This window comes from Crinia signifera, chromosome 1 (assembly GCF_055691185.1).
Source record: "Crinia signifera chromosome 1, ASM5569118v1, whole genome shotgun sequence".
Taxonomy (NCBI): Eukaryota; Metazoa; Chordata; class Amphibia; order Anura; family Myobatrachidae; genus Crinia; species Crinia signifera.
Genome location: NC_139217.1, coordinates 340,998,642 through 341,114,395, shown reverse-complemented (window position 1 = coordinate 341,114,395; position 115,754 = coordinate 340,998,642). Strand labels below are relative to the sequence as shown.

Genomic DNA, 115,754 nt, shown 5'->3' with positions numbered 1-115,754 from the left:
GACAGACAGAGTCCCCTTCCGGGACCAGACAGACTTGCCCACCTTCTGGGGCGAAACAGACTTGCCCACCTTCTGGGGCGAAACAGACTTGCCCACCTTCTGGGGCGAAACAGACTTGCCCACCTTCTGGGGCGAAACAGACTTGCCCACCTTCTGGGGCGAAACAGACTTGCCCACCTTCTGGGGCGAAACAGACTTGCCCCCCACTCGGGGCTACGGCCTTTGGGCCCCCACTCGGGGCTACGGCCTTTGGGCCCCCACTCGGGGCTACGGCCTTTGGGCCCCCACTCGGGGCTACGGCCTATGGGCCCCCACTCGGGGCTACGGCCTTTGGGCCGAACATTTTCCGCACGGTTTTTAGAAAAACCGGAAGATCCCTTAGGATGGGATCGTCAGCCTCTATGAGAGGTTTAACCCACTCCAAAGCTCTTCCTCTAAAGCGTGACAGGAGATAATGGACAGCAGAAGTAGGGGTAATCTTCATATCAGGTGTGAAGTCCATTTTTGAGAGGAATTGTTGAGCAATTGGTCGGAGCTGGGCCAAATCTCCATCGAAGTATGGAGTGTTAGGAGTATCATCAGACTCACCCGGCGGGCCTTGGGCATCAAATTGGCTCGACTGACCTCGAGCACCACAAATGTTCAATGAACTCCAAGCGCCCTTGCGGCTAGATGAGCCCATGGCATCGGACTCGCCTATGGAGACCGGGAATTTGAGTACCATTCCTGGATCTACAACATCAGAGGCAACTCCAAGATCGGGGAAGATGTCACTAGAAATCCCGGCTGAGACTGATGTCAGGGATTTTTTCTTGGGAGTTATGCCTCCCGAGGTCTCATCAGGAGCAATGACCTCCACAACTCCATGTGGGGTTAAGTTCCCCAAGACCCTCTTAGGGGCGACTGTTTCAAGAACCCCCTCTGGGATTATGCCACTTGAAGCCCCTTTTGAGGGAAAAACCTGAGACTCCTCTACAGGACTTAGCAACTCCAACATTGAAAGAACGTTGAGCTCCCTGACTGGAAGACTAGCATCCAACGTCTTTCTGTCTGGAATCTTTGTGGATGAATTCCACATTCCCGTCTGATTCCGTACCGCAGCATGGGGCGCTCTAGTCCTAGGACCCCAGTTGTAAGTCGGAGCGCTACGTATGTGGGGGGTGTGGTCAGGTTCCTCCTGCTTAGAGGAGACAGGTATAGATGTAACCTCCTGATACCACTTGGATTGAGGAAAATCCTTCCCGGTACCACCACCAGGTCTGCGCAATTCGCAATACTGGAGAAAGTGGCCTGATTCCCCACAATACAGACATAGGTTAAAGTCTTTACGCCGTCGCCGCTCTTCTGGTGTGAGCCTTGGCCGTAAAAAACTTCTATGTCCCTTCTGAATCTCCTGATCTGAAGTTTGACTGACTACCCCCTTAGCCAGGGTCTCCCTAGGAGCTGGTTGAGCCCCAAAAACCTCAGACAGATCCAGGAAAATTTGGGTTAACAGATCTTGCAATTGCAGAAATGACTGCTGCAGACCCTTAACCCGCTCAGGTTTTAATTCTGTAAAGGCCGTATTTAAGGCCATCAAGGAAGCTTGCAAGGCCTGCATGATTAAGTACAGCAATGAAACAAACAGACCAGACCAACTGGGCAAGCTGAATAAAGCAAAACCCTGTAACGGGCAAAATGCGGGAAAAAAAATCTTAATATGGACAAATCTATAAGTCCCGCAACCAATCAAAAACACCCAAATCACCTTGAAACAAAATTTTATATATGCATGTATACCTATGACTACTGTGAACACATGCATATATCGGTATGGCCAGTGATAATGTTAAGGTTTTCGCCTGGGCTCTGGGTGATACGACAGCTGGCAGGAGGAAAAAGGTCAGGCGTGAGCCCGCAGCTGGGACCGCTGTTTAGAACGGCCACAGCGAAACCTACACTGACTCTGTTGAGTCCCCCGGGCAGATGGAATACCCCTGCAAGTGCTAGGCTTCGCCTGTAGCCGCCGCGTTCGACAGAGCCAGTTAGGCCGGCTCTGACCCCGATGCAGCCAGGTGTTAGGTAATGACAAGGGGTGAGCAATCGCCAGGGGGTAGCTCAAAATAATGATCTGGCTAAAGGACCTAGCTGGAAAAAGACCCCTGACTACCGGCACCAGGCCAAGGACGGGAGTTGCGACCCAGTCGCAGACACAATAGATACAATAGGGAATCTCGGAACAGGGGCACACCAAGACAAGTGATTCCCCAAACCGGTTGCAGATGGAAAGGGAAACACCCCTGCCTGATGGAAGCTAGGGCGACAGACAATAACAAAACAGGAGGAACAGCTGGAAAAATGACACAAAGGAATAACGACGGACCCACAGCGGGGAACAGCCACGGCGGGCAAATGAATAATAAAAGATAGAACCACCGGGCTCCAAAGGAGCACTTACGTGACCCACAGGGAGAAGAGGGAAGTGGATCAGGCGCAGGCTCTGGCCCAGGACTGGATGACACACCAAGCAGACTTGGAAGCAGGAAACCAGGAGAGCACTGGAATTTCCAAAGGAGAACAGCAGGAACCAGAAAGCTCCGGGGTCCGGGTATACAGGCTGATGCTACAGTGAGCAATGAGCTGCAGAGGATAAATCCTGAGATCCAAACAGCAGACGGAACAGGGAACCAGGTAGCGAAGCTGAGAGCTGACAGAGTTCTCTCCACAGGAAGCAGGAACTAAACATAGGTTAACAGGAAGCTAGAAGCTGACAGGAACTGAAGCTATCACTGGCAAAGTACTGCAGGTGAGCCTGCCCTATAAAGGGCTCAGGTGATTAATTACACCTGAAGATTCAGGGAGCTCCCAGGCTAGTGCTTAACGAGCTGATTACCTCACAGCCTAGTAAATAATAAGCTGCCAGGATACTGAGCCGATGTGGCACATAGCTACCACTGGAGGCCACCAGTGAGTCAACTGCTGAACACAAAACCAAAGCAGACTGAACCATAAATCCAGATTCCCAACACCGCCTCTGACTGTCCAACCGCCACAGGGATCCCCTACCTGCCCGGACCTCAGGGACATGCTGCCCAGACTCCGCTGCCTGCCACCCACCCACCCACCACCTACCTGGAGTGTGGGGGCCCCTGATGTGTAGGGGCCCCAGGGGGACCGCCCCTAGTCGCCCCTTGGTGGATCCACCACTGGGTGCAGCAACCATCTTGTTTTAAGTATGACTTGCAGAAATAAGTCCAAAATGGCGTAGAGATTGAAATGTTATTTTAGAAAGTGAATTGAAAAGAAAAAGAGAATTTTCTTTTGTTGAAATTTCAGTGTTCAAGAAACGCCAACTAGTATGAACACTTTGTTGCCAAAACCAGATAACAGGGCCACGCATGCCTAGACCCCAAGGCCACTGAATCTTTCCCTACCAACAAATAAGTTGATGATGAGTGCATTATGATTGAAGGCAGAGCTGTGCAATGAAAATTTGACACATATGAATAATAATTTATTAAATTGAGGAAAGTATAAATATTGAAGATAGAGAAGGAGGGGGCAGGCAGTTGAGGAAGAAGAAGCAAGCAGGGGGAAGAGGGGCAGCTGAAGGTATGTATGAAAGGGTCATCATGGCTGATCACTGTCCTGGGAAGGTTTCCATTTTTATTTGCTTTAGAATTATTGTTAAAGTATAAGCCAATCAATTTTATGTTTCTTGTGTTAGTCTGCATTTGCATATACATATAGTCAAGCTATCTTTCAAGTAAACATTGTCATTCATTTTTTACAAGTTTGTGTTGGCGTGCAATTATTTCAGCGTTTGCCGTTATATTTAAGGGTTATAAAGTATTTGAACATATGCACCCGTTATCCATAAAGTCTAAATAAAGTGTAAAAAGAAGTTCTAGATAAATCAATTCTATAATAGGGGGTGTGGTTTGCCAGACCGACAGCCGGGACTCCGATGGCTAGTATACCGACATTGGAATCTCGATCAATGGTATTTTGACAGGGGGGCGAATGCAACAAAGCCCCTTGTGGGCTCGCTGCACTTGCTACACTGCTGTTGTGGACTCCCATGGGCAGGGTCATAACTAGAATGTTATGGGCCCCATAGCAAACACTTAAAAAGCCCCCCCCCCCCCCCCACATTGTTTCTACAATTACCCTTAGGCTGGGTATACACTGGGTGATTTATTGCTAAGGATGTGGATAATATTGATACCAATATTGCATTAATATCACCCTGTGTGTACGGTCACATTATGTGATGCTGCTGTGGGTCGTTAACCCCCCCCCCCCCCCCGTTGAGGGTGGTAGAAATAGTGAAGGCAGGCAGTAGGAGCTGTGCAAGCTGGAAGCAGGATAGTTGCATGTGGCACTTGTAAGAGGGGCAGCAAGAGAGTTGCGGGTGGGTGACAGGAGCAGTGCGGGAAGTCAGAGCAGACAGTCTCCTCTCTCTGTGCTGCTCCTCGGTGGGAGGAAGGTAAGAATTGTGCAAAGGAGGGGAGAAGGTCAGCTCCGCAGCAGCAGTCGCATGCACGGTAGCCCTTGGTGGTGACTGATTACTTGTTGTCCATGAAGAGGGTCTCATCTGCAACAGCCACTGTGACAGCCCCCTTACCCAGAATCCGGCACTGGGGAGGAAACAGTGTCAGAAGGGGGGGGGGTACTTTGAGGCATCAGGCCCCACCCCCTAAATGTTTGCGAATCGCAGGGCTGCAGGAAGCCATCCAGGGGGGTGAATGGGCCAGGTGAGGGGGCTGTTGCAGTGGCTGCTCTCTCCGGTATGCAAGGGGGACCTGGGGGAGCAAAGAGCACTGATCTTTGGGTGCAAGAGGGGGGGGGGCTGCGGGCCCCGGAAACAGCTTGAGCCCCATAGCAGCTGCATCCCCAGCACCCTCAGTAGTTACGCCATTGCCCATGGGGAAGAATAGACCTAGAATGTCCGTGAGTCTCCGAAACACTGCCACCTGCTGGCAGAGAGTGAGACTACATTTCTTTGTCACACATGCACAAACACAGAAGGTAGAAACAAAGAAGCCTAGCTTTCAAAGCTTTTGCTTCGAGCAGGCTTACTAGTATATATATATATATATATATATATATATATATATTTATCACAGCATAATGCTGTGTCTGATGATTTTTTATCCTTTAAGCTATATTTTGCTAACAGACGAATAATTATTTAAGTGTCTATTAGCATTATATTGAGGTAGAGTGGAGTTTCTTTATTGCTGTTAGCTCTCAAATAAATGTAATTATACAACCATATGAATTTGGTACTGTGGAGGTGGAGAATCCCTCTTGTGGTAAACACTCCTCTTTTTTCTCTTTGCCTTTGTCATCAGCCTTAAGAAATTCTCCCTTTACTTTCACTTATTCAGCTGATTCCTGCCTGTTAGCAAGAGACACAGCATGTCAGAGCAGAACTCCACAGCTCCTGCAGACACGCACCTTAAGCAGGATGCACCTATCCCCAACAATAACTCCTTACCCCTTTCAGTTTCTCAGACTGACTCACGGGACAAATGGAGCAAAAAGATGGACTTTCTACTCTCTGTCATTGGGTTTGCTGTAGACTTGGGAAATGTATGGAGGTTTCCATACATCTGTTACCAGAATGGTGGAGGTGGGTAATGTATTTGCTACTTTCACCTGTAAAAAGTCAATTTATTACAAATTTTTTAGCAATTAATTTAGTCATATTTATAAATTGTCAATGCACAAAAACAGATAATTGCATTTCAACTGTATTATTTCCAAAATGTTAGCAGTTACAGAACAAGTAATGAAGTATGAATTTTTGAGAAAATAATATATATCTTTAATCAAATTCACTGACAGTTTGCTCAATTGTACACTTCAGATTTTTGATGCAATTGTATGACCGTAAATTGTATATCCAGGTATAATTTTACACAAGTACTGTTAGTTTGCTCAGAAAATAATATCCCAGAATACATTTTAAATTACTTCATACAGATAATGTATATTGTTATTTTAACAAAGTATTTCAACTTGTGCATTGCCTTACACTATAGATAGTTTATGTTTTTTTATATATTTAAAAGTCTATTATTTGTATTTTATTTAAGTGGCTTACCCACTATATATTGCTACGGTATAGCAACAAGATGCCTGACAATTAAGAAACATAAGAAAAGCAAAACATTATTGGGAAAAACAACGTAGAAATAAGAACTTGCAATCTAAATGATTAGAAGTAGGAAAAAACTTGTGATTCAGTGACCTGTGAGCCTTTAAATCATCACTGTTGTATACATATTGGAGCTAGCCCTACTTGTACAAATAAATACAGGTTGTCTATCAATTAATTCACACAAACAAACAGTTAGGGTGAAATTTAATAGGATGAGAGATTCAGAAAGTGAGAGATTTGGTAAGAAATCTCCAGTTTTTTTAAAGCGGAAATCATTTACACTGCAAACCAGTGTGATGTTGCCGTGTAAATCATTGTTGCTTTAAAAAAACCTGGAGATTTCTTACCAAATTTCTCACTTTCTGAATCTCTCATCCTATAAAATTTCATCCTAAGATCACATATTATCCAAATAACAGTGTAAAAGACACTACAACCTAAGTGCGTATTCTGCAATCATGCAATACAGGAAATTTATATTTGTATACATTATAGCAAAATGGCATTACCAAATAAATATTTTAAAAATATATTATATAAGTAAATAAAACAACATTATCCATAGTATGTTTGCATTTATCAGTGTTCTTTGGAGCTCACTAACTTTTTTTGTTACTTTTGCGGTTAAATCAATTATCATTTCGACTTCAAAGTAATAAGTGCTCCAATAACCAAAGAAATTATTATAAACAAATGAAAGATTATTGCTAGGCATTTGCTTACTTTTAGACAATACACCTTTTATACAGGAAAATATTCTTTTTTTTTCATGAACAGGTGCTCCACATATAGTTTTTATATTATCTTTTAGATGTAAGCGAAATAGTGTACATGGCAATGGCAATACACTAGGTATATAAACAAATCCAAGATCATTATTTGCCATGTCACTTCACTGACACTTCATTGTAAACCGAGTCATATGAATATTTAAATAATTGGTCTAGTAAGAACTCCTCTGTGAAAAGCTACACTGAGACTCTGTTGTTTGCAGCAATTAACTGCAATATATATAGAGAGAGCGTACGGGCCCCTGGAACAACACTTTCTGATACAGATGCAAAGTCTCTGCACTGCTTTACTGTCTCTTTTAGAAATGTATATATATAACATGATGAACTGTGTTTTGCTGTTTATTTTAATAACTTTGATGGTAAGTGATCCAAAGTGTCTATTTCTTCTTTTGTGGTATGTATATTTTGTGTCCACTAGAAGCCAGCTTTGATCTAAAAATGTTATTAATTTGTCCTACTTTATGTTTTACAGTTTGTGGTATCATTAACATAATATTTATTTATCGCTGTGAAACCCACCTTATTAAACAATGCATTGTCTTCCTTGTCCAGACTGGTTGTTAACAAATGACTTAAGTAGTCCACGGGACCAGGCACACTCAGTGAGTCTTCTTTCACAGTGAACACCAGGCACTGCTAATATTAGTATATAGGGGTTAGGTATATTGTCCGATGGACAATATTGTAGCAGAATCCTAACACCAATATTCCAACACTCATAATGATGACATGGGAAATATACCAACATGGACAGAGTATATATACGACCATAATACTGACATGTACAGAATACAGACAGCCACAATACCAACATATACAAAATCCAGACAGGTTCAAATACCGACAGCCAAAATCCCAACATATAAAAATTACTGAAATAGTAATGATTTAAAAAAAAAAAATCAGACTCGCAACAGTGAGAAAATAGAGAAAGGTCCTGGAAATACAGGGAAAGAAATGCGTAGCACTCCCTAGTATTAAAAATGCCAGTACCTGCCTTGCTCAACGAGTGGGGGGCTAGTGTCACAGTCAAGGGGAAATTTGGTACTTGTTTTCTAGAACGGCCACACCGATGTTGATCGGGTCGGTCGCATCGATCGCATCGCATGCGACCAAATCGCATGCGATGCAACCGACGCGATGGTCCCGATTTTTACATTGATTGAAATTTGAATCGGGTCCCTGGGACCCTTTTTTACATTGGATTCAATGTAAAAGTCTCCCCAGACCCTAACGGCACCCCACGAATGATGCCAACCCGAAGCGTGGCGAGCGTAGCGAGCCCGCGAGGGGCGGTGGTACGCGTCCTCCGACCTTTTCATACCCCTACTATCCACGTCGGCGTGGAGTTGAGAATATAAAGTGTGGCAGGCGCAGCAAGCCTCCGAGCCCGAAGCGTGGCGAGCGCAGCGAGCCCCGCGAGGGAACGCGTATAACTTCACAGGTATACGCGTGCGCTCGCCACGCTTCGGGCTCGGTGGCTCGCTGCTCTCGCCACACTTTATATTCTCAACTCCACGCTGACGTGGATAGTAGGGGTATGAAAAGGTAGGAGGACGCCTACCGCCACCCCTCGCGGGCTCGCTGCGCACGCCATGCTTCGGGTTGGCGTCAATCATGGGGTGACGTTCACAATGGGGGGGGGGGCATATACAATGAGAAATGGGCCATATTGGCCCATTTCCCATTTTTTTCCCGATTACAATGTTAAAAATATTTTAACATTGAACCCTATGGCAAAATCGGGTGCATCGTGTCGGTTGCGTCGCTTGCCATGTTAATGCACCCGACCGACGCGATGGACCCAATTTTGCCTTTGCCGGCAAAATGGACCTGATTTCAAAGGAAATCTGGTCCATCGGGGGTAATCGTGTACCTTAAGTTAAGGTACACGATTACCCCCGATGGTGGCCGTTCTAGGAAATTTATTAAAAATATTGTCCGTTACAGTGGCCTGTCCTGCTTTCTGGCACTTGGAGAACCATATGTGCCAGGAAGCTCTGGCATTAAGAGCCTGCTGGCACCAATAATCCCATTGTAGATGAAATACAAAAAAAATTACAGCACGAGACAAAAAAGGGGTCCCTGGTTTCTATACTATGACAGAAGCCATTTGTTGCACATAATGTGACCTTCAGGGGTCCTATCTCAGCTCTGATCTGGCCACTGAGTAGACAGACGGGGAGAGGTTTGGACTGCGCCCATAGTGGGAACCAAGTAGAGTGGCAGCAGCAGAAAGGGTGCCTTCATGTGGCCAGTGGCAGCCCCCTCCTGCCATGAGGTATATGCTGCCACTGCTCCATTGTCTTCAAAATGTCAGCCCCTGGTGCAAGACAGATAGGGGGACAGTAGTTTGATTTTGAAGATAGAAGTGAATGGTGTAAGTTAGCTTAGAAGAGTGAAGCCTGTCAAAGGAGAGATACTTGTCCCTGTCACTAATATGGCTGCACAATTGAGAGCTTCATGTAGACACAGTGGCGTAGCCACCGTGCGGCAGACCCTGCAGCTGCTTGGTGGAGCGGGGTCTGTGGTGGGTGCCGGAGGAGCAGATGATGTGACCCCCTGATGCCCGGTGCTCCCTCTATATAACCCGGCCGCTGCTGCGCAGTGCTCCCTCAACCCTGCTGCCCAGCGCTCCCTCCCCCCGCTGCCCAGCGCTCGCTCCATATAACCCGGCCACTGCTGCACAGTGCTCCCTCAACCCCGCTGCCTGACGCTCCCTCCCCCCACTGCCCGGCGCTCCCTCCAGGTAATCTGGCAGCTGCTGCGCAGTGCTCCCTCAACCCCGCTGCCCGGCGCTCCCTCCATGTAATCCTGCTGCTGCTGCTGCACAGCACTCCCTCAACTCCGCTGCCTGGCGCTCCCTCTGTGTAATCCGCCAGCTGCTGCACAGTGCTCCCTCATCCCTGCTGCCTTGCATTCCCTCAACCCCGCTGCCCGGTGCAGGGGCGGATCCAGGATACAATGACAGGGGGGGGGGGTACCATGATAAAAGAGGGTTTAGGTGGGGGAGGGGCGGTGTTAGTGGTGCCAGTGTACATGCTAAGAGAGCATCAGAGAGAGGGTGGGAATGGTATTAAAAATAGGCCCTGGCATTTAAAGTATGCAGGTTCACCATGGCGACAAAAGCGAAGGATGTAGTTGTGCGCGCGTCAAAGGTGTGCTCCGGAAAAGGGGGTGTGGCCACTCAACAGGGGGCGTGTCCTTGAGTGTAGTGTACAACACCATATACAACTTCTACACACTATGCAACAAAATACTAGACCCCATTATACTTGCCCCTTACACATGATGCCAAATGGAATGAGCCAAAATTCACATAATGCCACATGGATTGAGCCAAATATCAAATAATGCCACATGGATTGTGTCAAAATTCACATAATGCCACATGGATTGAGCCAAAATTCACATAATAACACACGGATTGATCCAAAATTTACTTAATACCACACGGATTGAACCAAAATTCACATAATGCCACACGGAATGAGCCAAAATTCACATAATGCCACACGGATTGAGCCAAAATTCACATAATGCCACACGGATTGACCCAAAATTCACATAATGCAACACAGATTGAGCCAAAATTCACATAATGCCACACGGAGTGAGACAAAATTAACATATTGCCACACAGATTGAGACAAAATTCACATAATGCCACATGGATTGAGCCACAATTCACATAATGCCACACGGATTGAGCCAGAATTCACATAATGCCACACAGATTAAGGCAAAATTCACAATACGCTTCATAAACATTGACATTGTCCACCAAAGGCGCGCATTAAACATTTACACCATAATGTCCATTACACATTAAGTTACACGCCATTATGTCCATTATGTATTATGCCAAACACCATAATGCCTATTAAAAATTATGCTACAAAAGTGCTGCTTATCAACATGCTCATTGCCAAGGGTTCCATGCTCATTGCGAGAGGTTCCATACTCATTGCCATGTGGGATTACATGCTTATTGCCAAGGAGGGATAGATGATCGCGGTAAATTGGGAATAGCTGCCGCCATGCAGAAGTGATTGCCACTGACAGTGGCAGAGCCTGGCTGTATTCAGAGCACTGCAGGTCCCGGCTATTTGAAATGATACCCCTTTCACACCAGAAAATGCATTCCCAGGTTGGCCCCAACCCGAAGAATGGCGACCTTTTCATACCCCTAATATCCACGTCGGCGTGGAGTTGAGAATATAAAGTGTGGTGAGCGCAGCGAGCCACCGAGCCGGAAGCGTGGCGAGCGCAGCGAGCCCCGCGAGGGGACGCGTATAACTTCACAGGTATACGCGTCCCCGTGCGGGGCTCGCTGCGCTCGCCACGCTTCGGGCTCCGTGGCTTGCTGCGCTCGCCACACTTTATATTCTCAACTCCACGCCGACGTGGATAGTAGGGGTATGAAAAGGTCATAGGACATGCACCGCCGCCCCTCGCGGGCTCGCTGCGCTCGCCACACTTCGGGTTGGCGTCAATCGTGGGGTGACGACGGGGCAGTATACAATGTGAAATGGGTCATATTGGCCCATTTCACATTGTTTCCTATGTGAGATGGACTTAATCAAGTCCATCTCATCTTGTGCCATTATATTGGCACAAGACCGACGCGATGCTCCCGATTTCAATGTTAAAAAATATTTTAACATTGAAGCCTATGGCAAAATCGCGGGCATCGCGTCGGTCGCGTCGGGGGCAATGTTAATGGCCGCGACAGACGCGATGCCCCCGATTTTGCCTTTGATAGTAAAATGGACCTGATTTCAAAGGAAATCGGGTCCATCGCCGGCATCGTGTACCTTAACTTTAAGGTACACGATGCCCGCGATTGTGGCCGTTCTAGGAAACAAGTACCGAACTTTTGAGTGGGCTTTAAATTATTTTGGTACAGTGAAACTGGAACGTTTGGTTCCAGAGTAATCTGCCCTCAAAGAACATGAACAGCCATGAAATTACATAAAAAAAAAAAAAAATTGGTTTACACGCAATATCTCAGGAACCGATTGACCAATATGGACCAGCCTGGTATCATATTGAAGGCCCAGCGATTTGGAATTAAAAGAGATCAACCACAAGCTTCTGTGATGCCAGGGGGGGAACTGGCAGCTGTCGGAACCGGGTGGGGGTCAGAATTGACGGGTCCCATATTATCCTATGGGGAAAAAAAATGTTACAGCTTTGCCAGGCGATATCTCCGGTTCCCGGGGGGCTAGAGACACGTGCCCGGGTGCCCCCCCCTGAATCCGCCACTGCCTCCGTGTAATCCGCCAGCTGCTGCGCAGTGCTCCCTCATCCCCGCTGCCTTGCATTCCCTCAACCCTGCAAACCCGGCACCCCCTCCCCCCGCTGCCCGCTGCACCCTCCCCCAGCTGCCCAATGCTCCCTCCATGTAATCTGGCCGCTGCTGCGCAATGCTGCCTCAACCCCGCTGCCTGGTGTTCCCTCCCTCCACTGCCCGGCGCTTCCTCCCCGCTACCTGCCATTACCTCCATGTAACCTGGGCCACTGCTGCCTGGCATTCCCTCCCTGCTGCCGGGCGCTCAGTGGTGGGCTGAGCCAGGGTGCAATGTGTCCCCCGGCCAGTGCAGTCATGCATCACTGGAACCACTGTAAAGTCCTTTTTAAATGGTAAGCAGATAATGTACCATTTATGCTTTTGGTTGTTTCTGAACATTGTTTTCAGTGGTATATTCTGATTTAATGCACCATTGATATCTAAGGACAATACCACCAAAACAGTGTAAGTTTGAACTGACATAAGTTGGTCTTAATATATGCATATACACAGCAATTTAGATTCAGTCAGTGAACCATTTTTACTTGCGTATGAGATTTTAATTAAAGTTGTCTTCTCATTTGTGCACAACTGTTACGTTATGCCACTGAATAAATGGAAAAACAGTTTGTAATCTTTCGGTTGTGGAACATACAAGGGGTGGGGGGGCGCAGCAAACTTTTTTGGCTTGGGGAAGCAAATTTTATAGTTACGCCACTGTGTAGACACATAGGGGCTTATTTATTAAGATGAGAACCAAAGAAGATATAGCAAGATTGCGCACACATGAGCAGCTAATCGGATACAGCAAAAGAAAAAAGGTCACCCTAACCTTCTAAAACAACTGTTACCAAAAGGCGCTCATAACATCAAAATCAGTCCATTAACTTCATGTGCCTTAAAGACAGAGTCCTCTTTATAATTGTTCTTTATCTTCCACAGAGTTCTCGAGTCCATAAAAGATAAAGAAAATGTATGTCTTGACAAAGATTGTATTATTATAAATGACAAATTCTTTAAAGAGATGGTAATAATAATAAAATATGGTGTATCGTACTCACACCAAAGTAGAGATAATTCTCCACATAATGGTATCTTTAAGGGGTAATTTCACAGCTTAAATAGCTTCAGACGTGTACAGACCTCACATAGCTAAATGATAATCTTCTAACATAAAGATTTATTTTCCACAAGGATACCCGTAAAAAACAATATACACCCAATGGTAATAGAAATTTTCAAAAAGATGGGCATATTCTGTTATGGATCTGGGTGTGAACCCACCGTTGGAGTACAGTGACAGGCACGTGTGGAGGATGGTGGTGGGCTGTGCCCTCAGCCGTGACCTCTGTTTAGGACTGCCACGAAGCACCCTACACTGACTCTATTGGCCTTCTCGGGCAGGTGACCATAGACTGCGGATTGCTAGGCTTCTGCTGTAGTCGCCACGTTTGAAGGAGCGAGTTAAGCCCGCTCCAACCCCGATGCAACCAGGTTTTAAGGTAAGACAAATCTACGGCATCAGCCTGAGGCAGGACCAAGAGGAGATCTAACTACAGGCGCTAACTGGACAGGACACACTGGCTAACGGCACCAGGCCAAGGACGGGGAGTGTGACCAAGACGGAACCGGAACCAGACAGGACCAGGAGTGGATAGTGACTGCAGCAAGATGGTACCAAGACCAGGCCAAGACTGGACTGGATGCAGACAGCAGACAGATGATGGCTGGACAATGACTGGACCACAACTGGACCGAGACAGGACCGGATCAGGACGGGACCAGGACAGGATAGAGACTGGACCAAGGCTGGACTGTGACTGGACCCAGACTGCAGCAGAACAAGACACTTGACAGGACTGGGACAGACCCAGACAGGACAAGACAAATCCAGGATAGGAGTGCAGCCAGGACAAGCTGCAGGGAGCAATGACCTGACAGGTGACCAACAGGAAGCCCAAAGACTGCAGCTCTCAGCAACAGGAACACGAAAATTGCAAACAGGAAACTAGAAGCTATCACCGGCCCTGCATTGCTGGGGAGAATGCCTTAAGAAGGGCTCAGGTGATTAACACACCTGTGACATATCCAGCCAACCTGCCAGCAGGAATAACGAGCTCATTATCTATCAGCCTTGTGAATAAATCAAGTTTCCAGAAGATTTGAGCGTCAATGGCACAGACTGACCACCGGAGGCCACCAGAGAGTAAAATGCCAAACACAAACTGAACAGAATACAAAACAGAACTGAACCATTAATCATGGTTCCTAACATATTCACCTTACAGCTCTGCAATCTATAATGGTTTCCGTGCCTGAGCCTAGGACTCTCCTCCGCTTTCTCCTGTAGTCTCCTCAGAAGAAGATGTAGGAGAGTCTCAGGCTTATAATCAGGGCTATATTTGAGGCGGAACGGTCCAGAACGCTGTTTCTGAAGTTCAGATGAAAAATTACATCATCAGGAATGACATTCCAGAACCTTCTCCAAGCTGCCCGGCACCCACAAAATGTTTCTACTGTTATGTGTCTTTCGTGGTGGTGGGAGGAAGAGACCCGGTGCACATGAGATGCACAGCCACATAATCCCACTTCCTGCACCACATGCACACAGAGGAATCCTGGGGCACTGGAGACCCGGCAGAGCACAAAACACCCGTGATCCTGCAATAAGCATAGGAGTTCCATCGCACATGAGATGCGCCACCAAACACGGAGACACGGTTCTGTCAACACTGTGTAGAGGAGTCCCGGCGCACATGACAAGTGCAGCCACATGAAGAGACCTGCCACTGCTGTTTTATGGGAGATCCAGCACTGAGGGTTGGTGAGTGGAAAACCTGCCACTGCCAGATTTACTGTATACAGTGCAACTTGTACTGGGGGTGGAGGAGGCCTGTCACAACTCTTTTAAACCCCTGCTCTCCATCCCCTACCCAAGGGCAGTTTTTGGTCCGGAACCCCGTTCCTGAAGCTCTTTTCCAAATTAGCGTAACCAGGAACTGCATTTTGGGACCTCTACGGCCTGCCCTGCTGTCTGACTCCACCTCCCTTCGAAGGGGAGGAGAATGCATTGCGTGTCTTTTCTTACAGTCACTGTGTCCCTGTGACTCCAGCAACCATTTAAAATGTGTCTGGGCTGTCAGCTAATCAGAGCTTGTGGGCTGGCCCATGAGCTCTAATTGGCTTGTGGACTGACCACCACAGAATGACACCAAACTGGGGTGAGGGCAGGAGAGGAGCGTGAGTTGCACTGCTGGTGGGAAATTCTGGCACCCTGGGGGGCATATATGTATCTGGAACTGTGGGGGTGTACCTGGCACTGTGGGGGCATACCTGGCAGTGTGGGGGCATACCTGGCATTGTGGGGTGCATGTGTATCTGGCACCATGGGGGCATATGTGTATCTGGCACTATTGGGGGCATATGTGTATATGCATTGCACTTTTGGGGTTATATGTGTATCATGCTCTCATTTTCATTGGCCACACCCATTTTTTGCCACTAAGCACTGCTGGGGCGGCATTGTGTATCTGGCATTACTGGGGGTATTTGGGGCTTTACGTAACTGGCACTGCTGGTGGCATGTGTATACAGTATATGGCATTATATGCATATATGGCACTGCTGTGGGGGCATTGTGTATCTGGCATTACTGGGGGTATTGGGGGCTTTGTGTAACTGGCACTGCTGGTGGCATGTGTATACAGTATATAGCATTATGTGTATATATGGCACTGCTGGGGGCATTGTGTATATATGGCACTATGTGTTTGGCATTATGTGTGTAAAAAAAAGTTTATACACCAATTGATGCACCACTCCTTTGGTTGCTCCACCCACTTCACCGCCCACTTGTGCCCCACCCATAGCACTGCTTATAATAATACATTCTTTGTCAAGACATACTACACCATTTGTGTATTTTCTTTCTCTTTTATGGGCTCATATCGAAAACTGACTGTGACTGACAGTCTGATGCCGTTTGAGAGCAGCGACAGTCTCCATTTCTCCAAACGGAGGCCTCTACCGTCCATCATTGCAGGGGAGGGTAGAGGCCAGGATCTCTATCAGAGGATGTAGATTTCCTAACCTCTTGGTAGGTATTGTGGCAGCTGGCTTTCACAACCCCATGGGCTGACTGATGGTGCCAGGGAAGATCTGAAACTGTATCCTTGGATGAAGTTTGAATCAGTAATGCAGCAAGAGACGTGACGCTTCCCACTGCATGACCATATTTCTGCTATCACTGCAGCAATAGCAACTCCGTCCACATCTAAATGAGGGCTCATCCCTGTATCCCAAATGTTAGTCTTAAGTGCCCAGGGCCCCCCAAAGCCTTGTTCTAGCTCTGGCAGCAGTCTGAAGTCCCGCTGGTAGTGTATGTGGGTGAGTCAGCAGCCTACAGTAGTGCTGCGCTTGTTTTTTCAGCCGGGAGCCAGGGAGTGGGAGAGGCAACAATTACGCTTCTGAGCAGTGGTGGGGTGAGCATGGTTGTCATTAGTGGCATTTAGCAGGTGACGCTTATTACCGCTAATGACCACCGGCAGCACGGATCTGAGTCAGCAAGCTGAGCTGACTGCTACACCAGCCATAAAGGTGACACAACGCAACCATAGGCGAATCTAGAATTATAGTAATGGGTGGTCCCAGATCTAGACACAATAGCAGGGGGACCTTTGCGTGGCATAGCCGGGTGGGGGGGAAAGGGGGCGTGGCCTCATGTGAAGGAGACGTGGCATCACAAAAAGGGGTGTGGCATTACACTTTAGACCATACACAGTAATGGCCATTATACATTTTAGCAAACTCCGTAATACCCTATACACATAAAGCCACACACCATAATGCCCATTACACATTGTGCCACACATCATGAGGCCCATTACATACAATATAACAAACCATAATGCCCATTACATATTTGCCACATAAGTGCTGCTTACCTACGTGCTCATTGCTAGGGGGTTCTTGCTTGATGGCACCATAGTACCCATTACACATGATGCCGCACACCATACTACCCATTACACATGATGCTGCACACCATAGTACCCATTACACATAATGCCACGCACCATAATGTCCATTACACATGATGCTGCACACATAATGCCCCTTACACATGATGCTGCACACATAATGCCCCTTACACAGGATGCTGCACACCGTAATGTCCCTTACACATTAAGCCACACATTATGCGTAATGCCCCCACATACCGCCACTTGTAGCATCCCTTAAGCAATGCCCCCAAAAGTGGCACTTACTGTAAATTTTTATATGAGCCTTCACTGCTGCTGCAGGGCTGCAGGGAGATATGAAGAGCGGTGCAGCTGCTTCTATGGGAAGAGGAGCAGAGCGCAGCTTAGAGGACGCTCCCACTCCCCTCCTGGTGTCCCCTCTAGCCGAGTGGACATTTGAAATATTGTGTGCACTGTTGTTGTGCGTGACGTCGGGGGATCACACCGGGCGCCGGCACTACATGATTAAAGGGGGGGCGGGCTGAGGTGAAAGCGGGGAGAAGAAATGGAGTGGAAGCTGCAGGGGTAACAGTCATTGACAGCTGGGCAGAGAGCAGGGGGCTGCCCGGCTGTATTCAGAGCACTGCAGGTCACGGCTGTTTGAAATAATACCCCTTTCACAACAGAAAATGCAGGGATTTACCCGGGAATATGGTCCCAGGATCATGCAGGGACATTCCCAGGCTGACCCCTTATACACCAGCCTAGTCCCTGCATTTTCTGGTGTGAGGGGGAGAGACAACCACTCCCCTCTCCCTACCCCCTTTAACCAATCAGCTATATCTTCGGAACCAACTGACCCATTTACATGAGACCAGTATCATATTGAAGAACTTTTGAGTTTGCTCCGAATGATTTTGGCCATGTGAAACTGGGCTGTTTGGTTCCAGAGAAATCTGCCCTCAATATCCCTGGAACCAATTAACCCATATGGATCCAGCCTGGTATCAGATTGAAGGCCCAGCGATTTGGGTTTGACTGAGATCAACCTCGAGCTTCAGTGATGCCGAAGGGGGAACTGGCAGCCGTTGAACTGGGTGGGGGTCGGAATTAGCGGGTCCCATGTTATCCTATAGGGAAAACGTTCCAGCTTTGCCTGGCAGTATCTCGGGTTCCCAGGGGGGTGAGACACAGGGCTGGGCTCGTTGTAAAGCCCCATCTCTCATCTACAAAGTGGGCTAATGAGTCCGGTGCACCCCCGGACAAACCCCTAGATTCGCCTATGAACGCAACGTAAGTGTACACAGATTGCATAGAACGTGACTGTGCAGCTTTCGGCGGTGCAGAGAAGGAAGAGGCAATAGCTAAGGACAGGATAGGGTCAGTTTCTGTCATCCAGCACAGCCCACTCATGCACATGCAATAAGCCATATATAAACTTCTGTGTGTACTTACAGCTACTACTTTTATCTTGTTATCCTCATATTGACTTTTAATTGCATTTTTTGTTATATTTTAATTTTCATTTTTTTTTCTTATTTTCTGTTTTTTTATTTTTTATTTCAAGGATGCTTTGCTTCTATTTTTATTTATTTTACTTTTCTATTTGATTTCTCATCGCAACTCTATTAGTTTGCAACATTTCTTTGTTTCTTCTATATTTGATATTCCCACATTTATATGTTTATTAATATGCTACCGCTTTTTTAATCTTAATAATTTTAGACTCTCAGTGAAAAAGACCACTAGCTGCTTTCCACTCATTTCTGTGTAAATAACAGCGGGCAGCGCTGAGTCTTTCCCCCATATGCTCTGCAACCCCTTTTCCTCTTTACCAACTTTTGATGGGTACTGGATCACAGGAGCACACAAGATTTTGTGTGAGTCTGCTTGTGTTATTAAAACGGCAATCATTTACAAGGCCACTTTGGCTTATGATGTCCCTATTTAAAATATGTAGGTGGGAGTGCCAATGCACTTTCTGGCACAGTGCAACAAAATGTTATGGCCCTGTGGATGAGTATTGCTATGGGTGAGGAGTGATGGGTCATAGGCAAACACAGGGGGGGGATAGGGTTTCTGGTTGCGCAGAAACCCCCTTCCTTTTTGCAAGTGCCTTAAATTATGACAGCAATAGCCCTGTTATATAATATGATCAATAGAGCTGCCACCACATCATGCAGTTTAAGGGACAGGGCAGAGCTGCTGCACATCCCTAGTGTACCAGCTTCCTCTACCACGTTCACTGTATGTGTGGATCTGAGCCCTCAAACATCGCAATGGACCAGAGAGTAGCTGCCAGGAGGAAGAAACAGGAGCCTTACCATGAAGTGGGAGATTGAGAGCTAAAAAAGTGCAGTACTGGTTCTATTATGTTTGTGTATTTATTATATGTTTTTTCCTGACCACTAATTTTATTTAAGTGTTTGAAACAGCCTATATTATAGACCATCTGTACTGTTAAATAATAATACTGTATTCCATACAGTGTCCAGTGTGTAAAAATACCAATTTTCAGGGCTGTTACAGCTCTCCCAGACTCCCGTACTTACTCCAATGTGCTGCAGAGTGGGAGATTGTGGATTACATTTGGAAACCCCCTCAAAAAATCCTACGTTTGCCACTGTGGGTGTTGATGACTGCTGTGATCTGTGCTGCTGGGTGATGGGTGCTGTGCTGTGAGGGGGTGCTGTGCTGGGAGAGGGTCGATGGGTCAGAGACAGAACTAGCAGTGGTATTAAGGGGTATCAGACAAATCTTTCTTAGGGTGTCAAATTAGTTAGGGCCGGCTCTGAGTTTGGGATACACTGCTTTAATATGTCTTTGAGCTATCCATGGTTCTGATCTAACATGTAAATCTACTTAATCTACTTTATGCTATGTCACAATGCACACTTGTGGCTCAATAAAAAGCATCAATCAGACCAACGAATGCATTATTTTTTAACAAATACATTTCACATTATAGGAAAGAATAATGGCTTTATATGTCTGCTTGTCTGTAGGAAAATTCATGTTTATCGGAATTGTCTGAAAATGTCTTGTATACTTGGCTATTTTCTTAGCTATTGTAGTTTCTGCGAAATACTAAATTATCAGTCATATTTATTAATGTTTGCTAGAGTACAATTTTGCTGCAAACACAGGTCAAAAACATATTAAAATCTATGCATAACAAGTCATCATAATTTAACCTTTTATACTCACCCCTATATGCACTACGAACAAGAATATGCTCTCTGACATAGATAGAATAGCAACGGTGTTCTAGCATTTTATATAGTCACAGAACTCATGTATGACTTTTCCAGTATTCCAATATACAGAAATGTATAGTTTACATTATATTGCAAAAATATTCATTTTATTACTATATAATGTAAAATACACATCTGCAATATTTTAAAATAGGTAACATAAGGTTTGATGGTGCAGACCACAAGCATCTGTTTCACAATGGTGTCTTATTTGTTGAGATTAGTGAAAATATACAACATTTGTTGTCTTAATCCTAAAAAAGTACAGGAAATTCTTTCATTAGTTACACTTATCTTTATTAAATGTCTTGTTTTTGCAGAATAATTTTCCAAGTAATTAGATAGCTGAAAACAAGATAGAAAACAGGGACAATTACAGCAAATGGTGCAGTATATCAAAGAAGCATACAAAGTATTAAGTGAAGAAAGAACAAATCTTCCAATTAGTAAAACTAGTAACTGTGTTAAAGCCCTTGCTAGTTGGCTCTATTCCCTTGATGGGATTCGGGAGTCCAAGGACTCCTTGGACTTCTCATATTTCTGAAAAGAGCTGTAACATTTGTGCCATTTATATTTACTGTACTTATATTTTTTATTTCTTTAATTTTTATTTTGTTCATTTTGGTTTGTTCTTTGTTGATTAAATTTTCACTTTATTCTGTGCATATTTCTCTTTTTAATGAGCTACTCTTTTTTCTTATATTTTTACTAATTTACTTTCCTCATCTATATAGCGTTCTAAAACACTACAATGGATCATTATAGCATGGGAACCAGCATAATCAAGAAAGAAAATTTGTATAATTATGGTTTAACTTGACTTTGGTCCTCCTTCAGTGTTTCACATTGCTGTTGCTAATGCTAGTTTCAGCCTTTCCTTAGTGTACTAGCATGTGCCTATGCGAGTACTGAGCTATTCACTTTCTGCATCGCTGTAAGACCATCAGTGCACCACCATGTGGTCCGTTGACACGTAAAGCAGGTGCAGTTTCTCTGAACTGCATCTGAGTATGCAGCAGCTTTCGAGAGCGGGTTAAAACGCATTAGAGTAAAGGTGATCATACCCCTCTAGATTTATCTTCAGATCTGGCTGGTTGGAACAAACACCTGGTAATATCTGAATGGCAGTTTGGCTGTTTTCTAGCATTTCCAAGCAAATGACCAGCTGTCATTTGCTCCGAGCCATTTATATATAAAAACCTGTTTTGAGCTGTTTATTTCCAGATAGTTCCAATGTGTATGGTAATTACGTTTCTACGGTCCTCTTTTACCGATATTCCGGAAACATTGAGTTTGTGCACGTTTATATTGTCATTTTTGGTGTGACCCTGACTTTAAGTGTTATGCGTATGTGGTTCAAGGATTAGAAAATTGTATTATGCCATGGATGATCTTTCTTATTGCATGTTGGAATCACTATGAGAAATCTGCATATTGGAAAATCTAGATCCACATAGGAGCTGTGATAATCATTTTGGGACATCTCTAAGCAATAACGGAAGTCATTTATGCAAATGTATTATTGTATATGATGTGCTGGTGAAGGATTCTCACTTTTCTTTGCAACCTAAAGGCAATAGTGATTGCCTCTAATAGAAGAAAGAAATATAGGGGCATGTAGCATTAAAAACCACCCCAATTTGTTCAAAACAATTGCAATGCTCCTTTCATGCCCATAAATGGCATAAAGAAGTCTGGTGAAAAGTCTCTGCTATAGTCCCATGTAGTGGTGATTCACAGGGAAGAGTCAGTAAAGCATTTGTTGGCCCTGTAGTCACTGAAACGGACAAAGGAGCCAAAGGATTGGAGCAATGTTGGCATACAGTAGATAGTTCTGGATAATAATAGCAAAGAAGGCCCTACTCACGAAAGCCTATGTACTAGTCTGTCCCTCTCCCCCTATACAAAAAATTCCCCTTTCGTGCTAGTTATATTCCATAAATCTGTTTGCCTGCCTCTTTTGAAAAGGTAGCTCCTTTGTATTCCGTGAATAAAGAGTCCTTTTTTTCTCTGCCTTATACATACTGTATTTTATCAGAGAAGGTTGTTCTTTCTAGGCTGTGTTCTTCCAGTCCCTCTTTATTAGCTGCAATAATAATAAATCACCTTATTTATTTCCTAGCCAGCCTTGGCCAGCTTACCACTATGACAGGAACAGTAATAATGAAAGCCAGCTTGCATATTGGTCAGCACATGATTGATTCCTATATTGAAGGTAAGGGTTGTAGGGAAATGGTGTGACTCCAAAAAGAACCAGCACTGAAGAGCTGGATATTGATCTTTTTTGAGGATGGCAAATAATAATAATATAATAATAATAATAATAATAATAATAATAATAATAAAAAAAAAACAGCACGGTATCTTTCTATAAAAAAAAAAGTCTGATTTTTTAAATAAAATCTTTCATGGTATCAATCAATCTCATATAGTAATCTAAAATTGGGCACAACGTTTGGTACTTGTTTAGTTTCATGGCGGCACTGCCCGTGGATCACATGGTATGCAATTCGCATCACATGCAAATCGCTTACTTAGCACGCCCCGCCACAGGACATGTTACGCACCCTCCCGACCTGTTCATACCCCCACTAAGCACGTCGGCGTGGAGTTGACTTTATAAAGTGTGGCGAGCAAACTGAGCCACCGAGTCCGAAGCGTAACCAACCCCGGCGAGGGGATGCGTAAAACGAGCCCGAAGCATGGCGAGCACAGCAGAATACACGTCAAGTAATACAAGTAATACACATCAAGTGATCCTCGCCACGCTTCGGGCTCATTTTCCGTGTCCGCTCGCCATGCTTCGGGCTCGGGATCGATTATAAAATCAATTCCACGCTGCGCTCCCCACACTTCGGGCTCACGTGGATACTGGAGGTGTGCTAAATCACATCGTATGCAAATAGCAAGCAAATCATATGCAAATCTACACAAATCGTGAAACTACACAAGTACCCAACGTTTTTTCACGGGTAAAAAAAAAATATTCCACAACATAGTCCAATATGAATCGTCAGTCTTACTAATAATGATAACTCCTGTATACCTTGAATTTTGTTTTAAAAAAATAAAACAAAAGGCAAGTGGTGATTGCTGCATCTGTGTGCATGATGTGTAGACACTGGTCATTGCCATGTCTGTTTCCCAGACACATCATGAAAAAGCACAGAGGTAAGAACACAGTTGTTCACATGCCTTTTTATGTGTATGTAAGGAGCGGCAGATACATTTGTGCAATGAATATACTTAGGAAAAAAATGCCTGCAGAGAAAGTATATCTATGTTCAGATGGAACTATCTCAAGGAGATCCGGTTACCATACTGGCAATCGGAATGTCACTGACACTGGTCAGAACACTGATGCCTGGATCCAAACATCATTTACAATGCCATCACCGGAATCCCAACTGACGCCATCCTGACCCTAAGTATACTGTAGGTCAGTGGTTCTCAACCTCGGTCCTCAAGTACCCCCAACAGTGTATGTTTTCTAGGTCACCTGGCAGGAGCTCATTATTTACTGACATATTTTGAAAGATCCACAGGTGGAGATAATTATTTAATTTGTGATTCTGAATGGCTGTATGGACTTGTGATCACTAGTAAATCTGCAAATAAATAATTATTGCCCATAGCATTCCGAAATACGTGAGCGGCTATAGTGCTATAACTTTAGTTGTAACTAACCATAAAGCTGGAGGACAATGAGAGAGTTCCCTTGCAGCAAGCTTAAAGTTATACCAGGCTGGTCTAGACACCATAACGTGGACACTCATAACAAGAGGTCATCTAGGCTGGTATCACATTATCAGAATCAGAATTAACTTTATTGGCCATGTATACTCGCGTATACTAGGATTTTTTTGCGGATTTCGATGCAGCTACAAGCAAGGGAATACAAGGAAGGCATGACATTCGAAGACATTACAACAAGTACATACTGGGGTCAGATCATGTATTTACAGTAAGCATAGTTAGACGAATCGAGAATTGGGATTAGCAGTAGTTTGTAGTGCATTGTTCAATTGGTGGATAGCTATCGGAAGAAGCTTCTTGCGGTTCGGGATGATTTGGCAGGGATCGACCTGAAGAGTCTACCTGATGGGAGAATGTCAAATAGGTTATGCCTATTTGACATTCTCACATCAGGTAGACAGCACCACCACAAGCTGCAGGTCTTCCTGGGATAATGTGTCTAAAGGGCCCTACACACGGAGAGATTTGTGCCAGAGATTCATAATGGGAGATTCAACATGAGAGATTTCAAATTTCTCACAAAAAGTGTTTAGGAGACTTCAGGGAAAAAAGAAAAGTCTTCAAACTTAAATATTGGGTTGGAAGATAGCTTGGGGGAGTGTCATATTCATTTGTCTATAATAGAGCATGACCAGCCCCAGGCTCTCTGAGCCAGTCCTGGTTTCTCAAATACCAGGGGAAAAAAATAAATAAGGTCCCCCTATATTCAAGAAACCAGCACCGGGCTCTTGGGCCGGTCCTGGTTCCCAAAATACGGGGGACAAAAGGAGTAGGGGTCTCCATATTTTGGAACCAGCACCGGGCTCAAACAGGTTAATGCCACAGCCGGGGGACACTTATTTTATAAGGTCCCGCAGCCAAAGACCTCTGTTGTAGGTCAGCCTGAACCGGGTCCCTGGGGGAGTGGGGACCAACTCAAAAAAAGGGGTCCCCCCCTCCATGGTGACACTGGCCCGGGCTGAAGCCCGAGGCTGTCCCTGGTGCCCCAGGGCAGTGGGCGCCAAGCTGATAATTAATAAAATCATTAGTGGCCAGTGGCCTTATAAATAAATGTTGGTGGCTAGTGTCCCCCCTCCCCCCAAACAAATAAACGTTAGTGGCATAGTGTTCCCCCCTCCCCCCCAAAACAAATAAATGTTGGTGGCTAGTGTCCCCCCTCCCCCCAAACAAATAAGAATTGGTGGCATAGTGTCCACCCCTCCCCCCCCAAACAAATAAACGTTGGTGGCATAGTGTCCCCCCTACCCCCAAACAAATAAACGGTGGTGGCACAGTGTTAAAAAAAAATTATAATTACCAGCCTTCCAATGATGCGTCCTCTCCCTGCAGCTTCGTTCTATCCCACTGCAGAGGGCGGGTCCAGGGTGGCTTCAGCGTGGTGTGCTCTGGCATCTATGATAGTCGCTCAGATGGCCCTGCTCATCCCCGAGCCAAACATGCGTAGGAGCATTTGTGCGACTGCACTTAAGTTACCGACGGATCCATTCTGAATCTTGTGCAGATTCAGAACGGTGGGTGAGCGCATGTAAATCGATGTGTGGACAGGGCCGGTGCTAGGCACCGGAGTGCTCTAGGCAGGGGGTGGGGGGGTGCAGGCGGCGGGAGATGCGGCGTAGAGCAACTCCACAGGGAGGGAAGAGGGAGCAGCTTGACGTGTTTCGCTCCACGGGTAGGAGGGGGAGAGGGAGCAGCATCTCGCTCTATTTTGGCCACAGCGGATCTCCATGGGGGGGGGGGCGGCGGCAGGAGATGCGTCGCTTCTTGGGGGGAGAACAGAGAGGGAGACGCTCACCTTCACCTTGATCCGGGTGCTGCTCCCAATTGGCAGCTCTTCCGTGGCTGGCGCCCTAGACAAATGCCTAAGGCTGCCTAGTGGTGGTGCCGGCCCTGTGTGTGGACTACACACACAGCGATTTACATGTGTTTTCAGGCATTTTCTGAAGGATTTAGTAAAATCGCTCAGAAAATGCCTGCAGGTCGCCCAGTGTGTGGGGCCCATAACACTATTTGTCACTTTTGTGCAGATAAAGGTTCCTTATTGTCGAGAGAGATGAACACACACTTATTCAATTATCCTAATTTAGGGACATGCAATCTTTTTCTCTTGAAAGGCAGGATGTAGAAAATTGTTATTCAGGTATTAAAATGACTGTGGCCAGGGCAGTAGAGCCTGGACGGGCCAAGATTTTTCTTTGGGGACATGACCTAATTGCAGGAGGTGTTCCCACCCACCTTAAAATATAATACAGAAAAAAAAGTACTTTAAGTGCCTCACTGGCGACACTGCACCCTGGTACACAGCAGCATGTGTTTGATCAAGGAGAAGAGCTGTTGCAGCTACCGCTTTTTTAGGTAATGGAGGAGGAGCCCCCACTGGGCCCCTCCATCAGACCTGGGTCTGGGTAATTAGTACCTCCCCCCTCTTGACTACCCCGACTGTGGCTAGATTTTGCAGTCCGTATTGACTACCCCGACTGTGGCTAGGTTGTGCAGTCCGTATTGACTACCCCGACTGTGGTAGATTGTGCAGTCCGTATTGACTACCCCGACTGTGGCTAGGTTGTGCAGTCCGTATTGACTACCCCGACTGTGGCTAGATTGTGCAGTCCGTATTGACTACTCAAACTGTGGCTAGGTTGTGCAGTCCGTATTGACTACCCCGACTGTGGCTAGGTTGTGCAGTCCGTATTGACTACCCAGACTGTGGCTAGGTTGTGCAGTCTGTGTTGGTGTTTTCCCATTTGGGCATGCCCTAGCACTCCAAAAAGGACTCGTACTGTATATGAGAACATTAGTACTAAGAGTTCCCTACTTGCTCTGTTCTATTATTTATTCTATTTTTATTACAACAGTCATCATCATCATCTTTAAGCAATAATATGTAGCTGTACTAATCACAGTACTTTTTCAGCTGTAAGTATAGCTGAAGTGCATCACAAATTACACACTTTATCCTGCAATGCACAGTTTAAGCTTATGCTTACAACTGCCTAAACTAAATGTGAACCGTAATAAAACTCTTTCATATCTAAATTAGAAAATAAATCCAATAATATGGAATACGATATTTGTTGCTATTTCTTCCATAATGAACTATTTATGTACTTACTTTTATAAACTGTTTTTTTTCTATAGTTCCAATATGACCCACTTTTATTAATCACAATAATTAAAAAGCATAGAATTGCACATTTTACTTTACTTATTTTGCAACCTACAGTAAGGGAATCATTTTTTTTCCTTTGAAGAGCCTTAGGCACACGTTAAATAATCCCAGAAGTAAACTTCTTAAATATGCTGGAGTGCAAAGTTACCATCATCATATATCATAAATTGGTCCTTTTAATTACTACTTTGTTATTAATTATGGAAAATGAGCAATTAAATATTTACACTCAAGGAACATTGACAAACACACAAATGGGTGAATATTTTTTTTCCGTAGTTTCCTCAAATCACTTCAAAGTTCTTTTACACTAGGGAATTAACCCATTTGTTACCAGAAGGCTTTGATGGTTTTATCATTTTATTCCTAAAAATGTATGAGAATCATTAAAGCTATACTTATTACTAAATATTCTATGTGTGCATAAAGAAATTTATATTCGGGTCATTTATTTTTCTTAAAAAAAATAATTTAAATTAAGAAATGAGTATATGTGGATTTTATTAATTGGTTCTGTTTTTGATAGTGGTTTTGTTAATACTAAATGTATCTCTCTCTCTCTCTCTCTCTCTTTATATATATTTATTTATTTATTTATTTGCAGTTTCTTATATAGCGCAGCAGATTCCGTTGCGCTTTACAATAGTAAACAGTGATAAAACAAACTGGGTAACAACAGACAGACATGGAGGTAGGAGGGCCCTGCTGCAAGCTTACAATCTATAGGGATATAGGAGGGAAACACAAGGACAGGCACCAGTAATAGCATAGCAGTCCCAACAAGTTACAAGTCCAGAAGGGAAGCTATATAATACATAAGTGCCTCAGAGGGTTATGCGTGTAGAACTTAAATATGATAGGCTTGCCTGAAGAGGTGAGTTTTCAGGGAACGCTTGAAAGTTTGGAGGCTAGCGGAGAGTCTAATTGTGCATGGAAGGGCATTCCATAGGATGGGAGCAGCCCGATGAAAGTCCTGTAATAGTGAATGGGAGCTAGTGATCCGCTCAGATGAGAGACGCAAATCTTGTGCAGAGCGGAGTGGTCGAGATGGGAGATATTGTGTGATAAGTGCAGAGATATATGCTGGTGCAGTATGGTTAATAGCTTTATATGCAAGTAGAAGTGTTTTATATTGAATACGGTAATATACAGGCAACCAATGGAGGGACTGGCAGAGCGGATCAGCAGACGATGAGCGTCTTGCAAGGAAGATCAGCCTAGCAGCAGCATTTAAAATGGATTGCAGTGGTGAGAGTCTGTTCTTGGGAAGTCCAGTTAGGAGACTATTGCAATAATCAATGCGGGATATAATGAGTGCATGGATAAGAGATTTGATCAAGGAGAGGTATATATATATCTGGTACTCTGACAAGCGGGGGAGGGGGAGCGGCACTCCACGGTCTTCAATAGTGATAATAATTCACGGCAAAGATGCAGCAATAACGATCAACGTTTCGGTTTTATTAAACCTTTGTCAAGATCAACATGCATAATGAAAAAACATACCTTATATCCCCTGTGTGTATCAGCCGCCCGCCTCCATCTTCCGGATTCATCAGCGTCACCTGCTGGCGACGTGCGTGTCCGGCGCAGTATGATGATGCTTACAGACCTGTGTGCAGCTGAACACAGTCCTTCCGGTCTCCGGAGACGGGTTGCTAGGCAACCTGTTCTAACAAAACAGCAAGAAACTAAATAAATCACCCAGTACAAATAATACATTAAAAACAAGCACGGAGCACAGCAAGTGATGGCAATATGATGGGGGATGTGACTAACAAACACACTGTGTTTAACCCCTCGATGGGCTTAGGTTTGTACTGGCTGGATAGATCATTTGAGGCTAGGATGACACTCCGTAAACCTTTACAGATGTGTCAGAAAAAAATAAGTTATGCCTATGAAAAAAATTATTTTAACGCCAGAAGCAAAACAGAGGGGCAGCAATTACTGTCCTACAAACAATACATGTGTCTCCATTCAAGAGACCAAAGAATAAACTTCAGAAAATCACAAACATAATCTATGAAAAAAGATACATGAAAAAATACATGAAAAAAATGTGACTGATGGCAATGGGGACACATTAGGAGTATAAGTCGGACTCCGAGACAATAATAAAGGTAAATGCAGAGCACGTAAACACAAGTATATACAAGGGCATACATCAAACTGTATATAATGAACTCTCTACAGAAAACATGCAAGGGGTAAATTTTCATTGAGGCCATCTGGCCACACTGTCCTCAGCTTATAAATCCATCTGGATTCATGTTGGAGCAAGGTTTTGCCTCTATCACCCCCCCGTAATGTTTTGGGGATTTGTTCCATGATTTTATAACGAAGAGCAGACAGATTATGACCAGATTCACGGAAATGCCGGGCTACCGGTTGTTCAGTGTCAGGTTTTTTGGCACTGAGCGATTGACGAATGGATGTCCGGGGCATGGCCATTCTTTCCTTGAACTGCCTTGTGGTCTTACCAATATAGTAAAGACCACAAGGACAGCGCAAGAAATAGACCACGTATGTGGAAGTACAGGTTACAACTTGCCTGATAGGGATTTTTCTGCCCGTTTGGGGGTGACTGAACGATTCCCCTGTCTCCATGAAACTGCAACAGGTGCAACCCGTGCACCTGTAGCAGCCCGGTTTTTTAGTAAGAAAGTTGATGGTTAAATGTTAAATTCCGGGCACGTGCATAACTGGGCATGATGGTTTAATCCTTAAGGGCCCTGATGTCCCTGTCCGACGTAACCATGGGCCAGAATTTCTTGATATTTTGATTAATGGCCTGACTGCCAGTGTGGAATTTTTGGACAAAGGGAATTTTTTTCTTTTTGGGCAACCCCTGAATCGTTTTAGGTTCAAGTGCCTGTGACCTAGGGATGGACAAAACCTTATTTTTGGCCTTGATGAGCTCCGTGAGACGATATCCACGCGTGCGGAATTGGTCAATCATAAGGTCTATCTCTTGCTCTGTGTTGGACCTATCATCCGAGATCCTATGTATTCTGAGGAACTGGGAGAAGGGCAAACCTTTTTTGGTAGACTCTGGGTGGGAACTATGAAAATGAAGGATTGTGTTCCGGTCAGTGGCCTTTTTGAACAAATTTGTTCTGACGCGGTGCTCCTGGATTGAAATGCTTACGTCAAGGTAATTAACCTGAGTTTTGCTCATGCAGTAAGTAAACTTTATCGGGGAGTCCGACTGATTGGCTGCAGTGAGAAGTTCGTGGAACTCGAGCTCACTGCCCAGCCACAACAAAAGCAGGTCATCAATGTACCTGACGAAGAATGGGATCTTGGCGGCCACATCAGCATTCGCGAAAAACAACTCATGCTCGACATCGAACATGAATGTATTCGCGAATGCCGGTGCCACACAAGATCCCATGGCACAGCCCTGCAGTTGGATGTACCATTTGCTATCGAAAAGAAAATAATTTCTCTTGAGGGTAAGCTCAAGGAGAGTAATAAAAAAATCAATGTTTGGCCCTTTGTAAAGGTGATGGCCCGTGAGTAGCCTGCGTGCAGCCTGCACACCAGCATCATGTGGGATGCTGGTGTACAGACTTACCACGTCAAGGGTACACAGCCAGCAGTTGTCTGGCTGAGGGGGCAGGGACTGAAGCTTGGTGATGAGAGTGGTGGTATCTTTGAGAACAAACAGTAAACAAGAAATGCAAACCTTAAAAGCCTTGAGTGAGGACCAGTCAATTATAATACGCCCTGCAGACAAGGGGGGGCGGTATTGTGGTGCAGGACATTGAACAGTATCGCTCTGAGATATATCGCCAGCTCGAGGACCACATGGTCTACAGACGCCTTCCCGATGATCCCACATCCAAATTCAATCTTGAACTTGACACTCTCCTTAAACACGCTGTATCATCTGATATCATCACGGATGTGACCCGTAGAGCCTTATTTCAGAACACTCCAGTGGCTCCGGTGTTATACACCATACCAAAGCTCCACAAGGATCAAGTTAAACCACCGGGTCGCCCCATCATAGCGGCCAGGGACTCCATTTATTATGTGATTTCCCAATATCTTGATTCCTTTTTTCAGCCAGTTATTCAGTCACAGGTTACATATCTCAAAGATACCACCACTCTCATCACCAAGCTTCAGTACCTGCCCCCTCAGCAAGACACCTGCTGGCTGTGTACCCTTGATGTGGTAAGTCTGTACACCAGCATCCCACATGATGCTGGTGTGCAGGCTGCACGCAGGCTACTTACGGGCCATCACCTTTACAAAGGGCCAAACATTGATTTTTTTATTACTCTCCTTGAGCTTACCCTCAAGAGAAATTATTTTCTTTTCGATAGCAAATGGTACATCCAACTGCAGGGGTGTGCCATGGGATCTTGTGTGGCACCGGCATTCGCGAATACATTCATGTTCGATGTCGAGCATGAGTTGTTTTTCGCGAATGCTGATGTGGCCGCCAAGATCCCATTCTTCGTCAGGTACATTGATGACCTGCTTTTGTTGTGGCTGGGCAGTGAGCTCGAGTTCCACGAACTTCTCACTGCAGCCAATCAGTCGGACTCCCCGATAAAGTTTACTTACTGCATGAGCAAAACTCAGGTTAATTACCTTGACGTAAGCATTTCAATCCAGGAGCACCGCGTCAGAACAAATTTGTTCAAAAAGGCCACTGACCGGAACACAATCCTTCATTTTCATAGTTCCCACCCAGAGTCTACCAAAAAAGGTTTGCCCTTCTCCCAGTTCCTCAGAATACATAGGATCTCGGATGATAGGTCCAACACAGAGCAAGAGATAGACCTTATGATTGACCAATTCCGCACGCGTGGATATCGTCTCACGGAGCTCATCAAGGCCAAAAATAAGGTTTTGTCCATCCCTAGGTCACAGGCACTTGAACCTAAAAAGATTCAGGGGTTGCCCAAAAAGAAAAAAATTCCCTTTGTCCAAAAATTCCACACTGGCAGTCAGGCCATTAATCAAAATATCAAGAAATTCTGGCCCATGGTTACGTCGGACAGGGACATCAGGGCCCTTAAGGATTATACCATCATGCCCAGTTATGCACGTGCCCGGAATTTAAAAGACTGGCTCGTGCATAACGATATTTCCACGTTTAAACCTCCGCCATCCATCAACTTTCTTACTAAAAAACCGGGCTGCTACAGGTGCACGGGTTGCACCTGTTGCAGTTTCATGGAGACAGGGGAATCGTTCAGTCACCCCCAAACGGGCAGAAAAATCCCTATCAGGCAAGTTGTAACCTGTACTTCCACATACGTGGTCTATTTCTTGCGCTGTCCTTGTGGTCTTTACTATATTGGTAAGACCACAAGGCAGTTCAAGGAAAGAATGGCCATGCACCGGACATCCATTCGTCAATCGCTCAGTGCCAAAAAACCTGACACTGAACAACCGGTAGCCCGGCATTTCCGTGAATCTGGTCATAATCTGTCTGCTCTTCGTTATAAAATCATGGAACAAATCCCCAAAACATTACGGGGGGGGGGGGGGGGGGTGATAGAGGCAAAACCTTGCTCCAACATGAATCCAGATGGATTTATAAGCTGAGGACAGTGTGGCCAGATGGCCTCAATGAAAATTTACCCCTTGCATGTTTTCTGTAGGGAGTTCATTATATACAGTTTGATGTATGCCCTTGTATATACTTGTGTTTACGTGCTCTGCATTTACCTTTATTATTGTCTCGGAGTCCGACTTATACTCCTAATGTGTCCCCTAATGTGGCATAACTTATTTTTTTCTGACACATCTGTAAAGGTTTACGGAGTGTCATCCTAGCCTCAAATGATCTATCCAGCCAGTACAAACGTAAGCCCATCGAGGGGTTAAACACAGTGTGTTTGTTAGTCACATCCCCCATCATATTGCCATCACTTGCTGTGCTCCGTGCTTGTTTTTAATGTATTATTTGTACTGGGTGATTTATTTAGTTTCTTGCTGTTTTGTTAGAACAGGTTGCCTAGCAACCCGTCTCCGGAGACCGGAAGGACTGTGTTCAGCTGCACACAGGTCTGTAAGCATCATCATACTGCGCCGGACACGCACGTCGCCAGCAGGTGACGCTGATGAATCCGGAAGATGGAGGCGGGCGGCTGATACACACAGGGGATATGAGGTATGTTTTTTCATTATGCATGTTGATCTTGACAAAGGTTTAATAAAACCGAAACGTTGATCGTTATTGCTGCATCTTTGCCGTGAATTATTATCACTATTGAAGACCGTGGAGTGCCGCTCCCCCTCCCCCGCTTGTCGGAGTACCAGATATATTGTAGCTGTTTAAGCTATTTTGGAGGTGGCACCAGGGCATCTATCTGTCAGTGATGTGGAGTGCCTGATCATCCCTGCACTATATATATATATATATATATATATATATATATATATACACTTTTGGCATATATATTGGTGCTTTTAATTTGCTATTTGTTCCTTTAACATTAATCACTCTGGCTCACTTTATTACTTGATTACTTTATCTATTGAGTTGACATGACATACAGTATGACATACTGTAATGAGCAGAAAGGCAATTGGATTTGGAGGGCTTTCCCAGGTTTTATGCTTCAGAGAGCCCCACCCCCCCACACTCCAATTATGTGATCTCCTGGTAATTCAGTATACCATTAAGAGATGTATACAGCACCCTTGTTATAATAGGTAGTTATTTCATCCCCCGTTTGTTTCCCGTAATTAGTAAAAAAAGAATAAAAAATAAAATGAAAATTTTTATTTGGTAATTGAAATAACAATATTTTGGAATACATTGTACTGATAAATCTCTGATTTCTATTCTTGTATTTACACAATGTCAGATACATAACTTGTACACTGCATGTATAACTGTTGTTTTCATATTTTGTTCAATAAAAATTGTCTTGAAAAAAATTTTTTTATACAGCATGCATATTTGCCCATTTGACTCGTCCATTTTTCCTTGTGACTGAAGCATGAGACAGGAAAATAGACATTATTTACCTTTCACAATGCAGCAGGAACTAAGGTTGATTTGTGTAGACTTGTTTGACATCTTGAACTGACTCTGAAGAAATCTGCTCGCAGAAGGATAATCACAAAACTAAACCAATGTGGTAGAGACACTAAAAACTGCACCAGCATGTTGGGTAAATGTAGTTTGTGCCATATCTGTTGATCCACAAACTTGAAAGTTGGATACCAATTTTATAGCAAAAATGTAAAATTTGTTGTGTCAAAGAAAGCTTAATTGGGAAAGAAGGGTTCTGTTCATGCCCAGAATGTAGCTCACAATCCTGCATCAGCATGTCAGTGACAGACAGTCTCATGCCACTTGAAGGGGGTGATGACCCCATTTGTGAAAACGTAGAGGCGTCACCACTATTTAGGGGAGGGAAGAGGTCAAGAATCTCTGTGGTTGATTTCCCAGCCTCTGTAACGGGCGGCTTGCATGTCTCCGCCGTAATGGTAAGTTAATTGAAGCTGCGTCCTACGATGCAGATCAATCACTACAGAAGCAGGAGGCATTGGCTTGTCATATTAACTCCAACAGGAGACTGTCCTTGCCATGTGTTGGAAGTGAAGTGATTGGTAATGTGATCACTTTACATATTCAGACAATGCTGTGCTACTGTACATGGTCATACGACTATGCATATGCTAGTGGCCTTTGCCATGGAAACGATCCCGTGGATCACTGTCCCAGCAACTATTGTAAAATGTAGATTACAGGCTACAATGGCTAACACCTTCTGAAGAGCTTAGTAAACTCTGCAATTAAATATCCCCCTTAGAAGGCAGCAAATGCCTTATGCAAGTAACAGAAGCAGGTGAACAGGAGTATAGATCCATACACATATTTATCAATAGAAATGTCACAAATTTTACCTTAAGTACATGCAATTCTAGGTGTAATTATGTAGGTTATGAGTTATTAATACACTTCCACTGTTCACAGTATTCTGTCTTCCACATGTAGGAGCATTCTTGATTCCATACACAATTATGGCCATTTTCGGTGGTGTTCCTCTCTTCTACATGGAACTGGCTCTGGGACAGTTTCACAGAACTGGCGCGATATCCATATGGAAACGCATCTGCCCTATTTTTAAAGGTAAACTTTACAGTTTGCAGTTATAGTATTGCTAGGGTAACAGTAATAAACAGGAGCTTGCTAGTGGGAAGCAAAGTAAAGGTGGCCATACATCAAAAAGACATTGCGCTCAATCATACAATCTCAATGGATTCTAAAATGGATTGTATGCAGATTGTGTGCACATCATGTGTACACAATCATACAATCACACAATTTCCCGGCCCCGGGAGATTGGAGGATTGGTCCTATGATCTGACATGCTGCACGTCAGATCAGTTGGGATTGGGAGCAGATTGCATGTGCTTTTAAGTATATGCAATTTGTCTTTAGATGGCTCATACAACCAGAGTCATGTGACACTCCCTCCCTGACTAGCAGAGAAGAGAGGTGCAACTTCTGGGCGGCCCGTGGCAGTGAAGATGCTGGGAGGTGCAGAAGTTTCCAGTTGCAGATGGACGGGTGACTGAAGAGAACGGTGGATGTCCTTTTGCTCAATTCTGTCACTACTCTGAAAACCATTTTCAGAGGATTGCTTCATTTGGTATATTTAATAATGGCATAACACAGCAGATGTGATCAGATTGGTAGTTGCTGGCAAAGCATGGTTAATAAAAAAAAACAAAAAAAAACTGGATTATTGGTACTCCTTTTGATCCTAGTAGCTTCAATCATACAATAATGCAGCAGATGGATTGTATGATGGATTGTATGACAGATTGCAGATACATTGTGTGTCCAAAAACCACCAAGGACCGCCGGGGAGTTGAAGGGAAATTGTACACAATCATGATTTTAAGGCCGGTCTTTCTGATGTATGGCCACCTTAAGGCCTGCCAGCAGTATAGGGTTATCCAGGTTCAGATGAAAGTATTTGTTCTACAAATGTGACCGTTTTTAAGTTGATGTGCCTATTGTATGTGTGGCTGGAAGACTACTGGAGATTGCCATATGACTTGGTCCCATTATAGTTTTGCTATGGAGTATAACACACTCATGTTATTATCTCAGCCAGCTGTATCCTCAATATTCAGTCATGCTATCAGAAAAAGTCAAACCAATATGTTACAAAGATAGATCATGACTCGTTATATTAGGGAATGTAAGAAAAAGGGTTTTATTCTTGATTAGAAAATTGCATCCGGAAGTCATGATATGAAGAGTAAATGATAAAGTAAATGGATAAAAAATTTGTTGTATACTTCTTTTTATCTAGGTATTGGATATGCTATATGCATTATAGGACTGTATGTATCCTTCTATTATAACACCATCATAGCCTGGGCTTTGTACTATTTCTACTCATCCTTCTCATCGACATTGCCTTGGACAAGCTGTGACAACCCCTGGAATACAGCAAACTGCACTAGTTACTTTGGAAAGAGCAACATTACTTGGACCAATTATTCCAAATCCCCTGCTGAAGAGTTTTATACGTAAGTGCATGTAAGTGAATTAACTTAGATTGTCTAGAAAGTGTAATTTTGTAGTGTTTATCCTCTGAGTGGCAGACAACTTCAAGTTCCAAATGGCAACTAATATATGTGATAACAAATATTTTTAAATAGTGAGGCAGAATATGCATGGGAGAAAACCATAATGGCTCATTGTCCGTAACTAAGGCAGAATATAAGCCATTTATCAACAAAAAGTAAATCAGGTGCTAACAGAAATAAATATAATTTTAAATATATATATATATATATACAGTATATATCGCAATATTTCGGCAGCACTCAGGAATCAAATGAATAAGAAGCACAGCCTCACACGGGTATTAGCCGACGTTTCAATAAGGTTTACTTATTTTCATCAGGGCATAAAACAATATTGCACTCACCATATTTATGTGCTCCCTTCACCATGTGAGTCTGTCAATGCATTGGCCATTGAACATGTTTCATACTAATTCCAATGCATTTGGGTGCTTTTCAGTGAAAAATCGTATGCGATCGCATGCGATCAAATCGCATGCGATGCGATTGCATGCGATTTTGACTAAAAACTGCAAAAATCGGTAAAAATCGCATTGCATCGCATGCCACTATATATGGCATGCCATGGCATGCGATGGGAGCCGTGATAATCCACAAGTACCTAAATATTAATACTAAGTGGACAAAAATCTCTAGAAAGGTGGTTCATAATACTATTGATAAAGATAATAGTCCTCCTTCAATATTATGAGGATTAGTGGATAAATATTCATATCCAAATTGGTGTATTCTGCCAGTGTATATTAACCGCTGGTAACAGGGATACTTTAAATGAACAACAGGCGTCTTGCTTTAATGTGAATAATTGACAGTCCGGCACAGACCTCACTCAGGAGCACATCCAGTGTCCCACACACTGCTTATTGGCAGTCACCGTATGCTGTGGTGCTGTATACAGCGGAGCGGCCAGGAATATAAGCTACCCCAATTTTTGCATTGTCTTATAAACGCTCATGGCCGACTCTTCACTAATGGTTAAACCAGTATCTTTAACGCCTCGGGACCCTGAGTTTTGTCATACAGCAGAATTTTAGTTTTAATCATGGTTGTGGTTGTGGTGGTGTGGTATGACTGCTCAAGGTATCTAGCATTTGCAGTAGGTGTGGTATACGACCTCGACAGTCGGTAGCCCGACAGTCATTAGCTCAATGTTGGAATCCCGACTGCCTGGACCCAGACAACAGGGGGAGCGCAACAAAGCCACCTATTCTATTCTCCCTCTATGGGGGTCGTGGACCCCCAACGAGGGAGAACAGCCGGTGGCCGACGGGACCCCGAGTGTCAGGGTTTTAGCAGTAGGGATCCCAACATCGGGGTAATGACTGTCGGGATCCTGACTGTCTATCAGCCATCCGGCACCCTTTGCAGTGCCGGACACGGGTCTTCCACTACTGCCTGTATTTTTCTTACTGGCTCAATTAAGTGCTTAAAGTGGTTCATGGCAAACTCAGGCCCTACGATATGTGAGTAATTCTTAGTGTTTTGAATTTATGGACCTGGTACTAGGGGCCTGATTCTGGTTCACTTGCAAAAGCAAATTATCTTGTTAATGGACAAAACCATGTGCACTGCAGGGGGGCCAGTGTAACATGTTCAGAGAGAGTTAGATTTGGGTAGGGTTTGTACTTCAAACTGATATCTATATTGCAATGTCAAAATAAAGCAGTCAGTATTTACTCTGCACAGAAACAAAATAACAACCAAATCTAACTCTCTCTGCACATGTTACACCTGCCCCCCTGCAGTGCACATGGTTTTGTCCATTAAAGAGAGAATTTGCTTTTGCGAGTGAACCAGAATAAGGCTCTAGGTATGCAGTTAAAATTATGGTTAAAATGTTTTATCTGTCAAAAAATGGTTTGTATTTTAAAAGTAAAAAAAATATATGAGTTCTGTGAAGGAACACAATCACAATAAGAAATATGTGCAATATTCCTAATACTTTCAAACATTTCACAGTAATATAAAGGATACATTTAACAAATCCAGTATGCTGTAGAGAGTTAATACAAATATCTGATCTTCTATATCTAGTGCAATATACTGTATGTAGTAAATGTCCAATCTACATTGTTAACAATATGTAGAGAGACCCAAGACTGAAGGAAGCATGCATCTGTTTGTCAAGTTATGATTGCAGTCATTGCTGTACTCATTTGTCTCTAACATTGCAGGAGGAACGTACTTGGGATAAATGAGGCAGATGGCTTGGATTATGTTGGAGGGATGAGGTGGCAACTTCTTGTCTGTCTATTTCTCATCTTTACTATTGTGTACTTCAGTTTATGGAAAGGAGTGAAAACATCTGGAAAGGTAAAGATGCAGAAGGCTGCAACCGTCCAAGGATAAGTAAATTGGGCCTCCAGGTCCATATGTATATTTTGTTGATGCCTTTACCTTATTGTCCTTAAACATTACAGCAGTCCCCTGCTTCTATTAGAGAAAAATGGTGCACTCCTCCACAAGGAAGGAAGGGGGAAGGTGGCGCATTGACCTGAGTTGAGTCACTAGCAGCTGCTGAAATATGTCAGGTTTGTCAGACCCGAACTACACAACACCAAAAAGAAAAGCAGCGCTAACTGAAATAAATAATAATAATAAAACAAATTAAGGATTGGACTGATTGTACAATTAAAATCAATACATTTTATTCAACATACATGACCAAATGGGGGAAGTGCTGGTAAGGAATGCAACTGGCCTCACATGGGGAGTAGGAATACAATACAAGGACTGTCTGTTCCTATTGTGCCTGGAGTCGGGACTGTATAAAGTGCAAATGCAAACAAAAAAGTTTTGGATTACCGTCCACCTGTGGATAGAAGGCTGGTGTGTTCGATTTTTCTCCCTGGGACTCAAGGCCCGAGTTGGATTTTTGGGCCGAGTCACCCTCCAGAGTAGGGGAGTCACCCAGAGCTTGTATTCCCAAAGATGGTGCTGGGATCCTTCAGAGTGATTGGCAATGTCCAAGGCTTTGGTGATGTGGTCCAAGAATAGGGTCCAAGGCTGGTCCGGATCAGTCCAATAAACTGTGGGTAGGCAAGGCACCTTCCCTGCTTCTATTAATATTACTCCTTGGTTGTGTAAAAGTATATTAACAATTTAATATATAGAAATGTGTCCTCATACACCTATCCTTTTTGCACTACATTTAGACACGACCTAAATGCATTCACTATAGGAAATGATTCCAGTGCTTGAGTACTTATTCTAGTATTGAGTCTTCACCCGCTAATAGTGTACTTTAGAGTACAGAACTTTACTTAGGTTTAGTATTTTTGCTATAAAGGATTTGGTATGAAGTAGCACAATATGCGTAGTAAAATTTGGCGTGCATCATTTGGATAGGACCTCTGTTTTTTCTTTTTAGCCAGATTAATTACCTTTTTTCTCAATTTTAGTCACTCTCATCCATTCTGCAATATGTCTAGCATGCCCGTGAATGAGATATGTGCATGTACAAGCCATTTATCCATATTGGCGACCGCAACCCAGTAAATAATGCAGCTTGCAACAATACGTAGGTCCTTTACCATGTACGTGGCGTGTCTACATCTGTACTGTCACTATGAGGGAGATGTACCACTGCAACGGGGTCCATCATTTTCCCATCCACGCGCTACAACGGCTCTCCTTCTGGTGGCTGTATGCTGTTAGTGGCAGGCGATCAGCGCTTTGCTAGTATGCTGCCCTAGGTGGAAGTAGCTGGAGTTTGGTGATCTGCCAGTGTCTGTACAAGCAGTGCCAGGTACATGGATGTGCTCATATGATTCGCTGCAACCTATCCTGAGGCCAGTTAGATTTATCTTTACTAGGAGCCAAATACAGTCAGTCTATAGGTATATAATGGGCTCTCCCAGGCCAGAGGCTGTCAGTGCAACATCTATCATAACCAGCAGAGTCCCTGTGTCCTGTGCATCCTGAGAATTCATTGACCCAGTACTTGGAATTGGCTCCAATTCCATTAAGCTGGTTCAGCTCCATCCTTTCATCAAGGAGGCACCATAGGAATGGACCCATTCCATACAGGACTTTACAAATATGGTACCGTATTGACTGGAATACACTTCCAATTCCCTCTGTTACATTGCAGATTTTTTTCATGTATGTTTTGTTATGTCCTAATGTTTAGATGTTTTTTTTAATTAACAATATATTTTAAAACCTGATTGGCACCTTGCAATTTAACATAATCCTAATCTGATTTAATCCAATCCATTTATTGCATAGCGCGGTGTGCCTCTTTTTTCTTGCCAAAAGGCAAAACTGAGCTGCTTTCAGCTCAAAATCACCCAGTGTGTATTTGCCTTAACGGTAACATATCAGTGGTTTTGGTACTTGTGAGTTATCCGGGCGCCCGATTTCAAAATCGGGTCGGATCGGGACATCGCATCGCATCGCATGCGACCATCGGATGCGATGCGATGCGATGACCCGATTTTTCCATAGGAATCAATGTTAAAATGGACTGAGTCCATTTTAACATGGAATTCAATGGGAAAAAGGGGTCCTTTTCATACCCCTACTATCCAAGTGGGCATGGAGTTGGATATAAACCTGTGGCGAGCGTAGCGAGCCACCGAGCCCGAAGCGTGGCGAGCGTAGCGAGCCCCGCGAGGGGACACGGAATACCGTCCCCTCGCGGGGCTCGCTTCGCTCGCAACGCTTCGGGCTCGGTGGCTCGCTACGCTCGCCACAGGTTTATATCCAACTCCATGCCCACTTGGATAGTAGGGGTATGAAAAGGACCCCTTTTTCCATAGGAATCATTTTAACATTGATTCCTATGGAAAAATCGGGTCATCGCATCCGATGGTCGCATGCGATGCGATGCGATATCGCATCGCATCGCATCTGATTGTATGCCTTAACTTAAGGCATACAATCAAAAAATCGGGCGCCCGGATAACTCACAAGTACCGTGGTTTTCACCAGGAATCCCCCTGATGAGCTTCAAGCTTTGCTATGCCCAATATGACAAATTTAGCAGAATGGGCCTTGTACAATCCCACTCACCTTTGAATCAGGCACTCTACAGCCACCTACTACCCCGGGAACATCCATGTAAATGCATTCTCTCCACGCCATAAAGCCAATATAAACTAAGGGCCTTATTAAGATCTGATCACTGCTGTGCAAAATTGCAGAGGTCTTCGATCAGCAAGCTGCCACCCCAAAAGAGTGAAATCCTGCCCCGTGCGAATGGCTTGCAAATATTTTGCCAAATGCTGGACACCTGCAAATCCATCCATATGGAACTCACTCACCATCAAATGAGTTTCCCAGTCTGTACAAGTTTGTGTAACTCTGACCCATACACAACTCTGCAACAGAGACGTGCATATCGGGAACAGAGCTGACATCGCACACTTCTCCTGGGCATGCCTGCGTTTTTCCTGACACTCCACAAATGGCCAGGTACCACCCACAAACGGCGACTTCTTGTCAATCAAACTTTGTCTGGGTTGTGAATGGAAAAAAATGTTTGCATGCGCATGCGTTCCACATGCATGCACAGTCATTCGATAATCAATTGGCTTGTGAAATCGCACAATAGAGATCAGGTCTTAACCCTTTGAGTGCTAGGTAAATTTGTCAAAATAGGTGTGAAAATTGCCTAGCAAACATTTGTATTCATCATAATGACCTGTAATATTTACCTTACATAGGAAACATAATCTTTTTTAACACAACAGTTTTTATCTTGAATTACTGTATATAACAAATGTGACCGACGCTGGCATTGTACGCTGGCATGTGTTGTACATCTCTCACAGAGCTGATGGAACTCAAATGGTTAATAAGCATATGCCTTGTTCTACAAATTGAAACCTCATTTTGGCAATGGGTTCGGTACGAGGCACACAAATGAGCCTTGAGTCGCAATTCTCTTTTATCATAAGATGCAAATTTAATTCCTCCACTCTTCTCATGATGTACAATACTAATAGATTGGCTTCAGGAAAAATGCATTTACACAAAAAAAAGTTGGGTGATGTAAAAGGAATTATGGAGAGAACTATTAGAAAACTCTATACAATTAATAGATGCAGAAGCTAGGCACAACAGAGTACATTTACTAAGATGGGAGTTCTATTTCACATGAGAGGTTGCTATCAGGGCCACTAAAAGGGGGATGCCCTGGGTACAGCTGTCCCGGGCCCCGGCCTCTGGAGCGGCCCGGGCAGCTGCTCACAGAACCCCGCACCCAGCCTCCCCCACCAGGCACCGGCAGCCAGGCACGCACGATACACAGTGCAGCCTGCAGAGCGTCGAGCCTAGGACACAGAGAGGCTCGGCGCTCTGCAGGCTGCACTGTGCAGTGTGCGCTCCGGAGCTGACTTCAGTGACACTGAAGGAGCCAGAGGACGATGAGCGGCGTGGGTGACGGTAAGTTATAGGGACGGGGTAGGGGGAGGTGTGGTGCTGTCATGCGGGGGGCGCGCGTGCACGCAGGGTGGTGGCTGGCCGGTGATATGGCGGCCCTGGTTGCTATGGGCAACCAATCAGATTCTATTATGTTCTAGAAGGTGCAAAATAAATAAAAAGTAGATTCTGATTGGTTGCCCTTAGCAACATCCCATGTAAAATAGAACTCCCATCTTAGTAAATTTCCCCCAAAATGTGATAAGGAATCGACTTACCAGATGGGATCTGAGAAGATGTCTTGATGTCTGTGCCATAGAAAAAAACTACCATGAAGAATGTGAACCAAAGAGAAATGATCCTGTAAAATGTCAGTTCTCCAGTCACACCCAGAGCTTTGCCTTCCAGGTGGTATGGGTGACAGCGACTCTTCCCTATGTCGTCCTTTTCATACTCCTGATCAGAGGAGCTACACTGCCCGGTGCATGGAGAGGGATCCTGTTCTACCTGAGACCCAACTGGGAAAAGCTGACAGATACTGCAGTAAGTAACATAGTTAAGAATAACATTGGATGATTGTATTGGCAAATTAAGAACAGATACTGTACATGTGTATTAATGCAAAGGTCTTAGTGCAAAGTAGTGACCAGTACAGATTGGTGCAGGTATACAGTGCGGGGACACTGGCTGTCATAGAAGTGTGGGAGGGGGGATGTTGGGACAATGGTGGTCAGAGGAGGGGGGTCAACTTTTGGACACTGTTGATCAGTGAAGCTGGGGGAGGGGGAAGAATGGACACTAGCAGTCAGAGGAGGGGGGAAGATGGGACACTGGCGGCTCTGCTGCAGCCTAACTCCAACCTCAGAGCCTAAACCTAACCCTCCCCTCCCAAAGCTGACCTTTAACCCTCTCCCCAGTGCCAAACCCTGACCCTTGGCTCCCCTCCCTCAGCCTAACCCTCTCTCCAGTGCCTAGTAAATTTAATGAAACCGGAGACCATACTACCATACTACCCATACAAGGAAAAACCCCTATGTATTCCAGAGATGAGGGAATTACGGATTTGTTAGATTACCATTTGATAGAAACTCATCAGGCAATCCCCACTTTCCCCACAAACACTCAGCAGACAGTCACATAGAACAGAACTATATTAGATTAATACCTGAGTGTGGACCACACCAAAGGGGTGTATTTGCTAAGCAATGGATTTGCATATTGAGGATTTTTTGGCAGTTAACAGGTTACATTACTTCCTACTAATTTACTAAAGCCCAAACAACTGGAAATTCGCCAAAACCCCAGGTTTATAGAATATAATCAGACATTAAATCACCATTGACAATCCCATTACAAATACAAAAACCCCAGATTTAGTAATCAACAGGTTTAGAACCTACCGCAAACCCGCCTACAAACCTGGGAAAAACATTATGTAGGTTGTTGACAGATAAAATACATCAAAAAAAGTATAGTAACACTACATGGTTAATGAGAAGGAAAGGAATCCCTATACACTAGTAAAGAATCATTATCCATATTGCATAAGGAGGCAGATAGCATTGATAACTTATCATTTTAATTATTAGGAGAAATATGAATTCAATTCTACTTCTTTGGGAAATTCGCTAATTGGTTGAATGAGTATGTATTGATAAAGACACAATAAAACTGAACCCGATAAAAAAAAAAAAACGGTACTTGTTTCCTAGCACGGCCACAATCTTATGGATCGTGTACCTTTAAGTTAAGGTACACGATCCACACGATGGACCCGATTTCCTTTGAAATCAGGTCCATTTGGCCGGCTAAGACACAATATCGGGGGCATCGCGTCGGTCGGGACCATTAACATTGGTCCCGACGCGACCGACGCGATGCCCCCGATTTTTCCATAGGCTTCAATGTTAAAAAATATTTTAACATTGAAATCGTGTCGGGAAAGGTAAAATATCGGGGGCATCGCGTCGGACGGGACCATCAACATTGGTCCCGACGCGATGCCCCCGATTTTTCCATAGGCTTCAATGTTAAAATATTTTTTAACATTGAAATCGTGAGAAAATGTGAAAAATGTGAAATGGGCCAATATGACCCATTTCACATTATAGATGTCCCCGTCGTCACCCCACGATAGACGCCAACCCGAAGCGTGGCGAGCGCAGCGAGCCCGCGAGGGGCGGCGGTGCGCGTCCTCCGACCTTTTCATTCCCCTACTATCCACGTCGGCGTGGAGTTGAGAATAGAATAGTGTGGCGAGCGCAGTGTGCCACTGAGCCCGAAGCGTGGCGAGCGCAGCGAGCCCCGCGAGGGGACGCGTATAACTTCACAGGTATACGCGTCCGCTCGCCACGCTTCCGGCTCGGTGGCTCGCTGCGCTCGCCATACTATTCTATTCTCAACTTCACGCCGACGTGGATAGTAGGGGAATGAAAAGGTCGGAGGACGCGCACCGCCGCCCCTCGCGGGCTCGCTGCGCTCGCCACGCTTTGGGTTGGCGTCTATCGTGGGGTGGGGTTTACGCCGTTAAATTTGGGGGGGTTGGGAATATTTTACATTGAATCCAATGTAAAATCGGGTCCCAGGGACCCGATTTACATTTCATTCAATCAAAAAATCGGGTCGGTCGCGTCGATCGCATCGCATGCGACCAAATCGCATGCGATGCGATCGACCCGATTTTTCCGACACGACCACCCCGATGTAAATCGGTGTGGCCGTGCTAGGAAACAAGTACCAAAAAAACCTTTAAGCTCACCTTTTCCATTACATGGAAATTAGTCTCTGCTTGATAAGATTTAAATGGGGAAAAAAATGGAAAAGCTCTTGCAAGCCACATCTGTTGTGTTTTGTGCCTGACTACTGGTTGTACTGGCAGCTGGTTTAACATCACAGACATGCTTGTATTTGCAGACCAGAGCAGATCAGAGATGTTTGTGAATAGCATCTTCCTTGTAGAGAAAGAGGCGGAACAAGCCCTTGGAAATGTAAATGTTTCATTCAATTACACATCTCATTTTCTCCAATATTGTATTAATGCTTTATCTTCTGTTTTGTAAAGCAATGTTTATAATAGACTTCCTGTCTGTAATTACAGACCAGGGATCTCTTCAAAATTTGTAATTCAATCAGTTCCCTACTTTCAAATTATAATGCTAAGTAACATCCAGCTACAGTGTAAATCTCAGTCAATCAGAAAAATATAGTAAAAGCAATTAGCAATCAATAGTGAAAATGAACCTCAGCGAATTTACTATTTTCTTTCAGTTGTACAGTGTCATAATTATGTTTATTCTTGATCCTCATAACACCATTGTAGGTTTTTCAGCTTACAATATGATTTAGAAATTGTTAAAAACAGCACACTTACATTGTGCCTTTTAGCTTTTGTGATAATATGTTGTATTATTGTTATAATGGTTCAGCCCTCCCTGCTCGTATCCACTACCAACAGCTACATTCGCAACCTTGCGAGTCCCCCAGATGCTGCCCGCCACTCGCAGGTCTGCCCCTCCCCCTCTCACGCCGGGTTTGCCAGCACAGCTGCGAATGGATGTTTAACATAAACATCCATTTGCAGCTTATGAGGAAACAGCCACATCATTTGATGCTTGCCCGACCATCGATTGATGTGGAAGGTGACTCTCAGGTCACTTCGATTTGTGTGCGCACTCAACAGGACCTGGGCCAGGAGCTGACATCTGGTGATGTCAGCTGCCCGCCCCTCCCTGCACCCACGTCACAAGCCGATTACCAGGGGAACGCCCAGAGTTTTCATGGGAACGCCCATGAATGGATGGGCATTCCCATGGGCGCGACTACCTGCCTCCATCCACTCCCCCCTAGCGCAGTGTTGAGTGCAGGCATACGGCGAACACCCTGTTCGCTGTGGCCGCATGCACCCGGCGTATGCACATGTGCAGACATGAGCCTGAGCCTACACAGAACATTGGTCCCTCATGCGAATGCACGGTCTGAATAGGGGGCCTCTCTCTCTCTCTCTCTCTCTCTTTCTCTCTCTCTATATATATATATATAGCAATAGTAGTGTAGCGGCACTCTCGGGAATTAACGACACAAACACAGTGATGTGCTTAACGTTTCAAATCGTGTTAGGATTTTTCATCAGAAGCAACTTAGTGAGTGTACAAAAACAGAATAAATACCTGATCCAAGACGGTGCACAGCCGGTCAATCACGACTGCTACTTCCGCCGGCGTCCACGTGTAGAGCTCGGCACTTACCGATGACGTCACCAGCGTCCATCAGCTGCTAGGCGACGGGTGTGTCACATGACCTCCTATTGCCTGCAACTAGGTTGCCTGGCAACATCCCAGTATACCGGAACTACGTAGTGGCCGGCGTCCATCAGTTGCCGGGAGACCAGTATCTACAATAAACAAACATGTGTAAATATATATAAAACACACAATAAACAGTTCCTGCTTTGAGAAAAATGTCACACAATTAATAAACATAGGCATTAGATAGTTTAGAAAGCAATAATACATTACAAAAGTATCAAAGATAGAATTTATCTATCTAAATGACTCCCTAATTTTACATGGGAGAAAAAGTTTAAATATCCACAAAACACCGATAGAAAATGAGTGGCCACTATAGCTAGTTAGAAAAAACAATTGAAATTGAGCTGCTCATTTAAGCCATGTGGACTGACTGTATCTAGCGTGTATATCCACCGAGCTTCCCTCTGAAGGAGGATTCTTGCTCGGTCTCCACCCCTAGGGTTGGCTGGCACCCCATCAATGATCTTATATCTGATTGAAGCAGGGTTATGTTTCATAAGACGAAAATGCCTTGCTACAGGCTGTTCCGTATCTTTGCCCTCTGCTGCTAGCCTAATGGCACTTCTGTGTTGGGCCATTCTCTCCTTTAGCTTACAAGTGGTTTTACCCACATAAGCAAGGCCGCAGGGGCATTTTATAAGATATATGACATAGGTGGAGTTGCATGAATATACCTGTTTAATTTTGTAGATTTTACCTGATCGGGGATGGGAAAATGTGTCACCTGTTTCTAAAAAGTTACAGGTAGCACATCCCAGACAACGGTAGTTGCCTGGTTTTTTTGTTAGGAAATGAGCTGTTGGTTCCTTTTTTGCTTTCATGGGCCCGGTTTTAACAAGCCAATCCCTAATACTTTTATTCTTGCGATAGCAAGGGACAAGTGTAGTGTCCTTAAGAAGGGGAAGTTCCGGATCCATGTTGACCACTGGCCATAGTCTTTTAGCTCTGCCCATCACCTTCCTGTTGGAGTCCGAAAAGTCTGTCACAAAGATCATTTTATCCTCCATTGCTTTCTTGGGTTGAGTAATACGGAAGTTCTCTTTTGGTATATTCATAACCCTATCAACTGCTTTACTAACGGTACTTTTATTGTAGCCACGCTCCAAAAATCTGTCAGTCATTGCTTTGATTTGGACAGCTTCATCTTCCAGATCACTACAGATCCTTCGTACTCTGGATGAGCACTAGACGCAAGGAGCAATGAATTCCCGTCAGTGGGTTTAGAGAACATGGAGGTGTTGATTAATCCATCTTTAATCTTGACTTTAACATCCAAGAATGATATTTCACTTGCACTATGGTTGAATGTGAACTTGATATCTCTATCCTGGGAGTTGATAAATTGCATAGTGCTCTCGAACTCAATTGCCGTGCCCCTCCAAATGACAAATATATCGTCTATAAAACGCTTGAAGAAGACACATTTGGAGGTGAAGTCAGTATTGCTAAAAAAGAGGTCTTGTTCAATTTGGAACATAAAGCAATTTGCGTATGTCGGTGCTACGCAAGCCCCCATCGCCACTCCCCTCACTTGAATAAAGAATTCTTCCTGGAAGATGAAGTAATTCCTTATAAGCACTAGTTCCAATAATTTTAGGAACAGTTCCACATTCGGGCCTTGATAGATGACATTATCAGTTATGAGTCTTCTAGTAGCAAGCAACCCCCTATCATGGGGTATGCTTGTATAGAGGCTCACAATATCAATTGTACAAAGTAAATACTCCCCTTCAGTGAGATCCATCTTGGCAAGTTCATTTAAGAACATTGTTGTATCTCTTAGGTACGTGTTCTCAACCTGTATCACCGGCTGTAAGTATGCATCCAGATATTTGGAGATGTCATACATTAATGACCCACACCACCAGATGATGGGCCTCCCAGGGGGATTTTTTAAGCACTTGTGAATCTTTGGGATCAAGTACAGTACTGGAATTAAAGGGGTTCGGTTGATAAGGGATACATATACTTTTTTAGTGATCAGTTCCTGGTCCACAGCCTCTTTTAGGATTGTATCCAGCTCATTGATGAACTGTGACGTTGGATCTTGACCCAATTTACGGTACACCGTATTATCTTCGAGTTGTTTGAAGGCTTCAGCCAAATAATCACTTGTATTTAAAACAACTATACCGCCCCCCTTATCGGCAGGGCGGATAGTTATCTCTTCTCTCTTAGATAATGTCAAGAGGGCTTGCCTCTCCCTTGAAGACAAATTGTTGTATGTACCGGATCTTCTTTTGGGGATACTGTCGATGGTGGTTACCATCGATGAAGAAAAGGCTCGGATGGTTGCGCTGTTTGAAGGAGGATCAAACAGCACACGGGACTTGATAGGAGGCCGGATGGTATCACTGATAGGGGGGGTTAGTGTGTCCTGATTGCCAAAAAACTCCTTGAGCCTTAATTGGCGATTAAATCTGCTGAGGTCCACTCGATTGGAGAATGGGTCATATGGGCCTGTAGGAACAAAACCCAAACCCCGTTCCAATACTGAATTTTCATCTGTTGTGAGTGGAAAATCCGATATGTTGTATATCACTTTCTGGCTTTTCTGCTTGCCTTTAGTTTTTGCAGTGCGGCGGCATTGTCCCGCTCTTCTTGTATGGGGTCTACCAGGGTACCGCCTTTCGCCCTGGTAGATATCCCTAAAGGGGGTCTTGGTACTCCAGCAGAGGATGTTCCCTGTCGGCTGTCCCCCTCGCTGTTGGAGGATACATTGTCAGATGTTTCTGTATCCAATGGGAATCGTTTATTGGGTCTTTGCCGGAATCGCATCTGTTTATAATTGCGGGGCGCACTACTGGTCCAATGGTACACTTTCTTCTCCTCATAGTCACGATTGACCATCGTTAGCTTTTTCTTTTTATAGGTAATGAGTTCATTACGATATTTCAGCACTTGTGCCTCGAGTTTTTCCAGCCAGTTGTCAGCTGGTTGTTGTTTTAAGCATTCAAGATGGATAGTTTCATATGCGGAGATCTTTTCACGGGTAATTTTACACTCCCGAGTAGACTCTTCAACTACTAATAAAATCAAGTCAAATGATGCCTGATTCAAAATTGCCGCCCACTTTCTGCAGAATTCCGCATTGGTGCGGCCTATTGTTGGGGCATTTTTAATACGAAATCCCCGTGGGATCTTCTTCTGTATGTAGTATTCAGAAAGAGTTATACTATGGAGGTCAAAGTCTGTTTCACGTTTTCTGAGGCGCAACAGGTTCTGGTATATATGCTGAGCAGAAACATCCGCAGTCAGTAAGCATTTATCCTTTCTCAGGATATTCCCCACCTCAGCCTCTGAAAATGTGAATAAATCTCCCGTAGGTAGATCGATATCCAGTAGTCCCAGCGTTGCACCCGATTCTTGTGTCGACATGTTGATTTCTCAATGTCGCTGTTCCACCTCAAGTGATGAGACAAAATACAGTGCACGAAAACTTGGAGTCTGATAAATCCAAAGATGGGGGTGCCATAAAAGTGTGTGCATCCACTTGTTATATAAAGTCCAAAATATCGGCACTCACCCCTTGTGAATATAACTTAGCCCCGGGTGCCTTCTTTGGCAGGTAGGTAGAATAGCAATAGTAGTGTAGCGGCACTCTCGGGAATTAACGACACAAACACAGTGATGTGCTTAACGTTTCAAATCGTGTTAGGATTTTTCATCAGAAGCAACTTAGTGAGTGTACAAAAACAGAATAAATACCTGATCCAAGACGGTGCACAGCCGGTCAATCACGACTGCTACTTCCGCCGGCGTCCACGTGTAGAGCTCGGCACTTACCGATGACGTCACCAGCGTCCATCAGCTGCTAGGCGACGGGTGTGTCACATGACCTCCTATTGCCTGCAACTAGGTTGCCTGGCAACATCCCAGTATACCGGAACTACGTAGTGGCCGGCGTCCATCAGTTGCCGGGAGACCAGTATCTACGAGAGTGCCGCTACACTACTATTGCTATTCTACCTACCTGCCAAAGAAGGCACCCGGGGCTAAGTTATATTCACAAGGGGTGAGTGCCGATATTTTGGACTATATATATATATATATATATATATATATATATATATATATATATATATATATATACAGTATATATATATATATATATATATATTGAGAGAGAGGGAGAGAGAGACAGAGATAGAAAGACCTAATAATGTGATGGCATTATAACTTATGATAGCCTAAATTAAACTTACTGTAGGCCCTAATTCAGGTTGACTCGGTAACCTGAGACGCCGCCCTGCCAAATCCCCTTGGTACCATTCAAGGGAATGTGCACGAGAACACTTCTCCTCACATGCCTCCGCTAGCAGGAGAAATCAATTGATGGTTGCCGCCCACCAAATGATTTCTCCTACCTTGTCTGACTTTTAATTACGAGCGCTAGGATGAAGACGGGACAACGTCCCCCCTGCAGGCATTGACTCACTCGCATACCCATGGGTGTTCCCATGGCCCAGCACCGTCACCGCCCAGGCCATCCCTCCCCACAGCAAACGGCCCGGCGAGAATTTGCCGAAACCATTTGCTGTCGGGGATTGCCGGGGGCTGGAGACGATTTCGGATCACTGCGAGCGATCCTGAATTGGCCACTTAATGTGCTCACTTATAATAGTCTGTAAATATTTTTTATGTTTCAAAAGTTTTTTTTTTTTTTTTTACATGGCTTACTTTAATTATTAGAATACATGAATTCATTTGGTAATACTGTATGTATCCCTTGGTACTAAACTATGAAGAAATGTGTTTAACCCGCATGCCTTTGTGACTCATATCCAGTGATGTATGTGGTACCATGCTAGAGAATAAGGAACTGTGTGCTCCCATTTCCCAGGTGTGGGTGGATGCTGCAACCCAGATATTTTTCTCTCTGGGACCAGGATTTGGAGTTCTTCTAGCACTAGCAAGTTACAATCCATTCAACAACAATTGTTACAGGTAGGAGACTACAATACAGCCGCATAGTATATCAATTCAGGTTTGGTTCCACTTTTGTAGTTTAGTAGTTACAAAACCATTAATATGCAAAATACTAAAATGTGGAAGAACACTCCTTTAAAATGCTGATTTGGTCAAATCTGTGATAAGTAGAAATGTTCACTACTTGAACATTTTTATTTTACTGTGACATTTATTTAAGCCATTTTTATTTATTAATAATAATAATAATAATATTTGGAAAATAAATGTTTTTCAAACATCAAATCACCACCAAAGGAGTATTGGAACATACAGTATTGCGGCTTTGATTTCCCCAGTGGATGCTCATTGGCCAAAAGTGGTGGGTGGGAGTGAGGGTCTGACAGCGGGGTGAGCCGGCTTTCTCCGGCACAGATAACAGCTTCTGTAGCACTGTCCCAGCGCTACAGAGGCTGCTAGCATGGTTGGCTTATGCGTCTCCATGGAGACGCATTGGCCAAAGATGCTAGCAGCCTCTGTAGCGCTGGGACAGCACTACAGAGGCTGTTATCTGCACAGGAGAAAGCTGGCTCACCCCTCTGTCAGTGCGGGGTGAGCTGGCTCTGCAGCAGAGAGACCAGCGCTGGACCCTGGATTGGTAAGTATGTTGGTGGGGACGTGTTACATGTATTCCGTGCCCCCTCGCGGGGCTTGCTGCGCTCACCACGCTTCGGGCTCGCCACACTATATAAAATCAACTCCACACCGACATGGATAGTGGGGATATGTAAAGGTCAGGAGGATGCCTTCCGCTGCGCTCACCACGCTTCGGGGTGGCGTGGATAGTGGGGGGGTGCCTAAATCACATTGTATGTCATACAATGTATAGTACATTAAATGGCATCGCACCACCCAAGGACAGAGAGCAGTGAATAAATTACATATGAAAATTGCATGTAAAAAATCGCATGCAATGTGATACGATTTCCCTACGGTGCAGTACGTATGCTAACTGGGCGCCCTGCTAATACATAAGTACCAAATATTACCTACTGTTGTCCGTTCATGCAAATTCTAACATAACTATTAGATACAAATCAGCAGTTACTTCAATATGTGTATAAATAAGCATGTTAAAGAGAAATCATTATTCAAACTGTACTGCTTCAGAGTATTTATATTGTTAATCCATTAGGCCTCAACTATTCTTCTATTCTTTTGTATTGCAGGGATGCTAGACTATATCTATATCTATAGGGGACACTGGAGGCAGTCATTTACATTGGGTATAGATGGGTGATTAGGGGAGATGACACTTTAAATGTACATGTGTGTTGGATTCTCTGGGTGGTTCCTGAGTCTTTTATTATTTTCTTTCTTTATTTCTTTTTTTTTTTTTTTCTTCGAAACTCGTTAACTCATTGCCCGCTTCAGCACCATTTACAGGGCAGATAATGTGGATCGTGGGGGCAGAGTTCCGGCCCATCCTCTCCCTCCCAAAGTCCCAGCAGCCCTGGTGTTTCTCCTCAAGGACACAGAGATACCATCATGAGCTTTCGCTGATCGCTGCTGTAAGGCCAACCACTATTGGTCGACAGTAAAAAGGTTGACACATGAAAAAGGTTGACATGCATTAGGTTCGACACCAGCAAAGGGTGACATGACAGAGGTAGACATGGGAAAAGGTTGACATGAGATATTCATGTCTTTTACATGCCGACCATTGTCATATCGACCTTTTGCTTGTGTCAACCTTTTGACCATATAGACCTAATGAATGACATTGAGATAGTGCAGTTTTCTGTATTCTCTCTGTGCTGTGTAAAATAGTGAGAATGACAGGCAAAGTTTCTGCATCCAAGGGCTCTCAGAAGCTTTTTACTTGTAAGAGTTTGTAAAACTAAGTGAACTGTACAAAGAACCGGGGTGAGGTATCGCTATACTGTGGTACTGTACCTGTGAGGAGTCTTTCTCTCCTCCTGCTCCTATGAGGCAGGAGTATAGGCCTGCTTTGGTATCCACATTGACTGATGTTATGTCAGATTTATCTTGAAAGCTGGCAGCTGCTAGGAACATGAGAGAGGAAGGTATAGCCCCTCCAGAACTGAACTGGTCTCAGGCCGTTGCTAAATCACTGGAGGTCCTTACCTCTGCCTTGGGCTCGGCTAGGCAGACTACTTCTGTTACGGCTTGACTGTGCTCAAAGTGTCAGTTGCCAATTATTTTACAGTCAAATTTTTCAGACAATTATATTCCCGTTTTAAAAGAAGGAGAATTCATTCTGGACTAGGAAGAGGACTCTTGTGGTACTAGGAAGAGGACTCTTGTGGATGACTCAGGACCTCCTTGACAAAGCATTGATACTTTTATCCTGGCTGTGAGTCAGGTTTTACTGGGTCCAGAGTGTTACGGACTTGGGGGTTACCCACCGTGGAAATCCGGAGACAGTACGTGAGGATGCAGGAGGCAGGGAGCTGGAGATCAGGCGTGAGCCCGTAGCCGGGACCGCTGGTTAGAACGGCCACAGCGAAACCCTACACTGACTCTGTTGAGTCCCCCGGGCAGATGGAATACCCCTGCGGTAGTGCTAGGCTTCGCCTGTAGCCGCCGCGTTCGAAGGAGCCGGTTAAGCCTGCTCCGACCCCGATGCAGCCAGGTGTTATGTGGTGACAAGGGGTGAGCGATCGCCAGGGGGTATTTCAAAAGGCAGATCTAACTAACGGGCCTACCTGAAAAAACCCCTGACTAACCGGCACCAGGCCAAGGACGGGACAGCGCGACCGAGTCGCAAACACCAGAACAAAGCAACAATAGGGTGCCACCAAACCAAACACACGCCAACATAAAAATAGTACTCTTAAAGTGACGGTACCCCAAAACAGACGTAAACCCACAGTTGTGGGCCTCTCCGAACCACGGAGAGCAGAACCAGGATAATAATGATTATAACTAAGGAGGAAGGGCCGCTTGCCCGTAGGAATAAAGAATAAGGAACCAGGCTCCACTGGAGCACTTACGTGACCGGCCCAAGACTGGACACTGACCGCAGCAATCGGGCGGCTGGATAACGGCTGGACTACGGCTGCACAGTGACCGCAGTGGGACGGCAGCTGGACAATGGCTGCACCACGGCTGGAGGTCCCTGGACTAGGACAGCAAGGGGACAATGATATTTGATCCAGACTGCAGCAGGATAGGACACTTGACTGGACCCAGACGACACAGGACAAGACTGTAAACAGGACCCAGACTGAAGTGAGAAGGACTCCGACAGAATCCAGACTGAATGGAACAGGAGCAGGACCTAGGACCAGAGAGCAGTATATCTGCAGCTAACAGCAAGCTATCACTGGCACAGATCCCCAGGAGAGCATGGCTTATAAAGGCCTCAGGTGATTGAAACAGCTGGTGAATCTCCAGGCTGCTCCTGATTAACGAGCTAATACCTCACAGCCTGTGAATAATAGCTCAAAGAACACAGGGCTGTAATGGCAACAGACCTACCACTGGAGGCCACCAGTGAGTCAAAAGCCAAACAGAAACAAAACAGATTGAACCATAAAACCTGGCTCCTGACAGTACCCCCCCTTGAGGAGGGGTCAACAGACCCCAAAATCCAGACCTCCAAAAAATAATGAGCATCTGGACCCTGGAAAGAAGGGGCAAAAGCAAAACTAAAACAGACACAAGCTGTAACCACAGCTTTGACAGTGCCCTCCTGAGGGTGACCACAGGGCACAACAGAAAAAAAAAAAAAAATGATGATCCAGGAGAAAGATTAATGTTTCTTTCTTCTCTTTTTCCTAGACTTCGAAGGAAAAAACAATTTCAGACCCCACACATTATCAGATCTGATGGTACCCTCTCCCAAGATACCGCTATGGGTTACCAAATCAGAATCAGAGTTGAAGTCTCGATCTGAGGAGATCATGAGAGTCTTTTTAACAGATGGAATCTCAGAAAGGGAAGAATGTCTTAATTGGCCATAGGCAGAACTCTTATTGGATTCCCTAGACCCAGAATTACAGGTACCAGATGTGTCCAAAACATTTTTGTCAGGAGTCAGTGAGACAAAACCAATAGCTAAACTCCTGGATTCCGGACCAAGCGATGAGGCAGAAGAATGAACAAACAGAGACTGTGAGTCTCCAGAAGCCAGGTCCTCAAGCCCCTGGCTTATGCTGGGCACCACATTTCCAGGAGCTGGTGGAACCCCATCCTTCTTTTTGGGACTGAACTTCTTAATAACCGCATCACAAAAAGAGGAGAGATCCTGAAGGCAAGGGTCACAACACCTGATCAGCTTGTAAGCCCATGTCTGAGGTCTACCCCTAAAGGCAGAAATGAGGAGGTATATAATATTAGTCCAAGTGACCCCTGAAGCTGGTCCTGATTCAAAAAGGGAAGTATAGTGTTTAACCAGGGCAATAAAATGGGCAAGATCTCCATCAAAAATGATGGACGTAGGGACATCCACCTCTGGGACCTCAGAACTGGAATTCTCTATGGGAACAACAACCTTTGGGTCTAAGATTTCTGAAGCCTCCCGAGAAGCTGGCAAGACAGAAATGCTCACTGGGTTTGTGGCCCTCAAGAGCCTCGCTGAGGCTGTGGTCTTTGGGACCTCAGACAAGGATATGGCCACCCCTTCCGGGGACACAGCTTCTATGATACCACTTGAGGCTAGATGGACTGAGCCCCCCTCAGGGCCCGGACTGGCAGAGTCCCCCTCAGGGACCAGACTGGCAGAGTCCCCCTCAGGGACCAGACTGGCAGAGTCCCCCTCAGAGACCAGACTGGCAGAGTCCCCCTCAGGGACCAGACTGGCAGAGTCCCCCTCAGAGACCAGACTGGCAGAGTCCCCCTCAGAGACCAGACTGGCAGAGTCCCCCTCAGAGACCAGACTGGCAGAGTCCCCCTCAGGGACCAGACTGGCAGAGTCCCCCTCAGGGACCAGACTGGCAGAGTCCCCCTCAGGGACCAGACTGGCAGAGTCCCCCTCAGGGACCAGACTGACTTGCCCCCCTTCTGGGGCGAAACAGACTTGCCCCCCTTCTGGGGCGAAACAGACTTGCCCCCCTTCTGGGGCGAAACAGACTTGCCCCCCTTCTGGGGCGAAACAGACTTGCCCCCCTTCTGGGGCGAAACAGACTTGCCCCCCTTCTGGGGCGAAACAGACTTGCCCCCCTTCTGGGGCGAAACAGACTTGCCCCCCTTAGCCAGGGTCTCCCTAGGAGCTGGTTGAGCCCCAAAAACCTCAGACAGATCCAGGAAAATTTGGGTTAACAGATCTTGCAATTGCAGAAATGACTGCTGTAGACCCTTAACCCGCTCAGGTTTTAATTCTGTAAAGGCCGTATTTAAGGCCATCAAGGAAGCTTGCAAGGCCTGCATGATTAAGTACAGCAAAGAAACAAACAGACCAGACCAACTGGGCAAGCTGAATAAAGCAAAACCCCGTAACGGGCAAAATTCGGGAAGAAAAAAAAATCTTAATATGGACAAATCTATAAGTCCCGCTACCAATCAAAAACACCCAAATCACCTTGAAACAAAATTTTATATATGCATGTATACCTATGACTACTGTGAACACATGCATATATCGGTATGGCCAGTGGTAATGTTACGGACTTGGGGGTTACCCACCGTGGAAATCCGGAGACAGTACGTGAGGATGCAGGAGGCAGGGAGCTGGAGATCAGGCGTGAGCCCGTAGCCGGGACCGCTGGTTAGAACGGCCACAGCGAAACCCTACACTGACTCTGTTGAGTCCCCCAGGCAGATGGAATACCCCTGCGGTAGTGCTAGGCTTCGCCTGTAGCCGCCGCGTTCGAAGGAGCCGGTTAAGCCTGCTCCGACCCCGATGCAGCCAGGTGTTATGTGGTGACAAGGGGTGAGCGATCGCCAGGGGGTATCTCAAAAGGCAGATCTAACTAACGGGCCTACCTGAAAAAAACCCTGACTAACCGGCACCAGGCCAAGGACGGGACAGCGCGACCGAGTCGCAAACACCAGAACAAAGCAACAATAGGGTGCCACCAAACCAAACACACGCCAACATAAAAATAGTACTCTTAAAGTGACGGTACCCCAAAACAGACGTAAACCCACAGTTGTGGGCCTCTCCGAACCACGGAGAGCAGAACCAGGATAATAATGATTATAACTAAGGAGGAAGGGCCGCTTGCCCGTAGGAATAAAGAATAAGGAACCAGGCTCCACTGGAGCACTTACGTGACCGGCCCAAGACTGGACACTGACCGCAGCAATCGGGCGGCTGGATAACGGCTGGACTACGGCTGCACAGTGACCGCAGTGGGACGGCAGCTGGACAATGGCTGCACCACGGCTGGAGGTCCCTGGACTAGGACAGCAAGGGGACAATGATATTTGATCCAGACTGCAGCAGGATAGGACACTTGACTGGACCCAGACGACACAGGACAAGACTGTAAACAGGACCCAGACTGAAGTGAGAAGGACTCCGACAGAATCCAGACTGAATGGAACAGGAGCAGGACCTAGGACCAGAGAGCAGTATATCTGCAGCTAACAGCAAGCTATCACTGGCACAGATCCCCAGGAGAGCATGGCTTATAAAGGCCTCAGGTGATTGAAACAGCTGGTGAATCTCCAGGCTGCTCCTGATTAACGAGCTAATACCTCACAGCCTGTGAATAATAGCTCAAAGAACACAGGGCTGTAATGGCAACAGACCTACCACTGGAGGCCACCAGTGAGTCAAAAGCCAAACAGAAACAAAACAGATTGAACCATAAAACCTGGCTCCTGACACAGAGTTAGAACCAGGACCTTCACAGCTTTCTTTTTTTGGACTAAAAGCAAAATATTCAGTTATTTTTCTGCTGTCAGAGGAACTAGACGAGCAGTTATCTTTGGCATGGACTCATTCAGATTCCTAAGCAAATTATTTCCCTAAAACATTTTCCACCAGAGAACAGACATAAATGGGAAAACCCACCTATGGTGGATATGTCTGTTTCTCGTTTGACACAGAAGACAGTTCTTCTGGCCAACGGAGCTACTTCTTTAAATAAACCTTTGGATAGGACATTGAAGTGGCCTCTTGCCCCATCTTCCTGAGCCAAAAGTGGTGGAAACCTGAGCAGAACAGCTAGCCTCCAAAGTGATCAGGACAAAGCCGAGTTGGTTGTAATAGCAGAACATATCAGGGAATTGGCTATTTATCTTGGTGAAGCTTCCAGAGATGTGGGTGTGCTAAACTCATGGATTTCAGCCATGGCAGTGTCACCATGACGAGCACTGTGGCTCTGTCAGTGGCAAGTTGATATCAAATCCAATCATGGAGTAGAAGCCCTACCATTTACATGTGATGCTCTGTTTGGCCCCGGGCTGGACAAATGGATATAACTGGCTTTGGGAGGTAAGTCTATGTTCCTTCCATCAGCAGTCTTAGCTCCACGGCGAGGCATTTATACAGGGCCATCATTTCAGTCCTTTCGGATGCCATACAGGTTTCCGAAGTAGTGCCCGGGGCACTTCCTCCTCCGCAACATGTGGGTCTATAGGAAATGGTAGATCAACTGCTCATCCGGATCCCAAACTTACTTCTAAGCTCACGGCATGACTGGGCTCCCCTCTCATCTGGGGGACCCCAGAGTGGGAGCAGTTTTCATGGATTTCTGGGACGCTTTGGACCAGACCTGTCAGGATGCCTGGTTCAGAGACCTTTTAACACACCAGTTGCTGACAATTGGAACCGGCGCAAAGACTGCAGTTTCTAGGAATGACAATGGAAACAGTATGGCAACAGGTTTTTTTCCTCCAGACAAAATTCAAGCCATACAGAACCTGGTCTGATTGGTTCTACAACTGTGCTGGGTGTTGATCTACCTTTCTACTCATCTTCTAGGCAAGACTGTAGCAGCCTTCAAAGCTCTGCCTTGTGGTCTATTTTACTCCAGAACTTTTCAGGTTGACCTCCTCGCCAAGTGGACAGGATCTCATCTGTATCTACATCAGCTGGTTTGTCTCTCCTCTCAGATGAGAATATCTCTTCAACATGTTTGCGCCTTCAGGATATCAGTTTGACCAGGCAGTTTTGCAGGGACCACAGCGATCTCTAGTCCGTGATGGGAGCGCTGAAATATCCCCAAAGTAAAACCTCCAGTATCCCCTTTGGATGAAACAGAAAACTGGATTTTGGTGACTAGATTTATAATATATATACTTGTTTAATTATGCTTAAACTGTATTGAATTTAATGTGTCCAACAACCCAAACCAGGTGTCCATGTTTATGCCTTTCAGAGATGCCATAATCACCAGTGCAGTGAACTGTTTTACCAGCTTCCTATCTGGTTTTGTGATTTTCACAGTATTGGGTTATATGGCAGAAATGCGTGATGTTGAAGTGGAAGATGTTGCAAAAGACAAAGGTGGGCATTGTCAGCTCTCAGTATATTTGTCAAATGCTGCTCTATAAAATAGGTTATAATAGTGTTTAACTTTCTATTAGTTGTTGCTGCAAGAGTAATTATAATTTACCATAAAAATAAGTTTGTTGTGGTACAGTGTTTTAAAGTTGTATGCAATTGAGCCATTATCAGCAATGTGTATTTGCCACAATGGTCTTGGGACGGCAGTTAAAATCTGATTTATTTACAATGTAATGAGTGCAATACCCAGAGCCAGCTCTACAATTAATCAGCTTTAGTTAGCTGCCTAGGGTGCCGGGATCAGGGGGGGGGGGGGGGGGATGTCTATAAGGATCCTTGTTGCACTTAATGCAGGTGGTGGCTGTTGAACCTCTGAGACATCACCTCCATACTTTCCCTTGAGGCAGACTTAACTACTATGCTGCCCCCCTCTTCATGTACTCTGTTGTGGGTGGTAAAGGGGAGGGTGCTGGGGGTCTCCAGGGAAAGCAAGGAACTTGCCCACCTTCCTATGGGGCTGGGAGGACCAGCCATTTTTTGGAAGCCACCCTGACATTCAGCAACATATTGAATGGACCAATGCTTATTGAGAGTCACCTCTCCACAGCAGTTTTTCATTTTATGCTGCATAATTGTACCCTACAGCAATTAATTTTCTGAACCATATAAGTGCCCTAGTTATTGTTATGTCCCATAGTAGTGCCCTACTTATTGTTATGTCCCATAGTAGTGCCCTAGTTATTGTTATGTCCCATAGTAGTGGCCTAGTTATTGTTATGTCCCATAGTAGTGCCCTAGTTATTGTTATGTCCCATAGTAGTGCCCTAGTTATTGTTATGTCCCATAGTAGTGCCCTAGTTATTGTTATGTCCCATAGTAGTGCCATAGTAGTGCCCTAGTTATTATTATGTCCCATAGTAGTGCCCTAGTTATTGTTATGTCCCATAGTAGTGCCCTAGTTATTGTTATGTCCCATAGTAGTGCCCTAGTTATTGTTATGTCCCATAGTAGTGCCCTAGTTATTGTTATGTCCCATAATAGTGCCCTAGTTATTGTTATGTCCCACAGTAGTGTCCTAGTTATTGTTATGGGACAGGTCATTTGTGCAAAACTACAGTGACCTGAAGTTCATATTGTGCAATATTAATGTTTCCCTGACCATTATAACATCCACTGCACTCTCCTCTAACTGAAAATGAATGTATGTGAACACCAAGTATGTGTAGGATATTTTCTGGAAACCCAAATTTTTACATGTATCCCACAATACTAAGGATTCTGGGGATGTATCTAGGGAGGACCTTATAACATACAGTCAGAAGATTTACTGTAGTTCCCTGTTTCCTACCGCGAAAGAAGCCTCCATAGCTTTCTATGGGGGCTGCTTAATTGGCGATAATTAATAAATATGACCCTTTAATTTTTTATTTTTTTTGAAGGGTGGCTGTACACATAGTATTTATATGCATTTTGGTTATATTTATTAATTAGCTTCAGTGACATGTTTTGTCACTTAAATTAACATTGGTCACTCTTTAAATTTAAATGACAATACAGATATTTTCAAAATAAAATACATTGTTTTATCCATTGTTTTCATAGGACCCAGCCTGCTATTCATCACTTACCCAGAAGCCATTGCCAACATGGTTGGCTCAACATTCTTTGCCATTATATTTTTTCTGATGATAATAACACTTGGCTTGGACAGTACCGTAAGTCAATTGGTATCCGGACAATATTATATTCTTGCTTTAAAACAAATAGAAGATTTTAAACACACGTTCGGAATACACAGTAATACTGTACAGTGAAAAAGAATGCTTCAACATAATACAATATTGAGAATTTTCTTTAGCAGAGAAATGTAATAATATAATATGCACTTTTTAGGTCAGCCCTTTATAATTCATCTCTTATAACACCACAGTACACTTGTACACAGTAAGATCCAAATAAGATGTTAATTATGTAATAAAGTCTAATGTAACTATATCAGTGTCTAGCTACTGTATGTGGTTTTTTTTTATATATCCAAGGGATTTAGTTTTTGTTAGATTCATTTGTTGTCTCCAAATTACTTAGTTTGGAGGTCTGGAAGCTGTCATCACTGCCATTATGGATGAATACCCGCATGTGCTGGGTAAGAAGAGAGAGCTGTTTGTCTTTGGATTGGTGATAATCTGTTTTACTGGTTCACTCAGCACTTTAACACAGGTAGGGCAACATACTATTTAAACTGTGCAATAAAGTATGTTTGGGCTTTTGAAGTTACTGTATGGACAAGTGTAATCCCAAAAATGCTCAGGCCGCACGTATGCATGTCAGCAAGGCGCTGAAGGAATTCTGCCAAAAAGTGTGTTCCTACAATCAGATAGTATAAAGCAGATGTATACAGTATGTATAATATGCACAAGATACTGTATCTCACACCAGCCTAGCTTCCCAGGTCGACCCGGGTCTAGTGCTGGTGTGAATGGGTCCCGGGCCAAAAATCCCGGACTTTGACTAGGCATTTCAACCTTGCTAGCTAGGCTAGCTTATTAAAGACTCTAGTTTACCTGAAAGATTGGACACTTTTAGAGCCCTCACCCCATCCCCTGGCTCGTCAGACATCTCTGAGGTAGTGGATGAGTACCAGCAGATTGCCATAACATCATCTGCAATGGCACTTGTCCATAGCATCTTAGAAGTCTATATGAAATGTGTGCCGGATGAGTGACCAGTAGTCGGGAATTCGACGGAACGTTTCTCTGACATCCGAATCCCGACTGGCAGGAGCCCGACAGTCAGAATCCCGACTTACACAGGTTGTTTTTCATCATTGGGGGTCCACGACCCCCATAGAGGGAGAATAGAATAGGTGGCAAGTGCAAGCACAGAGCCACAGCTTGGTGAATGTAGTGAGCCCACAAGGGGCTTCAATGCGCTCTCCCTCATGTTGCAAGGGCTTCAATGCACTCACCCACCTGTTGGGCTCCTGACAGTTGGGATTCTGATGCTGGAGAAACGACCGCTGGAATCCCGACAGTGCGGGACTTATACCATATCCATATGAGCATTGTAGGGATTAAACAACAGTTTTGAACTACTGTACAGTAAAAACTTCTTATTATAGTAATAATACTGTTGCATTATAAAATAAATAATTAGGGACAAATATGACTTGCAATGCAAGCCAATCCATGTGTCAGTGACAAGGTTGTCCATATTTAACACATTGGGCCTACATGTGGTGGTGCATATCTGAAACAATACACAAGTATTTCAGAACTAATCAGCTTTTCAATATTGCATTTTCCAGGTGTTAGAGGGATTAGCTTTTGTATATACATTATTCTCCGTAATAATACTGCAAAATGCCATTATGAAGCAGTGCAATAAAACACGTTGGGCCTTATTTTGGTTCATTCTTTCTGACAAAATCCTTCTTAGATGGACAAAACCATGTGCACTGCAGGGGGGGCAGATGTAACATGTGCAGAGAGAATTAGATTTGGGTGAGTAATTTTGTTTCTGTGCAGGGAAAATACTGACTGCTTTATTTTTACACTGCAATATAGATCTCACTTTGAAGTAAAACCCCACCCAAATCAAATTCTCTCTGCACATGTTACATTTGCCCCACCTGCAGTGCACATGGTTTTGCCCATCTAAGAAGGATTTTATCAGAAAGAATGAACCAAAATAAGGCCCTTTGTTCCTTTATTAGTGCATTCTATATGTATCAATGTAAATGTCTTCAATTTCTTACTTTATCAGGGAGGTGCATATGTTGTAAAACTTCTGGAGGAATTTGGGGCTGGATGTTCTATCATCGCAGTTGTGTTCCTAGAGGCGGTTGCTGTGTCATGGTTTTATGGTGAGAGTAGAACTAATTTATTTAATGTCATTTGTATGCACTAAATATTAATCCAGCTCAATGAATTTTACTTACAGTGTTATATGTTTGATTTGGCTGCTAGACAAATGGCTAAAGACTGTAGGAAATAGGGCACACATGTTATTGCGAATGCATATTAAAACCTATAGCAGGCAGTCACACCTTCCATTTTGGCAGGTACAGTACCATTTTTGTATGGCCTGTACCTTCAGACGTTGCTAGTAGAAGGATGATTGTTTATCTTTGGGGTTTGTTACTCAATGTTATTATAAAATTGCAGTGGACTGAATGTTTTCAGACCCAGCAGCAGGACTACACTTGGGGCTTTGCAATCACATGCATAAAGAATGAGCAAAGCACTTTCAAAGTATTTTCAACTATAAGCTGTAAAAGCATATATAAATCCTGCCACTTCATTATCACCGATTGAACACACGAATGTCTCTTTCCCAGGAATACAAAGGTTCTGTAATGATGTGAAGTCCATGCTGGGCTTTTCTCCTGGGATATATTGGAGAGTGTGCTGGGTTGCTATCAGCCCAGTATTTTTAGCAGTAAGTATAATTTTAAAAATTATTATTCTTGAAATGGTAAGTAAGAGTTGTACATGTTCTATTAACTTCGGATATTTCTGAAATGTAGTTAAGCAATCTATTTAGAATATGGTGTTGACCTGCCCCTCTCCTGTTCAACCTGAATGAATCTTCCACCTCTAAAACTGTATATCGCTATTGACAGCCCACTTTCTCCTCATGCCTCTAAACTCCTCTCTCACCGCTTCTTATAGCCTCAGCCAATGATCTGACTCCTCTACTCAAAATGAGAATCACTGCCTTGATCTTGTATTCACCAGGGTGAATTTACAAACACTTGGTTCCCTCTCTCTAGTCACAAACTTACCACTTTCTCAATCTCCTCCATTACTTACAACTCTGTAAAAGCTCAAATCATGCAAGTCTTACAAACCCGCAGAAATACTAAACGCTAATGATTTTCAGCAACTTTCTGCCTCTCTACGACAACTACTTTCACCAATTTATACACTTGCATGTCCTGAGATAGCTTTATCACACCTGAACCAGACTCTACAAACAGCAGTTGATGAAGTTGTTTCAGCTACTCTTCAAAATTCACATAGGATTAGATGCCAACCGTGGCACTCTAAATAACAAGACAACTACAAAAATTATAATGTAGAGTAGAAAATCAGTGGCGTAAATTTCAGAATCCAAGTGACTTCCTCACATTTAAGACTACCTACCACTCCTGGCGTAATGCTCTGGACATTGCCAAACAAACATATTTCCCCACCAGCTACTATCAATGCACAAGAACTTAGTCAAGATTGATAAAATCCAAGATGAAATTGCATGCTCTTCCTCATCCAGTGACTTGCTCACTTCATTTCCTGAGCCCTTTGGCACTTTTTTGCCATTTGGCCCCACAAGTGAAAATGAAGTATCAACACTCTTCTCTTCTTCCTACACTACTACCTCTCCTTCTTGATCCTATACCCTCAGAAGTCAGTAAAACTTTGTCTCCTGTGCTTATCCCAAACTTAACTAAAATCTGTAACCTCTCTCTACTGGCATCATTCATTATTTGTTCAAGCATGCACTTATTACTCCCATTCTGAAAAAACACAATTCTGATACTAACTCTCTCTTTAACTACCATCCTAACTCTCTCTTTAACTACCATCTCATCTCTCAGCTCCCATGCCTCTCCAAGCTACTTGAGAGACTTTCCTACACTCACCTCACAAACTTTCTTAACTCCTACAACTATTGGACCCACATCAGTCAGGCTTTCGCTCTCAACACTTCATAGAGACAGCACTGGCTAAAGTAGTGAATGATCCTGCCACTGCTAAATCAAAAGGCCATTTCTCACTTCTTATTCTTCTAGATCTCTCTGCTGCCTTTGACACGGTTGACCACTCTCTTCTCATACAAAAAATACAGTCCCTAGGTCTTCAGAATACAGCCCTTTCTTGGTTCTCAACCTACCTATCTAATTGCTCTTCAGCGTTTGATTCTCTGATTCTACCTCCTCTTCATGACCTCTATCAGTTGGAGTACCACAATGCTCAGTCTTAGGTCCTCTGCTTTTCTCAATCTATATCTCCTCAATTGGGAAACTAATCAACTCTTTCGGATTTCAGTATCATCTGTACACCGATGATACTCAAATCTATCTATCCTCCCCTGATTTTTCACCATCAGTCTTGCTCCGTGTCTTTGAATGCCTGTCTACCATTTCATCTTGGATGTTATCTCGTCACCTTAAACTGAACATTTCCAAAACAGAATTAATTAAATTTCCAGCAGCCAAGAGTAGTTACCAACCTGATATCTTATCACTGTTAAGAACACTACCTGCCTAGGTGTCATCCTTAAATCTGAACTGTCACTTTTAATCTGTCACTAAATCGTGAAACATGCAGCTAAAAGAAGATATGAAAAATTTGACCTTATCTCATACAAGACACTGCTAAATCTCTAATCATTATCTCACCTGTTCATTATTGCAATAGCCTACTTACCGGACTTCCTAAGAAAAGACTCTCACCACAACAATCCATTTTGAATGCAGCTCCGAGGCTAATTTTCCTGGCTAGACGGTCAACTGCTGATGATCAGCTTTGTTAGTCCCTCCACTAGTTGCCTATATTCTACCGTATTCAATATAAAATTCTTCTTCTCACATACAAAGCCATTAACCTGACTACACCAACATACATCTCTTAGCTTATCTCGAAATATATCCCCACTCAACCTCTCCGCTCTGCACAAAATCTGCGTTTCTCATCCACACTTATTATTAGACCCTGTTCACAATTGCAAAACTTTCTTCGGATAGCATCACCCATATGGAATGCCCTTCCACGCACATTACGACTCTCCTTTCGCCTACAAACTTTCAAGTGTTCCCTGAAAACTCACCTCTTTAGGCAATTTTATCATATTCCAGAACCCCCACACAACCTCCAGTAGCATTCATATCTAATTGCATCCATCATGACTGTCTTGAAATCTGGTGGGACTACCATGCTATGGAATCATATCCTTATGTATCCCTCCTTTTATCCCTATAGATTGTAAGCTTGCGAGCAGGGCCCTCCTACCCTAAATCAGTCTGTTACTACCCAGTTTGTTTTATCATTGTTGTAAATATCACCGTACCCATAGCGATGTATCCTCATATATCTAGTTTCAATACACCATAATGTGTGAGACACACCAGAGGTGTAACATACTATCTCTTTCTTTAAATTTTGCTACTTATACCCCTTTTACACCAAAACGCCGGGTCGCACCCAGCTTTTTGGACCCAGGATCAAGCCAGGTGCGACCCGGCATTTTGTTCCTTTTACACCGGCGCCCCCCACCTGGCGCAGGTGGTTCCTGAGCCGCCGCCGCTTGGAGATGACATCATCTCCAAGTGCCAATCGCCGCCGCTGGGACCCGGACCGCTGCGCTGGGGGCAAGCCCAGCACTAAGGTAATCTGCTGGGCTGCCCCAGTCCCCATGTACCCCCCAGCCGTCGTCCGGGAGGTGAATGGATGCAGCACACAGTCATCCATTCACCTCCTCCGCTGCGGCCGCTGCTGTCTGCAGAGTACAGCAGATAGCAGCACAGGCGGTCCGCAGGTTGCACGTCCCCCATTGATGTAAATGGGAGCCGGGTCGGGTGACCTGGCGTACCCATTTACACCGCCCTCTACCCAGGTCCTGGCCGTATTCTACCCAGGTCAGGACCTGGGTAGAAGTCCTGTGTAAAGGGACACAGCGTGTCCCATTTACACCGCCAATGATCCGGGTCTGACCCGCCGCTGACCCGGATTTTTGGGCGGTGTAAAAGGGGTATTATTGTCATCACAGACGTATCATATAGGGATGCCAATCCCGGGGCATTTTTTCAATCCCGGGATTCGGGATTGAAAAATGCTCAATCCCGGGATTCCCGGGATCCCGGGATTGGCTTCCCTGGTGCTGCTGAATCCCCCTGGAAAAACACCCTGGCCGCCCGAGCGCTGGGTGGGTGGGCGGGTGTCAGGGACCGCTGGGTGGGTGGGGGGGTGGTTGGCAGGGAGCGCTGGGTGCCCGGGAGCGCTGGGTGCCCGGGAGCGCTGGGTGGGTGGGCGGGTGGCCGGCCGTGAGTGCTGGGTGGGAGGGCGGGTGGCCGGCAGCGCTGGGTGGGTGGGCGGGTGGCCGGCCGGTCGTCAGCGCTGGGTGGCCGGGAGCGCTGGGCGGGTGGCCGGGAGCGCTGGGCGGGCGGGCAGCCGTGGATGTGCGGCTGTGCCGTGTGCCCTGCGCAGCGTGACCTCGCAGCGTGACCTCGTCACGCTGCGCACTGCGGGGTATGGGGAAGCGTCTGAGTGCTCAGACGCTGCCCGGCATTAAACTGCGCATGCGCAGTTTAATCCCGAAATCCCGGGATTGGAAATTCCAATCCCGGGATTGAAATCCCGGCGTTTTGGGGGCCAAATCCCGGGATCCCGCCGATCCCGATCCCGGGATTGGCCACCCTAGTATCATATAATGCCATTCACAGTGTACTAAAGATGCTGTGTCGCAAGCACAGCAATTAATTTTAAATACCATATGCAGAGTCAGACTCATTTGCACACAGATGTACAAATGTTGCAGATCAAATTGATCAGTGCAATCTGTGTATGTGTTTTTGCGCCCATGATTGGGTAACAAAATGCAAGTTTATTGTAGATTAGGTTATAAATGCCAGCATCAGGGCTAATTGGATAGCCCAAGGGGAGGTAATTAGTTGCGGTAAATTACCACGGCTACTTGACTACCTCCCAAGTTTTTTTAAATCCGAATAACAGGTCCCACATGGGTGAGTTCCACTTTCCTAAGCAATGTGCTCTTATTTACAATAAATATATACTGATTTTAAATCCTGTTACTGATACCTCTTTTAGACATATGCAAAAATCACGGGATTTTTCATGTGCACGTGCATAATTCCGGGACAAGTGTATGTCTGAAAGGCTATTCCCAGGATTTTATTCAACTAAAATCCCAGGTCCTGTGCACCTGCAATGGACCTGTGATTTTTAAAAACCTGGGATTGTACCGGGTTTAAAATCCCAGGTGGTAATTCAGAGGACCATATAAACAAATCCAGTGGAAGTAACAGCAAGAGCAAAGCTTACAAGGAACAAGAGTTAATCTGTTCTTAACAAAAAATATTATATAAAAAGGAATTTTAGTATGAGCTGTGCGTAGTAATATATAACATTTTTGAATCATAAGTCTCAATGCAATTTTACAAAGACTATTTTAATTTTGCTAATATAAGATCAATACAAGGATATCTATACCTTTTTAATGTATATTTATAAATATTAATTATTAACAGAGTATTTTACTTACAAACTTAAGGTGTCCACACACTATGTGACTTCTCTAAGTGGAGAAGTCATATGCGATCCCGCTTGATCCACTCAGCAGCTTCCCAGGTGGCAGGATCGCATACGATACAACATATACCATAAAGGACTGCAGGATCCAATATATCTATAGTGCAGGCCTTGCGATCTCCGTCTCCAATTCAATGCACACAGGGCCGCACTGCCGCACATCATATAGGAATCGGAGGTGACACAAATGTGATTTTACACTTTTCATCCGATTTATTGGATGAAAAGCGCCCAAATCGCACAAGTATATGGGCACCTTAAGACTGAATTAATCTCAGAGGCCTTCTGTGCTCAAATGAAAGAGCTCACCTTTTTCTACTACATAAACTATCTCTCTTTCTCTAGTTTATCATAGTGAGCTCATTTATGGACCAACCACCTCTTATGCTCTTTGATTACCGGTATCCACAATGGACCATCTCAGTTGGGTATCTTATTGGAGCATCATCCTTCATATGGATTCCTGTATATGTAGTTTACAAACTAGTATGGACTCCAGGATCCATTAAACAGGTAAATACTTGTATTTTGTTTTCCAACATCACACTTACTTAGATTACTAGAGCCAATGATTGCATGATTTCATCTCTGAGCTATGTTCCTCAAATTCAGTTCAGAGGATCCCTAACAATTCATGTATTTTAGACCACCTACACATTGCCTTTTGACAGGTCCCTTTTAAAGGGACTTGTTTGGCAGGAAGGAGCCTGCACATGTAACTATGGCTGCATCTACACATTGCATTTTAGCAGGATGCAGTCAAACAGGAGCTGTTTAGCAGGATGCATCCTCAAGAGCATGGGTCCTCAAACTGCGGCCCTCCAGATGTTGTGAAACTACAATTCCCAGCATGCCTTGCCACAGTTTTAACACTCCCTTATAGGAAAACTGTGGCAAGGCATGCTGGGATTTGTAGTTTCACCACATCTGGAGGGCCGCAGTTTGAGGACCCATGCTCAAGAGGATATATACACAAGCCTGCTGCATCCTGCTAAATATGATGTGTGTAGACACAAGAATCTGCATCCTGCTAAACAGGATCCTGTTCAACTGCATCCTGCTGAAATGCAATGTGAGGAAGCAGCCTATGTAATCAGGAAATTGGTAACTGTTAGGCTGGTTAGTTAGTACAGTACAGTTTCCATGGGGTACAGTACAATTTCCACGGGGCACTGTTGCTGCCCCGGGGGTCAAAGGAGCAGTACAGAGACCTGATGACCGTCAGCCTTCACTGGAGTATTGATCAGCGAACCTATAGGAGGTCAGCATAAGGTTTTTACTTTATTTTCTTACACAAATATCAGCTTGTGACACTGGAGAACCTCTTTCGGCTCAACATTTTCAGACAAGGGAGCAGGTCATTAACGATGCATGGGGCACATAGTTAATGATATTGTGTGTACACACTACACAAGATAGTGAAAGATATCGCTCAAAAGGGCCCTTCTTAGTAATATCTTTTACTATCTTATCTAGTGTGTATTGGGCTTAAGGGGTTTGGAGCAGTTTCTCACAAAAACTGCTCCAAAAGCCCTTTAATGCATTCAGATGATAATAAAAAAACATAGACCCTTGAAACTTCTGTATTGTTGTAAATTGATTGTATAAGATTCGCAACTGTTTTTGATAGAAAGTCTAGCATTAACTTCCCATTCATTTTCCATGTTACACAACATAATAAAAAATGTGTGTGTGTGTTTTGTCTTTTTCTTTATTTTCCAGAGACTGGCAGTTTGCATCCGACCAGAAAATGTTGTGAGGGATCAGCAGTCTAACACTTTGTGCATGACGATGGCTCCCTAGTTACACTACTCTTTTCCAATGTTTGGCAGAATAAGCTGCGAAGTAACAGGGAATCAGCCAATGGTGCTTTAAGATGGTCTTCACTCCTCTCTGAGGGGCTTTATGCAGTATTACTATGAAGTTGTTTCTGCTGGCGTTACAACAGGAAGAAAGCGCACTGTCTTATTATTTCAAATGTTTGTTACCAATTACAGTACATGTAAATACATCCACTCAAAACTGTCACTCAAGTTAGGGACACACTATCCATTAATGAGCCAATCATCTGATAATTGACTGATCAGCCAGATAATTATAGTTTGTATTCAGAAGCGTGAAGGCATTGGAAGCCAATATACTGTATGACTACAAACTCTCCTGCAATGGTCAGATCAGGACAACCATATACTGTTACACGCATTGCATATGCTATATCATTCCTGATCTCCAAATCCTGTTGTAGACATCAAAAGAAGTAAACACTGAGCAGGAAATTGCTCGGTGTATACAGATAAACCTGGTAATCACTAAGGGCCTAATTCATGTCTGTATGAACATGCCTACGCAGCTGCGATTTTTCAGATTACTGACAGCAACGGCATACACATATGCAGCAACGCAATAATGAGAAAAATCACTCCCCAACTGAGCCTATGGTCACGCAGACTGGCCATGGCAGTAGTGAGGCTGGCGCTATGTTTCTCTGTGAACATGATTGCAACTGACGGCAGATACATAACCCCAAAATGACTTTGACATGCCTGCTTTGTGTCGCTACTCCCTGTTACCTCTGTTAAATGGTCCCTTCCTGGCATTCATTCCGCATTTAAGTTTTCACTGCAAATGTATCTTGTTGTATGCACAGTGCAAACACAGTGCAGGAGAAGTGTACTGATATTAGCTTGTTTGCATTAACATCAGCATTTTGTATAAAAAGGAACTAATGCAGAAGTCCCACTTACTACCTAAGGAAACCATAAAAGTGAACATGCTAAAATGGAAGCTGGTGGCGTCAGCCTCCTTCACTTCCAAAGACCGTGGTGTTCTCATTCTGGTTAAAAATCATTTAGATATAGAAGTTTCAAATGCTATTTCAGACCCAGAAAGGCGTTATGTTCTGTGCAAAATGCAATTTGAAAAACACACTTTTGTCTGTCTTAATGTTCACGCACCAAACACATACTCCAAACCAAAAAAAAAGTATCTTTCCTCAAGCGGTTCACCTGTGGACAGGTGAACTCATGAATACCTCATTGTCTAGTCACGCCATAACCCTTTGCACATAATCTAACACGGTGTCCCTTCGGAATAACTTTCTATTAGACTGCACATGTTCCCCCACCTGTTTATATTGTTTATACTGTATGCTGTTTACTTGTTACCCACCTGGCTGCCGCACAGCAAACCGATACGCAAGTATACCTGGCCAATAAAGCTGATTCTGATTTCCTATTGAAATTGATCGCCATGTTGAGCCCTTTTCTACACCTGCCTTTAGTGATATGTGGAGATTTTAATTTAATTTTGTCCTCTTGCTTGGATAGACACCCTCCAACCACCGCAAAACGCAAACAGCCTAAATATGGGATTCCTGAGTTTGCTCGCCCTCTCCAACTGCTTGACATTTGGAGAGTCCTACACCCCACAGATCAAGAATATATGTGTCACTCAGTATCCACTGGAAATTTATCCCGTATTGACTACATTTTTATGTCACATTTTATGCTACCTAAGGTGGAAAAAATTTAAATAGCCCCTATAGTGATCTCGGATCATGCAGTGACATGGTCCAAGCTACATGTTGCAATAGAAGCCTCTCCCTGTTTTTTTTTTTTTTCAAAAATGTTTTTAGTAAGGCACCGTGCAATAAAATACAGCTTTTAGAAACACAGATCGTACATTGTTATTATTTTCAGTCAAACAAGATTAATGTCATGGTACACTTATAAACATGGTTTGATGTTTTACCGTAGTGTAGTAGAGTATTTTTCATAGATTTACAGTAACAGGTTGAGTGATCAGCATGACAGTATTAAATATGGGTAACAATTGAAATAGGAAGTATTATGTATAATGACCGCCTGTGTCTGTAATACAAACATATTAAACAGGTAATTGGGATAACCTATTTCCAAAAATAGAAACAAATTTGTAGTTGATTAATTGAAATTGAGGTGTTACTCTCTCTCCTCTCTCCTGGCTCCCCCACCCCGCGTCCCAATCTCTGAACATTAAAAGTTTAGGTTGTCTTCCCATCAATAGCGATGGGAGGATCATTAGTTGCTAGGCGTAATAAGTACCAGGATGTGTTCTGTAGGCTTTGGTGGATTTGTTGTCTCATATCTGCTGATAGTGTAGCAATATAGCTTTTCCAGCCTCTTCCTGTTTTATGTGGAGATGTCCCTCAGCGTTGGCAACTTCCGCAAAATTACGAGAAGCAGTTCTGACTGCTTGGAATAACTACGCCCAGGAGAATTCTGCTAGCTTAGCAGAAGACCCCCCTCTTGTTTTGGCAAGCTTCCAAAGCTATTATAAGAGGCAAGTTGATATCCCACATGGCCGCAATTAAAAAGAAAATGACTCAGGACGACTCAATCTAACACCCAAACGACTCAGATACTTTGTAAATTCTATAAACAATCATATTCAGCCCCTAATTTGGATACCCCGGGTAAGGCCCCTGACCCAGATGGTTTTACCACAGATTTTTATAAATTATTGACTGATAAGATAACTCCCGTTCTCACCAAAGTTTATAATACAATCCTGTCAGAAAACGTTTCCTCCCCTTACTTCAACTTAGCCACGCTACGAGTACTTTCTAAACCGGGCTGCGATCTGTCAGCTCCAGGCTCCTATAGGCCCATCTCCCTTTTAAATATAATTATAACATCTTGCTTTTGACTGACAGACTTAAATCTGTTCTCCCCTCCCTCATACACATAGACCAAAGGGGATTTGTGAAGGGGAGAAATCCTGTAATTAATATACGACGGGTTCTCTCGGTGGTGAGTGACTCCCGGTGTGCAGTGTCGAACATTCCAAGAGCAATTCTTTCCCTTGACACAGAGAAGGCGTTTAACATGGTACATTGGGAGCACCTGTTTCACACATTGCGCAAATTCTCCTTTCCTGAGAAATTTATCTCATTATTGATGACTCTTTACAATGGCTTAGCATCACGCATCATTTGCAATGGAATTTTGTCAGATCCCTTCCCTATACTGAGAGGCACTAGGCAGGGATGCCATCTTTCCTCCCTATTGTTTGTCCTTGCACTCGAACCACTGGCGATCACTCTCAGAAACTTTCCATACTTTCAGGGTATTCTGCTCCGGCAAATAGACGTACGCATCTTTTTATTTGCTGGTGACATGTTATTGCTTTTCTCCCACCCCCAGCATTCCATGTGCCCTACAGATAATTCAACTTTATGGAAGTTTTTCGGGATATAAGATCAATATAGAAAAGTCTGCATTGATGATCCTGACTGGCTCCCCTCCTCGATTCCCACCAGATAATATTCTTAGCACTATCAAAATTCAACGACAATCTATAAAATATTAAGGCATTCAATTCCTAACGACCTTAATAATCTTCACAAAATTTATTTCCCACCAATTCTGTCCAAAATACAAAAAAACGAAGTCCACTGGAGTAAGTCTGAGGACAATTGGATGGGTACCCTCAGATATCCTTGATAGTAATGTTTTTTGGGAGGAGCGGTGATCCAGAGGTGATGGTAGAGTCCTAAAGAAATTGGAGGGATAAAGTAGGGTCCTCTGCTGGGCTGGTCCGGACTGCAATTCAAGAGAGAATGGTGGTAAATGCCCCACCCCTTTTTTTCATAAAAAGTTCCTCATATATATAATGTCGGGCAATGCGTTTTGTCAATGTATTACAGCGGTTATCAAACTGTGGGTCTTGACCACCTCAGCATGGGCTCGCGACTCTATTTTGCTGACCATCAGACAAATGTGTGTTGACGGGGGACAGGGTATAACTCATTAAGTAAACACCCACTATTTCCCTCTTCCATCCCCGTCACCCTTTTCCATCCCCCCATTACCCACTGCCTCCCTATCACAATAGCGGTCACTTCACTGACCACACATGTGGCGGCCATTCATTAGTAACTTGCTGGGGTCCTGTAATAATTTTTATTGTCTGACGGGGTCCCAGAGCAAAATAGTTTGAGCACCCCTGATGTATTATATCAGCGGCACAGTCTGTTAGCACACGTTGGTTTTGTGTGCTAACAGATAATGAAATGTAGGGAGTAGGAAACTGTTTATTGACAATTGAAAGTTTTCTAACAGTTTAATTAATTGATATTTTGGTTACATTAATTACTTTTAATCTCTCAAATAGAATGTTACAAAAAGTAGAGTGTTGCTCTTCAGTTACAGTACGTATATTGTGACTAAATTCAGATTGTTTGTATATACTGAGTATTCTTTATTACAAAGTGCTTAGTATTTCTCAGATCCAAGCAGTTTTACTATATTCAATCTTATTTTGCTTTGTAACCACTGCACTAATAGAAATAATTTCATGTGCAAGTAAGCTCCAAAATAGGGGTTGCGGCAATATATGTTTAAACGTGCTCCGTCTCTCAGGTCGGTCCCGTATTTGATGGGCTGGAATAGCTGGAATAACATTAACCTGCTGTACTTGTGTTAGGATCTGGGGGTGTCCCCGCCAACCCTAACTCCGTTGTCTCCACCTGGAATCGACGGACGAGTGCTGGGCTAGTCTTCACCTGGGCCCGTCTCGGCTGAAGGGCGAATTAGGTCCGCCCCACTCCGCTACAGGCAGGTCTTAGGTATGGACAACTCGTCCATACCTAGATTGTAAGCTCCTCCGAGTAGGGCCCTCTTCCCTCCTGTTGTCAAAGCCCACTTCTCTTCACATTTCACTCACAGCTCTCCTTTACTCCAACACTAAGTGACCATCTTCGACTGCACACTCATCTCCATCATTGGCCTCAAGCCTCTAGTTGTATGTTGATTGGGTCCTCACTACTTACATTTAAGCTGTAATGTGTATTGAACTGTGGTGCTCTTTATTTGTACTGTATTTTTGTTATTTATTCAATGTTATGCCAAGTTTTGTCTCCCTGTATTGTTCCTTTGTACGGCGCTGCGAAACACTTGTGGCGCCTTATAAATAAAATTATAATAATAATAATAATAATAATAACTCGTCCGCCGAGGCCAGAAGAGCACAAGGGGATAACTAGCTGGACCCTATGAAGGCGGGGAACCCCAGAAACACTGGCGAGTAGATGACACCCGGGGAATGCCTATACAGTGAAGGACTACGGGAAACGTAGGTAAACGCAACAATGCGTAAAGATCTTAAAGATAACAATAAAAAACAATAGGGACAGTATGGATTATCCCAAATAGCAACAATGCTAAAGCTGGTATCAATAACACAATCTACTGATAAATCAGAAATGCAAAGGATATACCGGGGGGAATCCCCGGAGGGTATCCCACCCGGACTCACGGTGACGGAGGTGTCTCGGACGGAACTGTCACGGACCACGGCACCACTGCTACTCCCACAGGTAGAACCGCTGGGTGGTAACTGGTTCTCTGGATAGAAGCAGCAAGTGACTCAGGGCAGGAGTACAGCAGATCAGGGACCCACGGAAGACCGGACACGCACAGCAAGACAGACTGGAAAGGACCAGGAAGCACTCACTATATCCGGCGTGGGTCTGATGTCCAAAAAGGTTTATAAAGGGGGCTGATCCAATGGTCTGCTGAGGGACCAGCCTCCTAATAATTGCCCCCACCTGTGCTGGCAATTTCCCGCCTGCCGGCGGCTGCCTGTCGTCTCCGTTGCCTAGGCAACCGCTGCGGCAGCGGGAGACGGAAGCCGGCCGGCGTCGCGGTTGCCTGGCGACGGCAGCCGGAAGTTCGGGCCCGGAAGTGTGCTGACGTCCCGGCTGCTTAGCAACAGTCGGGACACACACTCCGGGACCCGACGGAGAGGCTGAAACGCTGGCGCCGCGGGACCCAACAACTTGTAGCTGTTTGTGCTAGTCCCGCTTAGCGGTATCACTTCTCTAATATCAATTATAGCGGAAGGCACAGTCTACAATATACCGTTAAGCTGCTTGGTTTGTCTAACACATTGACACGTTAACACATTTATACTTACTAAGAATTCCTTATTACAAAATGATTAGTGTTTTTCAAGCAGTTTTAATATATGGATACAATGTATCCAAAGATGGATACATTGCTGAGTAACCCCATCCCTATATCGTTTATAAAAATATTAAATACAGTACGAACTGTTTCCAGGAGTCGTCGTTTCAAAATAGAGGAATCTGACAGAAAACACATTGGGCCTTATTCTGATCGGTGCGGATATTCCCGCATGCGGACGGACCGCCGATGTTGATCGTCTGCGCATGTGCAGAGGTCACTCTGCGCATGTGCAGGCGATTTCGCCGCACGGATTCTTTATACGCCGCACAGGGGGCGTAGAGGGGCGTGAGGGGCTACTTAGCCTCATTACCCTATGCATACGCCCCACGTTTCATGGGCGTTCCCATGCAAACGCGGGGCGTATGCATGGTAATGAGGCCGTGACGCGTGGGTACGGGGCGGGCATCTGACATCGCCGGATGTCAGCTGCCCGCCCCCATACATGATTTCACACGGACAAGTGTCCGTGTGGTCTTGTGTTGCGGGACCTGGTGGAGCGTGCGGCCCTGCATTCGATGTTCGGCGACCATTGAATGCAGGGGCTGCTCCCAAGACGGAGGAGGCGTATCCCCGTCCAATTTCATGCGGATCGCCACATATCCGCGTACGGACGGCAGGTGGCGATACGTATGGAAGGCGGGGATTCGCCTGCACGGTTGCGGCCGCATATTCTGATCGGGCCGCACCGATCAGAATAAGGCCCATTGTCAGATCACCCATACGATTCCAACTGGAAAATATATACATAAATCTGTGCCTCTCAAAGAACAGGGCTGCCGAGCATTAGCCGCTTCACTACTACACAAAGAGCAGTGAAATAATTTATAACGTGAGGATAATAAAACAAGCTTATAAGCCTTCAAGAAACATGGCTGCTGTTTACTAGCAGTAAAGTATACTGCACAAAGAGCAGCGAAATTATTTAAACTTGAAGCAAAGGCTACAATATTACAATACCTGCAATTAAACCCGTATATCAGTTATAATACATTTCTAACAGTTTGCTCATACACAGGTAGTGGTTTGGCATATCAAAGTGGCACTAATCGAGTTAAACATTTATGTGGTGCATATTTCACTTCAACGGCTTTTATTCTATATAATTAAAAGTTATATTTTATTGAAAGCTTTCCCTTCAGTGGGCCAGCAAAAAAGACAATCCTTTTCTTTTCTTAGTTGTCTTCTTTAATCCTATGTCCCCCCTAGTGCCTAGTGCCAAATCTTAACACCCCCCTCCACCCCCCCCCCCCCCCCCACACACACACACCTTTTCTCTGGCCTAACTTTATCCCGCTCGCATAATTACGTTCAGCATCCCGGTAGTCAGGATTCCAGGGCTGGATCCTCATCCTCATCCCCAGTTCTGGCCTCCTGTCGGTAGTTGTGAAAACAAGAACCAGAACAGAACCCTGAATGCTGGACCGGCCAGGCTCTATTAAGTAACTCTGCCATTCCATATGGACAGGGATGGACAGGAGGCGCACTGCAAGCTATAGAGTAGCAGATATTGCTGCGTGGAGCAAGTCTGGTGTTCCGAGGTATGTACCATTCCAGTTGTCACCCAATCACCGGGATGCTGGCATCGGTACTGTGAATGTCGGCATCCTTCAATGCAGTTTTAACATTTTTTCTCAGATAGTGATAATCTCTGCCTCTTCTCCACCCTGCAAAAGACAAGCAAATAACCCTTATGCTATAACAGGCACAACATCAAACAAAAGCGAGAATCAGAGCTACAGTATATACAGTACATTATTGATTTTAACCATTTAAGAAGATTGGGGCATATTTATTAATAATGCAAATTTGCCCTGTTAAATATAACATTTCTTATTACTGCACATCGTGGCATTAATAAATGATCTAATTAAGACATTTATGAAATGGTTCTTGTTCCATTAAGGAGATAAGAGGAACACCCAACGATTTATGAGCGCCCCCATGAAAACCCAAGGCGTTCCCTTGGGAATGCAGGTGTGCGGTTGTCTGCTCTAGGTGGGTGGCTGAAGTCACATGACACCAGCGCCTGCCACGTTTTCTGCAAACAGCAGCAGAAACAAAAGTTAGTTTGGACTTACTTTTATTTCTGAAGAGGAGAGAAATCATTCGATGGTCGGCGAATCGATTGATTTCTCTCACCTTCGCCGCATGCAAGGGCATGTGTTCTTGGACATGCTAGCATGTGTATGCAGGTGGCGCGGGCAGTGATATGGGGGGCTTGGCATTTGCCGGGGTGGCAAGCAGCACTGACCTGGTCACTAGGCTGAGAGTATATGTAGCCTAGCGAACAGGTCTGAATCAGGCCCTAAGTGACAAAGGTCCAGATGCACTAAACATCAAAATTGTCTGTGACATGGCAGGTAGGAGCTGATTGGCTGGCTGTTTATCACTCTCCATTTTATCACTTTTGACAGTAAGTAATGAAGGGCAAATAAGGGATGTCAGAATTGAAGCTAACATAATGGTGAAGAAAGTTAACAAATAACAAAATTTATGTTTTTTGGAACAGTATTCTGGTAAAGTTTCAATATGTAACTTTAGGGTTGTATAATTCTTTAGAAGCCTTTTTGATCGTGCTTTGTGAGAAAGAGGAGTTTAAGAGATTTCAAAATTGAGGCAATACAGATGTGTGATTCAAAGGTTTACAACAAAGATGTTTAAAGGAAAAAAAAAAGCTAAAAGTTCCATTTGATGAATGAATTGATGGAAACACAGAATTTGATGGAAGACAGACGTTTATTGTACAGAAATATTATGTCGCAATAGATATACTTAAGGTCAATTTAGAGAAAAAAAGAAAAATGTATACAAACCTACTGTGGCAGAGAGTAATTTGGAGGTTCCAGACCATGGCCTTTATTCTGATCTGTGCGGAAATTCCCGCATTCTTACGGAGCGGTCAGCACGCCACGGTGTTTTGCCGCATGCGGCCATCGTCCGTAGAAACGCCCACGTGTCCTCCGCATTCGGACGGACTCACTCTTTAAGAACAGGGCGTGTTTACGGACGACATACAAAGCATGCGTGTGCGGGAGAAACACTCCGATTCGGCACGGTATTACAGAGTATTACAGAGTATGCTCGGGAATACCGCATCCGAACGGGAGCCAAGCGGTGCTACCGCACGTAAGCGGAGTATTTACGCCAAACAACCCACTATGAAGTATCTTCTGCAATACATCACATGACCCACTTATTCAATTACCTATCCTCATAAAAAACTGCTTATTTGGACTTGGAATCAATTAGATTCCAATATATCCTTACAAGCATGCCTAACACATGCATTGCACACATTAACCCTTACAGCAATGTAAGTGCAATGGTTTGTATTACACCCTGTGTAAAAGATTATAACCAATCTACACATATACTATTTAAAGTGCAAATAAAACCAACAACTGTGAACTTGCATAAAGAATTTATTGAACCAGACAATTAACATAAATAAAAAAATATAAAATTATAAATTAAATAAGCAGGTCTTTGAGGTCCTGCAGGTCTGCTTGAGCGAGCCGCAGATGGTGCTCCACTCGCAGGTGGGCCCCACGCACCCCCTCATCTGCCGGTGTGGTGTCATCTGTGGGCATGTCAAAGGGGCAACAATTAGTCATGTTATTCTTGCATACATTTCACATACTGCGACATAAATTGCACAAATGCTAGGTGACATGTGTGTATATATATATATATATATCTATGTAGAGCATGGGTCCTCAAACTGCGGCCCTCCAGATGTTGTGAAACTACAAATCCCAGCATGCCTTGCCACAGTTTTGCTATAAGGAAGTGTTAAAACTGTGGCAAGGCATGGCGGGATTTGTAGTTTCACAACATCTGGAGGGCCGCAGTTTGAGGACCCATGATGTAGAGAGATAGAGACACACATAGATAAATAGATATGACACATACATATATACATACATGCTAACTTATTTACTACATACTGTATTTTTTGGCCTATACCCTTTACTCTGCAGAAGACATAACAGTCATATTGTTTCTTCTCAGTCACAACCCACCCATGACTAACCAATGACAAGCAGGTCATGGCCTCCGTCAATAAGAACTTGTCACAATCTGCTCAGTCTAAGTTCAGTGATGGTTCGTGGCATGGGAGTTATGCAAATGTCAGGAATGCACAGTACACATCCTCAAAATCATAATTCTGTCTAAACCAACCTACAATTCTGTGAGGGCAAAAAAAAAATCTGAAGTACAGGGGGTGTTTAGGTAGAGGAGGCTCCTGGGACACTGGCAACTTCTGACTCCATTCCAAGGTAGGCCGGGCCATACTCCATTTATAGCATACATCCTAGAGTTTATAAATAACATTCACCAACAATATAGATTCCACTATTTGATGGGTCATAATCAACGCTTGCAGCAGGTGAATTTAATCCACAAATGATCCACTCATCCCTTTACTCCAGGATCCTGTTTAACTACAACGGTTATGTGGCAGTCAAAATGGAGCTCCAACCCATCCCACAAACCGGTGTAATTCAGAGGTGTCCTGGATGAAAGGGATGCCTTGGACACCCCATCTAACCCGTACCTGTATCTGTAGCTACCCACTTTGGGGTCTATATGAATAGTATGGGACAAAAATTTTTTATCAACAGTGCTACATAACAAATACCAGTACAACTACTTCATGAATGATGCATTATGTTAACATACCGATCTGCTGATATTCCGGGGCCTGGCACGCCTCCTCCCCATCGTCATCCGACTCCTCCGGGGCAACCGTGGCCTCCTCAGACCCCTCCTCCGCCAGCTCCTCTGCACCAACAACCTCCTCCTCCAACTCCTCCTCCTCCTCCTCCTCCTCCTCCACCACCACCACCTCCTCCTCCACCTCCTCCTCCGCCACCAACACCTCCTCCTCCGCAACCAACTCCGCTTCCACATCCTCCTCCACCACCTCCTCACGCACCTCCTCCTCCTCCACCACCATCTCCTCCTCCTCCACTTCCTCCTCCTCCACCATTGCCGGCACCTCCTCCTCCGGGTCTTGGGCCTCCTCCTGTGCCAGGGCTGCCTCCGCCTCTTCACGGGCCTGTTGTGCTTGGGCTCGTGCTGTGTGTTAGAAAAAAACATCATGGTCAATGTGGGGTCATTGGGGCACATGTATTAATCCATAACAAGACATACATGGAAGGGTGATAATGATGGCAAACGATGCAGGAAAGTAGCTCCTTACTGTTAATGGATTCCAAATAGTGACATTTAAATTAGTATGTGATTGGTAGTAATTTGTTCACACATTACAACCCAGGCATTTATCAATGTGTAACACATATTAGATCTGGCACATTGTATGCATCATAATCCTCAATGCTATGGCATTACATATAAAAGCCACATGACTGCATGTTAACCAGGAAGAAGCACACATAACAGTCTATGGACTTTTAAACCCATGGACACCCACTTATCATGAGACACATTTTATTGTTTATATATGCTATGTTGTAAGTGCGAAATTTCATAGCTAAAATACTCACAATCAGCAATTTCGCCCCTGAGTTGCTGAAGCAGCTGGGGCTGGCGCCTGCGGAGGTCCGACCACCGCCTCTCCAGCTGCCCGAGGGACCTCCGCACCCGAGTGCGGGCGTAAATTCGGCGCCCTGCCGCAGCATAGGCCCTCCGCTTATGCCGGTTCGTTATAAAGGGCCCTGCACGGCCCAGCCTTGTCTCCATGACGGAGACAAGAACCCTCAGCTCCGCATGTGTGAAGGGTTCTGCCCTTCGTGTCTCCGCCATGTTGACAATGGCATCTATCAACCAATCAGCTGGTGGCATTGGTTGATCACAGTTATTTGTGTTAATAACTTTATTGTTCATCTTTACATGAACAGCGTCTCTGCGCCAACACAAATGGTGACAAATTCGCTTGCCTTCCAAACAGTAGTGTTGATGTATGGCAATGAACAAATCTGATATATATAAAACACAGTGTGTATGCACTTAGCAAATCCAATGACGCCTCGCTCCGCCAAGCAACGCGTGCTATAGCTTAGCAACGCATAGCTGTACTTAGCATTATTTACTCTATGCATCTATGTGTATGCGTACATTTATGTGTAAAAGACACATACACACACTTGCAGGTATCCTGAGACCACCATTATACAACAGCCCTGCCTGCCTGCCTGCCTGCCTGCCTGCCTGGCTGCCTGCTCCTTGAAATGTAGAAACATGTGAATAAATTCTAATATCATATATATAGATATATATATATATATATATATATATATATATGCAAACAAATCAGACATCAACACATGAAAAAATCCCAAACACATTACAGAATAAATCAATGTACTCACCAGTCATCAGGGATAGTATCAACTACAATAATGAAGATATAACAAACACATAAGATCCCTTGAACAAGGTATAATAATTCGCACCAATATTTAACTTCCCCCAAAACTAAGCACATATGATAAATATCTCCTATTTCTTTGCCATTAGGAGGGCAGGCTGGCTAATTTTCGTGTTGTAACACTGACAACTAACACACTGTACTTATTTGAAGGGGTGATTTGTACAATAATTGGTGTGTTCTGTGAACTCGATAACATGTACCTGAAGTATCTTTGCGCCACAGAGTCCCGCAGCTGGTATCCCCTCCGGCATTCAGGGGCGCGGGATGGGCGCATGGGCGGATCTTGCGGCTCAGATGGTACCTCCCACTCATCAAAGGGTATCTCACGCCGCACAGCAATGTTGTGGAAAAATATACACAGGCCCACGATCCTCGACACCATTTCAGGCGCATATTGTAAGTCACCACCAGTGCGGTGGAGCACTCTAAATCGACCTTTTAAAAGGCCAATTGAGCGCTCCACCACTTGCCTGGTGGCAACATGCGCCCGATTGAATGCCTCCTGTGGGCCCGGTGCTGGGTAGCTGTACGGCGTAAGTAGCCAGGGCGTACATGGGTAACCGGAGTCACCCAGAACCCACGCATCACGGCCTTCCAGCTCTTGTAGTCTTTGCCATATCCCGGTTTGTCGGATGACATGAGAGTCATGGGCACTTCCGGGAAACTTCGAGTTGAAGGCGACAATCTCCATGGATGGGCCACATACCACCATCACGTTCAGTGAGTGGAACAATTTGCGGTTCCTATATATCTTCTCACTTCGAGATGGAGGCACAAATGGTACATGGGTGCCATCCACAGCCCCTATCACATTAGGGAAGCCAGCAATTTGATGGAAGGCCTGCTGGCTTCTGCGCAGGGTCTCGGTGGCAAATGTCATGGCCATGAAGTGCCCCTTGCGCCTGAACATGGCCGACGTCACACGCCTCAGGATTCGGCAGAAGGCCGGCTGAGATATTCCAGCAAGTACTGCCACTACTTGTTGGAATGATCCTGAGGCGCAGAAATGCAACACCGCCAGCAGCTGTGTGTGAGGCGGAATTGCTGTCGTGATCCCGTGTAGAGGTTCCAAATCACTCTGAATTAGGGTGAGCAGATCCAGAATTACATGTGGGGGTAACCGGTACCTAGTAAGTACCTCATCATCGGGCATAGCAAACAGAGTCACCCGTGTGCGATAGATTCTAGCACGTCCTGGCCTCCTTGGGCGACGAGTGGGGAGAGCCGCAAGTGCCCTTAGCCTCCTCTCCATGTAGCGCAGAATAGCTTCTGCAACCTATAAAGAAATGAACATAAATACTGATGCACCTATGCACATAATGGCCATATCCCACTACAAATTGATTTGTAGCCTTCAATACGTACAATAGATGGCCGCCCCGTGTAATCCCGCAGATCCATTTGACTCTCTAATGATGACACAATAATATGAACTCAATACACACCGTCCAAAACACACATATAAAGGTGTCAGCATTTTTTGCCGACATCATGTACTATGAGACATTTCATCTATTGCTGGGACATGTTGTCCTGCAATAGATGAACCCACACATGTTTAAGACCTGTGAGTGAAATAGTGAACATGTGACATGTTGCAATAATGATACACGCACTTTGCTGGCCCAACAATCTGTAGTCAGTGAGGCAATGGTGCATACATTCATACACTTACATTGTTAATGGATATCATATCTACAAGGAGCATGGAAGAGCTTACCTTAGACCCTGACAAGTCCAGATCTGGAGACAAATGATTCTAGCAGCAACTCACTATTTATAGGGCTCTCACATGTGTGGTCTATAACAGTAGAGATGAGTATTGCATGATTTGTGGCCTGGATTATCTAAGGGATTGGGCTACTTTTAGCTTGCAATAAAACGCCACAATACCACAGTAGTCATAATTCAAATGTCATGTCATGCTAGCAAATAGCATGTGTATTGTGCAATAGTCACAGGTTTATCAGAAGATTCTATGCAATGTTAGCATTGGTGACCAGTATTTCATGTAGAACTTTCGCCAGGTTTTACACAATGGAATTTCCGCCACCGTATGCGGCGCGAAAAAACAGCGACGTACGCTCACGCACGGAACGCAGCTGCCGCTGATGTCCGCCAAACAGGATACACAAACAGTATATAAAGGTCTATTAGAAGCTGACAATGTTGTTGCTAACATGTCTGGATCCCAACCAGAGCTGGACCCAGAGCTGCAGCAACTTTTTCACCAGATGGACTCCAGCACCACCTATGTGCCACTGCACATGCAGGCAGTGGGTAATGAGGAGGCTGCTGGCCCTTCTACAGCAGGGCAAGCTGCACCTGACCATTCTACAGCAGGGCAACCTACACCTGGCCCTTCTGCAGCAGCCCAACCTGCAGCTGGCTCATATGCACCATCAGCAGAATTGGTTGGAACACAACCGGGGACTTCACAAGGTAGTAGCATGGCCAGCACTTCAAGTGCAGCGACTGGTGCCAGGGGGCGTGGCCAGGGACGTGGCAAGGGGCGAGCCAGTGCAACAGCGGAACCACCCAAAAAAAATAAGGCATATGAAGCACAGGAGCTGGCCATCCTGGTTCCCCGAGCACGTGATTGGATAGAGTGTCCATCCGAGAAGCTGACACACACACGCAGATGGAAGATTTGGGAACAGATAACGGCAGAGATTAATGAAGTAGCGCCACAAGTTCGTGAGGCCGACCATGTGAAGAAGAGGCAAGTTGTTTTGTGATACATGTGGCCAGTAATAGACAAGTAATGATTGAATTGATGCTTAGATGCATTTAGCAAATGGCCCGTGAGGTTGTTACGATACACATACATTATTGCCATGTTATTTTGTTGAGAGTTAGAGTAGGGTGATTGTGAATGTGTATTGTAACGGTTGATATCATAGTTGCATGTAATATTATATATGGGACATTAATCACATGTTGTAATATGTAGCACAGAGCAATGGCTGCAACAGCTAACATTGGGAGTGACATGTATTAATATGTCAACTTACATTGCAGGTGGCAGGACTTCAAAACCAACCTGAAGAGGAAGATGACCAAGCGGTGGGAACACAGCCAGACATCTGGGGCCGGGCCCATGCCATCAGGGCTAGAGCTCACCCCCCTGGAGGTGATGGCCGAGAGCTGTATAGCAGTTGAGGAGATCAGGGGGGTGAGCACGATGGATAGCGAGGCCCCAGCTGAAGTGTTTGCGTCTTTTCTGGAAGGTAAATATTGGTCATGCCATAAACTTGTGCAAGTAATTATCGTAGAATGTCTCCTAATTGTGTTTATCTTTTCCCACAGACACCCCACCGCTTGGTGAGGACTCTGCTCAGGAGGTGGAGGAGTCCGTGCCACCTGGCCCCAGAGGTAGGCCTGTGCAGCAGCAGGCATCGGCCCAAGCCGATTTGGCCGCCTTGGCCCAGGTGCTTGGGGACATCAACCAGCAGGGAGACTTGGCATCAGAACGGGTGCGTAGGACCGAGGAGATCCTGGCGAGCTTGGTCAGCACCCAGCAGTCCATGGCTGCGAGCATGCAGGCCATGGCTGCAAGTGCTCAGGTGCTGGCCGAGCAAGCCACCCGCCAAAATGATCTCCTCCTCCACCATAATGAGCTTATGGTGGAGCTGATTACCAGCAACAGGGTCCTAATGTCATCCGTTTCTGGTGCATTACCACCGGAAACACTCCCTGCTGGCAGGAGGGGTAGACCAGCCAACCCCTCCACATCATCTGCTCCACCTGCCCCAGCATCTGGCCGTCCCCGAAGAGCTGCTGCACAGGCCAAGGAGCCTACCAAGGCCAAACGTGGTCGGAAATGAACTTGTGGCTGCATTAATCTCCGCCGTTATGTGTTCCCAAATCTTCCATTGTGCTGTGTGTGTCAGCTTCTTGTGTCCAATCACGTGCTGAGGGTAACCAGATGAGCCCTTGCTTCATATGTCCTTAGTGGTTCCCCTGTTGCCCTCTTTTGCCTGCCATTACTGTCAGCTGTACTTGAAGTGATGGCCATGGTACTATCTTGTGAAGTCCCCGGTTGTGTTCCAAATGATTCTGCTGATGGTGCATATGAGCCAGCTGCAGGTTGGCCTGCTGCAGAAGGGCCAGGTGTAGGGTGCCCTGCTGTTGAATGGTCAGGTGCAGCTTGCCCTGCTGTAGAAGGGCCAGCAGCCTCCTCATTTCCCACTGGCTGCATGTGCAGTGGCACATAGGAGGTGCTGGAGTCCATCTGTGTGCAATTATATATGTTTTGTATTATTATTTATTTTGCAGCATTCCTGCCATGTTGTTTATTGTTTGTATGTATTATTTTATGGTCTTTGCATCACACTGGCATTGAGTGTGACATGAATATAAATAAATGTGTTTACTTTACCCAAAATGTGTGGTTTCATGAGTACATGTCGAATACACATGTGTATTGATAGTATTAATATTCTGTCATGTCCATTGTTAGCAGTTTGAAAGGTCTGACAAGTACAGCATATGTGGGGGACTAGTAAGGTTTCCTTGAAGCAGCAATGGTTTCAATTAAAGCACTGACAAGCGGCCTATTAGTGAGTAATGAGTAAAGGAGTAGATTCTATTGGGTTCAGGTGTTAATGGTTGTAGTCATTAGGCGTACGTTCGCCTACCGCATGAACGAGTGGTGTCCGCAAAGCAATAGTACACTTGTGGACACCGCACATTTCTGCCCTTTTTGATCGCGTGCATTCGGAGTGGTTTCCGAATGTACGCCCCCCAACATAAGTGTACTCCCCCGTGTCCGCCCATGTTTCCGCCCCGTTTTGCCCACTTTGAAACTACGCCCATGTGTCATTCCGCATGACGCCCATAATACGCCCCTATTTCCCGAATGATAGCGGTGAACAGTTCTGGACGGGATTTGGCCGAACTGGTACCGAGTCAATGCGTGGCACATGCGCGTGGCGTTCTCCACGCATGTGCAGACGCCGTAAAGACGCGATCCGAAAGTATGCGGTAAAGTCCGCGTCAATCAGAATAAGGGCCCATGTTTTGGAGCAGTATCAGAGGCTAGGTGTGTAATAAAGTGTTCAAGATTGGTTACTAATACCATTCAGTGAGCTGGGGGAAAAAATGTCTTGTTTTACTTATTCAGTATTAACCCCTCCCTTGCATGCACCTGAGTAGTATTACTGAACTAATTGAGCATCTACCACTATCCATGTGTAATCAGCAGCACCTGTGATTTACTGATATATGTGTTTCCAGGGCAGAGTGTAAATTCTCTTGATGGAAGTGATAGGCCGGGGTGTGGGCTATGGTAGGGACCAGTGGCGTCACTAGGCAGGTGCGGGCCACACCGGTGTCACCAGTCTCTAGGGTGACACCTGCAGAGGAGATGGAGCTGTGTCCCCAGCGGGTGTGTCCCGCTGGGGACACAGCTCCATCTCCTCTGCAGGTGTCACCCCAGATAGCGCTGGGATCAAAGACAGACAGTCTGAGCGGGGGGGGGGGGGCGACGCTGCGGAGGAGAGAGGCGGCGATTTGAAATTGGCACCTTTGTGGCCGCCAATGGAAAATGCCGCCCGCGGCGTTTAAACACTGGCCCATTTGGGAGCCAATCACGGCTCCCAAATGGCGAGCCAATCGGAAACGGCCGCGGCGAGCCAATCAGCGCTCGCCGCGCCGTACTCTGCCCCGCCTCCGCGTCTGACGTCAGACGCTGCCGGGAGGCAAAGGAGGAAGCACCCACGCCGGCGGAGCGCTCCAGCTGAAAATAGCTGGAGGAAGAGGGCGACGGAGAGAAGAGCTCCGGCGGCCGCTGAAGAGGCCAGAAGATGCCGGGAACAAGCCAGAAGATCTCCGGCGCCTCCTGGAGGAAGAAAGGAAGCGGCGCCGCCGCTGGCCAGGACAGCGGCAGAAGAAAGAAGATGGCGGCCAGCAGGGGTGGAGAGCAGAAGAGCTGATGAAGCTCCCCCCTGCGGCCTCTCCCAACCCCAGGTAGCGGCCCTTGAGCCACCTACCCCTACCCTAGACCACCGGGTGTCGGGCACTAGGCCCGTGGGTACTTTCAGGCCCCTACGGCCTGTTGGCATTGTAGTCGGGCCCTCTTGGCCCGGGGGCATATAATTGTTGGGCCCTCCTGGCCCTTTGTTTATTTGGTTGGGTCCTCCTGGCCCAAGGACTCCCAGGTGGCCCCACTAGGTCGGGCATTAGGCCCGTGGCGCCAATTAGCCGGGCACTAGGCCCGTGGCACCACAGCCGGGCGCTAGGCCCCCCATAATTGGCATCATGGTGTGCAGTGTAATGGGCATCACACTGTTGTAATGGGCATCATGCTGCGCAGTGTAATTGGCATCACGATGCACGGCGTAATGGGCATTGTGGTGTAATGGGCATCACAGTGTGCGGCGTATTGTGTAATTGGCATCAGGGTGTAAGGTGTAATGGGCATCAGGGTGTGTGGCGTTTTGTGTCATTGGCATCACGGTGTGTGGGGTAATTATGGGCATCATGGTGTGCAGTGTAATGGGCATCACGGTGTGCAGCGTATTGTGTGATTGACATTACGGTGTGCAGCGTAATGGGCATCATGGTGTTCAGTGTAATGGGCATCACGGTGTGCGGCTTATTGTGTAATTGGCATCACTGTGTGCGGCATAATGTGTAATTGGCATTACGGATAAACAGTGTTTAATGATTTAAGTAGCCTGTAAAAATGCAGGGACTGATCTATCAATCAATTTATACAGCACTGCTATAATACTGGAAGATTGGAATAGGTGTGCTGACTCAATCTGCAAGCACACAGTACAATCACGGTACAGACCACGCCCCCTGCTGATACCCAATTTTGTTTATTTAAAAAAAATGTGGGGGGGGGGGTGACACCATGAGTTACTTCACCGGGTGACACCAACCCTAGTGACGCCACTGGTAGGGACCACTACAGCATTTGCATTTGCAAGCATTTGTTTATGCTGTGATTATCTGTATGCTACTGCCTGTAACTACACTTGCCTATGGAATTCATCTGGTATGCTCTGGGCCGCCAAGAGAAATTATGGGCCCCGGTACAACAACTTCCTGGGGCCCCCATGGGTGGAGATCCCCGCACACTCTGCAGACCTTGTGTTACGCCACTGCTTCCAAGGTGGATACACGTACAAAAATTTACACTGTAATGTCTATTACACATGTCACACATCCATTACATATTATACCACATGCCATAATGCTCATTACACGTTATGCCACACACCGTAATGCTCATTGCATATTAAGAAGTTAACATGCTCTACCAGGGGTTAACATTCTGTGCCAGGGATTAACCTGTCTGCCCTGATTTACATGCTCTGCCAGGGGTTACATGCTCTTTGCAAAGTATTTACACATACCCTCCAACATGGCCCATTTCATTAGGTACAAAGGGCAAGATGTATCAAGCTTCAAAAAGTGATAAAGTACAGAGTGATAAACAACCAGCCAATCAGCACTTCCCTGTAATTTTTCGAACCCAGTCTGTAACATGAAAGGCAGGAGCTGATTGGCTGACTGTTTATCACTTTCCACTTTATCACTTTTTGAAGCTTGATACATCTGGGCCACTATGCTCTGTTCTTGGACTTCCCTGCCAGTGGCAATTACAGATGTGAGCCTGCAGCACAGTCCAATATTCAAAAGGGGGGGTCACATATACTGCCACCCCAAGCATCACTGTCCTGGACTCACTGGCAGTTGATGTGACTGCCCCTCTTTGAATTTTGGACTGTGCTGGAGGACCAACCTCTGTAACTACCACTGGCAGGGAAGTCCAGGAACAGAGCATTTTGTACCTAATGGAATGGGTTATGTTAGGGGTACTTGCCACCAAATAAAAAAAAAACCTGTGTGTCCAGACCAGGGCCCCCTGACAGGCCCGGGCCCGGGTAAATTGTACCTGCTCCCCCCCTCTCTCGGCACCCCTGGGTATGCTGTGACCTGCTTTAAAATAAAGATCAAAGTCGTAATTTGAATCCCTGTGTATGTGATCCTTGTCACACTACTTAATCTGTTTGGATTCTTCTGGATTTTTGACCTGATTTCTGGCGGGTCTCCACTGACATGTCCCCGTTTCCACTGCCCTGTTTTCCCGGGTTTTTACTAATACCACTGAAATTGGAAACCTGGGAAAGCAGGACAGCAGGTGGGCACCGTGTATGTAATTGGAAAAGAGAGTAAAAAATTGCTATATTCGAAAAAGTTTCTAAAGCAAGAAACAGGAGCTGAAGGTACACTTTTACATTCTTTTACAACATTTAAGTGCAAAACTTTAATGAAAACAATTCAGTGGTGGGGGGTGGGGAAGGCGGACACTTCTGTATTAGCCTAATTGGATCATGACATATATCTCCAATATTATCTGCAGTAACCCCTACATTCTGGTGATACTGTATATTTTGTGCATCTCCCAGGAAATGGATGCTGTGAGAAATTTCCCATAAAATGAGTTTGATAAATATTTCTAGCAAAGTGATTTGTATCGCTACATCGCCACCTGGTGATAACATTTGTAACTGTTTTTTTTATTATTTTTTTTTTAAATAAGTGGCTATGGAATCCTCTGCAATACCTCTATTACATGCATAAAATAGAATGTTCAAAGAAAGGATACTTTCATATTAATAGGCCCATACTGTATATATATATATTATGAATGAATAGTTTATGGGGTGTTTTTTTCTGGCTGCACATATTACTATTAGTTATTTTATCTTTATATTTTGAGAACCAGCAGGCTCCCTTACACAGCTGTAGTGCTAGTGCTTTTTTTATTCTGTTTTGTTATACATAATAAAAAATACAGAGGAAATAATACCAGAGTTGTCAGATTATATACATGGGTGTATAATAATTCAATTTTTTTTATAATATTATGCTAGTATGTTAAAGAGGATTAAAAGGTATTGAAAATACAATTATTACAGGGTGTGTCTAGATAGACAGTGAAATAGGTCTACCCCAAAAGGTTGACATGGTCATATGGGCGACATGAAAAAAACATGAAAAGGTTGCAATGGACATGGACCCTCAATCAGTGTAACGCGTACCCTTGCATGGCCCCATACATTAGTCGGACTTGTCTTAAGGGCAAGTGGGACCTTATTTACCTTGAGGAGCCCCGGCAGCTCCCAGGGAGGGCTCAAATCGGACTTGGCATTGATGCAAATATTTTTTTTAACATGCAATAAATTCGATTAAACACATGTAAAATCTCAAGAGCTACCGGGGGAGTCCAAGGGAAGTCGGTTGCGATACATTGCGGGTGCTAAACAGCACATGCAATGTGCCATTGATGGCTGTATATAAGATTAATCTTATGTGCAGCACGTCCGACCTCCGGACCATGTGCATCGGAGTCAAACACATGCAATTTGGCCCAATTTCTCATACCGATCCGTCAGGGTCGGGCCGATTCACACTTGTGTATGGGGGCCTTAACATGTTTCACATACATTGTTCACAATTGGTTGGTATATGGGGGCCCTTAAATATTTTTGCTATGGGGCCTACAAATATCTAGTTATGGCACTGTGTGGATATAGGGGTCAGGCCACCCATGGGCAAACCATCATTTGAAGACCGTAAGTGTGGCTTTTCTTAAAGGCAGTGCTGCTGTAACTACCCATTTCTGTGCCATGGGAATGCTGTCTTTCTGTGTATGGCCTCCAATGTGAGCAACAGAGCAAACCACATTCAGCAACATTCCAGTGACTCTCCCATAAGATGCGTCATCCCTGTACAGATGAATTACCACCCTCAGGGGTAGATTTATTAATATTCCCTTACCGTTCCTTAAGGGCGCAGGTTCGCTTCACCACTTTATCGTGGTGAAGAGAACCTGACTTTCGCCCGAATTTATTATTGTGTGGCCGCACGTTATGGGAGTGCGTTATACCCTCCTGCCGGGGATACGTTCCCTCCCATAACGAATGATGGGTTGGCGTCCGGCGGCGTCTTCTGCGCATGCGCCGGATATCTTGGTCTCGTATTGTGTGTCCGGCGCATGCGCAGTTTACAAAGGCAGATGGCGGGAAGACAGAGGTGTGCGCACGCCGAGCTGGAGGCTGCACAATTACCTCAGCCGCCGGCTACTCAATGTATGTACAGCAATAAAGTTTTTTGAAAGTGACAAAAAAAAAACCCAACCAAAGCCTGCAACGCCAGATCTGTCTGGCGTTAGAGACAGGAGCGCAAAGCCGCAGGGAGGGGGATAGCGACGCATAGTAAATCAGGAATGCCTATATAGCGCTGTGCTTGAAAAAGTACATGCGCTGTGTCACAACCCCCGCACCGCCGCCGAAACACCACCCGCACAGCGGGTTTGATAGATGTGGGGAAGCGCTATCCCCTGCTTTAGCGCACGGGGATAGCGCATATACCCCATAGCGCAGTGTGATAAATCTACCCCTCAGTCACTGCCTGGAAAATGATACTAATATATTTCAGAGACCATGAATCTGATGGGGTTATGCAGAGTTGATCGCAGTTATGAGAATTCGCAATTCTATAGATTATTGATTGACTGCAGATGTGTACAGATTATAGCGCACATGCGCAAGGCCAAATAGTGACAGAAATAGTGAACATGTCTTATTACATTCCCCAGGCTATTTGATGGACAAAGGAGTGTTCAAAAAAAGGCAGACGTGCCCAGGTGTTTTACGGGAGGGTGCGTAATGTCAGAATGGCCTGAATTAGGCCCTGAATCAATACTACAACTCTGTGCCCTAAATATTGGGATGCATGCATGTTGTGGCTTAGGTAGGGTACACACTATACAATGTGTGTGCCTGCGCAATGGTACCTGACCTTGGCAAGTGCAAGAATATGCATGTCATTCTTGTGCCGGGGCCATGCTAATCTTCTCTGTATCATTCCAATTTTAGCATATGTGCTGCCAAAGCTGCACACTTGCTGTGCACACATGCTGATGCTAGCAGTGACAGGGCGGACATGCATTTGGCAAAATGGCCCTCATCAGCAATGTCTTCTGTCTACCTAGCTGTAAACTGGGAACACACTGGATCGATATGTACACAGCCCATATGGACTTAAAATCGCCCCAAAACGACATATCAGACTGATATCGCTCTTGGGCCAAATGTACTAAGCTTGAAAAGTGATATAATTGAGAGTGATAAACTACCAGTAATTCAGTTCCTGTCATATTACATGCTGTGTTTGAAAAATGACAGTTAAGAGCCATTTGGCTGGTGGTTTATCACTCTCCATTTTATCACTTTTTAAGGATTACCACATCTAGGGCCAGATGCACTAAGCGAGTGGTTCCCAACCTTTTTTCTCTCCCGTACCCCTTGATTAGGCTTTTCATTGATGAGTACCCCTCCTCTCAATTTAAAATATAGACAGTACTTACGATTGGAGTGGAAGTGAGCATTATGCTAGGGTTGCCAACCATCCCGGAATGGCCGGGAGGATCCCGAAAATCATGTCCCCCTCCCAGCCCCCCGGAAAGGTGGGCAACCCTCCCGGATTCCGGCGGACCCCCTTCCGCCCCTCATGTAACTGGTTGAAGAAGCTTTAAATTGCCGCGATTTGCGGATTTTCTGCGGAAGTGGACGGGGCTAAATACGTGTATTTAGCCCACTCCCTCTTTAGAGAACCGCATATAGCGGGATTTGCATTACTGGGGGCAGGGACTGATGATGTCTCCAACAGGCCCCGCCCCCAGAAGTGATGCTGACAGTCTCCTCTCTGGGGTTCTCCCAGAGAGGAGACTGTAAAAGTTGGCAACCCTGGTTATGCGTATCCTTATGCATGTCCTTATATTAGGAGTAGCGGCGTAGTGTGTGGTCAGGAATCGTTCCCTTCCGTGTCTGGCTGCTGGCTGTGTACTGTCTCCAGGGTCCCCACTAACACCTGTAGGATTAATGCCGCTGCTTCCTCCATCCATGTCTGCTGGGCAGATGATCGCAGACGTCTGAGGGCAGCATGGGAAGCTTCCAGTGGAATGCTGGTCGGGCAAAAGCACAAGGAGACACTGATGATGCTGAAGACAGAATCGTAAGTGACACTATATGGTTCTTCTTCATGGCAATGGGTCTTCTTCTGCCATCAAAAGACTTTTTCATCTTCCGCCATTGCCAATATTATTTTCAAGTACCCCCAACTGGTCTGCAGAGAACCCCCATGGGTACTAGTACTCCAGGTTGGGAACCACTGCACTAAGCTTCAAAAGTGATCAAATGGAGAGTGATATACAGCCAGCCAATCAGCTCCTACCTGCCATGTCACAGACTGTGGGCCAGATTCTCTAAGCTTCAAAGGTGATAAAATGGAGAGTGATAAACAACCAGCCAATCAGCTCCTACCTGCCATGTCACAGACTGTGTTTGAAAAATGTCAGGCAGGAGCTGATTGGCTGGCTGTTTATCACTCTCTATTTTATCACTTTTGAAGCTTAGAGAATCTGGCCCTGTGTTTGAAAAATGTCAGACAGGAACTGATTGGTTAGTTGTTTATCACTCATAATTTTATCTTTTTTTTGAAGCTTTATGCATCTGGCCCTTAGTTTGAACTTGTCTTTAGGAAAACATAGCAGCACTGACATCTGAAATCATTTTTTTTCTCCAAACATCAAATTTATGGCCAAAGACTCGTTAACCCTTGCAAAACTACACAGACTTTTTCAAAATGGTTAAGGGGGAGATTCTCTAAGCGAAAAATGCGGTAAAAACCCCGTTATCTGGGTTTTTACCGCATTTTGGGATGCTGTAAGCATCCCCCGCCGGGTTAACGCGGCGGGGAGCATCGCCAGAAAAATCTGGCGATGCCCCATAGAAGCCAATGGGCTTCTACCGCAACCCTCCGCCACCCCGCGCCGACCCCTCCCCCCTCACCTGTGTCCGGGCAGCACAGAGCTGTGCTGCCTGGACCTGTGACCTCCTCCCTGCACTGATCCTCTTCCGGGTGCAGGGAGGAGGAGAGCCGGGCGCAGCAGCAGCAGCGCCGGGTGTGGGAGGGAGGGGGGAGCCGCCGGGACCTGCTGGGACCCGGCGACTCTCACCGCAAAGGACAGCTCTTAACGCAAGAGCTGTCCTTTGCTATAATTATCGCATATGTTACAACATATGCGATAATTATAAATGCGAAGGGCGGCGAAGGGGGGCGGAGATTCATAGAGAATATCCCACTAAATATGGTAAATGTGCCCACTTTGCCAGCATATTATCTTCCCAAACCAGCGTTGGGCTTGTGGGTCATATACTAGTGATCCCCTCTGTTAATTCCGTTACATTTGTAGCCCAAGGCTCGTTAGACTGAATATTGTGAATAATAAGCTGTAGTTGGAAGAAGAGAACAAGAAGCTGGCCAAATAACAAGCTACAGTAACCTCAGCCTCGTATAATTTCTACAGCAGCAACATCCGTGTGCACATAATGATGATGGCATTGGCAGCCACACCACACACCAGCTCCAGCACCTGACCACCTGACCACACAGTGAGTGACCAGCCGTCCCAGCGCCTGCCTCCTCCTCCTCCCGCTATGCCGGGCCCTCCCTCCTCTCTCCATGCTCCTGTCAGACTCAGTGCAGCTTGGGAGGAGATGACGAGATGACGAGAGGGCGGCTGCTGAGGAGGATGGAGCCGATGCACCAGAGCACGGAGCTACCACCTCTGTGGTGTATAATAATAACCCTGTCATTCTGCGTATACAGCGGTCATGCCCAGACTGACAGCCCGCGCCCCATCCGGCCATACGACGTGCTGCTGAAGCAAAACCTAGGTGAGAGTGGTGTGGGCATGCAGGTACCTGGCGGTGCTGTGTGTAGGCTTATAGTCCAAATGTTGAGGTGCTTTATGTGGGCATACTGGGATAATGTGCATGTGTGGGCATGCCATCTAAATGTGGGGAGCTGCGTGTGGTCATGTCCCCTAAATATGTGTGGCATAGGATATTGTGGCATGTTGACCATGTGCAGGGCCCTGTGTATGGGCATGCTGGCTGTTTGTGGGCATGACGACTATGTGCTTGGCGCTGTATGTGTGCTTGGCACTGTGTATTGGCTTGCTGGTATGTGCAGGGCACTGCTCTATGTATGTACATGCAGGCCAAGTGTGAGATGTAATAGGGGGCTGTTTTTTAGATCGGTAAAAAAAATCGGTACTTGTTTCGTAGCACGGCGCCACCGATTTTGATTGTATCCATCGGGTCGGAAAAATCGGGTCGATTGCATGCCAACCAAGTCGCATGCGATTCAATGGAAAATGGTCCCTGAGACCCGATTTTACATTGATTTCAATGTAAAAAGGCCCAAAACCCCCCATTTTAATAACAACCCCCCCCCTCATGTTTCAAATGCCCCCCCCCCCCACCATTGTTAATGCCACCCCACTTTTGACGCCAACCCGAAGCGTGGCGAGCGCAGCAGTACGCGTCCTCCGACCTTTTCATACCCCTACTATCCACGTCGGCGTGGAGTTGAATTTATATAGTGTGGCGAGCCACCGAGGCCGAAGCGCGGCGAGCGGACGCAGATACCTTCACAGGTATCCGCGTCCCTTCGCGGGCTTCACAGGTATCCGCTGCGCTCGCCACGCTTCGGGCTCGGTGGCTCGTTGCGCTCGCCACACTATATAAAATCAACTCCACGCCGACGTGGATAGTAGGGGTATGAAAAGGTCAGAGGACGCGTGGCGTTAACAATGGGGGAGGGCATTAAACATACTTTTTAACCATATTCAATGTGAAATGGGCCATATTGGCCCATTTCACATTGTCACCTATGTAAAATCGGGTTGATCACATTGCGGGCCATTATAATGGCCCGCGATCAACCCGATTTTCACTTTTAAAATAATTTGACATTGTTTCCTATGGGAAAATCGCGTTGATTGCGTCGGTCGCAGGGCCGCAATGGACGCGATCAGCCCGATTTTGTCTTTCACCGGCAAATTAGCTGGTGATTGACACAAAATCGGGTCCATCGCGTTGATTGTATGCCTTAAGTGCCTTAAACTTAAGGCATACAATCAACGAGATGGGCGCCGTGCTAGGAAACAAGTACCAAAAAATCAAACATGTAAACTACTGGAGGAGGTGAGTATACCTTTTTTTTTATTTACAGGTACACCATGAATATTTCGGTACTTGTTTCTTAGCACGGCGCCCATCGCATCATATACCATAAGCCTTACAATGGTATGCGATGCGACACGATGGCACCCGATGTTATACAATTTTAAAATCATATACCATGTATATGGCATACAATGCAATGGTATACGATTTTAAATTGTATAAGCACCGTAATGGGTGCTTACAATGATAAAAGCACCCCCACTATCAACGCCAACCCGAAGCGTGGCGAGCGCAGCGGTACGTGTCCTCCGACCTTTTCATACCCCCACCATCCACGTCGGCGTGGAGTTGATTTTATATAGTGTGGCGAGCCCGAAGCGTGGCGAGTGCACGCGGAATACATGTAAAGTAATATGAGTCCGCTCGCCACGCTTCGGGCACGGTGTCTCGCTGCGCTCACAACACAATATAAAATCAACTCCACACCGATGTGGTTAGTGGGGGTATGAAAAGGTCGGAGGATGCGTACCGCCGCCCCTCGCGGGTTTGCTGTGCTCGCCACGCTTCGGGTTGGCGTTGATAGTGGGGGGTGCATTTAACATTGTAAGCACCCATTATGGTGCTTATACAATTAAAAATCGTATAGGGGGACCATTTAACATTGAAAAAACCCATTAGGGTGCTTATACAATTTAAAATTGCATCACATGCGGGCATATGGCATGCGATGCGATACAATTTATAAGATGCCATACGACTGAATATCGTAGGTGCCGTGCTAGGAAACAAGGGTACTTGTTTCCTAGCATGGCCACACCGATTTTGATCGGGTTGGCTGGTCGGAAAAAATTGCGTCGGTCGCATCGCATGCGACCAAATCGCATGCGATGCGACCGACGCGATGGACCCGATTTTCATATTGATTATTTACAATTTACACTCCTCCGGCAATTTAGAAGTCTAGATTTAGACGTCTAAATTCAGACTCCCTGCAGTCCTGCGCACCGCTGACAACCCGGCAATTTACACTCCTCCGGCAATTTAGAAGTCTAGACTGCTAAGATGGGGGCATCTAAATTTAGTAGGGTCTAGGGGTACACTATTAAACCTGTTCACAATGACACTAGTCGACGTAACAGCGGTCGACCTTGTTAATTCCACTATCCACGCCAACCCGAAGCGTTTTTAACAGTCGTGATCCCGACGTCGGGTTAATGACTGTCGGGATCCTGACTGTCGGGACCCGACAGTGGCAGATGCAGGAGCAGAGCTTTAGGTAAGTATAGTGCTGTGTTGCATGATGGGTAAGTGGCATTACCGTGGGTATTACCGTATGTGCAAGGGGCAATGTTTTATTTTTTTTTATTTTTTTTTAAAGAGTATGGAAGGGAGGGCGCAAACATAGTTTCATAAGGGCATTGAACACACTAACACTGGCCCTCCCATTACAACCCCATTTTCTGAAATGTTGGCCTCAGCCCACCAAGTTATGCTGCAGCTCAGAAGCACTTCACATGTGCAGTACAGATCCTGACTAGGCAAGCAGGATGTATGTAGTGGGGGCTGCTGTATGTAAAGATATGCAGGCCACATGTGGAGTGTTATGTGTGAGCTTACAGGTCATGCGTGGAGTGTGAATCTGTGTATGTACATGTAGACCCCCTGTGGGAAGCTGCTCTGTGCACAGGTATGCAAGCTCAATATGTAGTGCTTCTCTATGTATAGGCATGCAGTTCACATGTGGAGTGCTGCTCTGTGTGGGTTGTTGCACTGTATGCAGGCCATGTGTAGGGAGCTGCTCTGTGGGTATGCAGGCCATGTGTGGGTTACCGCTCGGTATGCAGGCTGTGTGTAGGGTGCTGCTCTGTTTGTGTGTGCGCACGCCATGGCCCTTATTCTGGTTCACTCACAAAGGCAAATTCCTTCTCAAATGGACAAAACTGTGTGCACTGCAGGTTGGACAGATATAACATGTGCAGAGAGAGTTATATTTGGGTTGGGTTTTACTTCAAAGTGAGATCTATATTGCAGTGTAAAAATAAAGCAGTCAGTATTTTCCCTGCACAGAAACAAAATAACTCATCTAAGTCTCTCTGGGCATGTTACATCTGCCCCATCTGTGGGGGCATGCAGGCCACGTGTGGGTTACTGCTAAGTATGCAGGCCCCTGCTCTGTGTGTGTGTGTGTGTGTGTGTGTGTGTGTGTGTGTGTGTGTGGGGGTGGGGGGCATGCTTGCTTTGTGTTTTAATTTTTTTTATCACACAAATGTTGTATGATACAACAATTGCACATCCAAATTGCTTTATTTATCCATGTATTATTTGTACAACTATAATTCTTTTGTTGGTTTCTCCAAAACAAAAGAACGTCGGTAGTGTATAAGTAATGTCATTTTCAGTATGCTACAATAGATCATTATTGTTCCCTATATTGGCATCAGTGCTCTGTGCCTGACAAAGTGTTCACTGTTTGCCACAGCTATAGGGCGGTATTCAATCACCAGCAATCATCTCCTGAGGGGGAGATGGCCGCCGGGCCCTATTCAATGCTGTCTTCCCCGACAGCATTGAACAGGGGAGCTCGGCAGAACGAGCCCGACTTTACAAGCAGTCAGGCTCCTTCTGCCGAGAATGGCTGGGAAGTGACGAGCTGCCGGCTGCAGCTCGCCTCTTCCCGGCCGCAACTCGCGGCCATGCCCCCTTCTTGTCCCGCCTGCGTGTTCTCAGTCGAGCTGACCGAGAACGGGACAGGGTCACGGCTGTCGGGATGAATACCCCCTTTAATCTGCATAAACCATTCCCTGGGGATTTGGGGAAATGTCATTGTTATTAGAACATAAAAATAAAAAAAATCAATAGCAGCAGAAATAATCATGGTTTATGTAAGTAAGGTGGTATGGTTTATGTGTATGTAAGGTGCTATGGTTTATGTGTAAGTAAGGTGCTATGGTTTATGTGTATGTAAGGTGCTATGGTTTATGTGTATGTAAGGTGCTATGGTTTATGTGTATGTAAGGTGCTATGGTTTATGTGTATGTAAGGTGCTATGGTTTATGTGTATGTAAGGTGCTATGGTTTATGTGTATGTAAGGTGCTATGGTTTATGTGTATGTAAGGTGCTATGGTTTATGTGTATGTAAGGTGCTATGGTTTATGTGTAAGTAAGGTGCTATGGTTTATGTGTATGTAAGGTGCTATGGTTTATGTGTATGTAAGGTGCTATGGTTTATGTGTATGTAAGGTGCTATGGTTTATGTGTATGTAAGGTGGTATGGTTTATGTAAGTAAGGTGGTATGGTTTATGTGTAAGTAAGGTGGTATGGTTTATGTGTATGTAAGGTGCTATGGTTTATGTGTATGTAAGGTGCTATGGTTTATGTGTATGTAAGGTGCTATGGTTTATGTAAGTTTAGATGGTGATGGGTTCAGGAGAATAATATCTTTGTCTGTTCCACGTGTTTTTTTTTCTTTCTGTGGCAACAAATGTAATTGTGTGCTCCTGTCTTTCAGTGCTGCTAGGAAGCATCTTAAGTGTCCTGTTTATTGCCATGGTCCTGCTGGCTGTCTGTGTGTACAAACCAATCAGAAGGCGGTAGGAGCAATATGTGCAAACCTGCTGAACAAGATGAGTGAACATCACAGGCACTAGATTATCATTTCGGGCAATCTGGGAATAGTGACATTTCTCTGGTCCTGAGCCTTTCTATTCTATTTCATATGCTATTGCTGCTGTTTTCTCATGATACCTTTATTACTGTACAAATAGAACTTGCCCTAGATTTTTTTCACTACAAAATCTGATTATAACTATAATTAACAATGCAGTGCTGAAAGGATTATATAACACTATGTAATTGTTTAGATTACAAGGTCTGAAAATGTCCTCTAGACTGAGACAAATGTCAGAAGTAACATTGAATGTATTTGTTATTGAATGGGCCTGTGGGTGCTCTTCATTATATCTCCCTACATAGACGGATAATGCCATCCAAGGCTTTCGTAAATAGAGGGGATATATCACTAGGCCTGGCATCTTATTGCTGTATCACAGCTGTGATCATTCCTGCCTCAGACCTGCTTGATATTTAGGGGTCCATTTTATTATCTGAATTCAAGTCATTGGCATGTATTCAATGCCGGTGCGAGCGGCCGACGAGGGGGTTAAACTGCGAGGAAAACTAGTGATCCTCGCAGTTTAACCCCCGCGCCGGCCGCTCGCACTATGCAACGTTCCGGGGGAATCCTCGCAGTCACAGAACGGCGAGGATTCCCCTAAACTGCGAGAGCCGAGGCTATTGCAGCGAACTCGCTGTAATTAGCCTCGATTCTCGCAGCTTTTGGAGGCACATTCGCAAATTCCCCCTCGCTCAAAAAACGGAGCGAGGGGGAATTTGCGTATGAGGGGGGGCAGTTGAATACTGACAGGGTGAGCGGTGACTGCGAGCAAAAAGTCCTGCTCGCAGTCACCGCTCGCCCACGGCATTGTAAGCGTGGCAGTACTTTACACTGGCCCACATTTGCACAAAAGTGCTCGCTGACTCCATAGGATCCTGGACAATTTTGTGCAAATTTGGGCTGATTTCACCCCTTGATGGTGGGCATTTTAGGTCCCAATGTTAAAATGTTGTGGCAACTGCACCTCTCACCCTTCACAAAACTATAGGATTGACCCCTTAGTAACGGTTTTATGGACAAATATTCCAGACCTTTCTACTGCACTTTTGAATTGCTAGGCTGTTTTAATTGGAACTAGGCGTAGGGGGATTGACAAATACAGTACATTTTAATAACTTGAATAATTTAGCAACCATGCATCAACACGAGACAGAGATTTAAAACCCATTTCCGTCATAGTGTTATGTGCAGACCAGCACATTGGAGAACGGATTCTGAAAAAATTTGCGAATCTGGTTAAAATGGAATGTTCCGGTTGCCAGCGAAATTCCTATAATACACTGGACATATCTATCTATATATACAGTACTGTACCACTGATTTATTTACTATTCTGTAACTTTATCTTCCTTTGAGGAAATGTTTATTTCAGTATTCTCTTGTGGTATTGATTGTTTATTTTAAATAAAACATATTTGATTAAAAAAACAAGTTTGTATGCATGACAATAACATCTAAACACACGTCATCTTATCCAAGTGGGAACATATTTTATTTACTGGAGTGATAAGCCTTTTACAGATAGTACAACCTAAACTTCTCAACCCACTTGGACTCTTCTAGTATGTAAGCATATAACATAGTGATGTCTCACTGGTGTCTTGGGAGTCTATATATAGATAGATAGATAGATAGATAGATAGATATAGATAGAATTCCAAATCAACCGGCTGTATGTACCTGACGAAGGGGGTCACACCCCGAAAGCTTGTTCTTTGAATACAGACTTTATTCTTTGCTACCTACTGCTTACTAAGTGCTGTTCTTTTAGATTCCTAGATAGATAGATAGATAGATAGATATATCATGACTAGAGGAGATTGGTTCTTGGAGTCTGCTGAGCATATGCCTGTCTCTGATCGATTAGACATAAACAGCTTGATCTAGCCATGAAGGCGGTACCCTGCACTGGAATCATCTGGAGTCCACTGAACTGATCCGATGCACCGTCGGCCGGCTAAAAAGATGGGAATGCAGACCCCTGAAATGAAAACAGAGTTCTCCGGCTGAAATACTGTAGCACCAGAATGTGATAATTACAAGTGATGTGGGACAGTATGACTGATATGAGGCGCAGTCTAATGGCTGTGAGAGGAAGAAACCACAGGGGATCTTACTATTTGTAATATCATCTTCAACACCTACACCGCTCTAGCGTGATTATCCTCTTTGAAAGCAGGGGCTAAAATTATAGGGCTCTGATCAGACAAAAAGTGTTAACCGAGAACTGCTATAAGCAACATCCTTGGAAAATACTTAGAAAGGCAGAAAATTGCCTTCATTCATGAAATTAAGGGGACATTCTCTGCTTCATATTTATTAGCACTCACAGTTTGATGTTGTAGTCTCATATCAGAGACCTGCCATTTGTTAATCACTATTACACGAGGATCTATATATGTTTTATCGGGTGTGGTATGACACACCGACAGTTGGGATTCCGACAGTCATTTCTGCGACATCGGAATCCCGACTGCACAGCGGGGGGAGCGCAATGAAGCCCCTTGCGGGCTCGCCACGCTGCGGGCACGGTGGCGAGCTGGGCTCGCCACCTATTTTATTCTCCCTCTATGGGGGTCGTGGACCCCCACGAGGGAGCAGTCAGGATTCCGACGTCGGAGTAATGACTGTTGGAATCCAGACTGTCGGGGAGCTGTCCAGCACCCGTTTTATCTCCCTCTCATTTGTGTTCTGGCTTATTCTGAAACTGAGGAGAGGAAGGTATCGTTTAGTTTTTTTTATTAAAAGTAGGCATGTTCAGATCTGGATTCACCTGGATCTCAAAACAGGATCTTATTGTCTATCAGCTCTCACATGTTTTTGCTCCAAAACATGTGACAGACGGATAGCCAATAAGATCCCTTTTGACATTCAGGTAAATCTGTCTCTGCACATGCCTAATTAAAAAAAGTGATCAATTCAACCTGGTCCTCCACATCAGATACTCTGAGCAATTTGAGAGATGTCTGCCTGCAGTGTCACTATTTCAGATGTAACAGTGGGGCAGATGTATTAAGCCTTAACAAGAGATAAATGCAAGGGTGATAAGGAGAGATAAACATCCAGCCAATCACCTGCTAACTGCCATGTTACAGGCTGTGTCTGAAAAATGTCAGTAAGGAGCTGATTGGCTGGACGTTTATCTCTCCTTATCACCCTTGCATTTATCTCTTGTTAAGGCTTAATACATCTGCCCCAGTGTCCATTATTTGTTTGTTTAAGGTCCATAAAGTCTTGTTTGGGTGGGAGGTCCTTTTTGTGGGAAGGGAGTGTAGATGGGCAAGAACATCAGCTCCAGCAAAGGGCAATCGGGGTAGGTGTTTCCAACATCGACTGATAGTGATGAAGACATGACAGCAGAGTGGGCGACTTTAATATCAGTTCTGGCTGAAGATAATGGAGCAGATTAGGCTGTAAGGCTTCTCAGATTTCTTGTTTGCAGGAGTTTGCCCCCCCCCCTTCCTGTATTTCCCCATTAGAAGAATAAACACATGACGAGAGCCATCCGAATTACATAGTGCAGACTGTAAATCTCAGTTGCGTAGTAGGGTAGAGGTATGTCAACGGATATCAGCACCCATAGTGTATTGGTGGATCAGGGGGTCACGACTCATGGTGGAGCCGAGAGAGGAGTTGACTGGAGAAATCAATATTTGCAGAGGGATATCAGATGCCCAGGGGTGTCGGACCACATGGCACAGAATACTCAGGTTAAACACAGATGTCAATACAGAGCCTTATCAGCACCTGCAGTTGAATGTAATAACCACTAGAGGGCACTCGATCCCCTAAGTTAGTAGTTCACAAACAAAAGACTTAAGGGCCCCTTACACTTGTGAGATTTTGTCAGATTTGACCCAATTCAGGTGGATTGGGTAAATTTATCTGACAAAATCTGATGTGTAGAACCCAATGCACAATCCCGTGCCATGGGTATAACCAAGAGATTGATTCTCCTGCACATAGGATAAATCTCGAGTCAATCAGGTCCAAATTGTTGGACAATCAGTTGTACAAGTGTAAGGGGGCCTTTAGATCTTAGTTGAAAACAATATGGTGTAATAATGACACAGTACAGTAAGTTCTTGTTGCCTATATGAAGTATTAAGCCAGTCCTGTCTAATAACAAGAGGTCAAGGAGCTCATTCAAGGTAATGGCATCTGTATAATGATTAACACTCTGCTATATATATGTCCCACTTGAATTTCACACAGGGGGTGCAGGGAGCTGGTGCGTGGGTCGCTCTGCAATTAATGAGTTGGGCAACTGAGCACAAGAGGATGATGGAGCCCAGAGCTCTGCACCCAGGGAGATCTCTGAAGCTCACAGAAGCTTGTGGTACAGGTTGGAGCGACTGGAGAGGCTCGACAGACTTCAGGTGCCAGGTTAGTGAGGGAGGAGGGTCAGGTACCAGGCAGTAGAGTCACTGTTCTGTCCATGTTTCACCCCCAACCAGTAGGCCGCAACCTGCAGGGACAGAAATATCTGGCTCTGCAGCACATACTGGTGGGAGCTAGAGAAAGTCTTTCTTCCAAGTTGTCAGTCCACTCCTCAACGATCGATTGACTTCATCGATAATAATTTATCATCATCGATAGCCATCATTGACACTCATTGATTATCATCATTGCTAGTCATAGACAATTGAAGAACTGCCTTGCAGAGCACATTTATAATATTAGGAATTCTTTACAAACCCACACCCTGTCAGCCCATTTTTCCTCTCATCATGAAGCAAAAGAATGTCACCTAATGCATTTTGGGGTATCCAAAAAATTGATCCTAAATGGCGTACCTATGATATGGACCTAAGGTTATCTAGATCAGAGATGAAATGGATCTATAGCAGGGCTGGGCTGAAACTGATGCAAGGCATGCTGGGATGTGTAGTTCATCAACATCTGGAGGGCCGGTGTTGCCCAGCCCTGATCTATAGCCTGAGTACCCTTGTACAAAAGGGCCTTAATGGGGAGTTTGAATTAAAACCATTTTTGGTATAAGATATATTCTACACTACCACGACACGCCCCAACCCCCCCCCCCCCCCCCCCTTTTGTAGAATTCATCTTATTAGGTCAGGCATGTCCAAACTATGGCCCTCCAGCTGTTGTGAAACTACAAGTTCCATCATGCATTGCCACAGTTTTGCTATTAGGGAATGCCTAAACTATGGCAAGGCATGCAGGGATGTGTAGTCTCACAACAGCTGGAGGGCCATAGTTTGAACATGTCTGTATTAGGTGGTAGAATAAATGATTATTTATCCACTGCGCATGTACAGTGCGCGACTAAGATTAGCATTTTATACAAAATGTATTTTAATGTTTGATATTGGTATTGTATTCTGTAAGGTAGATAATTGATTTTGTATGTACAATATTGTTTTTGCATTATTTGTAATGAATACAATGCATTAAATAGTTTCCCGTTGCCAGCTTCCTAGTCCGGAGACATGCGTGGAACGCATTTTTGCGAAATTCCAGCTGGCATGGAACTCACGGCTATCTTGTTTCTGGCCAATGGCAGCTTCACAATGGGGAAAGAACGCCGATTAGCAGCGGATGATAATCAGGTGTTCTTAACCTGGGCTTTATATACTGGCCCTTGTGCATTACAAATTGAAGCATTTGAAAAAGGAGTTTACTCTGAAACTCGTTATGCTATTTGGGACACTGCTGTACCTGTGGCTGACTGCGGATTGACTGGGATCTTGACCACCTTCAATCCGGAATAGGATGCAGGAGAGGACGATGGGACGGAGACACCACCACCGGTCACCCACCTCTGCCTGCTGTTTTGCCATAGGATATATGTGACATGCGATTTTACTTGTTCACTTATTGTAAGTGCAATTTTATATTAAATACCCTTTCTTTAGAAGCTGTCTGCACTATCCTCTGTTCTCTCTTCTCTCCCTGGTAAGATTCAATGTGGGAGACTACCTACTCAGGTGTCCGTATGCTATGGATAACTGATCATGCGTTTACCAATGTCTTTACATTGTAAGTGCAACATAATATTAAAATCCACCTTGTGAAATGAGTTATTTGCACTATATTTTTTTATTTTTCTTTACCTCCCTGGTATTCATATACTTTGGGAGTGTGTCTATATAGGTTACTATATCCATATATATGAGAATTGGATCCCTGGTGGATTTCTATTTGGAATCCTAGAAGGACTTATTAAACCCATTTGGGTGATATCATTCCATTAGATTTTGGTTACCTTTTGAGCGCTTATTGTTTGTATGTACTTTTCTTCATATTCATCTTTTATTTTGGGGTAATATTTTTGAGATTATTACCTTGTGCATGTCACATAAGTAGCACTTTAGGTTTCATTGCGCACGTTGATTTGCTTCATATTTTCACACTTGTAATCCACCATCAAGAGCAAGATCACTCTGCCCTGGAAACCCATATATCAGGAAATTCCAGGTGCTGCTGATTACACACCTGGCTTCTGCTCCAACACCTGCATCCTCCACATTACTATCATGTGGAGACATGCTGTATCTGCCAAACTCCTTCTCCCTTAGCTTCAACCACCCTGATGAAACTACTACATTTTCAGATGAGCTCCTCTCCCCCACTCTTATGTGTGTCATCCGCCTGGGTAGACAGTCTTAGAGGTCGCCCACCTCACCTTCTTCCTCCACCCCTAGCTTCACCATAGGGTTGCTTGGAGGATCAGGACCTACAAACTTCCTGGAAAGGGCATCGGCATTTAGGTGCTGTTTTCCCGGGCAATGTATCACCTCAAATTTAAGTGGCTGCAAGGCCAAAAACCAATGGGTCACATGAGCATTCAACTCTTTCTTTGCAAGCATCCATTGTAAGGTTGCATGGTCTGTGACCAACAAAAACTCTTGTCCCAATAAAAAATATCTCAAGGACTCAACTGCCCACTTCATGGCTAAGCACTCCTACTCTATAGTTGAGTACTTGCGCTCTCTGGGCAATAATTTACAGTTAAGGTAGAGGATGAGGTTCTCCTCTCCATCTACCTCTTGGGAAAGGATTGCTCCTAATCCTGTCCAAGAGGCATCCGTCTGTAACACAAATTGTTTTTTAAAGTCAGGAGCTTGCAAGACAGGCTCGGTACATAAAGCTTGTCTTAAATCCCGCCAAGCAGTTTCCACTGGTCTAGACTCTGGACCAGGTTATCTTGTCTGGGGACTGTTTTTTTAAGACATTCGGTTAGTGGAGCTGCTCTAGTGGTTAAATCTCAAATGAACCAGACTGAGAAATGTCCTAAATTGTGTCTTACATTTAGGCTTAGACCAGGTAAGGAATGCTTCTACCTTACTAGGCTGAGGTTCTACCTTACCTGTCCTCTGCCCACAATGTACCCCAAATACTTGGCATCTACCATACCAGTGGCACATTTCTCAGGGTTGGCAGTAAACCCGTGCACCCATAGAGACTTTAAAAAGGCTTTGGTAGGTGTGACTACCAGTCAGAGCTGAAAATACCAATGTTGTCTATATATGCAGCAACTTATTCATAGCTCTCTGGAAAGTTGCTGGGGCACCATGTAAAAAAAATGGGAGCACTTTATACTGGAAAAACCCCTCTGTGGTAGAGAAGGCTGGTTTGCCTTAGCAGCTTCTGTTAGCGGAATTTGACAATAACTTTTTTTACCGATTACCCAAGAGGAAATGTAAAAACTGTGCTAATGTATACAAATCAATATCTGATACACCATGGAAGAAGACTCATACACAGTAATAAGAATGGAGAATGAAGTATGTGCATACCGTGTCCTGACGCATTCATTCTCAAATATCTAACCTTTTAGAGTGGTCAACTTACCGCCTAAAAAACTTTGTGTTATAAGTGCCGTGGCCCGGCATTACTACGGATAACAACTTGGCAAACATTCATCCTTAACATCAATAAGTTTAAAATAATTTTGCAGGCAAAATTGAAAGTTGTATGAACTAATTAATATCACTGATTATCAAGTCCTTTCACACACACATATATATATGTATATATATGTTTTATAAATATTGCTCTTAAAGTGTACACTTATATATACCATTTATTATTTTGTGTTCTTTATAGGTGGCTGCCTATAGTATTTTATGTGAATTACTTTGTTTGAAACAGTCTCTATTCGTATTACTGTGTATGAGTCTTCTTCCATGGTGTATCAGATAATCGGTATTACTTTGTGCAAGCTCCGAGTCCAGGATTATACCTGGCCTCGGGCCTGACACTTATTTGCACTGGCACTAGTGCATTTAGAAAGCTGACGCTTATCAATATATATATATATATATATATATATATATATATATATAGTTTTTTTTTTATGTGACAAGGATAACACACACACGGGAACTCAGATGAAAACTTTGTTCTTTATTTTTTTAGATGCAGGTCACAGCATAGCATATTAATCCAAAGGCAAGTGTAATAATAGGCAGTAGTATACAGGCAATCTCAGCATAACAGACTCTTGCAAGGCTCCAATGGTCCCTACCATAGCCCACACCCAGAGGGTTCTCGTGCAATATAAATCCTAAACATTCCTGCGCAACTGACATCATCCCACCTCTTTTCTTTTTGTGATAGCCCACACCCTGGCTTATCACTTGGGCCGCTAATCCGCCATCAAGAGCAAGATAGTGTTCGTTTCTCTGATTCTACCTCCTCTTCGCTACCTCTTTCAGTTGGAGTACCTCAGGGTTCAGTTTTAGGTCCCCTGCTTTTCTCAATCTATACCTCACCTCTTGGCAAACTAATCAGCTCCTTTGGATTTCAGTATCATCTGTATGCGGATGATACTCAGCATTCAGTGTCTGTGTCATCACATGTCAGCATATCTGTGTCAGTGTCTGGGTGTCTGTGTTATGTCTCTAGATGTCAGCGTCTGTCAGCATCAGTGTCTCTATGTGCAGTCCGTGTGTCAGCGTATCCCTGTGTATAGGCGTCTTTCAGTGTCCATGTGTCAACATATGTGTCTGTGTCGGCATCCATGTATCAACTTGTCAGCGCCCGTGTTTTAGGATCTGTCCGTTTGTCGGTGTCTGCGTGTCCATGCGTTAGCATCTGTCTGAGGGGCTGGGGGCATGCCAGAAGCTCACAGAGCGCTTAGCATGCCTCCATAGTGATGAAAACGGGAGGCATGACTTGTGGGAGCATTATTCCCAATAAGCCTTTCCCCCTCTCAGTGAGGTCACACCCTTTTTCTGGCGGCAGTGCGACTTCGTCGACAGTGGACATCTCGCCCGAGTTCAGTGAAGTGCGAGATGTCCGCTGAATTCTGAAGTTTTTTTAAAGGGGAATTAACTTACAAGGCAAAACCATGCCTTGTAAGTTTTTTTTTTTTTTTTTTCAAATATATTTATTAGATTTTTTCATACATTACATAGTGAGACGGTTAAACATCCAATTTGTCATGTGTTCCAAAGTTTCAGTGGTCACGAGTAACATGTTCAGAGATTTCAACAAGAAATAGAAAATTTCAACAAATGGAAAACGTACAGTTGGGGTGTACAATACAATACAATACTCAGATCTCTTATAATCCAGGGGGATATATTATCCCGGTCTGGTGTTACTTCATATCTTTCCCTGAAGGTGTCAGGGTGAATCTGACTTTAATATTGCCGAGCATATGTACGTTTAAAATACATAACATAACAATCCGATGATAACCATAAAATATAAACGAATGTAAACGAATTGGGGGAGGGGGGGGGGTGGGAAGATCAGGGAAGAGTAGGTGGGGGGGGGGGGGGGGTCCGTCCATGAGTCACTCATACTTTATTCTCTGGTGCCTGCACCAGTGCCACTGTAAGTAAAGGTGTCAGAAGTCAATTTGGGAGTCTGAAGAGCAATTTTTTTCTGTCTCAGCTGTATGTGTACATATATATAACTAAATGTTATATCTGAAGATCTTGGGTTTTTAGGAATGGGTATCCTCTTCTTCTAGTACCAGGGGGCCCCATCGCACCACAAAGCTGGTGTATCTGGCAGAGTGTACCTGTACATCAAATTTATCGTAATTCATGGTATGTTGTAGTGAGTTAATCAGTTCCGTGAGGGATGGTGCATTTTTGGACACCCAGCTCCTCATTATCTGCTTTTTTGCCAGTGTTACCATTATGGTGAGGAAAGGGATGTGTCTGGAAGCCTGAGCGTCCAGATTCCATATATCAAAGTTGGCAAATAAGAGCGGGAAGGGGTGAATCGGTACTCTTAGGCCTACAGTTTCATGTATGTAATTCAGTATTTTATTCCAATATTTCTTTATATATCCACAGGTCCACAGATTATGCATGAGAGTAGCGGAAGAAGCTCCGCATTTCTGGCACCTCCCTGATTCCTCTACATCGAAATGTCGTCTTTGAGCCTGTGATATATATGCCCGATATATTGTTTTTAGGTGTGTCTCCTGTAGTGCTGCTGATTTAACAATGCGCATTGTTCTGTCAAAATATTTGAATAAAATGTCGTCATCCGTCAAAGTTGGTATATCTCTAAGCCACTGTTCCTGAGTTTCCTTTTTTAATTTAAGTGTGGTGTTTAATAAGTATTCCTTGTACAGTAATTTGGTTTTAAATGTCTGATTTCCAAACTTGCCCACGATAGAGTGGAGTCGGGAGCTTTTGGGGAAGCTGCTGTCTTTTGGGGGAAGGGAGGAGACGTAGTGTAATAGCTGCATCACTGGGAATAGGTTGCTAGGAGTCAGCCCAAACTCGGATTGTAACTGATTAAAGGGCATCACTTTTCCTCCCGGGTCAAATACCTGAGCCGTAAGTCTTAAACCTTTCTTGAAAATGGGTTTGAACCCTGGGTTATCCATGCCTGGTTTGAACAATGGGTTTCCCCATATTGGTAGCCAATCCGTATGTGTGGGGGAACATCGAAAGGTTTTGCAAGTGTATCCCCATGCTTCATAAGTGTCTCTGTATAGAAGATGCGATAGAATGTGTTTTGGGATCTTGTTTTTTTGGGTGTGTAGTAATGCGCCCGGTGAGTAGGGGTGGAATAGGGCACAGTCTAGATCATATAATGTGAAGTTGCTTGACTCCAGCAACCAATCCATGGCATATCTAGTCATTAAAGCTCGGCTGTAAAGATTTAAGTTGGGGAAACCCATGCCCCCCTCCGTCTTGGGCATCTGGAGTTTGGGTTTAGAGATCCTAGGCTTTCTACCCTGCCATATGAATTTTGTGCACAGTGCCATTATGGCAGTTATATCTTTTGAAGTGAGTTTGATTGGGAGTAATTGCATTAGATATGTGATTCTAGGGAATAGAATGGATTTACCAATTTCTATTTGGCCCAGCAAGGAGAGAGGTAAGTCCTGCCAAGCCTCCACTGAGTGTTTGAGCTTGGTAATGGCAGGGGTGAAATTAAGTGCTCATGCCTTGTAAGTTAATTCCCCTTTAAAAAAACATCAGAATTCATCGGATATCTCGCACTGCACTGAACTCGGGCGGCATGAAATTCTGGCCATAGTGTAAGGTGCATTTAGATTTGTGGAGTATAAGTTTAATGACGGCATGTGGCATATAGTGCAAGGGGCATTATGATGTGTGACGTAATGTTTAAGGGGCATTGGGGGGGGGGCGCAAGAAACTTTTTTGGCTGGGGGGAGCAAAATTTATAGTTACGCCACTGAATGCATGCATCGATAGTAGGATGTGTTTTGAGCATTTTAGTATCGAGTGCAGATCACATTGCTTGCGATGAGGATGCTGTTGAAGCGTATCTCATGCAATTTGAAGTAGATGCGAATCATGCGATGCGATCTGGTACAAAACGCACAAAGCACAAAACGTGGGCACCTTAAGAGAATGCTAGGATAACACTCTGGTTCTAGATATCCCCACGTACAGCTAGAAATGTCTTTCCGGAGGTGCACACCGTAATGTAATAAGCTGCGCACGCCTATGGGGCGCATTTATCATAATACTGCGATGCCGGCGTTTTGGTATCGCCGGACATCGCATTGCGGTATTTTATAATACCGCCTGAATGTATTATGATAAGGGCGCAGGGACAGGGCTCCGAAAGGAGCCCGTCCCTGCGAAGCCCTAACCCGGAAGCCGGGGGGTCTGCGCATGCGCGGTTATGCGCTGACCCCCGCCGACCTCTGTGACCGCACTGCCCTGTTCGGCAGTGCGATCCGTAGCCATAGGCTACAATGGGCTATCGCCATATCAGAATGGCGATAGCCCAGGGATGCGATGCCGGGCTGCCCGATGTTGATACATCGGGCAGCTTCGCATCCCCCATAGAAACCTATGGGGGATGCGGCCGGCGGCGGTTCCGGGGGGGATCGCAGCAGGGATCGGAGATT

At 44.9% G+C, this 115,754-nt stretch overlaps 1 protein-coding gene and 1 non-coding gene across 3 annotated transcripts; one reads left to right on the top strand and one right to left on the bottom strand.

The window, feature by feature from the left end:
• Positions 1-5,357: 5,357 nt before the first annotated feature.
• On the top strand, positions 5,358-73,963 carry LOC146007748 (sodium-dependent serotonin transporter-like). 2 transcript variants are annotated; one of them, XM_083146349.1, is made up of 13 exons: positions 5,358-5,617; positions 35,354-35,488; positions 36,684-36,903; positions 39,138-39,276; positions 43,738-43,872; positions 52,480-52,583; positions 60,839-60,966; positions 62,569-62,681; positions 63,052-63,183; positions 64,729-64,828; positions 65,303-65,403; positions 70,638-70,805; positions 72,015-73,963. In XM_083146349.1, the coding sequence occupies exons 1-13, from the start codon at positions 5,404-5,406 to the stop codon at positions 72,093-72,095; spliced, it is 1,770 nt and encodes a 589-aa protein (XP_083002475.1). In that variant the 5' UTR covers positions 5,358-5,403; the 3' UTR covers positions 72,096-73,963. The 2 variants fall into 2 exon arrangements, with proteins under 2 accessions (XP_083002475.1, XP_083002465.1); XM_083146339.1 differs by having other exon boundaries at positions 62,569-62,693.
• Positions 73,964-95,513: 21,550 nt separating this feature from the next.
• LOC146045504 (U6 spliceosomal RNA) lies at positions 95,514-95,619 on the bottom strand. The gene has a single exon (XR_014465452.1). It is a non-coding gene; the product is annotated as a U6 spliceosomal RNA (small nuclear RNA).
• Between the last annotated feature and the right edge of the window lie 20,135 nt (positions 95,620-115,754).

Bases quoted from the DNA above. Each gene is read 5' to 3' on its own strand.
- LOC146007748 (XM_083146339.1), top strand. From the start codon at position 5,404: ATGTCAGAGCAGAACTCCACAGCTCCTGCAGACACGCACCTTAAGCAG. The intron at 5,618-35,353 runs GTGGGTAATGTA...TTCCACATGTAG, and splicing joins CTGTTACCAGAATGGTGGAG to GAGCATTCTTGATTCCATAC. The intron at 62,694-63,051 runs GTATCCGGACAA...CAAATTACTTAG, and splicing joins ACAGTACCGTAAGTCAATTG to TTTGGAGGTCTGGAAGCTGT.